General features: G+C 50.8%; 6 protein-coding genes and 2 pseudogenes across 25 annotated transcripts in view; 4 read left to right on the top strand and 4 right to left on the bottom strand.

Annotated features, from left to right (window-relative positions):
• The window catches only part of CATSPER4 (cation channel sperm associated 4), a 12,564-nt gene extending 6,393 nt beyond the window's left edge, over positions 1–6,171 (top strand). For 2 of the 4 annotated variants that reach the window (XM_025856903.2, XM_073903605.1), the window contains 7 exons: positions 1,016–1,113; positions 1,346–1,466; positions 1,686–1,819; positions 3,354–3,528; positions 4,317–4,528; positions 4,892–5,057; positions 5,710–6,171. In XM_025856903.2, coding sequence (XP_025712688.1) covers positions 1,016–1,113; positions 1,346–1,466; positions 1,686–1,819; positions 3,354–3,528; positions 4,317–4,528; positions 4,892–5,057; positions 5,710–5,763 — 960 coding nt within the window. In that variant the 3' untranslated portion in view covers positions 5,764–6,171. Of the gene's footprint in view, positions 1–1,015; positions 1,114–1,345; positions 1,467–1,685; positions 1,820–3,353; positions 3,529–4,316; positions 4,561–4,891; positions 5,058–5,709 lie in introns of those variants that run through there. The other 2 variants (XM_073903603.1, XM_073903604.1) reach the window with 2 other exon arrangements.
• Positions 6,172–26,251: 20,080 nt separating this feature from the next.
• Positions 26,252–27,066, top strand: LOC112812372 (large ribosomal subunit protein eL21-like; annotated as a pseudogene).
• A 963-nt stretch (positions 27,067–28,029) lies between these two features.
• On the top strand, positions 28,030–61,078 carry CEP85 (centrosomal protein 85). 3 transcript variants are annotated; one of them, XM_025856851.2, is made up of 15 exons: positions 28,030–28,164; positions 34,387–34,462; positions 38,252–38,404; positions 44,622–44,938; positions 45,209–45,316; positions 46,129–46,262; positions 46,689–46,806; positions 47,782–47,967; positions 52,197–52,349; positions 52,575–52,726; positions 53,845–53,959; positions 54,850–54,900; positions 57,433–57,540; positions 58,696–58,921; positions 59,369–61,078. In XM_025856851.2, the coding sequence occupies exons 2-15, from the start codon at positions 34,408–34,410 to the stop codon at positions 59,527–59,529; spliced, it is 2,037 nt and encodes a 678-aa protein (XP_025712636.1). In that variant the 5' UTR covers positions 28,030–28,164; positions 34,387–34,407; the 3' UTR covers positions 59,530–61,078. The 3 variants fall into 3 exon arrangements, with proteins under 3 accessions (XP_025712636.1, XP_025712635.1, XP_025712637.1); XM_025856850.2 differs by having other exon boundaries at positions 44,622–45,316; XM_025856852.2 differs by lacking the exons at positions 28,030–28,164; positions 34,387–34,462; positions 38,252–38,404 and adding an exon at positions 44,068–44,293 and having other exon boundaries at positions 44,622–45,316.
• A 1,188-nt stretch (positions 61,079–62,266) lies between these two features.
• On the top strand, positions 62,267–63,810 carry SH3BGRL3 (SH3 domain binding glutamate rich protein like 3). The gene is made up of 3 exons (XM_025856917.2): positions 62,267–62,426; positions 63,085–63,252; positions 63,376–63,810. The coding sequence occupies exons 1-3, from the start codon at positions 62,379–62,381 to the stop codon at positions 63,439–63,441; spliced, it is 282 nt and encodes a 93-aa protein (XP_025712702.1). The 5' UTR covers positions 62,267–62,378; the 3' UTR covers positions 63,442–63,810.
• Positions 63,811–64,524: 714 nt separating this feature from the next.
• On the bottom strand, positions 64,525–85,746 carry UBXN11 (UBX domain protein 11). Of its 9 annotated transcripts, none has more exons than XM_073903128.1 (15): positions 85,643–85,746; positions 81,567–81,672; positions 80,753–80,781; positions 80,028–80,219; positions 77,735–77,835; positions 77,190–77,244; positions 76,654–76,727; positions 74,288–74,414; positions 67,963–68,177; positions 67,586–67,663; positions 66,502–66,619; positions 66,267–66,370; positions 65,000–65,073; positions 64,783–64,923; positions 64,525–64,702 (listed from the first exon to the last, which is right to left on the bottom strand). In XM_073903128.1, the coding sequence occupies exons 2-15, from the start codon at positions 81,635–81,637 to the stop codon at positions 64,534–64,536; spliced, it is 1,548 nt and encodes a 515-aa protein (XP_073759229.1). In that variant the 5' UTR covers positions 81,638–81,672; positions 85,643–85,746; the 3' UTR covers positions 64,525–64,533. The 9 variants fall into 9 exon arrangements, with proteins under 9 accessions (XP_073759229.1, XP_073759230.1, XP_025712924.1 ...); XM_073903129.1 differs by having other exon boundaries at positions 76,654–76,724; XM_025857139.2 differs by having other exon boundaries at positions 80,028–80,126.
• Positions 85,747–87,902: 2,156 nt separating this feature from the next.
• LOC112811998 (dynein light chain Tctex-type 1 pseudogene) lies at positions 87,903–88,534 on the bottom strand (annotated as a pseudogene).
• A 13,160-nt stretch (positions 88,535–101,694) lies between these two features.
• Positions 101,695–128,036, bottom strand: CRYBG2 (crystallin beta-gamma domain containing 2). Of its 7 annotated transcripts, XM_025857078.2 has the most exons (22): positions 126,538–126,559; positions 125,713–125,782; positions 123,454–124,145; positions 116,287–118,915; positions 115,795–115,842; positions 115,606–115,718; positions 115,313–115,442; positions 113,296–113,435; positions 112,343–112,469; positions 112,064–112,099; positions 111,594–111,730; positions 111,312–111,438; positions 110,869–111,008; positions 110,645–110,771; positions 110,414–110,446; positions 110,206–110,318; positions 106,945–107,074; positions 105,503–105,642; positions 105,020–105,143; positions 103,314–103,472; positions 101,986–102,145; positions 101,695–101,879 (listed from the first exon to the last, which is right to left on the bottom strand). In XM_025857078.2, the coding sequence occupies exons 4-22, from the start codon at positions 118,858–118,860 to the stop codon at positions 101,791–101,793; spliced, it is 4,647 nt and encodes a 1,548-aa protein (XP_025712863.1). In that variant the 5' UTR covers positions 118,861–118,915; positions 123,454–124,145; positions 125,713–125,782; positions 126,538–126,559; the 3' UTR covers positions 101,695–101,790. The 7 variants fall into 7 exon arrangements, 5 of the variants coding, with proteins under 5 accessions (XP_025712863.1, XP_073759225.1, XP_073759227.1 ...); XM_073903124.1 differs by lacking the exon at positions 126,538–126,559 and having other exon boundaries at positions 105,047–105,143; XM_073903126.1 differs by lacking the exons at positions 125,713–125,782; positions 126,538–126,559 and adding an exon at positions 119,045–119,159 and having other exon boundaries at positions 123,454–123,547.
• Positions 128,037–129,748: 1,712 nt separating this feature from the next.
• ZNF683 (zinc finger protein 683) overlaps positions 129,749–138,429 on the bottom strand; it is a 9,581-nt gene continuing 900 nt past the window's right edge. Inside the window, 8 exon segments of the mRNA XM_025856545.2 lie at positions 129,749–129,928; positions 129,931–129,990; positions 129,993–130,131; positions 131,165–131,293; positions 132,818–133,470; positions 134,887–135,091; positions 135,729–135,849; positions 136,467–136,535. Of these exon segments, the coding sequence (XP_025712330.1) occupies positions 129,822–129,928; positions 129,931–129,990; positions 129,993–130,131; positions 131,165–131,293; positions 132,818–133,470; positions 134,887–135,091; positions 135,729–135,849; positions 136,467–136,535 (1,483 nt within the window). The 3' untranslated portion in view covers positions 129,749–129,821.

The following is a 138,429-nucleotide window of genomic DNA, read 5'->3' as shown; positions in this document are numbered from 1 at the left end:
AGGTCATAGTCTCAGGGTCCTGGGATCAGCCCCACATCCAGGCTCCCCGCTCAGTGGGGAGTCTGCTTGTCCCTCTGTCCCTCCCCCCACTCCTGCTGTCTTTCAAGTAAATGAATAAAATCTTAAAAAAAAAAAATAAATACCATTACCATTACCATTACCATTACCAGGACAACCAATTAGAATTATAAGCTTTCCAGAGGTTTCACTCCATAGAACACAGAGTGTAGAACCCAGAACATTTCTGAAATCTGGATGTCTTAAAGACTGCTTTGTGCAAACAACATTTGCAAGGATGTTTATTAAGAGAAAATAGAATGGGCTGGTGCATACTTACATGTTTCCACACTCAAGAGGAGAGTAGGTACCATGCTTTTTGTGAACGTTTCAATGCACCACTTTTTCAGAACTAGCCCTAGGAAGCAGGCAGAAATCTGTTCCATAAGAGAAAACATTTCCTCCTTCATACCTTCTTGCAATTTCTTTTCAGCAGCAGTTAGGGGGGACTACATGTTCTTAACAATGATTTTTTATTTTTTTTATTCTTGTTTTTTTAGGTAAGCTCTACGCCCAGTGTGGGGCTTGAACTCATGACCCTGAGATCAAGAGTCCCACGCTCTACTGAGCCAGCCAGGTGCCCCAGGGGGCCTGCCCCAGGGTTTCATTAGCACAAGAGAATTGAAGCAAGGCTGAGAATCTTATGCACTAGCCAAGGTGGGTGCTCAGCTTAGGAATCAGCTGTGTGTTTGTGAGAGTCTCCACTGTGTGTCTCAGACTGCACTTGGCTGTTGACACGCATATGAGACAGCGAGTAAGCCTGGATGTTTTGTGGCATATTTGGGGGGCAGCAGGAGAAGTAACAGCAGTGGATGGCAGATGACTGGCGCTGCCCTGAGAGGAACATTGAGCCCCCATCCTTGGGCTGGTGGGAGGGCAGACCCAGGATGTCCCCACGGGCTGGGCCTGATACACCCCATTGGGGCTGGCCCACCCCCCCATCCCCCACCACCCCCAGGACGGCTGGAACATCCTCAACTTCCTTATCATCTTTATCTTGCTCCTGGGGTTCTTCATTAATGAACTCAATGTCAACGCTATCACCTATACCCTCAGGTGAGCTGGGAACTCTGGGGAAAAGAAGGGAACATGTCCAGACGGGGGGGGGGGGGGGGGGGGGGGGGGGGGGGGGGGGGGGGGCCCGCTCCCCCCGGGGGGGGGGGGGGGGGGGGGGGGGGGGGAAGACAGGGGGTGGGGATCATCTCTTACCCTCTGGGCAGGTCAGGGGGCAGTGGGGAGGAGGAGTCTGGGAGGGGCTGAGGGGCACGCCTGAGAGGCTGTGCTGCAGGGCGCTTCGTCTGGTGCATGTCTGCATGGCGGTGGAGCCTCTGGCCCGGATCATCCGTGTCATCCTGCAGTCGGTACCCGACATGGCCAATATCATGACCCTCATCCTTTTCTTCATGCTGGTCAGTGCCCTTCCCTACTCCCAGCTGCTCCCTTTCCCTGACCAGGGCCCCTGGGTCATTGGGGATGGGGGTGGGGTGTCTGAGAGGAGGAGAGGAGGAGAGGTCTCTGGGCCTGAGTCCCTGGGATTCCCTTGGTAGCGTCCATTTGCATGGCATCTGCATGTCCTGTCTCCAGGTCCTTGAGTAAAGTTCAGGCATCTTCTTTGGTCTCTCTGGCAGGTGTTTTCCGTGTTTGGGGTCACTCTGTTTGGTGCATTTGTGCCCATGCATTTCCAGAACATGCAGGTTGCCCTGTATACTCTCTTCATCTGCATCACCCAAGATGGCTGGGTGGACATCTATAATGACTTTCAGTGAGTGCCTGCGGGGTGTCTGTCCCCACCCCACCCCCCAGTGGGGCAAGGCAGTGGGAGTGGAGCTCCAGGGCTTGGGAGGAGGATGGCCCACCAGGAGGGGACTGCCTGGGGCTTCAAATCAGGGAAAAGGAGACCCCCTAGGACTGGCCTTGGTCTGCTTGAAGGCTTGTCCCCTTTGAAATTCCACCCATTAAAAGTCCTACCACAGACCTGTTCATGAAGATGTCCCGTCCCGCTAAACAGCTGGGTAGCGAGGAGGCCTCGAGCAAGAGAGCAGATGTGTGGTTTCAAGACAGCCTCCCAGCCCACATTTGAGCCCACCAAGCTGCCTGGACTCCTGGGAACTTAGAGTCTCATTTCACTCATTCATAGACCCGCTGCCCAAGGTCATTTTTGGCCACAGATGGCCACCAGGTTCTGTTCTTTACTTCTTTTCCATTACGTCTAAACCCTATTTGTTCTTTAAATTTTTTATTGTTATGTTAATCACCATACATTACATCATTAGTTTTTGATGTAGTGTTCCATGATTCATTGTTTGTGCATAACACCCAGTGCTCCACACAGAACGTGCCCTCTTTAATACCCATCACCGGGCTAACCCATCCCCCCACCCCCCTCCCCTCTAGAACCCTCAGTTTGTTTCTCAGAGTCCATTGTCTCTCGTGTAAACCCTATTTGTTTCCAGTCCACTCCGGGGAGTGGGTCCCCCTGACTGATTTCTTTTTATCTCTTGTGAGCGCAGAAGCACAGTTGGCAAAGGGCTTCTGCGGGCATTACCCAGTATGATGTAGGTGGTGGAAAAAATCACAGGGTGTGCAATAAAGATAGACTGGACACTGGGCTTTTGAGTATTTGCTCCACCACACTAGCCGTGCAACCTTGGGCAAGTTACTTCATCTCTTCTGAGCCTCAGCTTCTTCATCTGCCAATTGGGAATTATAATAATTAATTATGTCTGAATTGCTGTGAGGATCAATAAGAAAAGCTGTATAAATCTCTTAGCATAGAGCCTGGCACAGAATATATATACACACACACACACACATACACACACACACATACACGTGTGTGTGTGTGTGTGTGTAAAGAGAGAGAAAGGGAGAAAGACCTTATTACTTAGGAAAATATTTTATGGGAGATTCATAATAAGGTATTAAGAGTGGCTGGGCTTTTTTCCTGTATATCTTTCTTCTTCCTTCTGATCCTTCTATAATGAGCTTGAATTACTTTTGATAATAAGAAAAACATGAATCAAGAGTATAGCCAATAGATTAAACCTGATAATGCCAATGTACAAATCCCCACCGTGGAGGGCTGGCTTGAGGCCCATGCTCTGTTTCTGACAGGATAGCAGGTGCTCAGCCAAGAGCAGCTACTTTGACAGTCAGAGCAGGCATTAGATCTGCCCACCAGCAGTGAGGTAGCAGAAGTCCTAGGAGGTCTTGAGATAACGTCCCCATTTCATAGATGGGGCAGTTGAGACTCAAAGGGCCAGGGAGGTGATGGGGCTTCTGCCTGCCATCTCCAGGATGGAGACAAGAGAGTACGCAATGGAGATTGGGGGCGCCATCTACTTTGCCATCTTCATCACCATCGGTGCCTTCATTGGCATCAACCTGTTGGTCGTTGTGGTGACCACCAATCTGGAGCAAATGATAAAGGCAGGAGAGCAGGGGCAACTGCATCAGATAAACTTCAGTGAGGTGAGTGGGATGGGGAGGGCAGAAGGGAGGAGGGTGCACGCATGAGTGCTGACTTGAGCACATGCATGTGTGTGTGTGTGTGCACGTGCATGTACACGCTCGCATGCTCAAGGGCCTGAAGAAAGTCAAGTCTGACACCTGGGGCAGCATCCCCCACCTTGAGTGCCATCTGAGGGGTGTGGATTTCCTAGATGTGTGGTTTCTATGGCAACTCAAAACTGAGTGGCTGGGTGACCTTAGGGCAGGTGACCAATCTAAGCCTCGATGTCTTCTTCTGTAAAATGGGAATAATAATAGTACTTCCTTCATAGGACTATTATGAGAATTATATGGATAAATGAACAGTAGTTGGCACACATGTAGAATTCATTAAATGTTAGCTACAGTGCTATTCATTCAAGGGTAGGACTTCCAAAAAGCTGGTGGGGGTGGAGGGGGGAGTACTTCCCAAAGTGTTGCGGGTTGTGGGCTATGACTTGAGAGTAGGTAGGGCTTTAGAAGTTTGCTAGGTAGAAAAAAAAAAGAAGAAGTTTGCTAGGTAGGGTTTATCAGGAGTGAAATTGGGTGCTAAGTTTTGAAAAGGGGTGAGAATTTTCCAAGAGGTAGAGGAGGGGCTTATGCATTTGAGGTTGGGCTCCCACAGCAGAGGAGGGGGGCTAAGATTGGTTAGAGCTGAAATGCGGGGCATTAGAACCCTGGTGTCCTAAGAGACTCATCTTCCCCCAAGCCAAGCAGGAAGGACCTGGGGGAGGGGTGCCGGCTGAGCTGTCTGTCTCTTGTCTTCGCAGAGAGGCAAGCAGGACCTGGATGGAGGTAACGAGCTGCCCCTGGTGCACTGTGTGGTCGCCCGTTTGGAGATGTCCGGTGCCCCGCAGGAGCCGCTGTCGGGAGGCCACCTGTCTAACCTCTCAGAAAACACCTGTGACAACTTTTGTTTAGTGCTGGAGGCAATACAGGAGAACTTGATGCAGTACAAGAAGATCCGAGATGAGCTCAACACGTAGGGCGGGTACTGGGGGTACCCCGAGTCCCGTGAGTCCGGGCTGAGCAGAGCCTCAGATTCTTCTGGCTTCACACCCTCACCATTTTATAATGTGTACCCTGGGGCCCAGAGAGGTTTAAATGACTTGCGGGGCGGGGGGGTGGTCTGTGGGTAGAGGAGCTAGAATCCAGACCTTCTGGTTCCATCCATCTCACATGAGCATGCAGCTTGGCCTGGATCTCCATAGGAGCGAAGGGGGTGGGCGAAGCAGGGTGGATGCCTGGGAAGAGATGGGAGGGCAGACCCCCCTCTTCCGCCCCCCCCCCCCCCCCGCCCCAAGCTCCCTCAGCCCTCGGAAAGTACTCACCCGTCCGCCCCCAGGATAGTGGAGGAGGTCCGCTCCATCCGCTTCAACCAGGAGCAGGAGGAGGAGCTGATGCAGAAGCACTTGTCACTGAGCCTGTCGGTGGTGAGCGGGTCCTCCCTGGACATCCGCGACATGACTTGCCAGCAAGACTTGATCACAGTGCTCATCAACAGGGAAAAGGTGCGGGCAGCTTCCCTCTCCTACCCAATAAGTGCTCGCCCGCCCTGCCCCCTAGCCACCCCCGCCCAGCCCAGCCCAGCCCAGCCTCTGCCCCATTAGTCAAACTTTCTGTCTATTCCAAGATCTGATCCCCTGCCTGGACTCTCAGGCACCGCGCAGCCAGCAGCCACCTCTGATCCGTTAAGTTCCACCCTTTCCTCCCTGGAGAGGCTTTGCCCCCCACCCCCATCAGCCTCCTCCCACTGAGTCACTTAAGTCTCTTGACACCCTCAAACCTACCCCTTCTTAGGGTGGCTTGAACCAGCTCAGTTTCTGCCTGGTGGCAGATACCTAGGCGCACCGTGGGCAGAGGATCCCTGGGTTCCCGCTAGAGTGCATCAGAACAGTCTCCTCCCCAGGGAGGAAGCTTCTAGGGAGAAACAGGCACGCACCTTCATTACTTAGTTTCTTTCTCTGCTTCCCACACCACCTGACTGGGTTAGAATGACCTGGAGCCTCGTGAATGTCCACAGCCTGGGTTTCTAAGCTTGGAGAGGACACTAGGCAGCCAGAATCAGACAAGCCTGGTGGTTTCACTGCTGAAGCTAGCGGAGGGGAGTGAGGGGCGTTTGCCATGTGAAGGTGGGAGATTGACAAACCCCTTGGTTTGCAGGTTCAGGAATCCAACACAAACATACTCCTTAACAAACACAAGACCAGCCGCTGAGAGGCAGGATGGGAGCCAAGAGGCCTGAGCACACACACCCGCCTGCATCTTCCTGCATCTCTCCGTGACTTGGCACAGTCTGGCCTGAGCCCATCTTCTCCCTTACACTTAGGCAGATGCCTGGGGCTGTGAAGGAGGTGGCATCTCCAGGGCTTGTGTCTGAGCGTCAGGTCCAGAGGAATTCAGATGGACAAGGATGCTGGTTTAGAGAGGGAGCCCCGCAGCAAAGAATGAGTACAGAAGGGGGGTGCTAGCCAAGGCAGCCAGGATTTGTCCTAAGGATGGACTTCCCTGGCCCCCTGCTTTAGGCCAGAGCTAGTTGGGGCCCAAGTGCACCAGGAGGAGAAAGGTGAGGCCAGTGGGGCCAGGCATCTATGTATTGACAATAAAGTTTTGTGTTGGGATCAATATGTCTGACTGGTGGTTCTCCAAACTTGGGGCAATCTTGCCCCAGGGCTGATGGGCAAGACAGATCTTTCCCCTCAAAAGCCTCTTTGTCTGATGGGAGAGTTACTGACTGCCCTCTAGAGCTTTCCAGTCTAATGGGAGAGAGAATGTACCCTGAAAATTCCCGACGTAATGGTAGGGATGTAATCTCCCCTTAGTGTTCTAAATTTCTTTTGGCGGGGGAGGGGGTGGGCATCTGGTTCTCATGGTTGGGAGCCCCTGTCTGATGAAGGAGACAGCCCGAAGATAGAGAAGACTGGTCCCCATTCTGGGGGACCCTAGTCTGTTGAGGTCACCACTGACCAGTCATGCAGGTACAGGCAGTTCTATCCTGGGGCAATAGAGAATGACTGGCAAAGCATGGCTCCTGGCAGGCTTTCCAGAGGAGAGGAACACTGGAGCTTGCTGGAAGATCGTAGGAGGAGTTTGTGGGTCAGGTGAATGAGATCTGGTGGGGTACTTGGGACCTGTTGAGGTCTCCTTGGGACCTTCACACTAAAGACTATTGAGAGCCACGGCAAGTTCCTGAGCTGGGAATGCAAGAGTCTGAGAAAGCTGTGGCAGTCATAGGCATTAGGAAGAGCTGCCTTGGAGGACTGGCTTCTCATCCTTGGGTAAGTCATTGGGCCTCATTTTCCCCATCTGTGCAGTGGGGAGAGGATGAGATTGAGCTGCAGCTCTTAGCCCAAGGATTGGGAGACCAGTAAGATCACCCATGTCATTGAGACTCAGATTCCCTGATGTTGGGTTGGGGGGAAGGCTGGAAGGCCCAGAGTTCTGCCCAGCTGGTCAACAAAGGCTGACAGGGGCCTTGGGGATATTCACCAGTTGGAATGGGAGTCCCTAGAGGCCAACTCATTGCAGCTGATGGGAAACTTCACCCTCCATCCCCCTCTTGTCTGCATGGGTTCCAGCCCTATAAAGCCCGAGCCAGCCGGGAAGGGGTCTGGACCCCTGGGGACGGGGGTGATAGTGTACTCAGCAGGCAGATGAGACATGGTGCCAGTGCCAGCAGTGCCTCACTGTCTTGGAGCTGCTGTCTGTCCCCCTGTTTGAGCTCAGTGCTGTCCAAGCCCATCAACCTCAGGGCTATGGGCATCCGGTGACTTTTGCTGCTACTGCTATTTCTTATGGATGGAGCCCTCAGTCTCCCTGGTGAGCACCCACCTTATTCCCTTCCCATCTGTCCTTCTCTGAGGGCTCTCACAGACCAGAAGAGAGGGGAAGAGGGTGACAAAAAAAGAGACAGAAGGTAGGGTCCCCAAGAAGATCTTATAATGTGAGTACAGCCATCACCCGCCCCGACCCTAAATTGTCTGAATGGCTTGGGACACCAATGAATTTGGAGGCAGGAGCATGACAGGATAAACTCCAAGGGACTTCTGGCTTTGCTCGTCCATCCTCTTCCAGAATGCTAGCTTTGTCTACTCCTGCCACCTTGTCTGTCAGCCCAGTTGTCTCTCCCTTGCTGTCTATCCTTCCCGTCTGTGCCAGGTCAACAGCTTGGGGAGTTCCCTCTCAAGATGGCCCAGAACTGGGGGTCCAGGGCATTGGACCCCTGCTGCCCTCCCCTGCCGTACTCCAACGAAGAACAGCTACCACCTCCAATGCCTCACTGAGCCTGAGGTAGGAGCGCAGCCCTGGATCCTGAGCTCCTAGGACAGTATGGGGGAAGATATTGGGAGGTGGCAGGAAAATGTAGGTCTCATCACTCCCATGAATCCATAATTTTGCCAGAGAGACGTAACCTTGGCAAAGCACCCAGGAAGCAGATACCAATCTTGGTAAGAGGAGCAGAGGGGATAATCATTACCAGTAGCAGGTTCTACTTACTGAGCACCTACTATATGCTACGCACCATGCTAAGTGCTTTACAGGTGTTATCTCATTTAACCCTCATGACCATCAGTGAAGTGAGTACTATTATTATTCCTGTTATATAGCTGAGGAAACTGAGGCTCATAAACTTGAAGTGATTTGTCCCTTATCACAGCTGGGATTCTATCCCAGGTCTGACTTCAGAGGCCAGTCTACACTCTACTGCTTCTCAAAAAATCTGCTGTGGATGGGAAACCTCATTATCATAAAGTTGTCCATTCTTGCCAAATCTATAATTGTAGCACACTTCCAACCAAAATCCCAACAGGGATTTTGTGGAAGTTGATAAGCAGATTCTAAAATACAGGGAAGAACCAAAAGCCAACAATAGCTGAGATAATTTTGAAGAGCAAGATGGGAGATTCACTCTACCAGATACTGAGATTTACATTAAAGTAAGATAATATGATGTTGGTGTAGTGATAGACAAGCGAACCAAAGAAATGAAAGAGCATGGAAATTGGTCTGGATACATAAATGACAAATAGCATGACAAATCAATGAGGAAAGGATAGACTTTTCCATAAGGCAGCAGGGACAACTGGTTAACCACATGGGGGGAAAAAACAACCACCATAAAATCAGATCCAGTGGAAACATCCGTCCCTGCAAATAAAAACTTGAGACCACTGTGGCGTGACATCTGTTCATTACAGCCAGAATTTTTGTTGCAAATAGAACCACAGATCACTAGAGCTTAGAGGACTTCTACAATATTGAGCCCAAGCCCCCCACTGTTTTGAGGGGGACATGGAAGAACTAAGAGGGTTGGGTCTTCCTCAAGATTACACAGCAAGTCAGTAATAGAGTTGGGTCTAGAACCTAGGTCCTCCTACTCTTTCCATGCATTCTGGCCAGCTCTCCTGCCCTGTTGTGACCCCTTAGCTCTGCACAGGGCTAGAATAAAGAGGGGTGTGGAAGGGGCAGGTGCTGGATGGGGGCAGAATTGAAGACAAAGGTCAGTGCCTCTTCAGAGCTAGGTTGTGGGAAGGATGAACCTGCCACTTGGGTTGGGTCACCTCCAATTTTTGGAATTAGTCCTTTGACGATTGTGCTAAGGATACAATGACAAGAGTATCGGGTAAAGGACCTATTTCTGCCCACTGCCCAGGGGAAAGAGGAAGGTTTCCAAGAGACCCAGCTCAGCATAGCTGATTTGGGCCTTTCTCTCTAGAGAGAGTGGTTGGCTCAACAATGAAAATGAAGCTCTATTTTTGCAAGGCGGTGCAGTACAACAGGGAAGATATTGGGCTCTTGGGTCTAATGCACCTCATTTCAAATGCAATACCACCACTTCCTGGCTGTGTGACCTTGCACAAATATCTTTGCCTGTCTGAACCTCAGTTTCTTCATCTGACATAGAAATAATAATCATTACCTCAGGTAGGTTGTGAGGATTCAATGCAGCAATGCTTATGCTTTGGAGCAGCACCTTACTTGGACAAGGTGAAATTTGAATGATATCAAAAGTATCCTGGACTGCTATTGCATTAAATGAAGCACTTGGATTGCAATTAGGGATCACATTATACCAAAAAAAATGTATATCTTTAAATATGAGAACCAGGCATGCCTGGGTGGCTCAGTCGTTAAGCGTCTGCCTTCGGCTTAGGTCATGATCCCTGGGTCCTGGGATCGAGCCCCGCTTCGGGCTCCCTGCTCAGCGGGAAACCTGCTTCTCCCTCTCCCACTTGTGTTCCCTTTCTCGCTGTGTCTCTCTCTGTCAAATAAATTAATAAAATCTTTTAAAAAATTATTAGAATCATATTCAATGCAGTAGGAAACTCGCATCAAAAAAGGCATCCAGATACCAAAGACCAAATGCAATTGAAGATTTCCATCTTTTGCTCTGTCTCTAGAGGAGTCATTGAGCAGAAGGAGACATAGTTGCCAGCACTAGTGAAATTCATCAGTTAAGATGAATGAGGATCATGCATCAGTTAAGATCTATTAGCACAGAGCTGGCACATAAATGAATGTGAGCCAGCAATAATGTAGTTGATGTTGATATGATTTTTATCGACTCTTCCAAACTTGGTCAACTGAGAACATTTGAAAAGAACTCTGGATTGGTGGAGGGAACAGGTGTATTGGTTTCTTTTTGTTTGTTTGTTTGTTTACAGGCACTACTATTACAACCCAAGGGGGTGAGTCAAATACAGCAGACTCCACAAAAGTCTCTGTCCCTAAGGGGCCTATAGCGTGCTCATTGACAACCTTGGCTCTAACCAACAATGGGAGAGACAACGTCTCTGTGGTTCCACTTAAGCCCTCAGCAACAATCAGGAGGACAGCAATGTCAGCGTCCCAGAAGAGTACAACACCAGATACTCCTCTCACTTCACCACAAGCCAACAGCTCTGCTGTCCCACTGAGCAGAAAACCCCAATACTTGAGACTCAGGAGGAGAGATCCAAAAACACAGCCTTGTCTAGCATGGCCACTTCAGCTAAGCCCTAAAATAGAATCACAGGGCTCCAACCACAGCCCCATCAGCATCAAGCTCCATAATCAATGGATTGGAATCATCAGCGTCCACTGACTCTCAGATATCAGCCATGATGATCACAGTTCTAACAGCATCAAACATACCGGGTGATGACATCATATCAGTGAGGTCCATGACAGCCACTGTATCTGAGAAGTCAGCCACAACGATTTCCCAAATGACACTGAACAAGATCACTGATGTGAAAGAATCTCTACCCATGGGGCGCCTGGGTGGCTCAGATGGTTAAGCGTCTGCCTTCAGCTCAGGTCATGATCCCAGGGTCCTGGGATCGAGTCCTGCATCGGGCTCCCTGCTAGGCGGGGAGCCTGCTTCTCTCTCTGCCTCTGCCTCTCTCTCTCTCTCTCTCTCTCTGACTCTTATGAATAAATAAATAAAACATTAAAAAAAAAAAGAATCTCTACCCATGATAACCAGTGCAGTCGTCCACGCCACTTCACTAACCCTGACCATCCTCGGGATGACTGTTCCTGGAACAACCACGTCTGGGACTCAGCAAGGAGACACTACAGCTGCACCCCCAGCCCCAAGAATAGCCCTCATGAGGAACATCACAGCCCTGCCACACAGACACCTTCCTGGCCAGTGGGATCAGCCCCGTCACCTGAGACAGCAGCTGCTCATTTGACAGCCCTCATCCGCAGCTCCTTGGGGACAGCAAAGTCCTCTGACATGACTGGCTCCAGTCAGGTTTCCCCTAAACGTACCCAGAGCAGTAGTCCCAGAGCCAGAGCCTGTGCTTTGGACAAGTACCCACTGATGGGGGAGTTTGTATGTGAAATGACAGCTACTACACCCACTCAGGTGAGTCTGAGCAGCTCATGTCTGTACAGCAAAGAAGAGGCAGGGGTCAGAGTGGACATCATAACCCTAGGAAGGCCCAGACAAATGTGTGTCCAGTGGCTATGGGAGGGCCAGTGAGGTTTGCCCAGACATTGGCATCTGGAGAGTCCATTGCGGTAGAGGTGGTTTTTCTAGTAAGAGGGCAGGTAGCTGAGCACATGAGGTTGTGGCAATAAGTTCAGGATGCTGGAACAAACTACCACAGACTGGGTGGCTTATAAACAACAGAATTTTATTTCTCACAGTTCTGGACGCTGGAAGTCCAAGGTCAAGGCACCAGCAGATTAGGTATCTGGTGAGAGCCCACTTCCTGGTTCATAGACAACTGTCTTCTCTCTGTGTCCTCACATAGTACAAGGGGCAAGGGAGCTCTCTGGGGTGTCCTTTATAAGGGCACTAATCCCATCCATGTGGGCTCCATCTCCATGACCTGATCACCCCCAAAGGCCTTACCACCTAATACCATCGTTATTTGGTGTTAGGATTTAACATATGGATGGGGGGGCATAAAAATTCACTCTGTAGCAGAGGTAGAATGGGCAATTCATCAGCCCCCAGCCCCGGGGCCCCAACTGACCAGAGAATGAATCTTCCCGAAGGAAGGAACTCTAGCCCCAGCAGAGGCCAGGAGGGGCCAGATCGTTGTTGGGACAAGACCAGTGTGGCAGATATTACAGAGAGGCTGAATTCACAGGGCCTCCCTCAAGTGGTGCAGCTAAATCCCAGGCTCACCCTCTGGCAGGGCAGAAGCTGGGTCCTAGAACCAAAAAGATGATGGTGTCCTCCAAACATATGTCTGTCATTGTCAAAGTAATTCTAACTCCCAGACCTTTAAATTTTATCAAATTCTGATTTTCCTAGAATGACTACTCTGCTTTTTAAAATACCAAATTCCTTCAAAAAATACTTCTTTTCATCACTGGATAATCCAGCCTTGGAATGAAGCTTCCATTGCATTCAAAACTAGGCAGTGCTTAACTTAGGGGCCAGTGTTTTCCAAAATGTGTTTTGTGGGACACCAGTGCTTTGGGATTTCAACAGATGTTACACACACAGAAAAGGGTGGGGTTATTGTTAAATATATTGGGAAACTACTGGATTAAACAAAATGGTTTCTTGACTGCAGGACTTCTCAGAGCCTTTACTATTCTACTATCTACCATGACTCCCTTAAAAATCATATTTTTTTAAAGATTTTATTTATTTTTTGACAGAGAGAGAGAGAGACAGTGAGAGAGGGAACACAAGCAGGGGGAGTGGGAGAGGGAGAAGCAGCTTTCCACGGAGCCGGAAGCCCGATGCATTTCCCAAGTGTATCTGTCCCTAGACTCCTCATTCTGAGGAACATTTATGCAGCGCCTTGGAATATACCCAGCTGCAGAGGAGAGGAATTCAGAAGAGAGCAGAGCAGAGCTGGGCAGGCAGAAGTGATTGGGGTGACAAGTCCAACCCAGGGGGTTTTAGTAAAGCCCTGTGTAGGTGCTGGCTCATTAGAAGATTATCCCCCTGTCAACAAACTGTATTGGTGAGACCAGGGTAGTGCGCTCACTTGTAAAATGCTGTATGTATCCCCCCCCAGAAATTACGAAGTATATCCTGTGTTTTCATGCACTGAGAATGAAACAGCTTTTCTTTCCTTTCCTTTTCTTTTTTTTTTAAAAGATTTTGTTTATTTATTTGACAGAGAGAGAAACAAGAGACAGCTTTTCTTTTTGTGTTGTTTTCCCAGGTTAGTAGGAATATGGACTCTGCAAGATAGACTGTCTGGGTTTGAACTATGCCTCATTTTCTTCTGCTGGGGATAATAAGAGCACATTTACTGCATAGCATTCGTGTTTGAGGGTTAGCTTTATTGATATTATTATTTGGTACTCTGTATCACAACATACTATTGATTGCAATAGCAGAAAGTTATGTGACTGACTTAACCCACACCCTGTCCCGCCGAACAAACACTGGTACAGAGCACCTGCCGTTAAGTTGTAACTTGTCCCTCTGACCAAACATGCCTGCCCAAACAGAAACAGTGAGCTTTTTTTAAAAAGGAAAGGGAGAAAAGTCTTAAAATTCAATATAATAAAACAAGTACAGAAATGCTTAACACTAATATCTCCATTACGTTTTGCTTTTCAATGACTTTTAAACATCTCATCCCAAATTTGACAGAAAGTGTGGAAAGAGGGGGCACCTGAGTGGCTCAGTCAGTTAAGCATCTGCCTTCAGCTCAGGTCATGATCTCGGGGTCCTGGGATCGAGTCCCACAGCGGGCTCCCTGCTCAGGGGGGAGCCTGCTTCTCTCTCTCCCTCTGCCTGCTGCTTCCCCTGCTTGTGCTTTCTCTCTCACACATAAATAAATAAAATCTTTAAAAAAAAAAAAGCGTGGAAAGAGCAGGCACAGAAAGAAGGGAAGGGTTAAGCATTAACTTCTCTTTTGTCACCCCAAAAGCATCACTGTTTGACATGTATCAGGACAACGTGTGTTGCAAGTGGCAGAAAACCCAACTCCAAACGGCTTGAGCAAAACAAACAAACAAACAAATAAATAAATAAATAAAATTGAAACCATGAAATAAAATAAAACAGAATTTGTTGGCTCATGAGACTAAAAAGTCTTAAAGAGGACTTGAAGATGCTGACGCCCCTTCCTCCTGGCTCACAAAGGAGCTCTCTCCTTCCCTCCTCCCTCCTTCCCTTCACTCCCCTCCCTTCCCTCCCTCAGGATTGTCTCTTCATTTTTTTTTAAAGATTTTATTTATTTATTTGACAGAGAGAGACAGTGAGAGAGGAAACACAAGCAGGGGGAGTGGGAGAGGGAGAAGCAGGCTTCCCGCTGAGCAGGGAGCCTGATGCGGGGCTCAATCCCAGGACCCTGGGATCATGACCTGAGCCAAAGGCAGACACTTAATGACTGAGCCACCCAGGTGCCCCTCTTCATTTTTTGTTTTTTAAGATTTTATTTTTAAGTAATCTCTACAACCAACGTGGGGTTTGAACTCACAACCCTGAGATCAAGAGCCACACACTCCATGGACTACAACAGCCTGGCACCCCAGCATTGTCTCTTCAGATTCAACCTTTAGGAGACAGAAAGAGTCCTTGACTTCAAACAGTTTAGGCCCTTCAAAAACTCCAAGGCCCAGGCTACCTGTTGGAATGAGAGCGAAGACAGGAGGATTTACTATAAGGTGTCTCCTGGGGGTGCCTGGGTGGCTCAGTCAGTTAAGTCAGGGTCCAGGGATCAAGCCCCATGTCAGAGCCCCACATTGAGGCCCACCCACATGGAGCCCCACATAGAGCCCTATGTTGGGCTCCCTGCTCAGCGGGGAGTCCATTTCCGCTCCCCCTTGTGCTCTTTCAAATAAATAAATAAAATCTTAAAAAAAAAAAGCTGTCTCCTAGAGGCCAAGGATAGGCTCCAACCAGGTTCTCCAGAGATTAGGACTTGGACTGTGAAAGTGGCAGGAACCAGGGAGTTGCGTGTCTCTCTCCCATTCTGTACCTGCACCTTCTTGGCTCCTCTCTCCACACACTGGCTCCCCCATCTCTCAGCACGCATGACAGAGAATGGCTGTCTCAGAATCTCAAGCTTTATACCACCTTCTTAATTTAGGTTCAGTTCCTAGGAGACACTGTGAGTGGGTCAGCCGAAGCCAGAGATTGGGGCCACCCAGGGCCATCATGGTATAAGGGTCTCACATCCTATGAGGGGAGTCTTCATTTAAGGGAGTCATGGTGGGTTGGGCTAATAGCCCCACAATGTCTCCTCTATGCAGATTAGAACAAGTACACTTTTCTATATCATCATCCCAGGAGCCCTTGCACTGGCTCTGGTTCTCCTGCAGATCTGTCCCTGGTATAGGTGGCCCTGCACAGACAACTGAGGTGGTCCTGAGCAGCCGCTTCCTGAAGACTCACCATTGGATCCTGAGGGAAGGTACCTTCTTAGAATGTCCCAGTGTCAACAAGTTGGAGGGCGCCATGTGCAGGTCTTCATGATGGAGAAGACAGAGGGTACTTGTGGACTGTGCCTCTCTGTAAGCAAGCTGGGAGGGGCTGCCTGATAAGAATGGGGGAGTCTGTGCGGGAGGGGTGGGGTGTGGAGAAGACTGAGAAATGGGTGATTGGGCACCAGTCATAACTTTACATCTATTTGACTGAGGAATAATTCTTTGGAATGGAGTCAAGTTTTTTTTGGGGAAAAGACCATGTTGTCCTCCATCACACTGGGAACACCCTTATAAATGGTACCATGTTTGATGGATTGGTATATTGGTTTCCAAGCTTGACAGCCACACAACCTTTTAAAATAATAACAACTGCAATCACAACCAATATTTATTAATTTCTTGCCAGGGGCTATGGGTTAAAGTCTTTTTTTTTTAAGATTTTATTTATTTATTTGAGAGAGCAAGCAAGATAGAGTGAGCATCAGTCAGGGGGCGTGGCAAAGGGAGAGGGAGAAGCAGGCTCTCCGCTAAGCAGGGAGCCTGATGTGGGGTTGGATTCCAGGACCCCAAGATCATGACCTGAGCCAAAGGCAGACGCTTAATCGATCAAGCCACCCAGGTGCCCCATCAAAGTCTTTTTATATGCACTATCGTTAAATCTTCACAATAATCCTGTGACATTCCCATTTTATAGATGAAAATCTAAGTCTCAGAGAAGTGGACAGATTTTTCCCAAGTCACACAGTTATTACCAGAGCTGGTTTGTGCTCCTAACTGCTCACTGATGCTGCCACCTCCCTTCTTTGGAAGAGATCTTACATAAAACCTAAATATAAAAACAAATATATAAAAACAGGGCAGCTCTGATTGAATGGGGGAGGAGTAAGCATTCACTGCTGAATCAGCTTCTCTCCAACATGTAGGTGGGCTTCATGCCCCTTCAAGGGAGGCTCTAGATCTCTTGAGATCACTTTGAAAACCAGAGTTTGTCCTAAAGGGGTGATTTGGTTCCTCCTAGTGTCTACCATTATCTCTAGCTCTGCCACCCAGAGAATCATGGGGTGTCTTGCTTAGGTCATGGGACAGAATTGGCAGTTTCAGTGTACAGTAACTAAGTCCCCAGAACTATGCCCCCAGAACTCTCTATCAGTATTCTTTTTAATAAACTGCAGTATTTATATCAACAAAACACCTCATTGTGATTCTCTAAAAAAAAAAAATCCTCTGGAAACAATAAAATACCAAAAAGATACCTAAATCTTGGGGTAGGGGTCAGGACTTGGCAATTTTAACAAGCACTCCGGTGATTATCTATTTTCCATGGGATTCTAAAATGCACACTGAAATTTGAGAACCACTGGCACACAGGTGAAGAACATGGGCTCTGGAATCAGAGAAATGTTGAACTCAGGCTCTGTTACTTGCTTTGGGCAAGTCTTTTAAGTTTCTAAGCCTCAATTTACTCTTCTGTAAAATGGGAACTAATAAACAGAACTCTCCTCAGAGAGTTGTGATCAGGCACCGATACCTGACACACAGCTCATGCTCAGTAAACTTCAGCCATTACGTTTTTTTAAAAGATGTATGTATGTATGTATATGTATGTATGTATGTATGTATGTATGTATTTTCTTTACAGAGAGGGGGAGAAAGAGACAGCCTGCGAGTGGAGTGAGGGGCAGACTGAGAGGGAGAGGGAGAATCTCAAGCAGGCTCCCCGCTGAGCTGGACACAGGGCTTCATCCCATGACCCTGAGATCATGACCTGAGCTGAAACCAAGAGTTGGACGCTTACCTGACTGAGCCACCCAGGCACCTCACTTCAGCCATTGCTTTTATTTAAATAAACAACTTGCAGCCAATGAAGACAGGAGATGGTGTTTCTCCTGGAGATGTGAGGGTAATGGCTGCCTCCCTGTTTTTTCTAGACCAACAACAGCTACGCCCTTCATTCTCTGGAGATGCCCCTCCTGCAGATTCACCCTGGCTTCATCAGTACTGACTGCACAAGGCTCAGCTTCAGCTGCACATACCTTCTGGTGGTGAATGTCAGCCAGACCCAGTCTAACCCAGCGGTCTTCCCGTGAGTTCTTTTCTATGAGCTGCCTCTCAGGCTGGGCCCTGTGAAGCTTCCAGAGTTCTCATTGCTACGTCTAATCCAGGCAGAAGGAGTCATCACTCTCAGGATGTTGGCCCCCCATGCCCAACCACCAATCATAGGTACCTCTTAGGTTGAAACTCAAAGCATTAGTGGAAGAAAAAAGATGCTTCCATGAAGTAATGCATTATGGGTTGTTTATGTAAATTGCCATGGGGTAGGTTGGCTTGGATGGCTTCAAGGGTCCTAGGTGGCCCCTCATTTTTCAGGAAGTCCAGGAGGAAGGTTAGCTACCAGTGCTCAGTGACCTTGGGTGCAAGGCAGAAGGTGAGTGAGTATCCCTCCCTCTGTGGTTTCATGGTGAGAATCTCACTCTCGTCCCTCTCCAGATATGGAACCATCCATGTTCTGGGCACTGGAGATGTCGTTGTCATCCTGGGCATCTTCACGGACCCTCAGCTCTCAACTATACTTGAGAACAGACCAATCCTCTTGGCAAGCCATTCTATGTGGTCTTCAGAGCCACAAGCATTGATCCAGACAGATTTGCCTCTGTGGCCAGTGAGGTCTTTGCCAGCACCAACATCTCCAGGACTGGTGCTGTTAAGTCCACCTACCACTTTGTGAAGGAGAGGTAAGTGTCTGTCAGGCCATGGTAACCTCCTAGCAGGCTGCTTTCGTACCCATGAGCACAGATCCTGTGACTTTCCTCTCTATCCCTGGTACATAAGCACTGGGAGAACGTAAGTGCTTATGTAAGTAAGTAAGAGAACATAAGTTCACTCAAAGGTGAACGTTTGTTGAATGAATGCAAGTAGTATTCTCATTCCCATTTTGCAGATGAGTAAATTAGGGCATAAGGAAGTTAGGGCTGGTTTCTCTCCCAAGATTACAGCCAGTAAATGACATTCATTCCTTTTATTTTTTCCTCAAACAGTTATTGAGGGCCTACAATGATAAATGTGAAAAACAAAAACTAACATTTCAAAGTGCTCTACACTATGTAATATACTTGACATGCATGACATTTAATCGCTAATACTGACATAGCATTTACTCCATGCCAGGCATGTTCAAATTACTACATATATATATATATATATTTAAGATTTTATTTGTTTATTAGAGAGAGAGAGAGGAGAGTGGCAGAGGGAGAGGGAAAGAGAGAATCTGAAACAGACTCTGCACTGCGCACAGAGCCCAGCACGGGGCTCAATCTCACAACCGTGAGATCATGACCTGAACAGAAACCAAGAGTCGGAGGCTTAGCTGACCGAGTCACCCAGGCGCCTGACTTCACATATATTAACTCATTTAAGCCTCACAACCCACTGTATGAGATAATTTTTATTCCCATTTTATAGATGGAGAAACTGAGGCTTGGTTCACACAACTAGTAAGTGTCAGAACTTGCTAAATGCTGGGGACACAGAGATAAGTAAGGCCAAGTCCTTACCTTCAACAGCTTGCGGTCTAGGTTAGGAGCTGGTTGTATTTCATTAATATTAACAAATCTTCACAGAGCACAGTGAATCATTCATTACCTCACCGATTCCTGAAAACAGCCCTAGGAAGTATTATTTCCTCCACTTTACAGATGAGGGGATTAGAGAGGGTTCAGAGAGTTTAAATAACATGACCAAGGACACAGCCGTTGGTCTATTCATGCTCCAGAGTCTGGGTCCTGAAACACCACAAATCTGTCCTAGCATGTAATTCTTTAATTGTCAGAAGGAAAGAGAACCTAGTGATTAAAGGTGTGGGCGGACACAGCAGCCAGGCTGCTGAAGAGACTTCAGCAACCCACTTAACTTCTGTGAGCTTCAGTGTCTTCATTTCCTTAAAAAAAGGGGGGGGGGTCAATCAAGGTGGAACCTGGAATGGATTTACTGATGGTGAGCTTGAGCCCCGGAAATAAAGACCATGGGGGTAAAAAGACTAAATGGGCCTCGGGGCGTACAAGAGACAGAGATTAGACAGGTGATTCCCTAATGCTCACAAGGAGATAGCATCTGTGTAGACAGGTAACTCAGTGGGTAAGTAATCTGCTGTCCCTTAGACTTTTGCATTGGCTGGTTGCTCTTTCTGGAAATCCTCAACTCCCTGATACCCAAAGGGCAAACTCTCATCTCCTTCAAGTCTTTGCTAAAATGTCACCATTTCAATGAAGCCTAGCCCGCCCATGCTATTTAAAATTGCAACTACTCTCCACTCATCCATTCTAGATCAATTTCTTTCTTCTATGTATCACCTCCTAACTATATGCCATATTATATGAGATCATTTGCTTTTTTAAAAATTAAGTGATTCATCTGAAACTAATGATGTACTATACGTTGGCTAATTGAATTAAAAAAATAAAAAAATTAAAATTAAGTTATTTACTGTTTCCCCTTACCCACAAGAGAATAGGAGGTTTTGGTCTGTTTTGTTCACTCGTGTTCCCTAATTCTCCCAAGGACCATAGTAAGAATTTCTCTCTGCCATGGACTCTACAGCACAGGCCTATCCAAACATTACTGGTTATAGTGAAGGGGTTACACTTAAGTTATTGTCACCTCAAGAAAAAGTCACCATGACAATAGTGTGGACAGTTCAGACCACTATCTCCTAATCCCTTAGCTCAGAATTTTCTATGTCTGTCAGTTTGCCCACCAATCCCGACATTGCCACCAATAACTGAGATTTCTTTTTTTCAGTTTGGAGCAATTATTGTTATAAGTGATGATTGATAAACTATGCCCAGTCAAGCAAACTTTAAGAAAGAAAGAAAAAGGAAGGAAGGGAGAGAGAGAGAGAAGGAAGGAAGGAAGGAAGGAAGGAAGGAGGAAGGAAGGAAAGAAGGAAGCAAGGAAGGAAGGAAGGAAGGAAGGAAGGAAGGAAGGAAGTAGGGGGAGGAAAGAAAGGAGTCAGGGGAGAGAGAAAGAGAAGAGAGAAACAAAGGGGAAGGGAACAAAAGTATATAGTCTTCCTCCTAGGATTGATGTGAGGATGAAATGAAATAATACATGTAAAGTTCTCAGTACGAGACGCAGCATCTACACTCAAACAGCACCAGCGAAAAGGGGGAAATCAATGTTTCTGCGTCCACACAGCCGGCCCAAGCCAGGACTCCAAACAGTAAGTGACGCTGCCTCTCCCCTCCAGCTGCTCAGCCAGCAACCCGGTTGGCGGCTCAGGGACTGCGGGCCAACGGGGCCTCTCTGCCAGTGACGCTGGCCTTCATTCAACCCGTTCCACTTCGTGACCAACGACACGTTCTACCTGCACAGCCGAGTGACCTTGTGTGACGAGCGGGAAGGACACCCGTGCCAGCCAGTCAGGGAGCCCTCGGGTCTCCAGGCAGTCGCGGCAGCCTCCGCCTGGAGCCGCTGGGGGCGGCCACTGGGGACCGCCACTGGGGAGCCAGACGCCTAGCAAGGTACCAATGCCACCGCCCTGGGGGCGGGACTAAGGAGGGGCCTGGAGGACGGAGGAGTTGGGGATTGGCCTATCTTGTCAGGGGCGGAACCGAGGGTGGGGCTTGTGGAGCAAGGGGCCAGTGGATTGACCTAAGGGGCGGGATTTTGGGGAACACACCTAGCTCCCTGGTGTCTCCGGCAAAGGCCTTCCCTGGCTGGGGCTGGGAGGGACTTCGCTACCCTTATGATGTGTCCCCCGCAGACCTGTAGGCAGTAGAGGTCACCTGGGAGATCCCGGCGCAAGAGCTCCTGGAGAGCGGCGCGGGCTGGATGGTGTTTGGGCCCAACCGGATAAGCGGTAACTGGGTCATTTAGGGGCCTCCTTGACTCCTCTTTTTTTTTTTTTTTAAAGATTTTATTTATTTATTTGACAGAGAGACACAGCGAGAGACGGAACACAAGCAGGGGGAGTGGGAGAGGGAGAAGCAGGCTCCCCGCGGAGCAGGGAGCCCGATGTGGGGCTCGATCCTAGGATCCCAGGATCATGACCTGAGCCGAAGGCAGCCACTTAACGACCGAGCCACCCAGGCGCCCTCCTTGACTCCTCTTGCAGAACCTCCCACTGACCTGCTCTGAGATCCTTCCTACCTTCTTGTCCTACACTCCTCCCTCAATCCAGGTCCATATCCTCCCCAAATCTATATCCTCAGTTTCTTCTCTGCTCTGGAGGGGGCCCCTCCCCTCCCAGATCCTGTCCTCATTCAACTTCTACTCCTCTCCTCCCATTCCCACCCTTCCTGCCACACCAGTTCACTCTTCTAGTCTGTCTGTCCCTTGTGCCAGCCTGCTTTTGTATATTTTCCTTGCCGATCTGGAATAGTCTCTTCTTTCTATTCCCTAAGAGTCTTCCAAAGAGCTGACCCTCCGGGGAAAGCCTATCTTAGTAAGTCCATTCAAATTAGAGGCAAAAGGGTCATCATCACACCCTTCGGAGGCCCTGCTTCAACAAAGGGTCGGCCCTTTCTCTCAATCTTGATGAAACAATGGGAATCCTGTCAGGATGGTTCCTCAAGCTCAATCTTTCTTTCTATGTGGTTTCAGAGTCCAATGCCTCCAGCAGCCGGTGTTCGGCAGGTTGGTGCACAGGGATTAATTGGTGTAAAATTCTGGTAGGCGCCCCAGGGTCTGGGGGTGCATACTGGGTTCTGGCTGGCACTGGTCTTGGATCCTGTCTCTGCTCAATTCTGTGTGACTTGGGAGAAGTCAGTTACCCTCTCCAAGTCTCAAGCTTACTCAGCAGTACATGGCAGAGTTGTCATTGTGGGGTTGTTGGTAGCCACAGTTAGAGTTTTACACATCAGAACCTGAGACTATCCAGAAATGACTTAGACTAGGGGTTAGGGTCAGGCAGGTAATAAGTGAGGGGGGCTGAGTGGGGTTCCCATTAAACTAGAGAGTGCATTTCATCCCTGTACTCCATTTGCCTCACCCCCAATTTAAGGGAGGGACTGTCAGACAGTTGGGACAGTGGGTCCCAGGAAAGCTTTGTTGAAAGAATGCATGAATGGATTACTAAATAATCCCCCAAAGTGGAATATCTAAGCCTAAAAAGTTTCCCAGGCTCCCAAAGCCACTGAATCCTATTTGTAATCATTTCTTTCTTTCCTGCAGGAGCCTGGATGACTATCTTTCTTCTGATAGGCTTGATGCTGGGATAAAATCCTGCCCAGATATTTCCCCCAACTCTAGCCCTTGGCTTCTAGTTTCATTGAGGTAAGGGTGGGGTGGAGGAAGATTTAGGGAGAGAAGTAGTCTTTCCTTTTGTTAGGGAGTGAAGATGGAACCCTGAGTGTCCCAACTACCATCTGGTAAGAAATGTGGCTGCTGAGTTTCAAGCTGTGTTTCCTCATCCCACCATCCCTTCCCATCTCTGGAACTCTTCCAAGGGCAGGATTGGGCTGCTCAATGTGATAGGGGGCTGGGCAAAAAGAATGGCCAGTAAACAGCAAGGAATTCTACTTTGACTCTCCTTTTCTGTGTAATCTGACTACAAAGCTTAAGCACTTTATGAGGAACGGGATATGTATATATGTGAGAAGTCACTTTATTCTCTATACGTTCTGGTTCCCCTATATGTGAAAGACTTTGACCAGATGATCTCTGCTTCAACACAGGGACTGTATGACTCTGGTTCCAGGGAAGGTTCCTGGGCATTGGCCAACTTGTCCTGTCTCCTTTCTTCTGCAGAATGGGCAAGAGCTATTCAATTTCAGAATTAGGATTAAATGATTCCATATGTTATTATCCTGCCTATTAATTATCTCTGACCTCATAAGCACCCCCCCTTCCTAGTAGAGGTGGATATAGGGAGCAGTGTTTGTGCTACTATCATTTATCCATTCAAAAATGAGTTGGAATCTACTATGTACCAGTTCCTGTGTTAATCCCTGGGGACTCAACAGTACATAAGACACAGTCTTTGGACCTTACAGAAAGGACAGTTGAGTGCAGGAAGTAGGTGTATGGACCAGGAAACAGGACAGGTTTTTGTAAGCTGGCAGAGGGGGCACTTTCACAAAATCACAAGAAGGCCTCTTTTTGTTAGTTGTTTTGTTTTTGAAGTACTACTTTTGATTGATATCTATGATTTTGGAAATTAATTTCTTGGGAAAATATTTTGGTACAAACAACAATAAAAGCTAAATCTAACAGTCCTAACGTTTCATTTGCAATAACTTTTCTTGTCATTTAATGTTTTCACAGCTCCTGAAAAAAATTAAGTCTGATGATCAATACATATTTTTTTATGTACACCAAAGTCACACATTTATTAAATCAGCATACAAGTATTTACATTTCGTTGGGAATTCAGATTCACTTTATAGGTCTGGAGTAGTTTATTTATTTATGAGTAGACTATTTTTTTTAAAGCTTTTATTTATTTATTTATTTATTTATTTGACAGAGAGAGAGAGAGAGCAGGAACACAAGCAGGGGGAGTGGGAGAGGGAGAAGCAGGCTTCCCATGGAGCAGAGAGCCCGATGTGGGGCTCGATCCCAGGACGCTGGGATCATGACCTGAGCCGAAGGCAGACGCTCAATGACCTCAATGACTGAGCCACCCAGGCGCCCATGAGTAGACTATTTATTTATTTTTTTTAAAGTTATTTATTTATTTATTTATTTGAGAGAAAGAATGAGAGAGAGAGAGCACATGAGAGGGGGGAGGGTCAGAGGGAGAAGCAGACTCCCTGCTGAGCAGGGAGCCCGATGCGGGACTCGATCCCAGGACTCCAGCATCATGACCTGAGCCAAAGGCAGTCACTTAACCAACTGAGCCACCCAGGCGCCCATGAGTAGACTATTTAAATAGACCTGTTGGTGAAGGCATTAACCCATGCCCTTATTTAAAATATATCCTGGGGGCACCTGGGTGGCTCAGCCGGTTAAGCATCTGCCTTGGTTAAGCATCTGCCTTCAGCTCAGGTCATGATCTCAGGGTCCTGGGATCTGAGCCCTGTATCAGGCTCCCTGCTCAGTGGGGAGTCTGCTTCTCCCTCTGCCCCTCCCCCACCCCTCGTGCACTCTCCCTCTCTCTCAAATAAATAAAATCTTTAAAAATAAAAAAAATAAAATATACACTGAAGGATAAAGGCAAAATATTATTGACTATACTAAATATCTCCAAAAGAAAATAGAATGAAACAAAAGTAAACAAGGAAGCTATTGAACTTAAACTATACTTGGTTGACCACATGAAAGAAGCCTCTGTGCTGTGTAACAATAGATGCTTATAAAATAAGCCATTAGACAACACGAATGCAGAGGCAAAAGTGGTAGCTCTAATGATATGATTATAACTAAGATGCAGGGATGCCTGGATGGCTCAGTCGGTTAAGCGTCTGCTTCGGCTCAGGTCATGATCCTGGGGTCCTGGGATTGAGCCCCGCATCGGGCTCCCTGCTCAGCGAGAAGCCTGCTTCTCCCTCTGCCTCTGCCTGCTGCTCCCCCTGCCTCTGCCTGCTGCTCCCTCTGCCTCTGCCTGCTGCTCCCTCTGCTTGTGTTCTTTCTGTCAAATGAATAAAATCTTAAAAAAAAACTAAGATGCAGTTAGTTTTCTCATGTTCTTTGATTAAGCTAAGGTGACACATATCTGGCTTTTTTCAGTCATGTCAGGTGATAGTGTCATTGACATTTTTTTATTTTTATTTTTTCCATTGACATTAAATTTTCATTAAGTCTTTTTTTTAAGATTTATTTATTTTTTTTGGAGAGAGCATGCGTGCGCAACCATGGAATGGGGAAAGGGGGAGGGAGAGAGAATCTCAAGCACACTCCCTGCTGAGCTGGAGAGCTCAATTCAGGGCTTGAGCCCACAACCCTGAGATCATGACCTGAGCTGAAATAAGAGCCAGACACTTAAACTGACTGTGCCACGCAGGCACCCCTTGCAGCACGTCTTTTTTTTCTTAAAGATTGTATTTATTTATTTGACAGAGAGAGACACAGCAAGAGAGGGAACACAAGCACGGGGAGTGGGAGAGAGAGAAGCAGGCTTCCCGCTGAGCAGGGAGCCCGATGCGGGGCTCGATCCCAGGACCCTGGGAGCATGACCTGAGCCGACGGTGGACACTTAACGACTAAGCCACTCAGGCGCCCCAGGTTTTTTTTTTTTTTTTTTAAAAATTTTATTTTTTTTGAGAGAGGGATTAAAAAAAGAAGACAAGAGAGGGGGGGGGGCAAAGGGGGAAGCAGACTCCCCGCTGAGCAGGGAGCCGGATGCGGGACTGATCCCGGGACTCCAGGATCATGACCTGAGCCAAAGGCAGTCACTTAACCAACTGAGCCACCCAGGCGCCACCCAGCTCTTTTTAAAATAAGGGAGTAACTGAAGATTTAAGACTATCTCTTACTAAAAATTGATTGTGAATATTCTCTGAAATTAACACCAAATATTGGTTAAAATATGAAGACTCATTCACATTTGGGAAAATTAGCAATATGATAATGCAGTTACTTTTAAAATACAGATATCTGGGGACGCCTGGGTGGTTCAGTCAATTGGGCGTCTGCCTTCGGCTCAGGTCGTGATCCCAGGGTCCTGGGATCCAGTCCCGCCTTGTGCCTGCTCAGCAGGGAGCCTGCTTCTCCCTCTGCCTGCCGCTCCCCCTGCTTGTGCATGCATGCTCACGCACTCTCTTTGACAAATAAAATAAAATATTAAAAAATTTTTTTAATTAAAAAAATAAAATACAGATATTTGGGGCACCTGGCTGGCTCAGTGGGACTATGCGGCTCTTGATCAGGCTGTGAGTTCTTGGGTGTAGAGATTACTTAAAAATAAAATCTTAAGGAACCGCCATCTTCCAGTAATTCGCCAAAATGACCAACACAAAGGGAAAGAGGAAAGGTACCCGCTATATGTTCTCTAGACCTTTTAGAAAACATGGAGTTGTTCCTTTGGCCACATACATGCAAATCTATAAGAAAGGTGATATTGTGGACATCAAGGGAATTGGCACTGTTCAAAAAGGAATGCCCCACAAAACTGGAAGAGTCTACAACGTTACTCAGCATGCTGTTGGCATTGTTGTAAACAAACAAGTTAAGGGCAAGATTCTTGCCAAGAGAATTAATGTACGCATTGAGCATATTAAACACTCAAAGAGCTGAGACAGCTTCCTGAAGCATGTGAAGGAAAATGATCAGAAAAAGAAGGGAGCCAAAGAGAAAGGTCCTTGGGTTCAATTGAAGCACCAGCCTGCCCCACCCAAAGAAGCACACTTTGTTAGAACTAATGGAAAAGAGCCCGAACTTCCGGAACCTATTCCCTATGAATTTATGGCATGAGAAATGTAAAGAAAATAAAAGACCTCAAGACTGTAAAAAACAAAATAAAAAATAAAAATAAATAAAATCTTTTTAAAAATCCATTGGAGAAAACTGTACAACTGCACTATTTGTCATTTGTAAATTTAAATCTTAGTACTACCACTATGTTTCCAGTCAAGTTTGTCTTCCATTCTTTGCATCAGCTCTTCAAATCCTCCCAGTTCTTCTCAGTCCTCTACATGCCCCTGTTCCCTCCCTCTTCACAGATGTTTTTCACAAAAGAAATAGAAGCAATCGAGTAGATGTTTTCACCACCCATCAGTCTACTTCCTACCCACTAGTCCACAAATTTATTCATTTAGATGCCTATCCTTACCACTTACGTCTTAACAAAAGCATTTGGTCCTAATTTCAGAGAATACCCCCTAAATGCATCTATCACATCATACCCAGATTCATTATCCATTAAACCTATTTTATGCCTCTGTATGCTTACCTTAAAATGTTATATGAAGCTGGGGGCGGGGGCGTGGGGCGGAATAGAACTTTGGAGCACATCCCCAGAGTCCTAACTCTAGAGTGAATTTCATCCAGTAATTAACTCTCTTTAAGTCTGGTTCTTCAAAGTTAAGAAATCACACAACTTTTTATGCCTCTCCCTCCCAAGTCAGGTTTCCAGAAGCCTGGAATTTTTCACTATCCTTTGGCTGATGACTTTGTTCCTCCTTTTAACAATTCCCCAGTCTGATTCTTAAGTATATATTAATGCAAATGAACTTAGTTCTTTTCCTGCGGACCGAGGTTCGGTAGGGAGGCAAGATCGATCTGTTACCCTTTAACCTGAGTCCTGGTCACAGTCTGACCACTGACCCTAACCCAGCCCAAGCCCTGACCCCAGCCACAAACAGCCCTAACCCTGACAGGGCAGTGACCTAGGCCACATCCTAACTCGGGACCACAACGTGACCCCCTGCTTCATTTCAGGTGGAAGTACTAATAGGCCCTGGGGAATGGGAGAAGGGTGGGGCAGGTGTGTGTGTTGGAGCTCCCGAATGATTTTCCCTGGCCTCCAGCTCCTCGAACCGCCCAAGTCCAGCAAGCCACCCGGGACCCGGGGGACTAGGGCTCCACCCACACGCAAGACCCGGCTAGGGACTCAAGAGAAGGCTCTGAGCAGTGGTGGGGTCATGCGCAGAGAGATCCGTCCGCTCCCGGCGCCGAGCGCAGCGTGCGGGGGCGGAACACGGGCGCGGCCCGACTCCTGATTGGCCGCAGGCGGGCAGAAAGGGGCGGGGCCGGAGCGGCGCGCGCTCCGAGGCGCGCGGCCTGGTGGGTGTGTAACGGCCGTTAGGCGAGTTGAGGGATTGAACCGCCGCCCGCGGCTGACGTGGTGGCCGCAGTCGGCGTCCCTGTGTGAGGGATTTCGCTGCCCGCTTTCGGCCCTACGTAAGTCCTCCTCCCCTCGGGAGCCCTTGTCGGGCTAGGAGACTCCGCCTCACCTCAGGGGGCCCCGGAGGAGCCCCAGAGGAGCCCCAGACACTCATGACCTACCTTCTTCGGGGGCCGCGGGAAGATGAAGCGCATGCGCGGGGCTGTTAAGCCCTTCCCCTCTGGGTTTCTCACCCGCTGGGCTTCCTAAAATAATGCCCCGCACACGCCCCCTCGCGACTCGCTCGCCTTCCCGCCCTCTTCGCGTGGCATTCTCCATCGTTCACTCCACAGCAGTTGCTTTACCTTTGTAAAGGGTAGGCCCTGTGCCAGTCGCCGGGGGAGGGGACGGCGGGAAGCACGTTGCTTGCCTTAGCGGAGCAGACGGTCCCGGGAGAAGAGTAGACGTGAACCGGGTGACGACTCGGTTAGCACTCCGTGGTGTGGGCTGGAGAAGTACACAGCACTAGGCAGAAGGCGCCGGTGTAGTCCGAGAGGGCAGGGAGCCCTCCTTGAGGAAGGGAAGTTGGGGCTGAGGGTTACGGGGTGAATAGAGACTTAGGGTTCGGGGGACAGGCGGCTCTTGTGAAGGCGCTAGGCTGGAGTTTCCCAGCCCGCACGGGATATATGACAGTGTCAGGAGACATTTTCGGTTGCCACAACTCGGGGATTGCTCCTGGTATCTAGTGGGTAGAAGTCAGGGCTGCTGTGAAACAGCCAACTATGTGCAGGACAGCGCCCCCCCTCGGCCCCCCCAGCAAAGACTTATCTGACCTAAAACGTCAGGGGCATCCAGGTTGTCTAGAGCACCCAGCGAATTTGTGCAATAGAGGGTTTTCGGCACTTCATCACGCTAAAACAGGAAGATCAGAACCCCGTTTGTCTTTTACACCAGGATATTTCCACCACATGGCACAGAGCCGGGCGAATAGTAGGCCCTGAGTAAATTTTGGTTGATGAATCGAATACTGTGTGCTAGGTAGGGAGGGGTGATGACACCAGGATGATTAAGATAACCATGCCTCATGACCTGCCCTTAGGCCTTGTAGGTTTTATAATAGTCTGGTTGTTGTATGTCTCAGAACTTTGTAAAAAACTTCTTGGCAAGGTTTTTGCTTCTCTTTCTTTAGGTCTGGTGTAATGAATGATCAAGGTCATGAAAATAGTGCCATGGTGTGAGATTCTTAATGCGCTTTTGTCAGCTATGTATCCCTTCAAATGCTCTCTTGTCTTGATGTGGTTCTCAACAGCTGCCAAGTGTGACGTTCCACACTAACATAATTCTTCAAGGGGAGAAGTACTTACAACAGTCAAAACCTTATTCTTGGGTGGCACCTCGGGAAATAGAGCCTGGGTGGTGACCAAGGGCAACGTGAAGAAATTGTATGAGCTGTCCCTGCTCTTAACTACTTTGGGGCTTGCACCTCTGGCTGTGTCTGAAGCAGAAACTCCAACTTAGGGTGCCTTCTTAACTTTATTTCTTTTTGTCACACACAGAAAGAATGCTGACTAGACTCTCAATAGCATTAGAGCACAGTCCTGGCTTTGAAGCCTCTTCCTAACTATATGACCTTCACTTTTCTCAACCTTCGTCTTTTTTGTCCATAAAATAAGGGTAATAATAGTTACTGCTTCATAGGTTTGATGTGAGCATTAAATGTAAGACATTATACCTATAATAGAGTGTTTAGCACAGTGCTTTGTGGGTAGTAAGTACTCAATACATGTTAAATTTGTTGAATGAATACTTAGGTAGCTTAAAGGGCTTTGAAGATAGAAACCACCAATGTTAAGGGATGCCTGGGTGGCTCAGTCATTAAGCATCTGCCTTTGGCTCAGATCATGATCCCAGGGTCCTGGGATCAAGCTCCACATCGGGCTCCCTGCTCTGCGGGAAGCCTGCTTCTCCCTCTCCCACTCCTCCTGCTTGTGTTCCCTCTCTCGCTGTGTCTCTCTCTGCCAAATAAATAAATAAAATCTTAAAAAAAAAAAAAAAAGAAACCATCAGTGTTGTGTATTTCTTCTTTCTGCTTCCATTCACTCTTACCTTTCTTGGCTGTATAATTGGTTATTTTTGGTACTTCTTTTATCTCTCTTTTTTTTTTAGATTTTATTTATTTGTCAGAGAGAGAGAGAGAGCACAAGCAGGGGGAGCAGCAGGCAGAGGGAGAAGCAGGCTCCCCGCTGAGCAGGGAGCCGGATGCAGAACTCGATCCCAGGACCCTGGATTCATGACCTGAGCCGAAGGCAGACGCCCAACTGACTAAGCCACCCAGGCGTCCCTTATCTCTCACTTTTATCTCAGGAAATCTTTATGTCCTTCAAATGGTCCTAAAAACTTCCATCAGTAGCTCATCTACTTCTGAACTTAGTAGGAAAAAGTTAAGAATTATCTCTTCCAGGGGCAGCTGGGTGGCTCAGTCGGTTAAACGTCCAACTCTTGGTCTTGGCTCAGGTCTTGATCTCAGGGTTGTGGGTTTGAGCCCTGTGTTGGGCCCCATGCTGGGCTTGGAGCCTGCTTATGAAAGAAAAAAAAAAGAACTATCTCTTCCATACTGTTTTACTCCTTGTGGGAGTTGTTTTTTTTTTATTGAGGTAAAATTCATGTACAGTAAAATTCAGTTTTATGTGTGTACAATTCAGTGGTTTTAGTACATTCACAAGGTTGTACAGCCACCACCACTATCTAATCTCAGGAGATTTTGATCACCCTGGAAAGAAACACCATATCCATTAGCAGTCACTCCCCGTTCCCCTACCTCCCTCCTCTTAGTCCTTGGCAACCACTAATCTACTGTTTATATGGATTTGCCAATTCTGGACATTTCATATAAATGGAATTTATCGGTTGATGGACATTTGAGTTTTTTCTACTTTTTGGCTGTTATAAATAATGATACTATGAACATTCATGTACAAAATTTTGTGTAAACATGTTTTTATTTCTCTTGAACATATACTTAGGAATGGAATTGCCGAGTTATAGAGTAGTTCTGTTTAACTGAGTGTTCTTTTGTCATCCTATTTTTAACTCCTCTGAATTTGGAAAGGTCTCAGAGTCCAGTGGGCCTTTACTACCATTTTGTTATGCCTTAAACAAATGAGTGAAGAAAAGGAGTTTGATATTGACCATTTGATATCACTGCTGGGTAGATCCTCTAATCCTTTCATGTCACCATTAACACACTAAATGATAACAGCCATAAATTGAAGCTTTTACTGATCATCTCTTACCCACTATGTGAAGACCTGGGATTTCAGTGGATGTTAACCATTTCTGTCGTAGATGCAGTGAATCAGCAAGGGTTTGGGTTGTTGTTACTAACAGAGAACTATAGAGGTCAGTAAAGCACATTAGAGAAATAGTACCCATATAGCCTTTGTTTTCTTTTTTTTTTTTTAAGATTTTATTTATTTATTTGAGAGAGAGAGAATGAGAGCATGAGAGGGAAGAGGGTCAGAGGGAGAAGCGGATTCCCCGCTGAGCAGGGAGCCTGATGTGGGACTCGATCCCGGGACTCCAGGATCATGACCTGAGCCGAAGGCAGTCGCCCAACCAACTGAGCCACCCAGGCGCCCGCCTTTGTTTTCTCACCAAAGTTGAATTTCACGTCTAAGAATTGTGATCTATCGACTGAGTTTGTCTCAAACTCTTTGGGGACTCTTACAAATTCAGTTTCTAAATTCATACTTTATCTTCCAGGGACAACCATATGCCACTTTTTATTGATGTAAACTGCCAAGTAATAATAATAATAACATAATTAAGCACTTAATATGTGTCAGGCACTGTTGTGAGTTAATTCTAAATGAATTAGCATGAATTAGGTCCTGTCTTTATCCTCATTTTTATTTACTTTTATTGTTACTATTGTAAGTAGGTGCCACACCCAGCATGGAGCCCAATACAGGGCTTGAACTCACAGCCCTGAGATCAAGACCTGAGCTGAGATCAAGAGTTGGACATTTAGGGTGGCTCAGTCGTTAAGCTAAGCATATGCCTTTGGCTCAGGTCATGATCCCAGGGTCCGGGGATTGAGCCCCGTGTTGGGCTCTCTGCTCAGCGGGAAGCCTGCTTCTCCCTCTCCCACTCCCCCTGCTTGTGTTCCCTCTCTCGCTGTCTCTCTCTGTCAAATAAGTAAATAAAAATTAGGCACTCCTATCCTCATTTTCACTTTTTTTATTTTTATTTTTTAAAGATTTATTTATTTGAGAGAGAATGAGAGATAGAGAGCACGAGAGGGAAGAGGGTCAGAGGGAGAAGCAGACTCCCTGCTGAGCAGGGAGCCCGATGCGGGACTTGATCCCGGGACTCCAGGATCATGACCTGAGCCGAAGGCAGTCGCTTAACCAACTGAGCCACCCAGGCACCCTTATTTTATTTTTTTTAAGATTTATTTGAGAGTGCGTGCATGCCCACAAGCAGGGGGAGGGGCAGAGGGAAAGAGAATCTCAAGCAGACTCCCTGCTGAATGCGCAGCCCGACACGGAGCTCCATCCACAGCCCTGAGACCGTGTGACCTGAGCCGAAATCAAGAGTTGGGTGCCCAACCGACTGAACCACCCAAGCGCCCCTGTCCTCATTTTTATTTTATTTATTTATTTATTTTTAAAGATTTTATTTATTTGAGAGAAAGAGAGAGACAAAGATCGCTTGAGCGGGGAGGAGAGGGAGAAGTAGACTCCCCACTGAGCAGGGAGCTGGATGCGGGACTCGATCCCAGGACCCCAGGATCATGACCTGCGCCAAAGCAAACGCTTAACCAACTGAGCAACCCAGGCACCCCCCATCCTCATTTTTATGTGAAGGAACTGAGGTACAGAGATATGAAATTTGCCCAAGGTTACACAGCTAATTAAGTCAGACTTCAAACCCAAGCTGTCTGATCACAAACGCATACTCTGAACCACTTCCCTGTACTGACTGCCATGCCTCTCAGGTGCTATGCAAATATAAGATGTTATTATTTGCTACTGTTAGTTACAGTTAATTAAGGCTTTTGTTTACACAGATAGTAATCAGACTTTTGCTGACTTCTCACAGCCTACCATTAGAATAAATATAAATGTTCTAAGAAGTAGGAGGGAAATGGGAAGAAAATCTCATGTTCCCAGCTGAGAATTGGGGTTCTGATTATGACCAAGAATTCTATTTGTACATCCTATAATTAACTTTCATTACTGGAGGAATTGGAGAATTTATGTTAATCATAATTGAAGTTATAATACCTCACTGTTGGTTTGGTTATTTAGTTCTTTCCCTACCCCACTCTCCAATCCTGTTTCCATGGCTGAGGAAATTTATGGTAAAGTTTATTAATTCAAGGTAATGTTATAGGACCCCTGGGTGGCTGAGTTGATTATGCGTCTTCCTTCAGCTCAAATCATGATTCCAAGGTCTTGGGATCAAGCCTGGGGTTGTCAGGCTCCCTGCTCACTGGGAAGCCTGCTTCTGCCTCTCCCTCTGCCCCTCCTCCCTACTCTTTTTTTTTTTTTAAAGATTTTATTTATTTATTTGACAGAGAGAGAGAGAGCGAGAGCAGGAAAACAAGCAGGGGGAGTGGGAGAGGGAGAAGCAGGCTTCCCGCGGAGCAGGAGCCCGATGCGGGACTCGATCCCAGGACCCTGGGATCATGACCTGAGCCGAAGGCAGCCGCTTAACGACTGAGCCACCCAGGCACCCCCCCTTCCTCCCTACTCTTGCACGCCCATGCTCTCTCCCTCTTGTGCTCAAATAAATAAATAAAATCTTTAAAAAAAAAAAGTAATATTATTTTTAATTTTTGCAACAATTGAGGGGTTCTAGGACATATAAGATCAGTATTGAGAGTCTCCATTTGGTTCTAGATTTTCTCCCTTACTTTAGGAAGAGAAGTAGGATAGAGAATTGGGTGTTGCTTTGCTTTAAAAAATATCTTTAGGAGGGGCGCCTGGGTGGCTCTGTCAGTTAAGCATTTGCCTTCGGCTCAGGTCATGATCCCAGGGTCCTGGAATTGAGCCCCGCGTTAGGCTCCCTGCTCGTAGGGAAGTCTGCTTCTCCCTCTTCCTCCACCCCTCCCCCTGCTCATGCTTTCACTCTCTTCTCTCAAATAAATAAATAAAATATTTAAAAAAATATCTTGAGCAAAACATGTGGAAGACGAATCCTATGTGGTTTTGACAGTTCAGTTGAATAGGAGCAAGTTACAAGGAATTAAAAAATAATGGAGAGATCTGACTGGTTATTCCTTCATTCTACAGTTGGCCCAAATAACAGTGTTGATGGCCATGCAGGAGAAATACCCAAGTGAGAGGCTCTCTCATGCCACTTCACCAGGTGAGTAGTCAAAGTTTTCTGACCTTTGCTCTGTTTTTTCATAACAAAAATTTCCTTTAAAGGAAATACTTAGCAAACAAACATTCACTGAAATGCTGGTACTTAAAGAACAAAAATAACATGAGGCTATATTGAACAGAAAAACAGGCCTCTCCAAAAGAACAACTATTTATCTCTGGTCCTACATGGCTTCCAAGAAGACCACATGATTGATTGGGAGGGGAGGACACATGAAGGAACAGAATGACTTTGGAACATAGTTTCATTTGAAATCAGAAAAACACAGCATAAATTACTGTGTTCTGTGTTGTCTTTGTAGTCCTGTGGGTGGGTCAGTCATCTGCTAGCCCACAAAGATTGGAATTCTTTTTGGATGCCAAGTCTCAGTTATGTCACTAGAGACTCGGGAATTTATCTTTAGAATGGATTGACAAGATTTTGAAAGTTCAGTAGATATACTAAGTGGATATATTAAGTATATATGTTAAACATATATATATATAAATATATACATTCAATAGATAATTAAGTAGATATGGTATATTTAAATAGAAAGTAGGATAGAAAAATAGCTTTTTGAATCCTGGGGTACTTATGAAGAGGGGTACATTTTTTCAACTAAGGATATACTTTATTTAACTTTAAAATACTACAGTGCCTTACAGCAGATATTTATTAGATATTTGTTATATTCTCCTAGGAATGCTGCCTTGCATAGATTAAGCATTTTGAAAAACGTTTGTTGAATCAGTCCAAGATTCCTTCAGCAAATATTTATTGAACATCTGCTATATGCCATACACTGTTTTAGGGCTGGATTGTATAATTTCTTATGACAGTTATGTTATAACACACAAATTTGGGGGAGGTAGCAATTTCTAACAAAACTCACTGCTTTTCTGGGGCGCCTGGGTGGCTCAGTCAGTTAAGCAGCTGCCTTCAGCTCAGGTCATGATCCCAGGGTCCTGCGATCAAGTCCTACATCGGGCTCCCTGCTCAGCAGGAGACCTGTTTCTCCCTTTCCCTTCTGCTGCTCCCCCTGCTTGTGGTCTCTCTCCCTCTGTCAAGTAAATAAATCTTAAAACAAAACAAAAACCTCACTGCTTTTCTGATGGCTTTGTCTTCAGTAGTCTCTCATTTGATTAATAATGGTCTTAATATTTTGGTAAAGAGGGCGCCTGGGTGGCTCAGGTGGTTAAGCGACTGCCTTCGGCTCAGGTCATGATCCTGGAGTCCTGGGATCGAGTCCCACATCGGGCTCCCTGCTCAGCAGGGAGTCTGCTTCTCCCTCTGACCCTCTTCGCTCTCATGCTATCTCTCATTCTCTCTCTCTCTCTCTCAAATAAATAAATAAAATCTTTAAAAAAAATATTTTGGGGCGCCTGGGTGTCTCAGTTGGTTAAGCGACTGCCTTTGGCTCAGGTCATGATCCCAGAGTCCCGGGATCGAGTCCCGCATTGGGCTCCCTGCTCAGCAGGGAGTCTGCTTCTCCCTCTGACCCTCCCCCCTCTCATGCTCTCTCTCTCTCTCTCTCTCTCTCATTCTCTCTCTCTCAAATAAATAAATAAATAAATAAAATCTTTAAAAAAAATAAAAATAAAAAATATTTTGGTAAAGATATTGGTGATAGGACATGTGACATAACACAAAAAAATTTCAGCTTTCAAACTTGAATTTTGAAATAAGCATAAGCCTCTATACCTATACCAAAATACATTTTTTAAATGATCTCTAGGGCGCCTGGGTGGCTCAGTCAGTTAAGTGTTTGCCTTTAGCTCAGGTCGTGATCCTGGAGTCCTGGGATCAAGTACCTCATCGGGCTTCTTGCTCAGCAGGGAGTTTGCTTCTCCTGCTACCCCTCCTCCCTGCTTGTGATCTCTCTCTCTCTCAAATAAATAAATAAAATTTAAAAAAAAAGTGATCTCTATACCCAGTGTGGGACTTGAACTCAGGACCCCAAGATCAAGAGTTGGATGCTCTACCGACTTAGCCAGCCAGACACTCCCCAAAATGCATTTTTATTTTAGCAAATATCTCTTCAGAATTGATGTATGAAGTGAGCAGATAGAAAAGTGGTACTGGTAAAGAATGCAAGATTAGTAGTAGTAACAAGAAGAGGCCAGGAAGATGGTAATAGAGGCCCTCAATCAATTTTCATTATTTCAAAAGGCCTGGAAATTTGTCTACTGACTAGAGAGATAACACCATATAGACTTACCAAAAAGTCAAATTTCTTTCCTTCTAGCTAGAATTATACTTAGTACAGAGAGTAACACCAGCTAATCTTATGCTAATCAGAAGCTTTGATTCTTGGGTATGTCTTCTATGAAAGATTATTATAGTGTATATAGATTCTTTCACATCAGGCAGTCCACTGTGACTGCAAGAATAAGTCCTTGGTGAGAGTTAGAGTGCCTTTAGTAGAAAGCAGAGGGTAGCAAAATTAGAAGAAAGTGAGTTAAAAATATGGGAGAAGCACTAAAATTGGAAGAAGAGAATAAGGTGATTTGTGTTCAAATATCATTTGCTTCCCACTAAATCAAAGAGTCTGTAGAACCTTGTTTTCTGATTTCAACTAAAACTCTGACATTTTAAATGCGTAAGTAGCTATCATTACGTTTTTGTCTATTTGCATGGATCATCAGATTCAGTTTAGAAAAATTATAGTGTTTTTTTTAACAGTAAATACTAGTAAATCAAGTATTTATTAAACACTTGCTACCTACTAGCCCTCAAGTAGCAAGCTAATAACGTTAAATAAATCTCCTCAGTCTTGTTTTGTCTTACCGACTCAGAAATTTTAGTGGTTTCTTTGCATTCTACTCAAAATGGTCTTAAACTCTTCAGATTGACTTTTAAGACTTATCTTGTTCTGGATTCACCCTGTCCACAGGGTACCCCAGTTCAGTCAAGCAGTGGTTTTCTTTCTGTTTCTTTTCTTTACGTTTCTTTCTTTCTTTCTTTCTCTTCTTTCTTTCTTTCTCTCTCTCTCTCTCTCTCTCTCTCTCCCTTCCTTCCTTCGTTTCTTCCTTTCTTTCATGCCTGCATGTACATGAGTGGGGGGAAGGGCAGAGGGAGAGAAGCACACTCCTCGATCTTGGGACCCCTAGATCTTGACTTGAGTTGAAGTCAGACGCTTAACTGACTGAGCCACCTAGGCACCCCCATGCAATGGTTTTCAACAAGAAACTGGACTGCCTGTTACCCTAGGGAGCATTTGGAAACATACGGAATCTTTTCATGTTTCACAGTGATGGTGGGATAGGGTTAGGGCTGCTACTGGCATTTAATAGGGACCAGGGATGCTAAACCATCCTGACATGTATAGACTACACATCGAAGAATTGTCATGCCTTGTATGCCAAAAGCACCTATTGAGAAATCCTGTAAGAGGAAAGAATGTGGATATTGTAATTAAAACAACCTGGGTTCAAATCTCAGCTCTAGCCTCTGTAAAATAGGGGTAATGATGCTATTCAGTAATTAAGTAGATGAAATCATGTTGGTAAAGTGTTATGGCTTCTAGGTTTCAAAAAATGGTAGCTACTGTTGAGTGGTATTGTTTTCTCTCCTAGTATTCCTGGGTTCTTGGTAAGTCTTATTTCTGTCTGTGAACATTCTCACCTCTCATGCTATTTCCATTTAAAATTAACTAACTCAGAGAAGCTGAAATAGGCATAGGAGAGAGAGTGATCCTATTTTTTATAGGTTTAAGTGCTTTATTTAAACAGTCTTATGGGGTTACATCAACTGGTTCACACTAAAGATGGGAAATGCCACTTGTTTCAGGTTCCAGTGGAATTCAAAAGGGTAGTTCCCTGGGGACTGAATGGCAGACTCCAGTTATATCAGAGGCTTTTCGGAGTCGATTCAGCCGCTGCTCAAGTGTAGCTGACAGCGGGGACACAGCCATTGGCACATCATGCTCAGACATTGCAGAGGGTAAGTTTGGATTAATGCTTTGATTACTAATATGTGTTGTCATTTTCAGATTGTGTTCCAGGTGTATTGTCATTTCCAGAATATTCATAACTCAGTCCCTTCAGCCAAGGAGTTTGCTTGATTATTTTTATTCCATGTTTCTTACATCTGGCCCTTTCCTTTCAGTTTTTACTGTTTGTTCTATCTTAAATAACTTTTTAATAGGTTTCTTGTCCTCAAATCTTTCCCTCTGCTGCCAGGTTAATCTTTCTAAAAGCCTGGTTTCATAGTATCCCTTTCCTATAAATCCTTGACTTCTGTTACTTGGAGGGTAAAGTTCAGAGGCCTTAGTTCTGTGATCTGGCTCTACCCCACCCATTCAGACATTTCTTAACGTTACGAAGTGTGGTGTTTCACTGTGTAATGAAAAAGCACAGAACTTTTGTTGTTGTTGTTGTTGTTTGGATATCTGAGCTCTTTTCTTCTTTAATCCAGGCCCGTTTGTGCTGTTTCCACCCTCTCTTGCCCTTCCCAGCAATGCTGATCTTATTTTTCAAAATCTAGTGTCTAGTCTGACAAGACTTCCCATCCCTTCTACCCATTACTGATCTCCCTCTCTGCAATCTCTTTTTTTTAATTTTTAAAAATTTTTATTTATTTATTTGAGAGAGAGAGAGCATGAGAAGGGATAGGGTCAGTGGGAGAAGCAGACTCCCTGCTGAGCAGGGAGCCCAGTGCAGGATTTGATTCTGGGACTCTGGGATCATGACCTAAGCTGAAGACAGTAAATAGTTGCTTAACCGACTGAGCCACCCAGGTGCCCTGCAATCTTTTTTTTTTTTTTAAATAAGATTTCATTTATTAATTTGAGAGGGAGAGGGGGAGAGAGAGAGAGAGAACAAGAGCAGGGGGAGGGAGAAGCAGACTCCCTGCTGAGCAGGGAGCCTGTTGCAGGGCTAGATCCCAGGACCCTGGGATCATGACCTGAGCTGAAGGCAGACGCTCAGCCCACTGAGCCACCCAGGCACCCCTCCCTCTCTGCAATCTTGTATCTTTATTATGTCTGCCATTTTGGGGGCACTTAAATTGAGTAATAACTGCCAGACAGTGCTTTACAAGAGTATTTTCTTTTTTTTTTTTACATTTTATTTATTTAAGTAATCTTTATACCCAATGTGGGGTTTGAACTCATGAGCCTGGGATCAGGAGTCCCCTGCTGTACTGACTGAGCCAGCCAAGCACCACAAGAGTGTTTTATTTTTTCATTTAGAGAGTGATTTCCTAGAGGGCAGAGGACCTGATGATAATAATTAATAACTATTTATTAAATACTTTGATGGATACTATGCTAAACTTTTTTCATTAACATCTTTAAGAACTCTATGAAGTATTATTTCCATTTTACAGCTGAGAAAGCTGAATTTCCTTTTTTTTTTTAAGATTGATTTATTTGAGAGAGAGAAAGAGTATTAGTGGGAGGAGGGGCAGAGGGAGAGAATCTTCAAGCAGACTCCCTGCTGAGTGCAGAGCCCTACAGAGGGCTCGATCCCACAATCTATGAGATCATGACCTGAGCCAAAACCGAGCGTTGGACGCTCAACCAACTGAGCCACCCAGGCACCCCGGGAAAGCTGAGTTTCAGAGGATTAGATGACTTGATTAAAGTCACAAAACTAGTCACTTTAGTACTTTATCAGATATCACACCCACTAGGATGGCTATAATCGAAAAAGATTAACAAGTGTGGTGAGAATGTAAAGAAATTGAAGCCTCTATACATTACTGGTGGGAGTGTAAAATGTTGCAGCTGCTTTGGAAGGCAGTTTGGCAGATCTTCAAAAGGGTAAACATGGAGTTACCCTATGACTCAACAGTTCTACTCCTACCTATATACTCAAGAGAAAGGAAAGCATATGTCCACAGGTAAACTTGTTATTCATAGCAGCATTATTCATAGTAGCCAGAAAATGGAAACAACCCAGATGTTTATCAACTGATGAATGGATGAGTCAGATGTAGTATATCCATATAATAGAATATTGTTCCACAATAAGAAGAAATGAAGTACTAATACATGTTACAAAAATGGTTGAACTTTTAAAACATTTATGCTAAGTAAAGCCAGAAGCAAAAGGCCACATACTGTATGATTCCATTTATGTGAAATGTCCAGAATAGGCAAATCTAGAGAAACAGAAAATAAGTGGTTGTCCAAGGCTAGGGAAATTAGGGTAAATGGAATGTGCCTGCTAAAGGGTAAGGGGTTTCTTTTTGGGCTGGTAAAATATTCTGTAACTGATTGTAGTGATGGTTACACAATAGTGACTATACTAAAAATCATTGAATTGTACAGTTCAAGTGGGTGAATTGAATATTATGTGAATTATATTTCAGTAAAGCTGTTTTTTTAAGAAAAGGATAGAAATCTTTGAAAATAGAAATGAAAAAAAAAAAAAAAAACCCCAAGCAGATATCTACTAGTACTGACTCGTAGACACCTGACATTTAATTTTAATAGTTTGATAGCTCTGTGTATGTGGGTATGGTGCTCATAAATGTTGAGTAGAACTGAATCATAGATTTTGTTGTAGACAGGACTTTGAAAATCATTTAATCCAGTTCCTTTTTGCTGGTGAGTAACAAAAATTCCCTAAGGATTAAGTAACTTGCCTAATGTCACATAACTAGTCAGGTTCAGGTCTCCCAGCTGTAGTATTTTTTCTATCACTTGTGTAATCAAGTGTTACTGTCAGTGTAGTTATTTGTTAAGGTTTTGTCTACATGTGCAGTCATGGGACCTTTTTCATTTTGACTAAATAATAGATCTTTTAAAAATCAAACAATGGTCTAGATTTTCCCCCTGTTGAATTGAGTGGCTCTATTTAATTCAATCACATTGTTACACAGATTTTGTGCTTTTTATTTCTTTGTGGGGGGATATATTTCCTGTGTAGTACATTCTTTTTAAATTGTAGTAGCCTTGATGTAGTGCTTGTTGTTTTGGTGTGTTTTTTTTTTTTAAAGGATCCAAGGTGGGGCGCCTGGGTAGCTCAGTCAGTTAAGAGTCCAACTCTTGATTTCAGCCCAGGTCATGGTCTCAGGGTGAGATCATGTGAGATTGTGAGATTGAGCCCTTCATTGGACTCCGCACTCAGCGTACTCTGCTTGAGATTCTCTCCTTTTCCCTCTACCCCTCCCCCCGCTTGCACATGTACACACTCTAAATAAATAAATACATAAATCTTTTTAAAAAATAAAGGATCCAAGCTGGCTTCTCTGCCATGTTTGTTATGTACGATGGTCTTTAATCCTTGCTCATTTTGTTCATCTAGCTTGGTTTTATTTGGAGCCCAGTTGACAAGAACCCTTATGCCTGGTATAAAATATAGTTCATTTTTGCATCTTTTTTTTTTTCATTGTTGCATCTTTAAAGTGAATAGGCTTGCTTTTGATTCCACCCTTCATTAAAATGTTTTACCTTGAAGACTCTCAAGGGTTGGGGTAGAGGTGGATACTGGAGAGCTCAGAAGGTTTTCAGCTTTTTGCTAAAGACTGCAGTAGTTACTGTCTTAGTTTAGACTACCTTACTTTCATAAACCAGTAAGAGATATAGACAGAAATGATCAACATTTAGCAATAGCTAAATCTACCCCTCACCAAGAAAGTAGAGTGGTTAGAAAGAATTAGGGAGCGGGGCAGAGGGTATGGTTGAGGGGGAGAGATTTAGAAATACGAATATCCTTAAAAGTGCCAAAACCCCAATGATTCTGAGAACTGTAGACTTCTCTAAAAATCACATATCCCACACTAAATTTTGAAAGTCTTTGAAAATTGTAGAAGGTTAGTGGCCCTTCTGAAAATGAGTATTGTTATTTTCTTCAAAATGTTTCAAAATACAAATCAGACTTAAGGTGTAACTTGACATTTTATAGCAGTTTGTCAGAATTGCCAGTTTCCTTACTATAAATAGATAAACCTAATAGGTAAGTGACATGCTGACAAAGATTTTACTTTATTCTTTTATTGGTGGATGGACCACAGTCCTAGAAAATTAGGAAAACCAAATTCTCCCGGGTCATTTGGTACCTTTCCAGGCTTTGGTTTTGGCATTACTACTTTGGTTATGGGCTCAAAACTCAGAATTTGGTGAGTCTTGAGAGTGGGTGATGCTGTAGGTGGAGAATGGAAGGAGGTGTTACAAAGTTCAGTGTAATAGCAGCCCCTCGTATGCCATAACCTCACTGTCTTCTGTGCCATAATTATACTTTGAGAGCAGAGACCCTTGGTAAGAGTGGATATTATGGTGCCATTACAGAGGATTTCACATAGGGAGCTTACTATTCTTGGAAGTTTTCATCACCACAGTCTACCTTAGCCTGTTGACTATTCCTGTGTATAAGTTATGGGACATCAAAAACTGTGTCCTTTGCCTCTGAAATGTTCTTTCTTGGTCCTTAGAGGCAGACACATTTATCAGAAATTACTGTTGTTTTGTTTTGGTATGGCCTTTTATATATATATCCCCAAGATCATCTTAGTATAGAAAATTAGATACTTTGTCTTATCCCATACATTATAAGGGACAATTTGATGTGTCCATGGTTTTCATTTTTTGGGGGGGGGTTGTTTCTGGGTTTGTTGTTTAAGATTTTTTTATTTATTAGAGCGTGCATGTGGGCGGGAAAGGGAGAGAGAATCTGAAGCAGACTCTGTGCTGAGCGCAGAGCCTGATGTGGGGCTTGATTCCGTAGCCATGAGATCATGACCTGAGCCGAAACCAAGAGTCAGACACTTAACCGACTGAGCCACCCAGGTGTCCCCCTTTTTATTTTGTTTTTAAGATTTTATTTATTCATTTATTTTAGAGATGGTGGGGGGGATGGAGAGGGGCAGAAGGAGAAGGAAAGACTCTCAAGCCGACTCTGCTCTGAGCATGGAGTCCCGATGGGCTCAGTCTCACAACCCTGAGATCATGACCTGAGCCAAAATCAAGAGTTGACACTCAACCTACTGAGCCACCCAGGTGCCCTGTGTCCATGTTTTTAAAGAGCTGTTTACAAACCCATATGAGAAGATGGTAGCTGATCTGTGGTAATTCTGGGAAAGGTTATAGTATCTGTCCTCATTAGCTGAGTGTTCTGTGTTGGTTGATGGAAAGAAAAAAGAAATGAATTAAATTGGTAGTCCAGTCTTCTCCATGGTAGATGTGCTTAGTTTGGTAAGAATACTGGACATAATTGAAAAAGGAAGATATTTATATTCCTTGTCCCGTTACTCAGTTTTCTCTCTGCTGAAGGTAACAGGTATGTTTCCTCACATTCCTATCTTGTTTGCTTGCAGCCCACTGCCTTGGCACATTAATTCTGTGACCCTATAGTCTTTTTCAGAGCAGCGCTTGAAAGTTGGAAATAATATAGAAATGTGTACCTTCTGCAGCAGGTCTAATCAGAGAGTTGTCTCCCAAAACCAGGCAAGAGCTAAAGGAAGCATAAATCCAGTGTGAAAGAAAAGTGAAAAGTCACAGTTGGATATAAACAAGGGGGAAGTGAAAGGCAAAATATAAAATAGAGGATTTCAGTGTGTACCCACTTGAGAGTGCTCACTGTGCTGGAGTGAAACCTGAGAGTTACTAAGAATAACTTCACATATCCAGGCAGTCAAGTCTGGTGTGTGGGAGAGAGAATAGAATCCTGATTCAGATGCTGTACTCCCTGTCCTGGATACAGAGCAGCACTATCCACTTTGCCTATTCTTCGTATAGTTTAGATTCACTGCTTACCTTCACTGGGAAGCTTTTGGAGGTCACAGAGGATTCTGGCAGCCCTTGGAAAGAATATTTTTATTGGATTGGATTATAGCTTGAGAGTTGCCCAGCTTCCAGAAGAGTAGGACCTAATCCATTTCCCTTAAGTAAGTGTTTTTTTGTTTTGTTTTGTTTTTAAGTTCGATTTTTCAGCTTTGTTTGTTTACTGGCAAGATTTTTTTCAAATAAAAAGGACAGGGTGTAAGTTAAAAGTAAAGCTAAATGTTGCCTTTTGCTGGTTTACCTTGTGGATGGCATTTGAGACCCTAGAATACACGTAACTTCTCAGTTAGGTTGCCTTTCTGCCTGATACTTGTGATGATAGTGTCTATTCTGCCTGGTCTCAGGACAGGCAGGGAAGATCTGGCATAGCAGCCAAACTCAAGAAAGCCTGCTGCTTCAGTTTTGACTTATGGAAGACTATTCTCTTTACAGATTTTTGTAGCTCAAGTAGCAGCCCTTCTTTCCAGCCCATCAAAAGCCACATAACCATTCCAACAGCCCATGTGATACCTTCTACTTTGGGGACCTCTCCTGCCAAGCCACATTCTATACCTGCTGGACTCTCTTCCTCTAAACTCCCTTTGTCAGGGCGGGCTGAAGGTGTGGGGATGACAAGAAATGGAGACCTTGGTGCAATGAAACGTTCTACAGGCCTGTCTAGAGATTTCATGTATCTTTGTGGTGCTACTGGAGAAAATGGAATTGAGCAGTCCTGGTTTCCAGCGGTGGGCCATGAAAGAGAAGAAGAGGTGAGGAAGTTTGATATTCCCAGTATGGAGTCGACCCTTAATCAGTCGGCAATGATGGAGACACTTTATTCAGATCCTCACTACCAAGTCCACTTTCACAACCCAAGAGCTGACACAAACAAGGAGTTATACAAAGTGTTGCCTGAGACCAAAAAGGCACCAGGCAGTGGGGTGGTATGTGAGCGGAATGGACCTCACCCTAATAGCAGTGGAGTGCTCCCTTTGGGACTCCAGCCTGCTCCTGGCTTCTCCAAGCCTCTACCCTCTCAGGTATGGCAGCCGAACCCTGACCCTTGGCACCCCCGTGAGCGATCTTGTGAGCTCAGCACTTGTCGGCAGCAGCTGGAGTTGATCCGTTTACAGATGGAACAAATGCAGGTAGGGGCCCTTCTTTCCTTGGATTTGGTGGGTTCTTTGCAGATCTTAGAACTATATAGGTTTTGTCCTGTAAGTTTTGGTTCTAAAGAAAACATTTGTAAGAAAGATGTAAGATGTTTATAGATGGGAAATGAAGGCTTGTGAATACCATTGAATATGGTGGTTGTCTAATTAAACTCCAAATAGGTCCTCCAGAGTAGAGGGTTACAACAGAAGACCCCAAAAGATGTGACACTAACACTTATTGTGTACTTATGTACCAGTCACTAGGCTAGGTACTTTCACATACAGAATCTTAATTTAATCCTTGTAGCACTTTGATGAGATAAATGTAGAAATTTACCAGGTTGTTAGAATAAGTAATCTGTCCAGGGTCACAAAGCTGGTAAGTAGCAGAGCTAGGGTTTAAAAACTATCTCTAAACCCCTGTGTTTCTTCCATTATACCAATTTTTGTGTTTAAAAAAAAATGCCTTGTGCTGCTTAAGGAAGGAAAAAAGCAAGACGTATTCTCCTTTCCTGGTTGGTGAGGACATCTTAGCTCCTGGTTTGCCTCTCTTGCCAGATAATGAAAGATAAGTGACCTTTTCTTAGAAACTAGAGCCTTTTTGAGCAGGGAGTGTCCAGTTGGCAGAAGTCTCCCTGGCAGGTTCTTTCCAGTCATGCATCAGAGCTAAAATTATTTCATAAACACTGGGCCTCCTCAGGCTGAGCCAAAGTGAGCCTTGACTAGAGACCCAGCTGGGTACTGCTCAGGTGTTTCAGGTGCCTGTGGGTCAAGATCAAGCCCCTCTGGGCCTCCTTGTCTTCCAGCTTCAGAATGGAGCCATCTGCCACCATCCCGCTGCATTTGCTCCATCACTGCCCACATTAGAACCAGCACAGTGGATCAGCATCTTAAACAGTAATGAACACCTTCTGAAGGAAAAGGAGCTCCTCATTGACAAGTAAGAGGTCAAGGGGTGCCCTAGGACCAGTATCTGCTCTCCCAGTCCCCACTGAGGGCACCTAATGAGGTCTCCAAGGGTAGCACATCCCTCTCTGTTTGAGTCCATGCCTTGCCTCCTGGTAGAGCTAGGTTGATAAGCAACCTAGTCCTATATCTGACTAATGGGACGGGCTAATTGTGTATCCTCTGCAGGGACTCTGGGAGTGCCTAAAGTGGGCAGCCAGTTCTTTGTAGCTGATCTTTTCCTCATTTCCCCCAAGTCAGCTTTCTTATTTGCTTTTCCTCCTTCAGCAAAACGGTATTACCCAGATACAAGGCCTTTGCTTTACATAGTATGAATTGTAACCACTTAAGGAAAGTGGGGACTCATGTTGCAAGTGGGTTAGTGTCAGGACCCTGGACCTCATTCTACTGGCTTTTGCAGGCAGAGGAAACACATCTCTCAGCTGGAGCAGAAAGTACGGGAAAGTGAACTGCAAGTCCACAGTGCCGTTTTGGGCCGCCCTGCCCCATTTGGGGATGTCTGCTTGCTGAGGCTTCAGGTAAGCATTGGCAGCCAGAATGGCATTCTGGTTGTCATAACTCAGTGTCTTCCCTTTGCTTGCTACTGCTAGGTATCCAGGAGATAGAAAAAGGATCAAGTGATATAAGGTGTTCTTACCCTTAATGGGTAGGCATCCTAATTATAATGCATACCTTGTTCTGCCTTTGTGGGGGCAGAGAAGGCTCGCGGGTAGAATCAGGTATGTCTTGGTGTCAGGACATACTTGGGAGAAAATGAAGACAGAGCAAGGTACATAATAAGGTTCTAGAGTTGGGTGATGTTCTGAGAAGTCTTAATCTACCAGCCTTAGCCAAATGGAGGGAGAGGCAGAGGTAATGGGATTTAGAGCCATACTCATTTTTTTAATTTTTCCGTGTCTAGGAGCAACTAAAGGAAGCCATGCTTTCACTGAGGGCAGTGGCTCCTAAAAAGCCTGCTCTGTTCACTTCTTCTGCAATATGGGTTTTTGAGTGATGGGTATTAGACAGATGATAGTACTGGCTTTGTCACCTAGTGGGCCTGTTAAGACAGTGTTCTATCTTATAGAATCAGAATGTTAGAGTGAGAAAGGCCCTTATGTAAAATCTAGTTCAGTCCTCGAATTTACTGGTGAAAAAATTGAGGCCCAAGAAGGAGGATGAACTTTTGCCCAAGATCATATAGAGAATGAGTAGAGGAGAAAATTTGAGTGTGCTTCAGAATCACTTGAACGGCCTGTTAAAACACAGATTATTGAGCCCCATCCTCAGAGTTTCTGATTCAGTGGGCTGGGAGTTGGGCTCAAGAATTTTTATTTCTGACAAATCCCCAGGTGATGCTGAAGATGTTAGTCCTAGGACCACACTGTGAGAAGCACTGCTTGGAGAAATTCTTAGAGAAGGATGATATTTGACCACAAAGTAGACCGAGGATAAGTAAAGTACATGGGGCTATGAGGGTGAGGAACGGTTATGTATTGAGAATCTTTATGCAGGAATTGCAGCGAGAGAACACTTTCTTACGTGCGCAGTTTGCACAGAAGACAGAAGCCCTGAGCAAAGAAAAGATGGAGCTTGAAAAGAAACTGTCTGCTTCAGAAGTTGAAATCCAGCTCATCAGAGAATCACTCAAAGTGGCGTTGCAGAAGCACTCAGAGGAGGGGAAGAAACAGGAAGAAAGGGTGAGCTAAGGAGTTGGTAGCTTTCTAATTCACAAAGGAGTTGGCAGTCAGCCTTCTCCTGCCGAACCCTAAGCTGTTTCTGGCCCCCATTCTTGGAACTAGGCGGAACCAATTGGGTGAGATCCTACATTGACTTTTCGTGCAGGACTGGTCTGCTAGAAATGGCACCCCTCCTTTTGCTTCATCTCCACAAAACTGCCACAGATAGAACATCCCTCACTGCCCCAGGTTGTGATGGGCTTCCAGCTGACGTGGGTAGAAAACCAGCCTGTGCAGTCATACCGGATGGTACTGTTGTAAGATGTTTAAATATCTGTGGTAAATTTACATCATTCAGCCTGGTTTTTCCTTATTCTACCTAAAAATTAGAAAAGAATTCCGTGTATGCAGCCAGTTTGGGAATTTTTACATTTTTACCTTAGAATTGCCTTAGGGTAAGATTGGTCATCATAGAAGGAGCTGATTTAAAATCTTTTGCTTCTCTTTCACAGCTTGCTCTAATGCAGATGTTCTTGGGGAACCAGTTAGTAATGTTTAGTTCTGGACCACTTGCATCAAAATCAACCAGAGCCGTGCTTCTTAAACTTTAATGTGCTTAAGAATCACTGGGTCATCTTGTTTAAAATTCAGATCTAGGGGCACCTGGCCGGCTCAGTCGGTGGAGCGTGTGACTCTTGATCTCAGGGTTGTGAGTTTGAGCCCCATGTTTGGTGTAGAGATTACTTAAAATCTTTTCTTTTTTTCTTAAGTAAAATAAAACACAGATCCAGATTTAATACTTCTGGGGTGGGGTGTGCCTGAAATCCTGCATTTTTAACAAGCTCCCAGCTGATGTCGGTGGTACTAGTATAGCAAGGACTTAGAGACTTGTTTAAAAAGAAACTTCTAGTCAGAATACATGTATCTAAGTTAGATAATCAAACACCAGTATGTTTATAATAAAACTTAGTAGCTCTGTACCCAACCCCACTCCACAGAGATTTCTATCTTTAACCCTTTTTCTCCTGACATATACCTTATATTTCTGGGTAGTAGTATTGAGGTTTTTGCCGTTTTTGTTTCATGGGTGCAGTATCTTCTGTCTCTGATGATACTGATTTTATCTTTTGAGATGTCTACATCTACTTATAGTGTTGTTTCTTTTTTTTTTTTTTTTTCAGAACGTTTTGTTTTGTTTCAGTGTCTTTCATGTCAGAGGCTTGGTGATCCTTGAATGAATGGGCACTCATGTTTAAGAATGAAGTATTTAAAAGCTGGATAGAAGCTCTGGGTTTATGGTAATTTCCTGGTGGACTGCATTATAGGATAGTCAGATTTAGACTGCCTTCTCACTTGGGAGCCCTCAAATATTAGTTATCTGAATGTCTTATCTCACTCTCTCCAGAAGAAGAATCAATCTTCAGCCTGCTGCTTAGTTGGGAGGCTGAGGACAAGAATGCTTTTGGCCTTCAGGACCTCAATATTGAGAAACAGATTAGGCTTAGAGTCCCACAGTTCTGTACATAGATTTTTACTTATACTTACTTTGAACCCAGTGCTGCACTCTCTCTACTGTGACTGATATCCCTGAGTTTGGAATCTCCCTCATCTGATTTCTCCAGAGAATAAATTTCCTCCAGTCTCCTATTGGGGAAATCTAGGGTAAAAATGGTATCCAGCTAACCTGTATATAGACTTTCAGTGAGTGCCCTATTTTCAGATCTGTGGCTGACACCTGCCTCACACATACCTGGTACTTTGAGTACAGAGGTACTTGTGCGGTGTGAAGGGCACATTGTTTTCCAAGTTGTCTGTAACTCCCACTACAGGTTATAACTCTTCTCTAAGTAATTTATCTCCCGTCTACTTTCATCTTCTGTAAACACCTTGAAATCTCTCATACGCTTTTATCTCCTCCTCTATTAACTTTTTTTTTTTTAAAGATTTTATTTTATTTATTTGACAGAGAGAGACACAGCGAGAGAGGGAACACAAGCAGGGGGAGTGGGAGAGGGAGAAGCAGGCTTCCCACTGAGCAGAGAGCCCCATGCGGGGCTCGATCCCAGGACCCTGGGATCATGACCTGAGCCGAAGGCAGACGCTTAACGACTGAGCCACCCAGGCGCCCCTCTATTAACTTTTTAAAATTAGTACTTTATTTTCTTTCTGTCATTTTAGAAATGCTTTGGAAGGGAGAGGAAATAAACGTCTGTGGGTAATCCACCATTTTTTTAATTCAAAGATTTCCCCAACAAGAGACTGGAGATTTATTCTCTGGAGAAATCAGATGAGGGAGATTCCAGACTCAAGAGATATCAGCAGTTTCAGTAAGCTTCTCAGCTGAGTCTGAGGCACATTAAAATGTGAGAATCACTGGTTTAGAACTTGAAAGTGTACAGGTTATACCAGGAATAAAGCCTTTGGCTGATTTTCAGGTATCCACTCTTAAGTACTTTCTTGTCTTTGGATTAAATTAGGTGTGTTTCCTTTTGACATCAGTAGATCTGCCTTTTTCTCTGCTTTCTCTTGCTTCCTTCAGCATCCTTTTTTCATAAGCCAAAGAAAAAACCGTAATAGTGAAGAAAGCCTCCATTCAGCAAATCTTGGTTGGTGCCCACACTGTGCCAAGCACGATGTTTGGCACATCATATTGGGGCTACGATAATGAGTAAAATGGACACAGCTCCTTCTCTCAAGAAGTTTAGAGTCTCATTAACCCTTCCAGATGATTGCTTAACTTTAAATCACGTGTGGTGTTTAGGGAAGAATGCATTGTCTCACCGGGATAGACCAGACCATTATGAATAACAAAGACACTACCATTATTTGGGAAATTTGTTTAGAAGTTTTCTCCCAGACCAGGAACCCAGGACAAAAACCAGACAAATTCTTTTTAACAGGCAAACCTTGTTTTATTGTGCTTCACTTTATTGTGTTTCTCAGATACTGCCATTTTTTACAGATTGAAGGTTTTTGGCAACCCTACCTAGAACAAGTCTGTTGGTGGCGTTTTTCCAACAGCATTTGCTCACTTCATATCTGTCATAGTTTGGTGATTTTTGCAATATTTCAGACTTTCTGATTATTATTATTATGTTTGTTATAGTGATCTGTGATCAGTGATTAAGACTTACTGAAAGCTTGGGCGCCTGGGTGGCTCAGTTGGTTAAGTGACTGCCTTTGGCTCAGGTCATGATCTTGGAGTCCCGGGATCGAGTCCCACATCGGGCTCCCTGCTCAGCAGGGAGTCTGCTTCTCCCTCTGACCCTCTTCCCTCTCGTGCTCTCTATCTCTCATTCTCTCTCTCTCAAATAAATAAATAAAATCTTAAAAAAAAAAAAAAACTTATTGAAAGCTCAGATGATGATTAGTATGTTTTAGCAATAAAGTTTTTTTTTTCCAGATTTATTTTTTAGAGACAGTCGGGGAGGGGAGAAGGAGAGAGCATCTTAAGCAGACTCCATGTTGAGTGTGGAGCCCAATTCAGGGCTCGATCTCATGGCCCTGAGATCATAACCTGAGCCCAAACTAAGAGTTGGATACTTTACCCAACTGTGCCACCCAGGCACCCCAGCAATAAAATATTTTTTTAATTAAGACATGTACATTGTTGGGACTACCTGGGTGGCTCAGTCAGTTAAGTGCTTGCCTTCAGCTCGGGTCATGATCCCAGGCTCCTGGGATTGAGTCCTGCGTTGGGCTCCTTTCTCTGTGGGGAGCCTACTCCTCCCTCTGCCTGCTCTGCCTGCCACTCCCCCTGCTTGTGCGCTCTCTCTCTGACAAATAAATAAAAGCTTAAAAAAAAAAAAAGACATGTACATTGTTTTTTAGCTATAATGCTATCACACACTTTATAGACTACAGTATAGTATAAACATAACTTTTACCTGCACTGGGACACCAAAAAATTCATTTGACCTGCTTTATTGTGATACTTGCTTTATTGCAGTAGTCTGGAACCAAACCTGCAGTGTCACCCAGGTATGCCTGTATATAGAAGTGCTACCAGTTTTTAAAAATTGCCCAAGGAGCCCTTCTTCCCTACCCTTGATTGGAAAATTCAGGTGTGTTAACTCTGCAGTTTATGCCCTAATCTTAAATGGCAAAATTTGATCACCTTCCTGCCTTCATTGCAGTAGAACAACATTTACAGCCCTAAGGGCAGAGACAATGGTCACTTCAGAAAAAATGTGATGTTCAAGGTCCTAGAGGAGTCAGTGGAGACAGATTCTTGACTCTTCTTTCCCTAGGTAAAGGGTCGTGATAAGCATATCAATAATTTGAAAAAGAAATGTCAGAAGGAATCAGAACAGAACCGGGAGAAGCAGCAGCGTATTGAGACCTTGGAGCGCTACTTGGCTGACCTGCCCACCCTGGAAGACCATCAGAAGCAGAGCCAGCAGGTAGCAGCAATGTCTGGGCGTACCTGGGGCAAGCAGAGAGTAACCAAGCAGGGGCACTTTCTCAGCCTCTGCTGTAAGCAGTTACACTCTGGTTTCCCGAAAGGAAAAACCCAAAGGAGTCATGTCCAGACTCAAATCTTTCAACTTTGCAACTGGACTGCAAAGTTTTTGAGATACTCAGTCTTCCTTGGCTTGTTGACCTAAGCATGGGATCCTGTCTCTCAGCTTAAGGATTCTGAGTTGAAGAGTACAGAGCTGCAGGAGAGAGTGACTGAGCTGGAGAGTTTGCTGGAGGAGACCCAGGCAGCCTGCAGAGAGAAGGAAGTTCAACTGGAAAGCCTGAGACAGAAAGGAGCAGAATTCTCCACTAGACATAGGTAAATACCCCAGTGTGATTGAGGAAAGGCGTAGAGAGCTAAGTGTGCCCCATTCACTACCTGTGTGTCTTTGGGCAAATCACTTTACTTTTCTGAGCGTCATTTCTTTGGGATGTGAGTAATAGGAAAGCTGCTTATGGGTAAGGAATAGGCCTTTGAGATGGAGAGTGGATGGTGTAGTGGTGCAGTGGGGGCTTGTTATTTTATCCTTTGGAAGGTCCAACTTAGTGCCTGGCATGATAATACTGGATAATAATCCCTGAGTATGTATGTGTTGAATGAAAGGAGCCACTTTATAAACTGGGAAATTAGTTATCTGTATATTTGCAAAAGCATATCTTGGTGTTAAGGACTGGGGAGGAAGGGGGTTATCTACATTTTGAACCTTGTAAGCTCAAGGCTACCAGGAACATCTATTTCTCTTCAGCCCTAGGGATTATTCTCGGTGGTCACAACAGGTTCTAAGAACAAAGCAGGATGCCATAGCGTACTCTCAGAGTGTCTTGAGAGCCTCTTCCATATTAATTGCAGTTTCTGAAAATGTGATGGCTGTGTTTCAACAGCCTCTTGAACCAAATCCAGTTTCTAATGGGTTGGATTGGATTTCTCATCCCATATTCAACCACAGTGACCCTGTTGTTTATCTCAGCAGATGAACCATGATGAAAGTGATTGTGGGGATCCATTGGAGGAGACCAGTGGTTGGAGTCAGAAGAGAGATTGGGGTCAAAGTTGACTCTGCCCCAGACTTTGTGTGCCAAGAAAAAAGCTTTTTTTTGTATTTTCCAAAATTTCTGCAGTATACATGTATGACTTTTATAATCTAAATACCTGTGATGAATGTTTATTTTTAAATATCAAAACAAATATAAAAGAGCTTTGGGCAGGTAGAAAATTGGTGGCACATTAGATAGATGCTGGCCTCTAGGGAAGGGAACTAACACTAGGCAGCCTGTGTGTGGCACACCCTATGTTACAGCAGACCTAACATTATCCCCAGCTACGGCTTGGAAGCGCCTGAAGTGTCTTACCCCAAAATATACAGTAAATAATAGAACCAGGAGTCAAATCCACATCTGTCTGACTGCAAAATTCTTGAAGAGGCCGCTGTTTTTCAGCCTGCAAGATAAGCAGTGTGTGGAGGAGGCCAGTGGAGAAGATCCAGCCCAACAGGGAGAAGGTCCAAAAGTGGAAATGGAGTCCTGGCAGAAAGAATGTGATTCCCTCCGAAAGGTGACTGAGAGTGTCCAGGCTGTAATAGAGGGCAGGCTGAGAGGGAAGAAAAGATTGTGTACTGAGAAGGAACCATGAATTTCTGGGCCTAGGCTACCTAAGGTCTGTTACCTAGAACCTTCCTCCCTTTTCTGAGAAGTCACCGCTGCATAATGTTTGCATTTAGATATTTATCCTTATGACAGGCACGCAGAGTTAGGGGAGGATATGCTTCTGAACATCCAAACTAGGTGTTCCAAAATGGTGCCCTGAAGCTTGGTGCACTTCATTCATGGCTTAGACCCCATACAGACCTCTTACACTGGGTAGAGTTCTAACCAGTGGGGTGGCCCTAATTAAGTAGAGAAGAAAGTCTCCAAACCTGTTGGTGAGACTGATGGCAAGTCAGCAAAACAGAAGACCCAGAAATGGTTCAGAGAATACCTGAGGTCTCAAGGACAGAAAACTGGGCCTGTTCAGGTTCTCTCCTTAGACAATGTGACCAAAGCTATAAATAATAGCATCCACCACAGCCCTGGATAGGATAGACTTCATTAAACTGAATTTTTAGTCATGTCATTTACTAAAGAACTAAAATGTAAACTGGTTATGTATAAAGTTTATTCCACTGGCCCACAGTCATCAGGGTGGGTCCCCCCAGTAGTGGTCATAAGTCCACACTACATTCCTGTTTAAACCTCTTTGTCAGTAGAACACAGAAGTGTGCAGCTAGTTAGCTGGGATAGGGGGTCTGGGTTATATTTCTGTAAGCGGAGCTAATTGCTTTCACTGTGGATTGGCTATAGCCAGTGGGTCCAATAGCCAGACCACAGATCCTTGTGCAGCTTCTTGCCCTCTGACCTCACTGTCAGCCTGTGCTTACAGCCTTCCTTGATAACTTTGCCTTTCAGATTGTGGAGAAGCAACAGCAGAAGATGGATCAGCTGCGTTCACAAGTACAGGTGAGCTGGTGTCCTTGTGACATGGTAGGCAGGACTTGATGGAATCTCTAGAATTCAGCCAACTCTATTCTGTGTCATACGATTTGCTCAGTTGTTGGGAGTATAGCAAGAATGAGATGCAATCAATGCTTTTCGCTTACAATCTTATTGGGAAGGAGTTTCAGCACAGTATTGTGAGAGCAATGTCCGTGTTACTTTGGGGGAGCATAGAAGAGTCAGTGAGAGCAGGGGAGGTTAAGGAAGGGTTTCTGGAGATCATGAGCCTGGAAGGAGGAGGAAGAGTTAGCCAGGCAAAGAAGAGCTGGATAGGTTGCTTTTGGAATTCCAGATAGAAGGAATAGCACTGGCAGGAACATGGAGGCATGACAGCAGAGTTTGCACACAGAGCTGCAAGCAGTCTGATGTTGTCGAAGTAAGGTGGTGCATGGAAACTGGGCTAACTCGAACGGAGTTTGCTTTTATTCTTCTGCTAGGGGATGGGAATCTGCTATAAAGATTTATTTTGGAGAGAAAGCACTCACAGGGGGAGGGGCAGAGGGAGAGGGGGAGAGAGAATCTCAAGCAGACCTCCCCACTGAGTGTGGAGCCTGATGTGGGGCTCAATCCCAGGACCCTGAGATCAATGCCCTGAGCTGAAATCCAGAGCCAGATGCTTAACTGACTGAGCCACCCATGGGAATCTACTATAGAATTTAATTGGGAGTGATGTGGTTAGGTCTGCAACTCAGGCTTGAGTGTGGAAAGAAGAGTGGCATTTGGAGAGAGGCGAGGCTGGAGGCTGGTGGACTACTGCAGAAATCCTGGTGAGAGATGATGAAGGAACCTGGCATAAGGCAGCATAGCAAGGAGGAGACGTGAGGGAACAGATTTAAGTGAATTTTAGGAGGTAAAATTGAGAGGAATCAGTGACTGACAAGATGTAGGGAGTTGAAGAATAAGGAAAAATTAAAGATGACTCCTGGTTTCTATTTTGGGCCAGAGTGTGTGTGTATGTGTGTGTGTGGGGGGGGGTCCTTAATTGGGTTCTCCAAGAAATCCTAAGCAAAGCAGGTTCACTCAGGTTCTCTTTGGACTCTAAAAGAGTTTTCACACCAAAACAAGTGAAATGCACTCACTCTGAGAACAGCTCAAAGCTGCAGTTCTGCCTTTGCCCTATCATGTGGGTCAGGCTGTGTCTGTCTGGGTCCCCTGTTTCAAGTCCTGTAAGGAGAGTCAAGCCTAGTGAGTTGTTTATACCCATTTAAAATCCCAGATTCTTGGTAGAGTTTTTAATGGATCTCAGATACATTTCCTGGAACCCAGAGGTTCCACAGAGGTTGAAAAAGCCCAACATTTAAGTGGTACATTTACCCATGATGAAACTCCTCAGGCAAATTAAAGTATCAGGTGAATTTGCTGGAATTGGGTAGATTCACAATGGTCGCCTAGGGTATTTCATGGTGATGAGATGTTCTCTTTTGGAAGTTACATTTTTTTATTAATACAAAATGGAAAATTCAGAAAATTTTTAAATACTTGATTCAAATAAGTTTCAAATTTGGGGGGAGGGATTGGAATGAATAGAATGAGAGGCAAAAAATAGCAAACATAAAAAGCTCCCCCCTCTTCCTGACCATCCCTACACACACACACACACACACACACACACACACACACACACACACTCTCTCTCTCTCTCTCTCTCTCTCTCTCTCTCTCTCTCCCTCTCCCTCTCTCCCCCTGACCATCTCTACACACACACACACACACACACACACACACACACACACACACACACACACACACACACTTCTTTTCCCCTCCCTCCTAACTAGATTAGGTGCCTGTGGAAGCACTATCCTACCTTTTATCTCTGTCAGAAGCATTTAATATACAGTATTCTCAAGGGCTTTGAGCTCCTCAAAGACAGGTATTGTTTGGTATTGTCCGTATCCTCAGTGTCTGTCACAGTAAGTGCTCAGTAAATACTGAACTCAACTGAGTGGACATTCCCTGCCCTCAAGAAAGTTAATGGAGGGGGGAGTCATGTGCACAGCCAACAAATGTACTCATGAACCGTGACGGAAGTATGAGTAGCAGGGCGAGAGTACAATTAATAGGATCTGATTTGCAGATTGAGGAAGGCTCAGGTGGGCCTTGAAGAATTCCTGGGTGACGGGCAGAGCAGAAGAGTAGCCTGGGCACAGGGGAAGGAGAGTACGCAACAGCATTGGAGCTGGAGCCTTTGGGAATGAGGGCTGTTCAGTCATTTGGTGTGACTGGAGTGGAGGCTGTGTGGAAGATAAAAAGAGAGATGGCTAGAAAAGTAGGTAAGGGCCAAACTGGCCTGAAATGCCCTGCCGAGAAGCTGGCCTCTAGTGGGTACGTGGTCAGTGACTTATAGGAGGGTTTCAAAGGGAAGTAGCAGATCAGGGCTGTCCTAAAATAATCTCTTAGCAGTGTGTGGTGGGGTGGGGCTTTATTATGTAGTCCAGGCCAGAGGTGATGCAGTCTGAACCAGATTTGTTACTCATGTGTAATCATACCATTCAGAGCCTAGAGCAAGAAGTGGCTCAGGAAGAAGGAACAAGCCAGGCCCTGAAAGAGGAGGCCCAGCGGAGGGAGACAGCTCTGCAGCAGCTGCGTACAGCCGTGAAGGAGGTGAGCGGCATCAGCTGGGCTTCTCGGTACTGCCTCCACAAACCTGATTGTTCTGTGAACCCTCCCCATCCCTACTGCCACAAGAGCCCTCATGTTTGAGACATCCCTGCTGAGCTTTTTTGGCAGAAGAATGGGAAGGGACATTGCACCATCCTTTATATTAAAGGTCCTAAGCCCATCTTAGAGTGGCCATAATTACCCAGGAATGCTTTTGGGATGTGAGAAGTCAGTCTCTTTCCCTTTGTCTTCCTGTAGCCACAGGTTTGTGGGGCTGGGGAGGAAGGATTCAAGAAGACTTGAGAGCTTGGTGGTCCTCATGTAATAAACAGAGCTGTCAGCAAGGGGTGACCAAGTTCACTGACCTAGGAAGGAGTCTCTCAGAGCTGGGATTGTCACATGGCCCAGTGTAGGTGAAGGGCTGGGACTGGAGAAGCAGCTGTATTCCATCTTTAAATCAGAATCGAGGTAGGAAGGGGAGAATGGGTTAAGCTGTTCATGGAGAGGGAGGGAAGGAGACACAGACATACCTGAGTAGCTGGTCTTTGTAGGAGAAGCCTGACACCACTGAGGTGAAGGTGTGAAAAGACAGGCAGGACACTTTCTAGCACTGTGTTCTCCAGGTTCCTAGTTCTCCAGCCCCCGAACCCAGTGGCCGGCCGCTAGCTGTATTGTGCACTGTCTTTCTTGCCCCCTTTACTCCTCTCACACGCTCTGATCAGGCTGGCTGGTGGCCACTTTCGTCAGGGTGGCAGGGAGAGATTGAAACCAGTGTCTCCTCAGATTTCACAGTTCACGTTAAGCCTTCTCTAATAGCCTGGTTAACAGAGTTGGCCGAGGGACTGGCTTCAGATAGAGTTCCGAGGGGCGGGAGTATCATCTCTGGTTCCTGAACAGAAACCTGCAGGCTGATGACTCAGAGTCTGCTGGGTAGTAGTTTCCTCTCCAGTGCTGGAACCCTACAGGCCTGATCTACCTGCAGGAGAATTTAGGCCCAATATTGACGGGCGGGGGGAGTACTAAGCCTGGTGGTAAGGGTGGCGGCGGCGGGGGTGGGGGTTTGATATCACCTATGACTCATATATATCCACACACAGGTACAGATATTCTGCCCTTCCCTGGGCCTGGGTTAATGTGTTTGCCCATCTGTCTGCTCAGCTTTCAGTGCAGAACCAGGACCTGATTGAGAAGAATCTGACACTCCAGGAACACCTGCGCCAGGCCCAACCAGGGTCCCCGTCTTCACCAGACACAGCCCAGCTGGCATTTGAGCTGCACCAGGAGTTGGCCAGTTGCCTTCAAGATCTGCAGGCTGTCTGTAGCATTGTGACCCAGAGGGCCCAGGGCCATGACCCCAATCTCTCCCTGCTCCTGGGCATTCACTGTGAGTTCTCAGGCCGTCTGGGACCCAGGAGAGAGTGGTTCTCATTCTCTTGTCACCCCCACCCAACTTTCCCATCCTTACGGTAATGTGTGAACAAGGCTTTGTAGGCCTGGTCACTGCCCCCCTGGGAGTTTATGTGTTTAGCAAAGTAGACAGTAAATCTGCTTTGGAAACAGGCATCCTTATGGGTACCTGAATGCAGGACGAACAGAAAATGGTCCTGAGGCAGCAAGTTTTCAGCTCAGGTCTTGATCTCAGTCAGGGTCATGCATTCAAGCTCTGCATTGGGCTCCATGCTGGGCATGGAGCCTACTTAAACAAACAAAGCAACGTGCCATGTCCCCAGATCATGGGCCTTAAAGAGCTACTTATCCATCCTGCCCCCTCCACATGAAAGCATCTCCTAACTGACTCACTAACATGCTCTCGAAATGCTCTCCTACTCAGCTGCACAGCACCCGGGGACTCAGCTGGATTTGCAAAAGCCGGATGTGATCAAGAGGAAACTAGAAGAGGTTCAACAGCTGCGCCGTGACATCGAGGACTTAAGGACCACCATGTCAGACAGATATGCCCAAGATATGGGAGAAAACTGTGTCACACAGTGAGGAATGCCAGGGGTGGCACATGCTCTGTTCCCCCAGGGAAGATCTGCTCTGCTGAGTGCCCAGTCTGGCAGGTCCTGCCCTGACAATCTCTTGCCTCCTGTCTGCTGCTATTCCCAGAGAGAAGGGGTGGAGGGGGTTAAGAACCTGCATCTGGGGCCAAGGGCTGATTAAGGAACTGTGCCTGCCCTGTCCCACACTGGTTTTGCCTTGTTGGATTGCATTTGTCCTGTCATCCTGATTTACCCTTTGAGGGTGAGTTACTAATTAACTTCTGCAGGTTGACTGATAAGTCCTCACAGATTGTTCCAGCCCCAGGCTGATGTCAGAGGTAAACAGGCTGCTCAGTTCCCTTTTCCATCCTCTTGGTTGGATCCACATTCATTCCCACTCCATACCTTGGTCCTGCTGATGCCCAGAGTTCAGTAGAAGGGCCTGGAAAGGCTGAGTACCAGACACGATGGCCATGTGAGAATTCTCAGGCCAATAGGCCAGCCTGCCTGGGATCTGAGCTGGCTTTCTTGGGTATTCTTAGGCCTGGTCCCACTGCTGCTTTCTCAGGGCTCTTGTTCTCACAGATGCCTCAGGGTGATCTGTTTATTAGCAAAGTACCCACTAGAATTGGCCTAAGGATTATATCCAAGCCTCCCTCATCTGTGCTGTCATGCCATTTTACAGGATGCTCCACTCTCCAGCTGCCCTGTCCTTTGGGGCCCTGGCCACATGATTAGCGCAGCTCCCTTCTCTTTTGTTCTCAGGCCAGTCCTGAGGTACTTGTAAACTCCTCTTTATGTTTCTGGATTTGGGTAGGATTTTCCCCTAGAATACCACAGGGCAACTGCCAGGCTGCTCACCTCCTCCTCCTGGGGCTAAGGGATGGCATCCAGCCCTGACTGTGCCTCTCTTTTGTTTGGGAGCAGGTCCTTTCCCTTTCTTGCTCTGGGGCTTCTTGAGAGTTCAGAGTACCCAGTATAGTTTGGCTCTAAGGTATAGCTTTCCTTATTTGCTGGGTTTTGTTTGGGGCCTTTGGATCCTATGCTTTCTGGTTTCTCTTGCCTCCTCATTTAGGGAGCATCTCAAACACAATTGTTTGTATCTGGTTGTTGGGCTGGCCCCAGGCCTCCACTAGATCTGGAGCGAGGCCAAGCCAGGGCCTTGTAAGGGTATGCAGGAGCACTGAGCAGTTCAGGAGCCAGCCACTATGAGTTTGTTGGTAAGTTTTGAGCCGTCAGAAAAGTATCCTGAACCTCACTCTTGGGTCTGAATGAGACTCCTTAAGTGTTTTTACAATTTTGTGTCTTATTTATGGAGTGATGTATCCCTTCCATTCAGAACAGCCCCACCCAGCCATCCCCTCAGCCTCTGGGCTCCTTCCTGCCTCCTAAAAGCAGAGCTGCCTGGTTGGTCTCCACCCTGTGTTGGGAGCCCAGCCACCATGCTCACGGGTATTTTTCCTCAAAGTTTATAAGCAGTTATTTATATGAATCCTTGTTATGTCAACTGGTTTGTATTGCCTATTTTGATTACAAAATAAAATATTTAACAAACTCCTCAGTTTTCCATCACCATCAGCACCATCCCTTACTCCACCCTTCATTTTGGCTTGTTGCAGCCAAAGCCTGGGTGTTTAGCCAAGTTCCCCAGATGGCAGCAAGGAGGGACCTTTGGCAGGTCCAGCCTCACGTCTGTATTTCTACCACTTCTGCTCCTCTGTTCTCTGTGGGGACAAGTATCTCTTCCCACACCACTTTCTATTGGGTGAAGCTGCCCTGAGTCATTGAGCAAGTCTCATTGGAAAGAGTTTCAGTAATCTTCTGAGAGGAAGTAGCTGCCTCTAGGTTGCTGTGAGGAAGTGGCTTCTCAGGAGCCAAGCAGGGCCTATTTGCCTTAGGGAGCTGGGGTTCTCTTCCTGGGCTGCAATTCTACCCTGGACCTGGGGAGAACTTGTGAGGGGAGTCATGTCCAACCCCAGACAGCCAGCCACGCCTCCAAATTTGGGCTGGTTGTTAAGAGTCCGCTGCCTCTGAACCCCCTAGATTTTTTCTGGGAGCAGGAGCAGCTTTAGAATGCCATCTGGGATTGAGGTTGAGCTAGAGCCACCCTAAGACCGTGTGTGGATCTTTAACAAGGGTGGGCCAGGCTCTGCCTCCACCCTTTATAGAGCTAGCAGCCTCTTACCTTGGTCTGCATCTGGTGCCTTGAGGGTGTGGCCCTGTCTCTGGCCACCGCCCTTCCTTGTCTCAACCTGCCTTAGTGGAGAGGAATTTTGGGGGCAGGGGCTGTCCCTGCTTTGGTGTGGCAAGGGGTTAGCCAAGTGTGAGGGTCACGTGGGGGGCTGTAGAAAGGGGTCCCTTGGAGTGAGGTTCCCTAGCCAACGAACTGTAGGTTTCAAAACAGCCAAAGCCTTCAAAGCTCAGAGCTGCGCTGCGCTATAGTGGCACGAGGGGTGGGTAGTTGGGTGCAGCAAACCCCGGGAGGCTGAGGAGGCGGCCTTTGCCACACCGTCACCCCTGCTCTCCCTGGCCTTTCCGGCCACCCTGGCCCCTCCCCAGCCTCACACTGAGCCCCAGATCTGGGAAGGGCCGAAGAGGGCCGCTTCGCGTGGCGCTGGGGTCCTCTGCGCGCCCCGCCACTGAGGGGGGAGGGGAGGGGGCCAGCGGTGCGCAGGGCGGGGTCGCGCAGGCTCCGCCCCGGCCGCACGCCTGCTCGCGCCGCCCATTGGTCCCGAGAGCGGTGACTCGCGGGCTGAGCAGGAAGGAAACCGCTCCCGAGCGCGGCGGCGGCGTCTCCAGGCCGTGCAGCTGCCGCTACAGCCGTCCGTCCGCCTGTCGGCTCGCCCGTCCAGCCACAGCATGAGCGGCCTGCGCGTCTACAGCACGTCGGTCACCGGCTCCCGTGAAGTGAGTGCACACCCGGGCCGCGCTGGGGTGGGGTGAGAGTGCGGGCGGCGGTGTCTGGGCGCTACGGCCCGGCGCCGAGACCCACCCCCACCCCCCCAAGGGCGGGGGCGGGACGGAGGTGGGGTGGGAAGGGCGACGAGATGCGGGGCTTGGCCTCCCGGGTCGGGTCCCAAGGTGGGCTCCGAGGCTCAAACCCCTCCTTTGGGCATCCTGGATCCTTCGCAGCCCCAGCACAAGCTGCCCACGCCCATCCCGTCGCTCAGGCACGCACTCTCTGCAACCCCACCAGCACTCCGAGCTGGTCTTGATTGTGCCCTTCCTCTCCTCCACTTTGTGTGTACCTGGGTGGGGGTGGCCCTTTACCAGCTTCCACCGAAGCCTGCCCTGCCTTCCCCTCGCTGAGCTCCTGGTTCTCCCCCCACCCCCAAACTTTATCCCAGTTCCCTTCTTCGTTCTGAGTCCCCTCCGCATGGTGGTCCCTCTCATCCTGCACCACTGCAAGTCTGACTTATCCTCCTAACTCCCTAGTGGCCAGAACGCTGGCCCAGGGTGTGGAGGGAGACAAAAACTACTGGCCACAGCCCCTTTCTTTCTGCCCAGGGTTCCCCCATGAATCCTCCAGCCTGCTCACTAACCCCTGCCTGCCCTCTACCCCCAGATCAAGTCCCAGCAGAACGAGGTGACCCGCATCCTGGATGGGAAGCGCATCCAGTACCAGCTAGTGGACATCTCCCAGGACAACGCCCTGCGGGATGAGATGCGAACCTTGGCAGGCAACCCCAAGGCCACCCCACCCCAGATTGTCAACGGGGACCAGTACTGTGGGGTATGGGCCCTGGGGGTTGGGAGTGGGGAAGTGTAGGAGGACTTCTCCTGAGTCAGAAGTCAGAGTCAGACCTGAGACAAAACACCACACTCAGGTGACCATCTCTCCCCTCCCCTCCCCTAGGACTATGAGCTCTTCGTGGAGGCTGTGGAACAAAACACACTGCAGGAGTTCCTGAAGCTGGCTTGAGCCCACTGGACTCCGCCACCACATTTCCCCCAGCCACCGCCCGGCCATGAAGGACCTTAGGACCAACTCCCTGTTATTCCTAACCTTCTGACCTTGGAATCGCTCCCCCCCACCCCCCCGGCAACCCAAGCCCCTTCTCCTGCCCTCTCCTCTGTTCAAAGGCAACATTCCTTACCCACTAGTTTCAGAAATTGTCTTAAGCAACAGCCCAGGTGCTGGCTGTCCTCAGCCAGGCCCTGAGGCTGCCACCCTGCCTGGCACTGGCTGATGGGTGCCTTTGTTGGTTCCATTAGCCAGGGCTCTGCCAAAGGCCCCGCATTCCCCGTCCTGGGAGTACCCTAGAGACAATTAAATGTCCCATTCCATTGATGCTGTGTCTGTTTGATATGACCTGAGCCCTTGCTTGTGCTGAGGCTCTGCTCCTGTGGGCAGGTCGGTTGAGCGGTCTTCTGCGTGGCAACTGTGTGTGTGATTGTGTACGTATGTGGGTGTATGTCTGGCACGTGCATTACTGTGCGGACCCGCATTTCTGGAAACAATGTGGGTGGGTCACCTCCTGATTCACACGCATGTGATAGTGTCCTGACACGCCCCGCTTGGTGAGTCTGGCACATCTGTATGCCAGTCGGTAATGTGTCTAGGCCATGTGGCCGCCTGCCCGTGTTTCAGCAGACTGGCTCAAAGTGTGTGTCATGGCAGTGGGTTCACAGCTGCAGTTCTGCCAGTTTGGGGACAGTGGCTTTGTGCAGAAAGTTGAAGAAGTGTCCCCATGTGCTGTGGTTCTGTGCCTATCTGTGCACAGGGGATCTGCCGGTGGCACACTTGCACAGGAGGTTCTTCCACACCAGCTGAGGCTGGGCTGGAGCCCGCCTTCCCTCCACTGAATCTGTTTAGCCCTTGTGGGGAGAAAGAGGAACCTAGAGGACAAAGACCCAGCAGCCAGGGCCGCCAGCTGGGGCTCGAGTTACAGAGGGGGGCGGGTCGGCACCGCCCCCTCCCTGGCCCAGCTGGGCCCCCTGGCCTTCCCTGGCGTCCAGCTGGGCTGCCCCGCCAAGAGAGCCTCACGGAGCAGCCTGTGTGGGAGAGGGCGCTTTATTTGGAGTAGGGGCCGGGTCCTGGAGCAGGCGGTGGGGCCCGGCTCGCCCGAAGCAGCAGCGCTGCATTGGGCACCAGGCCCGCGGCCTGCAGTGTGACCGTGTCGTCGTGGTAGACCCTGGGTGGAAATGTACTGATGATCTCGAAGGTGGTGGCATCCACGGCCCTGAGGACCGGGCAGAATGGATCAGGCTGGGTCCTGGGGCCAGAGACCCCCTGTAGCTGCCAGCCCCGCCCCGTGCACACCTGGCCTGTGCGAGCAGGGTGCGAACATCACCAACAGTGTCCTCAGGCCTCATCATCAGCAGGAAAGCCTGCTCACCATTCTCAGACTTGATGCGCAGCATGGAGAGCAGTGGCGCCGTTGACTCAGGTGACTCTTGGCTCCTGTGGGCCTAGAGGCCATCAGTGCCCCCCCTGGTGGCCCAACCCCAAGGGACTCACCTCTTCACTCTGCCCTCACCTCTCCCGCTCAGCCGCCAAGGCTGGTGTCTCCACCACGATCTCCTGGATCCGGGCAGGCAATGGGCAGCAGTTCTGGAAAGCATCGATGAAGGGAGACAGAGCCCTGGGCCCTGCCAGAGACACCCTTCCCCCAACCCTGAGAGGGGACTTCTCCCTAACCAAGGATGGATGAGACCAGTGAGCCAAAGGGGGAGGAAATGGAAGGGACGCTTTGGGAGGCAGCCCCATCATTCCCCTAAGAAGCCTTAAGCTCCCTTAGGGTAGTGGGGGAGAGAACCCCACACAATGACTGGGCTAGAGGCCTAAGCCAGCATGGGTCAGGGAAGGCTTCCCAGGGGAAATGACACCTGAGCTGTGACTAAGGATGAGGAGTCCCTAGAAATGGAATGGGAGCAAGGGAAAGAACCCCTGGTCAGGGGAACCTTCTCTGGGAGATGGTACATTTGAAAAAGCGTTGGCAGTTCACATGGCTGAAGCTGAGAATCAGGCTGGACTGGAAGAAAGAGAAGGTTAGATACGGGAAGAGGACCCACAAGGGATGGTGGGCCTTGAGCGCCAGGATAAGAGCTTGGCCTTACCCAAGAACCACTGGAGGGTTTCAACGGGGAAGACCCAGATTCAATTTATGTTTTACAGAAGCGCAGAGACCGCTGGGGGAGGGCAGTTGGCAAGGCAGGAGTGGGGGTGGCAGGCCAGTGAGAAGCCACTGCAGCTGTCTGAAACGGCCATCTGGGGCCAAGTCTAGGATGGTGGGCAGTGGGAACGGAGAGAAGAGACTGATTCGGGAGGAGTGCTAGAGATGGACAGATCAGACAGGACTTGGCAATGTGGAGTGAAGGAGGCAGAGTGGTAGGCAACTGAGGTTTGGTACCTTTCACAGGCGAAGATGGGGAGGAGCAGCAGGATGGGGAGGGAGGAGGGAGGATGATGTGTTCTAAGGGCCAGGAAGGGGGATCCAGGACTAAATTGGGTATTCTGGTCTGGACCTCAAGGAGGTGGCCCAGGCCGTGGGCTCACCCCTGCCCTAGACTCCGACTTTCCCCCTCTTACCGCCACATGGTTGCCAACCCAGCCCCTCTCTGGGTGCCAGCCCAGAGCCCTCCCCAGATTGTTTTCAGGAGATGGCGGAACTCCCCTGAGAGCCTCATCTCTCCATCCAGGCCCTCCTCAGCAGCCCCTTGAGCCTGAGTCTCCAGACAAGCCCCTGCTCTTGTAGGTTGGGCCAGGGAGCCCAGGAAGGCTGGGGGAGCTAGGGCTGGCCTCACCTGCAAGGTGTCCCGGATGGGCCCCCGGATATCAATCACCTCGCCTTTCCGGATCACAAACTTGGGAAGCCTGTTCAGAAACTTCTCAGCAGTCATCCTGGAGCCTGCAGGGAGTGCATTGGGAGCTTTGGCCAGGGGAGGGACTGTGAGTGATGGGTGATGGGTGGAGGAGGCCACGGGAGCCTGTCCTGCACAGTGCCCCCACCACTGGGCTCAGCCTCAGGGCCAAGCTCACCTGGGCGCTCCATCCTGTCCAGCGGCTTGTGAATCCTCTGTCGGCCCACCACGCGGCCCTCACCTGGGAACGGGTCCAGCCCATTCTCTGGGTAGACCCGATAGCGCAGATCACTCACCTGTCAAGAAGGAAGGGCGACAGCGGTGGGCCTAGACCTTCAGCCCTGGGCTCCACCCCACACTTGCTCGCCCAAACCGAGGCCTCCCCGTGCCCCACCCCCACCCCCACCAGGAATAGGCTCAAGGGACAGTCTGGTGTAATCCCCATTTTACAGATAAAGAAACCGAGGCCCCCAAGAGGGCTGGAGAGCTGCAGTTCACGCTACTGTCCCCCACCTGGGCCCGGCTCCTGTAACACCCCTCGCCATGTCAGCTGCAGCCGCTGTCCTGACATCCTCCCAGACAGCCCCTCTCAGGAACAGCCAGGAAACGAGGGACCAGGGTGTTAGGAGAGGGCATGGCCTGCCTCAGACGCCCCCAGTCATGACTCACACGGTTTCCAAGCCCAGGTGGTGGCGGTGCACACCCCCTCGCATGCCCTTGCTGTGGTATGACGCACGCCTCGGGGATGCTGCTCGGGAGCTCCCGCCACCGCGCGGCTCCTCTCACCTCGCCCCACCCCTGGCCGCAGGGGGCTGGCTCATGCCCTGTCCTTCAGTCCCAACATCTGCCCCCCGTAGCACTGCCTGCCACTCCCATTAGGTGGCTTCAGGAGCCTCTGGGGCAAGCCAGGCCACTTCTGCAGAGCACCTCGGGAACCCCAGGCTGTCAAGGTGTCCTGGATGGGGAGGGCAGTGGCCCTGCAAGGCTGAAGCCTGTGCCTTTAGGATGCCAGCAGGGGGCACTGCCGGCTGCTTAGCCTCGGGCCGCCGCCCTGGCTAACGGAGCAACTGTGGCCCCAGCAGCCTCCCTGCTCCCTCAGCCAGGCTGGCAGAGGCTTACCCTCCTCCCAGACGTCACCAGACCGGGGCTCCCGCAGGTGGGTAGTGGCTTCCCACCTCAGACCGGGTGATGCCCGAGGAAGCTGTTTATCCCCACCCTCTCCGAGCTCCTCACACAGGGTGGTTTGAGGAGCAGCCCATCACCTTAAAGGGGACCCCATCGGGGTACAGCCGCTGGAGCTCTGAGGGGAAGAAGCCATCCAGAATGTCTCGGAGGCAGCGCTGTGGCAGGGGTTGGACGAGTGAGGCCCGGCTGGACCTGTGCGGTGCCTCCTGCCCTGCTTCCTGCCTGGCCGGCGGGCCCTGAGCCCTGGCTTTACCCAGGGGATCACCCTCTGGACATTTTCAGGGCCCCAGGACTTGGGCGGGGTTGGGGGTGCGCTCTGCAAGTTGCACGTGGGCTTGGGTACCTGTGGAGGGCGGGTTGAGCTGCCCCCCCCCGCCCATCTCCAGCTAAGGGTGAGTGAGGGCGGGGCAAGGCCACCAGAGCAGCCTGACCCCCCCCTCCCCACCACTCCTACCTGTGTGGAGGGGTCATGGAAGGGCCGGAAGGGCCCATCGAACATCATGAGGCCATTCCGATAGAGCTTCAGGGGGATGGGCTCAAGGACATGGAGCCGCGCTCCACCGGGCATTGGTGTCACCTGGGTGTCACTGTCTACCACCAGCTCGCTGAGATCCTTCAGGCTGGCCAGCAGCCTGTCAAAGTCCACCTCGGGGGGCGCCAGTGAGTCCCCTGGCAAAGAAGATAAACACCCATGAGCCTCTCTTCATGGCAGCTGTGCCCCAGCAGCCCTGACTTCCATGGCCCCTGGCGTCCACGCTAAGCAGTGGCCTTGGCATCTCCGAAAGCGGCCACCCGGCCAGGGGCGGGGACAGACAGACAGCTACCGCCACCTAACAGCTACCTTTTACTGAACACTCACCTTATGCTCGGGCCCTAATACCTCTTGCGCCACGCTCCCCATACCAACCCCTTTGCCGTCAGGGCTGTGATCACCCTCGTTCTTCAGATGAGGAAACCACGGGTTAGAGAAGGCTAATGGCTGCTCCTAATGGAGCAGGAGCAGGATCCGACCCCAGCTCAGCCTGTGTCAGCTCTGAATCATCTGTCTGGGTTCAAACCCCAACTCCTTAGCTTCCACCTGTGTGACCTTGGTCATGTAAGGCTGTGCACCACAGCGCCCCGCACGACGGCCCAGGACGGTGACCGGGAGGGCCAGCTCGAAGCACGCCCTCCGCCCGGTGCGTTATTGTTACCAACTCTACCTCGCACAAACGGACCTCGGCCCAACCCAGAGGCCCTGACACAGGAGTCATTTATCTCCATTTTACACACGAGGAAACAGGTCCACAGAGATGAAAAATGAGCCGCCGCAGGTCACTTGGCAAATTAGAGGAGGGGCTGACCCTCGAGTCTGCTTCTCCCACCCACCCGTACCATCAGGAAGGGGAGGCTGGGGCAGGGACACATGGCTGTCGGGGGCGGGGGGGGCGCTGTTGGGACAGCTGCTGGATGGAACAGATAGGCGGCAGGCCTTGGCCTGTGCAACTAATTCTGGGTCACACACCCCGTTGAGAAGCTGACAGACACTTTGGCCTTCTCTTCTGAAAACTGTTGCACACACAGGTGTGCCTAAGCTTCAGGGGGTGGCGGGGACAGTTACAACAGACGCCAGAACAGAAAGGGAGGAGGGCAGGTGCGATGCTGGAGGGGGACAGGCCGGGGGCCCGTTGTCGGTCCTTGAAGGGACCTGGCTCCCAAATAAGTCATCCCCTGGGGCATAACTCTACAAAACCTCCTGTTTGTACCAGGACAGCCAAGATGTGGCAGGATGTGGGTTAGGACTCGGGGGGCCCAATTCCTTTCCTCGCAGTGGCAGTGGCTCTGGAGGTGTGGTGGCTGTGCCGAGGAAGTAGAGATGTGGGTGGCTTGGTTTCCTGTTGCCTTTGTGGCTGCTTAAGGAACCAGCTGGACGCCTCCCTTCCCTTCCCTACATCTGCTAGGTTGTAGGGGTGGCACCTGCCCCCCACCTCCTCCTGGGGTCCCCTGGAGTTCCTGAGGTGCCCAAGAAGAACTTAAAGAACATCCTGGGCATCCCCAGTATGAGTCAGAACAATATCAAGCCACTTTTCTCTTTAACAGTGAACTACATTCCGAACACACTGGTAAACCTAAAAATAACAACAGAAAACCTCGTCTCATTGAACTCCTGCCCCTACCCCTATGTTCTTACAGACAGGAAAAGCGAGGCCTATAAAGGTCAGAAGACTGGGCCCCCGGAGACCACACCACGCTGCCCTGGGACCACTCAGATACACTGACTGCCAAGCCGGCTGCATCCTGGAGCCAAGGCTTTTCCAGGGAGCTGAAGGACATGGGGTGGTGGACAGTGGAAGGGGCAAGTGGAAGCCCAGGGAGGATGCCAAGAAGCAGCTAGAGGGAAAAAGTTTGCTGATAAAGTCAGCCCTGGAGGCTCTCAGCTAGTGGGGCTAAGGCATCGAGAAGTCAACGTGGGGTGGGCCTGGGGCAGTAGCCTGCAGGGAGACCAGGGGCCCGGGAGACAGAACCGCAGCTCCGGGCAAACCAGGCCCGAGAATAAGGCAGGAAGCCTGGCATCAGCACCACAGAGCGGGGAGTGTGCCACAGAAGCCTGGCCCATGGCCAGGTCACATGGCATAAGGCAGGTCAGAGGTCTCCTGAGGCATTTCCTCTCTGAGCTGCAGCTCCCCCGTCCATGGAATGGGAGAGAATACGAACCTTTATCCCATCCAGCAAGATCCAGCAGGGGGAACTGACTGTAAGGACGACTCAGTGAGTGTTTACTGCGTGCTGGGCACCTAGAGGCAGGTATTAGCGCTCCCGTTTTAGAGATGAGGAGATGGGGCCTTGTAAGGCGACATGCCCCTGGTCATGCAGCTTTCGGGGCCCAGGTGACCCTACGCCTCTATTCTTAGTGACCACGCAGGCTGCCTCTCGGTGTTGGTCCTTCGGACACTGCTCCCTGGGGTCCCTGTCTAAGGAGGGGTGTGGTGCGGGGAGAGATCATCTCTGAGGCCTCATCCAACTTTGAGTGCCCATGAGTTTATTAAAAAGGGGAGTTGGGGAGGCATGGAGATCAAGACCAAGCTCCTTAGCCCAAAGCCTGAGACTCCTGGAACCCAGGTTCCCCATCCTCTCATCAACCTGTTCCCCCATCACTCTCTGGAGCCATCCTCCCAGGGCTACTGCTTCCAAGCTTTGTGATCCTGGACAAGTGGGCCAACCTCTCTGGGCCTTGGCTTCCTCTTCTATAAAATGAGGACAGTAAAAGTCCCCACTTCACAGGTGACTGTGAGGCTCAGAGGAAGTGCCTGGCAGACGGTGGCGGTTGTCAGTAACACCCCACCCTCTCGCTCACCACTGGCACAGGGTGCTCACCTACCACCTCCTCTGAGAGGCCTTGCTGGGAGCCCCTGTCCCGGAGACTCGGCCTCCTGAGCTAGAGCCCTTGGGCCCACTCCAGAGTGCGGCACTAATCCCAGGCTGTTGTTCTTTTCTGGTTGCTTGTCTTTCCAACCACAGTGGGCACTCCTTGAATGTAGGCTAGAACATCCAGCCCTGGGCCTGGCCCAGAATGGGTGCTCAAGAAGCACATACTGAATCCATTCCTCCCTCCCTCCATCGCACTAGTATGTCTGGAGCGTCCAAGCTCCGCTGGGCCCTGACAATCATGGCTGTGCCCACACCCAGAGTCCTGCCTTCCTCAAGCTTGTACTTCAGTGAAGGAGACAGGGTGACAGCAGTGACAATGGCATGGGGTTAGGTACCGCTGCGGAGGCCGCAGAGCCCAGAGGAGGGCCAGACCCGGCCACTCTCAGCAGCTGAGTGGTAGGCCTGCTCTGGGCTGGCTCCTCACACCTGCAGGAAGGGCCACCTGCGGCTGTGAATACCAAGCTAGTGCCCTGGGGCTCCAGCATGCCTGTCCCCACACCTCACGCAAAGGCCGGACAGGAAACAGACCCGCTATCTCCACACGTCCACAAGCCTGGCCCTGCTCGGGGGACCTACATTCATTCTGCTTCTCAGCAGAGCTGGTGGAAAGAAATCAGGCCCTGAGAGTCTGGTCACTGCCAGGGTCACGGCCAATTCTCTGGCCCCCACGGTTGAGTATCGTGCCACCCAGCCCTACCTCGTCCTGTGCAGAGGGTTGTCCCAGCATGCTGGACTGTCCAGGCCTGGACACCCAGGTACCCCCACCGATCCTGCACACGTGCTAGGCACTCTGCAGCCTGACAGGGGCTAAGCAACCACAGCTTAGTCATCGTTCATCCACCATCAGTGGCCTGCGAGAACCTCCATGTGCACTACGGCATTCGATGCTCTCAGTGGCCTGGGCATCAAATGAAACAACATTTCACAGATGAGGACGTGGAGCTCAGAGGGGACAGGGATGGGGAGGGGCTCAGAGGGGACAGGGATGAGGGGGAGGAGCTCAGAGGGGACAGGGATGGGGAGGAGCTCAGAGGGGACAGGGATGAGGGGGAGGAGCTCAGAGGGGATGGGGAGGAGGGGGAAGAGTTCACAGGGGGCAGGGAAGGGGGAGGAGGGGCTCAGAGAGGACAGAGATGAGTGAGAGTGGGGAGCTCTGAGGGGATAGTGAAGGGGGAGCAAGGAGCTCTCAGCCCTGAGGCTCAGCACCTGGCAACGGGTTGCACCAGAGCAGGACTGTCCCTTTCAAGTCTCCGCATACCCTGAAGCACCTGGCATCCTATTTAATGCTCAGTTAACTGGTGGGGAGGGTGGGGAGGGGTGAATGATCCAGCCTGAGGCCAAGTCCTTACAAGGCTTCCCCTTTGCTGGGTCCCCTTCATGGGCCAGAGAACCCTCCTCCCCAAGGCAAGAGTCCTGGCTCTAGACCGGTTAGCCCCATACATACAGGTGCTCCGGCCCACGCTCCATGGCCGCCTGGGGCCCTGGGGCCCATGGGGAGTGGTCGCCAACGGAGGGAGAGCCAGAGAAATGCGCCAGAGTATCAGGGCCAGCAAGAGGCGGGCTTTGTGCACCTGAGGGCCCTGCGGCAGCAGCGGCCAGGCATCTGGGGACAAAGGGGGGGGAGGGGAGAAGCCAAGAGAAGGGGTGCCAGGAGGAAAAGCTGCTGGAAATGAAGAGCGTGTTCTTCAGTTGGCAAAAGAACTAAATTGGGGCCCCCAGAAGCAGAAAGCAAGAGAAGGATGCACAGAGGGAGCATGTGGCCGAGTGGTTTTCACGTTACTTTAGCTTTGAAGCACTTGGCTTCAGAGCCCGCTTATTCGGAGCATAAACAAACAACACAAGCAGAATGAGGGCTGCTCTGTTTTCGGAAGAGAGAGGGTAGGAGCCCACTGAACCAGGTCCGGAAACCAGCTATCTGAGCTGACCCCCAAAGGGGCCGGGCGGCACCCCCCCACCGCCCCCACCGCTCCAGCCAGGAGCAAGGCTGCCCTCCGGCCGGCAGTGGCAACAGACCTCTGGCGCTAGACCCTGGAACATTCTTAGAGCACGTCACCTTTCAGGGCTCCACCTCCCACCCAGGACGGGGTGTCCCAGGGCCATCCCTGACTCCTCTTATCTGCTCCCTGATGCAGTCACTGAGACCACGGATTCCACCTCCTAAATCTGCCCTGCCCTTCCTCGCGGTGCCCGCCAGGATCACCCTTCCGCTGGACATCATCTCATCTCCTGCCTGGATGACAGGAACCACCTCCTAAACGGGCTCTTGGCCCTAAGTCTTGCCCCCTTCACTCAGCAGTCTCCAGACTTCTTAAGTGCCTCAGTTTTCCCATCTATAAAATGGAACAACCCCTGGTCTATGTCAAGGCTATGTATGAAAACGTTCTGAGAGCTACAAGTGGTGTACAAGTGGGAAGTGATGTTTTTAGAGCAAAGCAGTGAGGGAGTCATGCCCTGAGATCTGGGGGAATCTTGCCAAAGGTCAGGCCTGAATGGGAGGCGGGACTCTCGTGTTTTGAAACTTATGAAATCAAGACGGTATTGTCATTTTCCAAACACTCCCCTCAGGAGCCCTGCTCATCCACGCTCCCGTGAGGCTGCCACTGCCACCTGCCTGTGGAAAACAAGAAAAGCCCCTACTTGTGGGGCCGATGACATGCAAGGTCAGTGCCAGGTGCTCCGCATCAACCCCGCGGACTCCTTCAACTCTGCGAGGAAGAGCACACCCCCATTTACTGATGGGGACTAGAGGCTCAGAGAACAGAAGTCACGTGCCCAAGTCCCACCTGGAACGGCGGTAGAATGGAGATGAGGACCCAGGTCTGACTGGCTCCAGAGCCTGGAGAAGTACCTTCTGGGCAACCACCTCCGTTCTTTGAAGAGAATGGACCTGGCTTTCAGAAACGGCCAGTTCTAGGGCCCCTCATCTGTGGGGTGCATTCCTCTGGATCTGAGCAGTCAAGTTCAGAATAAAGAATGAGGGAGTCCCGGAGAAACAGGGAGAGGTCAATGGCCTGGCTACAAGCAAGGAACGCAGAGAGGGGATCGAGCCTGGCACTGAGGGCAGCTTCCAAAGCAGAGGACTCGTTCTTGAAAAACTTTGGACAACATTTTGTAAGCTATGGAGCCTGAGACAAATGAGGTCTTCTTACACCTCGTACCTCTGGGTCTCTGGAGCCTTTGAAAGGTGAGCAAGCAGAGGGTCGGAGGCAAGACCAGAGGAAGAAAGCGGTGGCAGGTCAGGTGGTCATTGATGTCCTCCCTGCTCCTGGGTCAGGGGCACGAACGACATTGCCTCTGGACAGCTGCTAGCCCAGGGTGGTGCTGGAGAATTCCTTCTGTAGGAGGGTCCGGGGGCGGACCCCCGACTCTACCTGGTTTCCAGAATTTCTTGGTTGTCATCCAGTCCCTCTTGCCATCCTCTGAGTCTGACTGGTCGTCTGAGTCCGCCTGGTCCACGGTCTCGCCCACCCACTGCAGGCCATAGTCACCGAGGAACCGCTGGATGGAGAGAAGGGGCAGATGTGGGGGGCATGGTCAGCTCAGCCCCTCAGGGAGCAGCCAGCAGCTTCCCGGTGCCCAGCCTCAGGCCTCAGCTCCCAGGGCCCACAGGGCAGAAGGGATGCACCCCCAAGGTCGTGGCTGCTTCCCGGCTGCGACCGCGGGAAGCCACTTCACCTCCTGGAGCCCCATAAGCGTGTGAGGAGGACTCAGTTAAGATCATTCACATCGAGTTCGTAAAGCACAGTGTCTGGGGCCAGGAGGACCTCCCTGAAGGTGGCCCTGATGGCAGTGGGTCTGGCCTGAGTGGAGGAGGGGCAGAGACACGGGCTGTGCAGGACGGAGAGGACGCGGTGAGCCACACGCAGCCTCTGCAGGGCTGGGCCTCCCATCCCCTCTGCCACAGGAAAACTTCTGACTTGTCTACACTTCCTGTTGCTGCTTCCTCATCTCCCTTTCCGTCCTGAACCCACTCCCACTGGCCCCCATCTCACAACTGACGGGAACTGCTCAGGAGCAGCCACCAACGGCTTGCCCGGTGCCAAACCCAGCGGGTTTCCGTGGTCAGCCCTTCGGCACGTCTCACTTTCGCATTTCCAGCCGTCCATGCTTAGAGGTCTCGCAGGCGTCTCAACATGGACTCATCTCTAACGGCCATGACTCCGTGTCCCCACCTCCCAGACCTCTGCCCCTCCAGATCTCCAGTCTCAGTCAATGGCACCTCCTCCACCTGGGCCTCAGCCATGACCCCTGCAGGCCTCTGAGCGCCACCTGCAACGCAGGCTCGAGTCCCTCCACTCTGCTCCAGCTTCTGGCTCAAGCCCCGGCCACCGCCCCGGCAACTCAAACTGCGCTTCCACCGGCCTCCCCGTCCACGCCTCTCAAACTTTCCCATGGTCTCCTATCCTTGAAGACGGAATCCAGCCCCGCACGACGGATGGACAAGCCCCCCTGATGGCCCTTGCTGCCTCTCCTCCCTCTTGCTGTCCATCCACGCCCGCGCAAGTCTGTGTGGCACGACGTGGAGCCTGGCATCTCTTCTGCCTTGATCCTCATTCCCGGGTCCCCCCTCATCCTCCAGATCCGCCCGCTGCCACCCTGCAGCGTGGGCCAAACTCCAGCTCGCCTCTATCCTGTCACCCATCTAAATATCTAAATATTTCAGCGTACGCTCTGTCCTTGTGTATCTGTGTCCTTGTTTATGTCTCTGTCCCCTCCAGCCTGTCAGCCCCGAGGACAGGGACCACATCTACCTCCCAGCGCCTGGCAGGGTGCCTGGCACACAGAGATGCTTTGTGTGAGTGAAATGAAGTAGTCAGTGTGTGAATGCCGCCAACAAGGGAGCCGCGACCGTCTGCCCTGAAGCTGTGGGCACGGCCCTCCCCCCGCCCCCGTGGCAGCCACTCAGAGAAGCCCCCCAGGCTGCTGGCACCCTCAGCAGGCTGCTCAGGCAGCCCCAGGTATAGAAGAGGCCCAGGAGGCGGGCGCCCTCGGCCACAGCTGTGGCTTGGGGGCTACTTCTGTGGCCTAAGTCCGGATGGGGCTTTGGAAGTCAGCTCTGTGCGGAGAAGGGGAGGTTAGACCCAGGGAAGAGCTTCTGGGGCGGGGGGCAGTCGTCAGGGGCGGGGGGCGCACTGAGGAGGCCTGTGTGCCCAGGACCCTCCCTTGAGCCTACGGTCCCCACAGTTCAGGTCCTGCTGTGTGAATGGGTACGTCAGTGGGGGCAACGGGTGGCACCTGGTGAGTAGAGACGCCATGTTCAGAGGCAGGGGATGGCCGTGACCATTCGGTGACCACACAGGGCCGGGAGCTACCCTAGGTCCTGGCTGTGCAGCAATGAGAAGGAGGAGAGCGGTCCCTGCCTCCGTGGAGCTCCCAGTCCCACGGGGGAGAGTGAGGCCCCCTGGGAAGGGCCCCCACCCCGATTTGAGACTGAGGATGAGTGAAGACTCGCCAGGGGAAGGTGGGGAAAACAAACTTCTCAGGGAGAGGGAACAGCACAGGCCAAGGTCCTGAGGTGGGAAGAGCTCGAGGTGGCCAAAGACCCAGAGGCAGGCCCGTGGCTGGAGCGGAGAAGCTCCCGGCGAGAGCGAGGAGGTTGGCAGGGACCGGCAGGGTCAGGGCGCCAGACCCCTCCCTGGCTCTTCCGACTGGGTCAGTCCTGAGGCGGGAAACCCGGGACGGGGGCCGAGAGCCAGGTCCTGAGGGGCAGGGAGCCCTGGGCCGCCGCCTCCCTCACCTCCATCTCGCGGACCTGCCGCTGGAGCCGCAAGCACGTGGTCGCCAGCTCCCGTGGCTCCGGCACCGGGCCTGCTGGGAAAGATCCGGAGCGCTGTGGGGGCCCAGCAGGGAGGTGGCCAGACCACCTGCGGCCTTGCCCGCCGCCCTGCCCTCAGGGCCATTTGGAGAAGCTGCCCCTTGAGAACTCGAGGGGTCCCCCTGAAAACTGCCTCTTGGCCTCTCCCGCGACCTTGAGAGGGGAGGCCCGGACCCTCAGGAGACCACCCCCCGCCCCAACCTCACGCCCCTGAGGCTCCTGAGGGGGCTGTGGTCCTCCACACTTTTGATGGCGTGCCCGGTGCTCAGGGCTGGGCTGTGTCCGCACGCCGGGGACTCAGTCCCACAGAGGACGGCACTGTCCTGGTGTGTCATGGCCGCCCTCTGGGCTCGGCTGTCCAGGCCCCATAACAGGGCTCAGCTTGATGCTCTTGGAGCCCTGATGCCCAGGGGAGGTGCCCCAGGAAGGCTGCCCAGCCCACCGAGAGAGCCTCTTACCCTGGTGCTCCTGGAGGGTCTGCACCATTTCCTCCAGGGCCCGTATCTTCCGATCCTGCAGCAGCCAGACAAGGAGGGACGGGAAGACCCGGGGGTTCTCAGAGCGCAAGGGAGCCCCTTCCAGATGGGAAGACCCAAACTTCTTGCCTCTGTGGGGCACTGGGGAATTTAAAGACCCTGCCCCTGCCCCCCTTTGGCACAGCCACTGCTCCTATCCCTCAGATACCCTTGTGGTTCCACTGTGGCGAGGAGAGGCGGGGAGCACCCCCAAGGACCCCCGCGCCAGCAGTCACTGCTACCACCTCGTCCAAGGCTCCTGGCCTTACTCAGCCATACACAAGACCCTTAGCCTCTGTGCTCAGGTCACAGGGACCCAGATCAGCTCCAGGCCATACCTGGCCCTTGAACTGGGAGCTTCAGTGGGACAGATGGTTCTAGAACCCACCTGCCCTGGCCTATTGCAGTAGTAAACTCACTGGCCTCCCCAGCCTAGGCCCTTCCACCCCTCAGACCAGACCCTGGCCCTCTCCCCGCCGGGGTCCCACCTTGGACAGCAGCTCATCAGTCTGAGACCTCACTTGCCGCTCCAGATCCCGCATCTTCCTGGTCAAGGTGGCCACCAGCTCCGAGTCATGTAACACAGGGACTGCCAAACAGACAAAGTCCTGGAGCCCAGGCCTAGAGCAGAGGCTGAAGTGTGGGGGTCCAGTGGCAGGGGACAGGGATCCCCAGAAGCAGAAAGAAGAGTAGTAATAGTAGCTGCCACTTAGATAATAGAGACTGTCCAAAATACTTCGCCTATATCAGCGCATGCTGTCCCCACAGTGCGCCTCGGTTTACGGGAACACTGTGGATAGAGGAGCGAGTCAGCACGGAGGACAAGCAAGCACCCAGATCTGCATGTGGGCTCTCTGAGGGACACATGGCTCGGACTCCTAGAAGAGTAGTGTCACCTTTTAGAAAGGCAAGAACACTGTTCTAGAGTTGTAACAATCAAATGCAGTGCATGACCCAGATTAGAACCTAGATCAGGAAAAACAATAGCTAGGAGCTAATTTTGGAACATAGGAAGTCTGAGCGCAGAAGAGGGGCCAGAGAGCATCGCCAAGTCATCCACATTCTTGGGTGCCGTCCCTGTACCGGGGGCATGTGCTCCCTTATTCGGAGGAGACGCTCACTGAAGCATTCAGAGGTGAAATGCCATGATATCTGAAATTGACTTATAAATGGTTCATCAAAAATATATATATATTTACATTCATACATAGGTGTATGTGGATAGAGAGAAAGCAAATTAGTGGCAAAATGTCACTCATGGTTGCATCTAGATTGGCAGACATATGGGTGTTCACTATACGATTATTTTAATTTCTTTATAGGCTAGAAATTCTTCAAAATAAAAAGTTGGGGAAAAGAAACCAAGAGAGACACAGAGGGAGGAACGGGCCCTCTCCTTCCCCTGCAGGCTGCCCCGTGTGTGAAGCAGGATCTGCACTGGTCTCCACGCAGCCATGTGGGCCGACATGCAAAGGATGGCTCAGTGGAAAGATGGAGAAACCTGAACTTTTTTTTTTTTAAGATTTTATTTATTTATTTGAGAGAGCGAGAGAGAGAGTGAGCACAGTGGGGGGAAGGGGCAGTGGGAGAGGGACAAGCAGACTCCCTGCTGAGCCTGACTCGGGGCTCGATCCCAGGACTCTGAGATCATGACCTGAACCAAAGGCACACGCTTAACTGACTGAGCCCCGAAACCTGGACTTTCGATGATGTCTTTGAGTGGACGGATTAACAACCCTGGAGCTGCCTCCTGGACTTTGTGCTATGCGGGACAGCAAGTCCTCCTCAGCGTTCATCCTAGCTGAGTAAGGGTTTTCTCTGCCTTGTAGTCAAAGCTCTGTAACGGCTATACAGACATCTGGACCCGGTCTGTGCATAAAGCGTGGATGAGCTCACTGAGGCGGCAGGGGGGGGGGGGGGGGGGGAGAGAACCCGGGGGAGGAGCATCACGCTGAAAAGCTGGGAGGAAAAGAAGGAGCGATCAAAGAGAGGAAAGAGCCTAGGAGGCAGGAAGAAATCCGAGAGAGCAGTGTCATGGTGGCCAAGAGCCCAGGGCACTCCGAGAAGGAGGGAACGGTGACCCGTGTGGAATGCTGCTGTGCGAAGGGAGACAGGACAGGCAAGTCCTTGTTTGTGACCTCGGTGGGGACAGACACTGGCTGAGAGTGGGTGAGGGGCAGACGCCAGGGAAGAGGCAGAGAGCGCATGGGATGGCTCCTTTAGGGGAGGAGCTAGTTACTGGGGTTGCTAACGAAAGTGTCCCCAGCTGCACTGCAGGAGATCCTGACTGTGTGCCTCAGTGGCTGTGGGGTCAGTCTCTTCTGGTCTCCTTTTCCCACCTCAATTCCCTGTCCTATCACGTGGAGAGGCGTTGGGTGGAGGAATGCCTCCCACCTCACAGACGAGGAAATGGGACGCAGAGAGACAGAATGTTGCTTACCCAAGGTTATCACAGCTAGGGAAAACTTCTAGGCTCATCCCCAGCTCCTCCGGGCTTGCAGAGGACTCTGACCCTACCTGCCCACGTCTCCCCGGTGCCCAGGCCCGTTCCACCCTCCCTCCTCTGGGAAGCTGCCGGGTGAGCCCCATCTGGGCACCTCTGATATTGGGGTCACCACAGCCCTTTGGGGACAGTGCAGGCCAGGCAAGGAGGGCTGTCTGGGGACCGGGGGCTCACCCACAGCAGGCAAGGGTCGGTCCATGCCTCTCTGGGCCTCGCCCCCTCTCTGAGACCCTCTCCTGCTCCTGGGGACCCAGACCCCTTTAGGCCTCTGTTCTCACCTTGTCTACTCACAGGGGCACCTACACTGCCATAGCAGGAAGGGACAGAGATCCTCTCTTCTGAGCCAAGTCCGTTATTCAGCACGTCCGCCTCGTCTTCTGCAGACAGGGATCCCCAGGTCACTGTTAGGGGGCTGAGGCCCAGAGGAAACTGGGACCCTGGGTTCTGGCCCGGATGAAGCAGCCTATACTCTGTACCCCCACGTGTATGCAGATAGAACAAGTGGGATGTCAGGGAGCAACGATCCAACCAGAGCAGGCTTTCTTGCAATTCTCCCAGCCTGGCTCCCGGGAGGACCCGAGTAGCCGATGCCAGCCCCACGGTGGCAGCAAGAATGGGGTTGGGATGGCAAGGTCTGAGCCTGCAGGAGGCGGGGCCTCCAAGCGAGGATGGGGCTTCTGGGGGGAAAGGCGGTAATGGGCTGGAGGAGGCTGTCGGGGAAGGAGAGCTGGGGTCTGATGCCCATGGCTTCTTGGCACCCACCGGCCAAGCCCACAGTGAGTGGTGGGCTTCCCACATTAGCACTGACATCTCTGCTAAGGGCGCGGGGCCTCTGAATCAGGGAGCTGCCACAAGTCCTGTCCTCAGGGAGGCGTGGGCAGCTGCAGGCGGGCCAGCTGTTCTGAAAGAGGCCACCAGCCTGCTCCTTCTCTCCATCAGCACGACCCCGGGGACACCCCGCAGGTGCGAGGTGAGGGGGACAGAGGCCAGAACCTGCACTTACCATCTCCGTAGATTTTTATCCCTCGCCTGCTGGGAACCCGGGCAGGAAGGAAAAGGAAGACAGACAAGTTAGGACCCTCTGGGATGTCATCAGGGGAGCGGCTCTGGCACTAGGTGCCCAGCCAAGCCTAAACGAGATGGAGGCTGGGCCTCTGCCTCCCGAGGCTATCTCCTCCCCGAAACCCATCCTTGGCACTGGGGCGAGCCAAGGGACAGGCTTCAGGGTGTCCCCTCATCCCAGCGGAGAAGGGCGGGGAAGGGCTGAAGGGCAGAGGTTTGGGCAGAAGACAAGAGCTCCCGAGCCCAGGAGCCCAGCCCCAGCTCTGCTTTGAAATGGCTGTGGGACCCCAGGCCTGTCGCGAAGCTGCCCTAGATCTCCCTGGCCTTCAAATGACTCAAAGCGGTGTTCAGAAGAGCAAGGAGAGAGGTAAAAAAATGCTTCAAAAGGATGAAAGCACGAAACAGATGTAAAAGGATTCCCTTTACTGAAGGCCCAGCACGTGGCGCCGGCCCATCGGTGTTGGCAAATGGACACCCGAACAGTGCGTACCCAGGGGCTGCGCCGCTCCCACCCAGCACACCCCCTGGCACAGGGCACAAGCCCGTGTTCGCTCGGACATGCTGTGGAGCCTCTCTGTCTGAAGAATTTATACAGAGAAAGATACGGTGGTCAGGAAGGCTATGTGACTCCTCATTTTTTCCCTGAGACACTAGGAGCCATTCTCCTAGTCCACAGGGGCCAAGAGGAGGCAGGGGCGTGAACACAAAGACCACCCCCCCCGCCACCCCCCCCCTCCCGGAGGCGGGTTCCTTACCCTGGATTCACAGGCTCTGACTGCAGGGGGACTCTTCGGGTCTTGCCAAGGGAGGCCAAAGGGGAGCTCATAGTTCTACTTCTAGACTCTAGCTGTCAGGAACTCCCTAAGAAGAAAGAAGGAAGTCAGTCCTTGTGGGCTGAGAGGGGACCCAGGGCTTCAGGACCAGGGAAACATCTTCTTCCCTGGTTTCTTTTCCTAGGAAGGAGGACTGTCCAGGGAGCAGCACCCCTCAATTCTTCCCACCGCCCCTGTAGAGGTTTCTGGAGGCAGCTTGGCCTCAGGATCCCTGTGCCTGATGTCGGCCTGATCCTCTGGATATCCTGCTCTCTGCTCTGATCCTGGAGGCCCCTGGCCTGGCTGGGCAAGGGCGATGGGTGTGTGTGTGGGGGGAACAGAGGTGGGCCAGGAGCCCAGGATTTTCCCAACTTAGAGCCAGGACACAAGACTACCTAGAAGACCTGGGGCTTTTATCCATCCTTCACGGAGCTGGTTGACACAAAGCTCAAGTGTCCCGTCCCCTCCTACAAGAACCCAGCTGTCACTCTGACTCTCAGAGCCACAGAGGGGCAACCAAGGGAAGCATGCGACCAAGGCACAGTCCGTGTGGGAGGGTCAAGAGCCCAGGCTCTGCACAGGCTCTGCCGTCCACCAGGCTAACCCGTGCCTGGGTTTCCTTTGATACAAAGTAGGGATGGTGATAGTACCAGACAGGTAGGGTTATCAAGCGGATTCAGAGATAACATACATAAAGCACATAGCCCAGTGCCACGCTGAAAGGAAGCACTTAAAAATGTGAACTGTGTGGGACATGTGGGTGGCTCGGTCAGTTGGGCATCTGCCTTCAGCTCGGGTCATGATCCCAGGGTCCTGGGATCAAGTCCCGCATCGGGCTCCCTGCTCAGGGCGGAGTCTGCTTCTCCCTCTGTCTGCCACTCCCCATGCTTGTGCTCTCTCTCTCTGACAAATAAATAAATAAATAAAATCTTTAAAAAAAAAAAGTGAATTGTGGGGGCACCTGGCTGGCTCAATCCGGTGGAGCCTCCAACTCTTGATCTCAGGGTTGTGAGTGTGAGCCCCACGTTGGGTGTAGAGATTACTTAAAAATAAAAAATATATATATTAAATAAACTCTTAAAAGAATTTTTTTTAATGTGGCTGTTGTGGCTTTTGTTACTATACACCGAGGACACTTATACATGTTCGTTCCCTTCTCTCTTCCTTCTGGAAAGATGAATGTACATCAGGGATGGAATGAAAGGCCACTACTCTATTCAGTGAATTAAGTATATTATGTGGCTAATACCTAGAAACCCTAGAACCAAAAGACCCCCATCAGGGCCTGAATCAAGTTTTTTGTGGACAAATCCAAGGCAGCTGCCCTTTGAAAATGCACAGCCTGGCCTCCCCCTGCCCCTGAAGCTGCCCAGCAAGGGGAGCTGTGCCACTTGGAGGCAGCTTCTCTGTCTTCATTCAGAGTTTGGGACTCATGCCCCAGGCCTAGCGTGTCCTCACCCCCACCATCGGCCTTCCCGATCTGCCCCTAGTCTGCCCCTGTCCCTGCTGTCTTGTCCAGGCATCCTCATGGTTTGTGTGGCCAAGTGTGACAGCCCCTCCTGGTTCCCTGCACCAGTCTCCAGCCAGAGGGATCTTTGGAAACATAAAGCTAACATGTCACTTCCTTGCTAAAAGCTCCCAATGGCTCCTTCTCGCCCAGAGAAAAGAAATTCAAATTTCCATAACAGAGATGATCAGGTCCCTGCCTGTGTCTCCCGACCTCACTCCCCCATCTCCATCCCCCCCACCAACTTGAGCCAGATCTGCCTCAAATGCACAGGCCTTGGCACACGTGGCTCTCCTGGCCTGGAACCCCTTCCTGGAATGGCGTCCCCACTCCTACCCGCACCCTTCCTTTGGTTGGGCAAACTCCTCTTTTTTTTTGTTTTTGTCTGTTCTTTAGTTATATTTTAAGTTTTTATTTTTAAATTATTATAGATTCGCAGGAAATTAGGAAAATAGTATAGAGGGGATTTGTGTGCCCTTCACCCAGTTGCTCCCAACAGTGACACTACATTTGTGTATCCTTTTATGCTTTGTCACCCACATGGACATTCCAGGTAACTGCAGTCAAGGTAAAGAACTACTCCACCACAGAGATTCCCTCATCCTGAGGATCGCCCTCATGCCAACCCTTTCTGGTCACACCCATACCATCCCCCACCCCTGGCAACCACTACTGTTTTCTTACTTCAAGAATGTGACATAAATGGAAACATACAGTATTGACCTTTTAAAAAAAACAGCTTTATTGAGATCTAATTCACATACTTAACCCTTTTAAAGAGGACAATTCAGTGGTTTTGAGTATATTCACAGAGTTGTGAAACCATCACCACAATCAATCTCCAAATTCTTATCACCATAACGACCCCTCAGAAGACACTAGTTTAAAAAAACACAGAGGTTAACAAGTGTTGGTGAGGAGGTGGGGAAATCGGAACCTTAGCTGGAATGGAAAACAGCGCGGCAGCGGTGGAAAACCGTCTGGCAGTTCCTCAAAAGGTTACCTTATGGCTCAGCAATTCTGCTCCTGGGTACCTACCCAGAAGAAATGAAAACTTATGTCCACACAAAAACTCGTCTACATGTTCACAGCAGCATTATTCATAATATGAAATAACCCAAATGTCCATCAGCCAACGGACAGATAAAGAAGTCTGGTATATCCTTACCGTGGAGTAGTATGTGGCAATAAAAAGAAATGGAAGTCAGGTCACCACATGAATGGGCCTCGAAAACATTATGCTAAGGGAAAGTCACAAAACACCACGTATTGTTATGACCCCATTGATATAAAATGTCAGAATGGACAAATCTAGAGACAGAAAATAGATTAGTGGTTGCCTAGGGCTGGAGGCTGTTGGGAGGTAAATGGGGGTAGTTGCTAAAGGGTACAGAGTGTCTTTTTAGACAGATGAAAATGTGTAAATTGATTGTGGTGATGGTTGCACAACTTTCATGAATATCCTAAAAACTGTTGAAATTTATATTTCAAAGGGCTGAAGTGAATAGTATGGGAATTCTATCTCAACAAAGCTATCACAGAAAAAAAAAAAAAAAGGGACCTGGTCCCCAAACCAAACCCAACACCTTCCCTCAAATTAAGTTCCTCCCACTTCCCCCTTCGTTGGCGGACCCCATCATCCAACCACAACATTTTCCTCTCCTTCCTCCTCTCTTAATCCCATCCATCGCCAGACTTTGCAGGTTTGACTCTGCAGTGTCTCCCATACACTTCCTTCCATGCCCACTTTGGTCATCCTCGTGGGGCCCTCCCTGCCCTTCCTTGGGGCTGTCACGATGGCCGCCAAGTGACTTCCCGGTTTCTAGTCTCACTTCAGGCCAATCCAACACAGTCTCCAGATTAACTTTCCCATGGATGATAAGAGACCCCTGGGGGTGATGACTGCGTCTCCCTATCAGTCTGGGGACTCCTGAGCGCGGCACTGTGTCTCCTCCTCCCTCAGACCCCGGCGGGGCGCTGAGGATAGAGCCACGTCTACTCCCCTCACGTGGGGGCTTCCAGGGGCCAACTATTGACTCCCCCTCAGGCTGGAGACTCATAAAGGTTAGACTGTCTTCCCTTCCGGCCGGGGCTTTGCGAGGAAAGCTGTGTCCCATGCCCCTCCATCTTTAGAACCCAAGTCAGGGCTGTGCTTGACTGATTCATCCTCCGGCACACCTACTCGGTCTATTCGCACAACCCACGCCGGGCCCCAGCGCTCTCCAGCGCCGACAAGGCCCGGCCGGCTGCACGCCTTCAAGCCCTCAATCTCCAGCTGGAAGCGCTCACGACGCGACTTCAGTCACGACCTAACCCCTCCCTGGGACCCGCGTCGCCTCCTCCGGCCTCCTCGCGTAGCCACAGTAGACTGGGGGCCCGAAGCCGCTCCCAGGACGCGGAAGCCTGCTGGGCCACCCCGGCCGCGGGGCTCGCGGGTCCTCGGGCTCTCTGGGCGAGGGCCCCAGCCTGCGTGCGGGACTCCGGGGCCGCAAAGGTTTGAGCCGGGACTCACCACGCACGGCCACGGAGCCGTCCCGCGGCGCCGCCATCTTGTTGTCACGCGGTTTCCCAGGCGACCAGGACCCGTGCGCTTCTCAAGGGTCCCAGCAGGGAACCACCGCCCGTGCTCGAATTCTATTGGCCCACGAATCTAAACTCTTCGCGGGATACTGCAAATCCCAGAATCCACCGCCGTGAACGCCTTCGGAGCCTAGGGAAATGGAGGGTTCGTTTATAGCCCCCAGTCTCCACCCCGAGAAAGGAAAGAACCTGGAGTTAGATTCATGAAGGCTCTGAAACCTTAATGTGTAATCCGACAGTGCAGCCGTTTTTGCAAAATTGATTTGGGGGGAGATTATACCTCTGAGTCTCTTGTTTCCCCATCTGATCAGTACAGTACATCACATCTCGGGGGGGGGGGGGGTTTTTTTTTAAATCGAATTGAAATGATGCAAGCACTTAATAAGTGTTTCCTAAATCCGAATTTCTCTGCTCACTTCTTGACCAGATGGCGCCCTACAGGGATGCTCAAATCCTAATTCCTTTGTGTAAAAGTTCAGGTGAGACTCCCTTTGCCTTTTTTTTTTTTTTAAGATTTTTATTTATTTGAAAGAGACACAGCGAGAGAGGAAACACAAGCAGGGGGGAGTGGGAGAGGGAGAAGCAGGCTTCCCGCTGAGCAGGGAGCCCGATGTGGGGCTCGATCCCAGGACTCTGGGATCATGACCTGAGCCCAAGGCAAACGCTTAACGACTGAGCCACCCAAGTGCCCCTCACTTTGCCTTTTGAAAAGACATTGACCTTGAGTGAGATATTTCCCCTCCCCAGCCTCATCTAAAAAAGTAAGATGTTAGGTTAGATCAACTAGAGGCAGTTTAATTAAGAGTATGGACTTTGGCCTCAGGAGTCCTGGCGCCTGACTTGTGTGTCCTTGAGCAAGCAAACCTTAGTTTCTTCATCCATACAATGGGTATAATACCCACCCCGCAGGGTTGCCCTGAGGATTAAATGAAATAATTTTTCACAGTACCTAGCAAACACCCATACAGAGTAAGTTTTCAAAAACATTTCCGGCTTTTAACTATCTTTATCATTATCTCAAAACCTTTCAGCGGTGATGATCTAAAAATAGATGACTTCTCAGGCACCAACTTCCTTACACCTGGGCTCAACCACCAAAACTCTTGCATATCTCAGACTGCACTTTGTAATATAACCATTTGACTTTCTAATCTACTGCCGTCAGGGGAGGGCCAGCTCCTTGAGGCATTCCTTACACACCATTTGGAAGCTGAAGGGAGCTACGAATTAATGAGTGCCTTCCAAGTGCCAGATGCCAACATTATGAGGTTTACAGATGAGAAAACAAGCTCAGAGAGGTGAAGAGATTTGCTCAGGACTACGCAGGTAATCAGTAAAAGTGGATTCAACCCCAGAACTCTGCCTCCAGAATCTGTGCTCTTTCTAGAAGTTCCCACTTTGGCGAAACAGGCAAGCAAAGATAGGCCAAGGGGCAGGTGGTACAGGCCCACTGCCAAGGGAGGGGTTCAGATGGAAAGTGTGACTGGAAGTGAGAGGTGGGAGAGCCCTCTTGCCACTGAGCTTCTCCCTGAGGCTTTCTGGGGCTTGAGATACATGAGTTGAGAAACCTTTAGGTTATGCTGGGCCAAGTGTTTTTGGGGGGTTGGAGCCATGGTCAGCAACTTTATATTGTCACCTTGCTTATATTCATTCTGCTCTTGAAGGTAAGCAAGGATCAACAGCGTGCGAGGTGGGGGCAGGGGGTGGTCTGGCCTCATGAGCCCTGCTGTGGTCTGCCTACTGCCTCCCTCCTCAGCAAGACTGGGGGGCATGGATTGGCATTTACCCGGGCATCAGGGTTTACCACATACCTCCCTCCTACCCAGGACCTGAAGCACAGCCTAAGATCCTGGAGAAGCAGACACTCAACAAACACCTAGTTCATGTGAGAGAGGTGGGAGCCCTCTACCCTGGTAGGCCATTTTATTAGTTTTTTAAAAAAACATTTATTGGGAGAAGTCAGAGCCTTATTATAAAACAAGTATACATTTTCACATAGAAACTTGGAAAATAATTATAGCCATCATTTATCGAGGATATATTATGGGTCAGCATAACTTACCAAGTCTATAAAGCTGGGATCTGTCACTTGTAGCTGGCTGTTCTTTTTTTTTTTTTTTTGAGTGGAATAATTTATTATTCTAACCAAAGTATAAAGTATGGAAAATTAGTGTATCTGAGTCATCCAGAGAGTAGAGAAAGTTTTAAACTAGCAGATTTCAGTTTTTAGCACCTTTGAAAAGAAACAGAGTTAAGACGGGTGGCGGCACAGGCCTGAGCACCTAGGGTGACCGTCCTTGGACGTGGCTGTGCCGTTCCCAGAACAGGGCAGTCACCTGGCCGTCGTCAACGTCGTGGCTGCCACGACAAACGCTTGAAGAGAAGGAGAAGGGTGTTCGCTGGACCCCCACTGGCCGCTGGGAGAGGAGGATCGCGCAGACGCAGGAGGCTCAGATGGACAGCCCGAAGGCGCTGACGATGCAGTACATGGTGTTGTTCTCCCACCGCCCGGTGCAGCAGCCATCAGTAGAGCTGTCCGTGTGTAGAAGCAGGAACTGGCCGTGTGTAAGCCCGCTCCGTTCTTCTGCATAATCACACAGGTCACGATGTATTTAAATGGCTTTCCCAGCTTGGTGAGTTGGCTTAAAGTTTGTTCTACGACGTTTGTGGTCCACTGATTTGACTTTGCTGTGCTGATAGGCATTGCCGCGGATTGCGCTCTCCATAGCCTCTTTTACAATGTCGCTCACTTCATCAACAACAAAAGCAGCCTCCTCGCCAGCCTGGTAGTCTCCCATCTTCCCTCCTGCGCGTCGCCTCCCCGTAGCTGGCTGTTCTTGCTCAAGCTACTTCACTAGCCTCAGTTTCCCTATCTATAAAATAGAGATACTAATAGAACCCACCTCATAGGATTATTTTTTTAAAGATTTTATTTATTTATTTGAGAGAGAGAATGGGAGAGAGCATGAGCAGGGGGGAGGGGCAGAGGGAGAGGGACAAGCAGGCTTCCTGTACAGAGGGGAGCCCAACGCAGGGCTCGATCTCAGAACCCTGGGATCATGACCTGAGCCAAAGGCTTAACCGACTGAGCCACCCAGGCACCCCTTACCTCATAGGATTATTGTGCAAATTAAATCTCATAACATTGTCACATTATTTATTTTAAAAAGGTGTTTTCCAGAAACAAAGTTATGGAAACAAAACTAGATTCTAAGCTCACCTAATAGTTATTTTTCTTAGATTTCACTATCCCTCATCTTGGGTGGTGCTGGAAATCTTTGCAAGGTCTCTAGGCTCACGTGGGACTTGAGTGTTGGGAGGACATTAGAGGCCACTCTGTCTAGCTTCCAAGAATTCCTTCTGGACATCTGGGGTGGGGGACACTCGACTCTGGACTGGGAGGAGGGAAGTCCTGACCAAGGCTCTCTCTGGGCCTGTTTACCCACATGCAAGATGAGGAAGTAGACCCCAGACCTGGCATTAGATGATTCTGGAAGTCTCTATTCTTGGGAATGGACAGAATCCTCTGCTTTTAGGCCATTTCCTGAAAGACCCTTATCAATTATGACCCCTTTGGGGTTAAAGAGTTTATTGGGTCCCAGCAGCTGAGGAGGGAAAGGTAAATAATAAAGGAGAGAGAAGTCCTTGAAGTCCATACATTCCTTTCAGAATAAAACGCTGGCCATCTCTCCCATCTTCCCCTCTTCCCACCCACATCAAGGCTGATTTATGCATCTTTTATGCCCCACCATCTCTAGTTTAACTGGCATTTAGGGCCTTCAGAAGGATGCCCTCCATCCTTCTCAGTGTTCCAGAAACTATCATGCTCTCTCCTATGTTCAGGCCTCTCCTTCCAGTGAGAACATCCACCTTTGCCTTTTTCCCCTGGGAAAATCCCCCTTAATCCTTCAAGGACTGGCTCAAGTGTTCCTTCCTCCATGAATATGCCCACTCCTCCCAAGCAGAATTACACTCTGCATTCTAATGGTCCTGCTGCCATTATGGCATTTCTTCTTCAGTTTTGTGATTATTACAGTATATGTCTTCCTCTTAGACTATGAACTAAAGTGAAGAGACCCTCACTCATTCATCTTGCCTGATACAGAGTAGGTGTCAATAAATTGCCTGAAATGGATGGATGGGTAGATGGGCAGATGGATGGACGGGTGGAGGAAGATTTACCTTAAGGTGCTCTGTGGTACTATTGGATCAAAGCCCTCTCTTAGTGGGGATGAAAGATGCAGGGCAGACCATATTGTAATATGTGCAGCAACCCCCTTCCCTTCCCTCCCAGGGCTTAGACCCCAGTGATAGGTAATTGAGGGCTCCTCCTGCTTCTCTCCTGAAGCAACACCCCTCCAGGGGCCTCAAGACTCCTGCCCCCTCCCTCCCCACTTCCTGGCTTTCTCTCACCAGTTTTCACTCTCAGTTCTTTTTTCTTTCTTTCCTTTTAGCCGGGGATGGAGGCCCCTAAGTGCCCACTCAGGTTTTTCTAAAGCCTGCAACAGGAGGCTTAAAACCATAGAAGGGAAGTAGAGGGGTTTTCTTTTACTACCTGGCATGCAAATGAGGCACAAAATAGACAAAGGAAGGGTGAGTGGGTGAGGCTAGAGCTGGGCTTCAGGGACAACCACTGGATCCTCGAAGAGGGAGAGGGGCAGGGAATCAGTGACTTCTAGGGCAGCCCCAGAGGTTACATACATAGCTGTGGCTTCAGACAGACCTGTGTTCAAGTTCAAATGAGGCTGGCTCCACCATTTACTCCCTTGGACAGGTCACTTAATATCTAAGCCTCAGTTTCCTCATCAGGAAAATGGAGATAATTAGAAAGTCTATCGCAGAGCCCCACTGAGAGAATAAAGTGAGAGAATGTATAAAGAATAGAGCACCATCTAAGCAGCTTTGTGATTTATCTCATCCTCCACCCCTCCCTGGGACTTCATGGCCATCCCCACTCCAAATCCCTTCTGCTACAGTTTAGTCACCGGCTTGTCTCTCCCCTAGCCCTCCTCCCATCCATCCTAGATTGATACTGTGAAAATTAATAAAGGGAAACCTCACTAAAATGTAGTCGGGAGGCCCAGAAGGGGAGCTCTCATGCCATATCACTCAAGGCCAATTACAGGAAGAATTGTCAGTTGCGGACCCCAAGAAAATTAGTGTCCACAGGAAAGAATCATCAATTACAGGCCCTAACAGGAAGAGGGGTACATTGCATTTCCTACAAGAAAACAACTACTCCAACAACTCAGCCAATGAGAAACTGTCACCACCTTGAACTCATGCTTTTCTTCATTGGACTTTTGTTCACAACAACTCCTCCCAACTTTTTCCTTCTTCTCCATAAAATAATGTTTCTCTCCTTTGTTGGACTAGCCTATGGTATTTGCTGTAAGTTGTTTGTCCTAAAGTGTAATTCTCTACTTATACCCAAATAAACCCATTTTTGCTGGTAAAATAACTGACAGTTTTATTTTCAAGGTTAACATCACCTGGTGTCAGAAGTGGGATCCAGAGACGACCCTATCCCCTCCCCACTGCCCAACAACTCCAAGGCTGGTGAGCGAGCAGGTGCCAGTACCCACCGTGACCACTGAGCTCACTGCTTTCTTACTGACACTGGAGCTTGAAGGTGAGTCTCTGCTGGAATTTGAGCTCCACTCTCATTGTGTTTTGTGCTCTCCAGGCTTTATTCAAGATCTGTTTTAAGGATTTGTCCTTTCTGAGAGTACTTGTCTGGCTTTTGGTTTGAATGCTTTGGGGAACTGGGCTATTCCTATTGGAACTATGCTGTTTAGGATTTTTTTCTCCCCCCTCTAGAAAAGCCTGTAAGAACTGGGATCCCAGTAATCAAAATGCTTTGAGAGTGCATCCCCCCTTTCTGGCACCCCAGCTGGTTTTATGTTTAAAAATTTCAGTCCCTTTTCATGTGCATTTCTAACTAAATGGATCACTTAATCAAAAGTAATTTGGAACACAAATGCTCATTATGGGGAGCTTTCAATCACCCCAAACTTACTTTTCTCAAAACTGAATTGAACAGCTATGGTTCTAAAATTGTCAAAATGACATGAAATGCCTCTTTTGCTGTTTTAAAGCTTCCAAATGTTGTCAGGAATCTAAAATTGCCTCTCTACAAAGCACAATTTCTGGACTGAGGGAAACAAACAACTAAAGATAAAAGGGCTTATGAGTCCTCTCGTTTTCCCTCCCCCGTTTCCTTTGTTTCCAAACACACAGTCCCTTTAAAGTTAAGTCTTCTGAGGATTCAAATAACCCCCAATGTCTTCTGTTCCCTGGATGAAGGCCAAATTGTGAGCCATAGTTAAAGGGTTTCTTATGAAACTGACTGAGGACCCTCATACGTTTGCTGAAGAACTAATAGCTATTCAAACTTACCAACCTGGTTTCTCAGATTTATATCAGTTAGTTTGTTGCTGAGGACCAGACCAAACCTTGGCTAAAACTTGCCTGATGGGCATATCATGAACAGGATTTAAAAAAAACAAGCCCCTAACTTATGGCTAGAATACTTGCTGAAAACCTCCACTGAGCAATGGTGATAGCTTTCCCCAAGCCTCTTAATTGGAACAAAATTCAGGCTTGCACACAAAAGTCTGATGAACCTGTTCGTGACGATTGTAATCAACTTCACATTGTTTTCAAAGAAAACTCTGGTCTTCCTTTAGATGCTGGATCCTGTCAGGGAGACTTTCTTTATTAATGGGCTGAACCACGATCTTTCTCTTTCAGTTAAAAGGACCAGGATGGAATGGGAAACTGTGTCCACTCCAGATTTAGTTAATTTGGCAAACCAGGTCACTTGCACCCTGGATGAGTCACCTAAAAGAAAGACTGCTAAAATTAATTTTCCACTCTGGCAAATCAGACCCCTAAACAAGACCAAAAAATGTCCCAGTTTCAGCTATTATTGCAAAGGGCAATTGGAGAAAAGATGGTTACAAACTCAAGTGCCCCCCGGCATCTTTAGCCCCCTAGCCAGCCTTTCCAATGTCCTCCCAATTCCCACTGTCGGGGCTCTGAGGAACTACAGAGGCTCTTCCCAGTCCTTCCTCTTTATCAGCTCAGAGAAACCACTCTCTAGAATGAGAGTGAATCTCTGTCCTTACAGAGATACCAGCCCTACACTATCAGTGCTCAGCCCCACTGCAATAAAAGAGCACCTGCCTTGGGGCACTAAAACAGTTTGCTCACTTTGGCGGCACATACACTAGAACTGGAATGATAGAGAGATTAGTCTGTCCCCTGCGCAAGGAGTACTAAACAGCTCAAATGGAGGGGTCTCTAGTAAACCTCAACAAGTTCCTCTGTACCTATTCTCTTTCATTTTGGCTCTTTGAGAGACACACCTTTTTCTCTGAAGTTCTTCTGTCTCTATTCATTTATTAGGCCAAGATTTCTATTTTATTTTTAAGATTTTATTTATTTATTTGAGAGAGAGAGAGAGAGAGAGGGCACAAGTGTGGGGAGGAGCAGAGGTACAGGAACAAGCAGACTTGCTCTGCCCAATGCAGGGCTTGATTCTATGACCCTGAGACCAGGACCTGAGCCAAAATCAAGAATCAGACACTCAACGGACTGAGGCACCCAGGCACCCCATCAGGCCAAGATTTCTTTTTTTTTTTTTAAGATTTTGTTTATTTATTTGAGAGAGAGAATGAGAGATAGAGAGCACGAGAGGGAAGAGGGTCAGAGGGAGAAGCAGACTCCCCGCTGAGCAGGAAGCCCGATGCGGGACTCGATCCCGGGACTCCAGGATCATGACCTGAGCCGAAGGCAGTCGCTTAACCAACTGAGCCACCCAGGCGCCCAGGCCAAGATTTCTTGAGAGAACTACCATGCCAGAATTTCCTTCTCCCAAAAGGGGGAAATAATTCTAGAATTTGACAGTAGCCATCAAAATAGCTAAGCAAGTGAATTAATGAGTTTTGACTTTTTAAATTTGCTCTACTTCTAATGGCACGATAGCTGAATCTGGGGACAATGATCATTAGTCCCTGTTGGATCAGGTACCACCCTTCTTATGGGTAAAATCTTCAACTGATATTGGCAGAATCCATAGAGCCTACCTCCCCTGCCCCACCTATCCAAAATACAATCTGTTGGCACTGCTCCCAGACACTTTAAATGGCCCAATGGACCTTTGAGTTTTGACACTTGCCCTGTCTCATCAATATAAATATGTTTTAGTCGTGATTTGTGTGGGGTGTTTTTTGTTTTGTGTGTGTGTGTGTGTGTGTGTCTGTGTGTGGTTTTTTAAAAGATTTTACTTATTTATTTGACGGAGAGAGACACAGCGAGAGAGGGAACACAAGCAGGGCGAGTGGGAGAGGGAGAAGCAGGCCTCCCGCTGAGCAGGGAGCCCGATGCGGGGCTCGATCCCAGGAGCCAAAGGCAGATGCTTAATGACTGAGCCACCCAGGCGCCCCCATGGTTTGTGTGTTTTCTCACTGAATTGAGATCTTCCCTTGTAGACAGGCCATTGCCTCTTCTGTGGCTAAAATTCTGTTAGAAAAGATTATCCCTATCTGGGGAACCCCTCTTGAACATCATAGTGATTGGGGAACCCGTTTTACTGGGCAGGTGCTTTGACAAGTCTGTGCTGTTTGGACAGTTTTGCAATACTTTCATTGTCCATGCCATCCTAAATCCTCAGGGCTAGTCGAACATGGCACTATTAAAACTCAATTGGCAAATTTGTAGAAACCCTCCAAATACCTTGGCCTGACGCATTGCTATTTTTCCTTCTAAATCTCAGATCCACCCCCTTGGGAACACATAGATTCTCACCCTTTGAGATAGTTACAGTAGGTCCAATGCACTTGTCCCCTGCCTCCTTTGACCCACAATTAATAAAAGAAGTTGTACTTCAATATGGTAAAGGCGTAATTTCTTCCATTAAAAATAACCACGCTGGGTGGTACTGGCACCAAAACAGACACATAGATCAGTGGAACAGAATAGAGAACCCAGAAATGGACCCTCAACTCTATGGTCAACTAATCTTTGACAAAGCAGAAAAGAATATCTTCAACAAATGGTGTTGGGGAAATTGGACAGCCGCAGGCAGAAGAATGAAACTGGACCATTTTCTTACACCATACACAGAAAAAAACTCAAAATGGATGAAAGACCTAAATGTGAGACATGAATCCATCAAAATCCTAGAGGAGAACACAAGCAGCAACCCCTGTGACCTTGGCTGCAGCAACTTCTCTCTAGACACATCTCCAAAGGCAAGGGAAGCAAGGGCAAAAATGAACTATTGGGACTTCATCAAGCTAAAAAGCTTTTGCACAGGAAAGGAAACAGTTGACAAAACCAAAAGACAACTGACAGAATGGGGAAGATATTTGCAAATGTCTTATCAGATGAAGGGCTAGTATCCAAAATCTATAAAGAACTTATCAAACTCAACACTCAAAAAACAAATAACCCAGTCAAGAAATGGGCAGAAGACATGAACAGACATTTCTCCAAAGAAGACATATAAATGGCCAACGGAAACATAAAACATTCTCAACATCACTCGGCATTAGGAAAATACAAATCAAAACCACAATGAGATATCACCTCACACCAGTCAGAATGGCTAAGATTAATGACTCAGGAAATGACACATGTTGGTGAGGATGTGGAGAAAGGGGAACCATCCTACACTGCTGGTGGGAATGCAAGCTGGGGCAGCCACTCTGGAAAATAGTATGGAGGTTCCTCAAAAAGTTTAAAATAGAGCTATCCTATGACCCAGCAATGGCATTACTAGGTATTTACCCAAAAGATACAAGCGTAGTGATCCAAAGGGGCACCTGCACTCCAATGTTTATAGTAGCAATGTTCACAATAGCCAAACTATGGAAAGCCCAGATGTCCATCAACAAAATGAATGGATAAAGAAGATGTGATATATACATACAATGGAATATTACTCAGGCATCAAAAAAATGAAATCTTACCATTTGCAATGACATGGATGGAACTAGAAGGTATTATGCTAAGTGCAATGAGTCAATTAGGGAAAGCCAGTTATCATATGATTTCACTCATATGAGGAATTTAAGAAAGAAAACAGGATCATAGGGGAAGGGAGGGAAAAATAAAATAAGACAAAATCAGAGAGGGAGACAAACCATAAAAGACTCTTAACTATAGGAAACAAACTGAGGGTTGCTGGAGGGGAGGGGCGTGGGGGGATGGGGTAACTGGGTGATGGGCATTTAGGAGGGCATGTGATGTAATGAGCACTGGGTGTTCTATGCAACTGATCAATCACTGAACTCTACCTCTAAAACTAATAATATACTATATGTTAACTAATTGAATATAAATTAAATTAAACAAATAATAACCATGCTGGTGCACCTGGGTGTCTCAGTCAGTTAAGTGTCCAACTCTTGATTTTGACTCAGGTCACCATCTCAGGGTTGTGATTGTTAGCCCCAGGTCAGGCTCCATGCTGGGTGTGGAGCCTGCTTAAGATTCTCTCTCGCCCTCTCCCTCTGCCCCTCCCCCCACCTTCTCTAAATAAGCAAACAAATAAATAAATAAATAGAATAACCATGCTTTGGTAGAGCAATCTTTTCATCTTGTGCTCTTGGGAGATGAAGACCTTAAACACCATACCCTGCAACCTGGAGATTTTGTCTATTGGAAAAGAGACATTCCAGAAAGACTTTTCAACCTCGCGGGAAAGGCCCCTCTCAGGTGTTCCTAGCCAAACTCCCGGGTCTAGAATCTTGGATTCACATGACACAAGTTCAGAAAGCACGAAACTCTGATTGGACCCGCCCACCACCTGGTGATCTGAAAGTCAAGATTTCCCGGAGTCTGAGCCGACCACATCCGACAGTGTTGCCAAGATGTCCAGACTAGGCCTGTTAGAAGGTTCAGGATTCATAAAAGTCTCTCTTTTTCATGTGAACTCTTAACAGACTCTGAATTCTTATCCAAATTCATATTTTCTGAATTTACAGCCTTACCAGCTATATTACTGATAACACATTTCATGTCAAAGAGTTCTTTTGAGATAAGAATACTGTGGGTTTTTGTTTTTTTTTTAAGATTTTATTTATTTATTTGACACAGAGAGAGAGACAGCGAGAAAGGGAAGATGAGCAGGGAGCCCGATGTGGGGCTCGATCCCAGGACCTTGGGAACATGACCTGAGCCGAAGGCAGACGCTTAACCACTGAGCCGCCCAGGTGCCCCAAGAATACCGTTTTTAAAACATATTTGAAGTTTTGCTGTTTTGCAAAAATTTAACCAACTATTGCTTCATGGTCATACCTGCACTGTGTCTTCACAAATGCCCTCTGTGAATTCTTTCAAAGGGCCCTTGCGGTATTCACTGTTTTGCGTTCATGGCCAAGTTAAGAAGGCACTTCCAGGAGGCATAGGTCATTGGGGGTTTGCCTCCACAGGGGGAACTTTTCTCCCCTATGTTGGAATAAATGCCAATATTTTTCAGTTGGCTACTTTCAGGGCTAGGGTCCTGGTTTGGAACCACAAATTGTATCTTTGGAATTGTCGTATTACTTTTGATTCTGTACTTGTTGCCTGCCAAACCTTTCTAAAATGATATAGCCAAAAAGGAGATGATCTCCGATACTACGTTCTTGATAAATGTGAGCTAAAGGTGGGAAGTGCCTGATAGTTCTCCTGCTTCCCCTCCTCCTTCCTCAAATGGGAATTTCCAACCTGTACAATTTCCTTGATTTGGGAAATGACACCGAGGGAAGGCCCCTTCTGGCACTGGGGGACAAAAGGTCACTGAATTAGGAAAACCGGACTCTTGATCAGGGATGCTTTTGGAGAAAGATCTTGATCACAAGGAGGGAAGTGTGGAAAGAAAAGGAAACCTTACTAAAAATGGAGCGGAGAGGCCAGTAGGGGGAGCTCTCAGGCCATATCACCCAACCTCAATTACAGAAAGACTTGTCGGTTACAGACCCCAACAGGAAAAGGGAAGCAGACCACCCCAGCAGCTCAGCCAATGAGAAATCACCACCCTGATTTGACTTGCCGCCTTCTCTCCTTTAGACTTCTGTTCAAAACAACTCCTCCCAACTTCCTCCTCCTTCTCCGTTAAATAAGGTTTCTCTCCTTTGTTGGGCTAGCCTCTGGGTTTTGGTGTAGCTTGCTGGCCCTGAATTGCAATTCTCTTCTATTCCCGAATAAACCCGTTTTGGATCAAATAACTGTTTCATTGTTAAGGTCAGCAATACAAACAACCCATCTGCTATTTTCTGTATCCAAATCACAAAATTCTAGGCCTTAAAATAATCATCCACTCCAGTCTTCTCACTTGAAAGGTGAAACCTGAGGCCTGGAGGGAATGGGCTCACCCAGAAGTTAGGTCTCCGGATTCCTAAAGCTGTGCTCCTTTGATTTCGCAGAAATCTATTAACCCTAAGTTTTCATGGTCCCCAAACGTTCATTCCGAAACTGTGGAGCCAGCTACAACCTTACCTTGAAACCTAAGCCTATCTCAGCCTCTTTTTTAGCTCCTATCCCCTGCTCCAATATTCTTAATTATATTGCATTTAATCCTCTGGCAGCTCTTGGTGTTAAAGATTCAGAGAGGCACAGTTGCTAGCCCAGGTCTCAGGGTGGATAGGTAATTAGACCAAGATTCACTCCCCACTCTGCAAGACTCCCAGCTCAGGGCCCTGCTTACTATCCCACAGAGGCTCCCTTGGTTTGCCCACCTCCCATCCCGACACTTCCTTCAGTCCCTATCCAGAACCTACCATCTACAGTGGGCCTTAGAACCTAGGGCCTGGTGTCCTCAATCATGAGGTCTGTAGAAAGGTAGAAGGACCCCACCCCACACCCATAGGCCCTCCTTCTTCCTGCTTCTACCCCGCCTCCCCTGCCTCCTGGTTCAAAAGCAGCCAAGCCAAGAGGCCTGCAGACAAGCCTGCGCTCATCTCTAGAAGCTGCTACCAAGACAGCCACCGAAATTCTCCAAAGATGAAGGGCTCCTTCTTCCTCCTACTCACCATCAGTCTCCTGGTTCTGATGCAGGTAAGAACAGCCCCTTGGAGCACCCTGACACCACCACCCAGGACTCCCCAGACCTGCCTGGTAGGGGAGGGAAGAAATGCAGGCTCCTGGGCATTCAGCCTTCTTCCAGGAGAACAGAGGGTCCCAGCAGGAGAACCCAGGACTCAGGGGGCCTGGTCCCAGCATTCCAGCCCTTCTGGCTGGGCACAGACTGCTTGAGGCTGGGGAGCGTTCGCAGGGTGCCAGGCACAGTGAGGCCCACAGGGGGGTGATGTGGAATAGGAATGACGAGGCTTGGGGAGACAGCTCAGAGCGAGGATGGCATCAATCCCCAGGGAAGCTGGGGAAGTGGCCCTGTTGGGAAGGGGCCAGGACAGGTTCAAGGGGAGCCAGATCTGGTCCTGGAGATAGCAGGGAACCACCCCAGGCAGAAAAGCCTGTGTGTTCTGGAATGCAAAGAAGATTGAAATCTCCCACTCCAGAAACAGCTGGAGTCTCAAAATCAACTGCTATTCCAGGAGGCAGCTTGGGAGCATCCCATGTGCCCTAAGGGTGCTAGTCCGCATAGGAGACCAGAGCCATCAAGTTCTAGATCAAGAACAGCTTGATCAGGCATCAAGAACAGCCTGATCACCATCAAAAACAGCTTCATCTCCATCAGGAGCAGCTTTACTTGTAGACTGGTCAAGCATTGAGAACAGTTTGATCACCATCTGGCGATTTCCTCGGGCAAGAGGCCACACCTTCCCCACCTCCTCGCCCACCCACACTTTGCCAGTTTCTTCTCCCCAGCCCTGTCTCACACGACCTCAAGACTGTGATGGGCTCATTTCAGAAGATGAGGAAGCAGGCTCAGAGAGGCTAAGCCCCTAGCCCAGCTAGTCAGGTCAAGGGCTGAGACCACAGGTTCCTGTCTCCCACATGCTAGAGGCGCTGGTGGCTTGGCGGAGGTGAGAGGAAGCTTCCATGGGAGGCAGGGGAGGGACCGCCTTTGACCCTGCCTGTGTCAAGGCAGGAAGGTCCTGTCCCCACAGGACCTTGTGGCAGAAGTCGTGGTCACGGGGGACAGAGAACAGAGAACTATTGTATCAGGGTAGGGGCACTAGGTCTCTAAATGACCTGAGCTTCGAAAGCCCCTGAGCTTGCTCCACTTCTCTTGCAGGTAGAAACTGGAGTCCTGGGAAATGGTACCACTGCTGCCACCACCAAGAAACCCAAGAGTGTGTCCCCAGCACTCAGCAACCTGGGCGGTGGCAGTGTCTTTCTCTTCCTGGCCAACACCCTCATCCAGCTCTTCTACCTCAGCTGAGGTGACATGCCTCCGCCCTAGCCCCAGGCCCCATTAGACATCTGCCACCATCACTAGCAAGAGAAGCCCCCCGCCCCACCACCACCACGTCCCCGGGAGGGGTTGATGCCAGAGATGCCCAGGCTGTGGGAATTGAGAGGCAGTGCCTTGGAGCTATGGAGGGGCAAGCGCCACCCAGCTGGGGATCAATAAAGTTGTCATGTACTTGGAGTGGGGTCCTGTGTGTGGTCACTGCACATCGCTGGGCTCCAAAAGCCTGGTTGGCAGCAGCACCAAGGATCTTCCCTTGCCCCCATCAGCAGGAGAGGTAGCACCAGAGAGCTCCTACCCTAGCGTTCCCGCCCCAGAATCCCAGGGCGGAGGCCTCTCCCCTCAGGATCACCTTGCAGGGACATGGCCCAGAATCTGCCAGCCTCTTTAGTTGCATGTGCTTCACCCAGCCCTGGGTTTTTGGGAATGACGGTCCCAGAGGGCCCGCACCCCCATCCTGCCCCTGGACATCCCCAGTTGCAGAAACTCAGAGTCCCTCACCCTATACCTGGGTGTCTTCAGAATGGCAGACTCAGAGACCCACTCCCTCAGGCTCTTGGGCTCTCAGCCCCACAGGCACTCTCCTGTCCTCACCGGACACTGGACACTGGTCCACCAGGGGTGCTGAGAAGGATGAAGAGGAGGCCGTCCACTTGTACCCCACTGAACCCAGGCTGAGAAGGCAGGAAGGACACACAGCTGCTCTAACCACTTCTAGCCTCCTGGGTCTGCGGTGGGGGTACTGGGAGCTGCAAGGAGGGAAGGGAATCCCATAGAAGGCCCCAGGGGCCTTGAGCTTCTCTGTCTCTTCCTAGAGGACCTTGGCCAAGGGGCTGAGAAGTGCCTGCTAGATCGGGGGATGGAGGGAGCTGTTCCTCTTCTATGTCCTGCCTTTTCTAGGCTGGGTTAAGAACCCAGACTCCCTGTCCTGGCTTCTTTGCCTGAGATGCCAAACCTTTGGGCCTTTAGACCGGGGTTGGGGGAAATTAAGAGGGACGCTGGTGGGCAAGGTCCTTGGTTGTGTGTCTCCCATTCACCTCTCCTGCCTGGCCGGCTGCAACTCCTTCACACTGAACTTCCAAGTCTTCACCCCTCGACTTATCTGCATCCCTAGAACACTTTTCCTCTGCCACCCTCTAGCCTGGCTGACTCCTTCCCCTCCTCCACATCTCAGCTGAGCATCCCTTCCTCCCAGAGGCCTGCCCTGTGCCCCTAAGTGGTTCAGGTTCCTCCTCTGTGCATCCTTCTACTTCCCTTCCTACCCTACCACTGAGTGTATCACCCTACCTGTTGGAATCCTCCACTAGCCTGTGAGTTCTCTGAGGGCAGGTACCAAGGCGGTTGGCTTCTGTTTGTGCCCCACAGCTCAGGGGACCCATTTGGACCTGGCTCAGAGCCGGCTCTCGGAACCCATCATTTGGGGTGACAGCATAAAAGACCACACTCCTCAGTTCGTCTGGGCCCAGGGCTCCCTCTGGTGGCCGAGGGAGGCCTTACACCTGAGCCCCAGAACCAGAGCTGGGAGGAAAGGAGGGCAAGTATAGGGCAAAGAAGGCAGGGGAACAAATCCTCACCCCATCCCCAAATAGCAAGGTGCACAAAGATGAGGGCGCCTCGGAGCATATTAGAAAACAGCTTTATGTTACAACAACAACAAAAAACCTATAAAAACATTCCATCCCAGGGAAAGCCTCCAGGGCTGGGGAACGGGGCGGTCAGAGCACATGGATGGTCCAGATCTGGGACGCCCGGTCCTTGGCCAGCTCCCACAGCACCGCATGGTCCTGGTCATAGCCCCGGCCGCCTGGGGGAAGGGGTGAGAGATGGGGAGATGGTCAGAGATTGTTGAGGACCCCACTGGCTGCAGCCCCCCCCCCCAGGTGCCTTCTCCCACATACAGGCCCCCTTACCTTTCACATCTAGGATCCGGCCTTCAAACATCTGGCTGCAGATGTGGCCCGATTCACTGATGCTCCACGTCTGGCGGGGCAGGCGGCTCTCAGCCCACAGCACCGCCTTGGAGCCTGTGCTGGGGGGCCCGATCACCTGCAGGCTCATGGTAGGGGCCACCTGAGGCCCCAGGAGGTCATCAGGGACTCCGCCAAACCCGACACCCTTAACACACACCCAGCTTTGAATCCTGGCTCTCAGGGACTGGGACCCTCGGCAAATCTCTTGATCCTTCTGCGCACTGGAGTCCCTGGGGATGGGAACCTCTGAGTGCTGCCTGATGCAAGCAGTCCATGTGAAAAACCATGAAAGTTCTGGAAAAATAGCTCCTCCAGGAAGCCTCTTGTGACTGACTCCCAAAGCACAAGACTTCGCGTCAGACAAGCTTCCACACACTAACTGCCTGTGTGACTTTCAGCCTGTTACTTAACTTCTCTGTGCTCCAGTTTCCTCACCTATAAAACAGAGAGTAGAGTAAGACCTGCCCCATAGTGCCCTCTGAGAATCATACGAGGCATTCATGTAGAGGGCTTACCACAGCACCTGCCACAGAGCCAGGTTCTCTCTTGTTTCAAGTAAGAAGCAAAGCTCCTTCCGTGGCCTACAAAGACCCACACCCCCGTAACCTTTCTGACCTCCTCTCTCTTGCTACTTCCCTCCCTCCCTCCCTTCACTGCCTCCCGTGAGGGGAGCCGGCTAGTCCTGTTGCCAGGCAGGTTCCCACCTCAGGGCCTTTCCGCTGCTGTTCCCCCTGCGGGGAGCATGCTTCCTGCAGATACCTACATGGCTGCCTCCCTCAAATGCCACCTTCTTAGGAAGGGCTCCCCTTGTCAGAGCTACTGATACTCCTTGTTTCCCTTTCATTGATTTTTCCTCTCATGCACTTCTCGTCCCCTAACGTACTGAGGTATTTTACTCATTTAAATGGTTTCTGTCTCTCCCCCACTACGATGTGGCTTCGGAAGGGCAGGTGCTCGGGAAATGTTCGTGGAGTGAATCTATCCTTATTAATAGGATCCAAGGTCTGTCCCAGGATATCAGAGCTGGGAGTCCCCTTAGAAGTATCTGGTTCAATGCTCTCGTTTTGCAGATGGGGAACTGAGGCCCAGAGAAGAGCCCACACGGCCCAGGGGAGCAGAGCCCGCAGTCTTCCCCACCTCCCCAGGGTCCTGGTAGGTGTGTGTCTCTCTCTGTCTCTCTGGCCCGAAGGCAGGTCCTGCTTCCCCACGCAGGGAACCTTCGAGTACCTGGGGCTCTAGTGTTCCCGTCCCAGGCCCTCAACCAGTACCTGGTTCTTCAGCAGCCCACGCTCGTAGTACCAGACGGAGCTGCCTCCCGCTTGGGGCTCGGAGACCACCACACGGCCTGCCTTCATGTCCTCCACGTGGTCTGGCACCGCCAGGAATCCCCTCAGTGCGGCATTCCAGAGGCGGAAATAAACCCGGCGCTGGGGGGGGTGGGCAGGGGGAGCAGAGAGTGAGAGGTCCCCAGGGCAGGGATGCTCCCAGCTGGGCACCCGACACCCTCAGCTCGGGAGCCACAAGTATCCCCAGCCCCCCAAGCCCTCCCTCCTGCCCTGAAGCCTTCCTTGGCCCTGCTTCTTCTCTCACACACGTGTATCAGGGGTGCATCCGTGGTGCACACCCATGACCACAGACACCCGCAGCCACATGCACAGGGACACACTGGCAGAGACGCCCCAGGTCCACGTGGTTGGGCAGAAGTTTGCTGCAGCCACAAACCCACAGACACACGCAGCCATGCACATGCAGCCCCCCTGCCAGCTGACTCCACACCCCATGTTTGCCTGGGTAGGTATACAGACATGCGCACACACACCCGTGCTGAAGAAGAACACTGGCCCGGGTGTGGGGCAGACACCCAGTTGTCACAAATCAGACCAGGCTCTGCCACAGATCAGCCGGGGGTCTTGGATCGTGGTGATGGTAATAATAGAAGAACCACCACTAACGTGTGCTGAGTGCTTACCCACTCAAGTATCGTTCTAAGAGCTTTACAGACATTATTTATCTTCAGTCCTCAAGACAACTCCATCACATGTGTTATCCCCCATTTTATTTCTTTTTAAAGATTTTTTTGGGGGGGCTTTTTTGTAAGCAATCGCTACACCTAACGTGGGGCTCGAACTCACAACCCTGAGATCAAGAGTCGCACGCTCTACCGACGGAGCCAGCCAGGTGGCCCCTACATTATCCCCATTTTAAAGAGGTCCATGGAGGTACAGTACTTGCTCAAGATTGCAGAGCAAATCCTTGTCCACTTCTATGGACCTTTATTTCCCCACCTGTAAATGTGGGGGCCGGAGATAACCTCCAACCTTTCTTCTAGCAATGCTGTCCTAAGAGTCTGTGAATTTAGGGGCCACACAAAGATCCTCATACAAGGACACACGCTGTCTCAATAGTGGCACAAAAGCAGGCACGTGTAGTCATATACACACCTCCCACACAACCACATCACCTCCATAGCACAGACACATGGATACAAATAACATCACAGCCACGGAAACACCCCGAGAGGGAGTGCGCGCGCCCCATGGCCATGCCTCCACATCAACGCACATGTACATAAGTGAGAAGCAGGTCCAGACATGCGCTCTCAGACCTGGAGAAACCCAAGTGTTTCCAGGTGTTCCAGTGTTTCCCAGAGGGAGGCACATGCGATGATTTTTAGTCCTAAGTGGGTAAACAGATGGCTAAAAATTTAATGGTAATGTATTTATTATAATGCCAATTAAAGAAAAATCATACACACACATCAAACCCATGATTTTATGGATATCAGTCCCTGGCATAAGGATAAAGGGAAAAAGTGAGTTGGTTTAGAGAAAAATATTAAGTAGATAATGGTTCAGGAGGAACGACGATGTGGTAAAATTGTGACAAAAGTACCCAAATGCTGAGTTTGGGAAACATGGGACGCACACGGCCCGACAGACCGGCACAGACACACACAAGCCGACTCGCTACGCACCTGCTTGATGGGGTAGAGGGAACCCACCCTCTGCGTTCCGCTGTATGTCAGCCAGCTGGTGATTTCGCAGCTGCCCGCCAGCCACTGGCGGCCCCGGAAGTCACTGTGCTCACACAGCACCCAGCTGGGCCCCGCAGGTGCCGGAGATGCAGAGAGGAAGACAGATAGACAGACAGACAGGTGGAGGAGAGGCACAGATGTCAGAACATTCTCCACCTCCTTTTCTCTCATGCTGAGACTCCTCTGCCTGGTGTTAGGGTCCCGAGGGAGGAGAGGGGGGCCGGGAAGTGGATTTCGGATTTGCAGGGCAGAGGAGGGTCCTGGAGGATCCAGGCTGGGGTCCAAGGCCCTCCTCACACTGCCCCTCTCCCTCCCTCCTGGCTGGGGGCAGGGAGTAGAAGGGAATGGAAAGGGGCAAGAGGCCAGGGACCCAGCCCTCACTCCCTAGCAGCCCCTGCCCTTGAGCTCCCCCAACACACTCACACGCCCCCCCTGATCCGCACGGACAGCACGTGGTTGTTGAAGCCCTCGGCTTGCAGGCTGCGCACCTCCCTGTCCAGCTCGATCTCCTTCCCCTCAAAGCACTCCAGTCCATACAGAAAAATGGAGGGCTCTGAAAAGTGCTGGGGCCGGGGGCATGGAAAAGCGGTGAGGCTGAGAGAGCCCCAGCCCCCACCTCGGCCCCAAATTCCAGATACTCCAATCCCCAGATCCGTATTTCAGGCCCTCTTCCCTCCTGAGCTCCGCCCCACAGGGCCCTGGACTCCTGGACACTGGCAGCTGGGTGTCCCCCAGATTCTCAGATGCAGCATGTGCCCGAGTGGGCCCCCCATGGCCCCCTCAAACCTCCTCCCAGTGCCAGTTAATGGTGCTTCTAACAGTAGTAATTATCGCAGTAATTATAGCGGTTCTCATGTATTTGGGGCTTACCACCCGCCGCATTCTGTGCTAAGTGCTTTACCTGATCTCACTATAACTTCTCAACAACCCCGTAAGGTAGGTGCTGTTATTATCATCCCTGCTTAACAGAAGGGGAACTGAGTCTGGAGAAGATCAAACCACTTGCTCAAGTCCCTAGAGCTGGGCTTCAGAACCAGGTCTGTCTGCCTGCAGAGCCCAACGTGTACTTGTAAAGCGTGGACTCTGCAGCTGGGCTGCCTCGGGGAGAACTCAGCTCTGCCTGTCACCACCTTTGGGGCCTGGAACAAGTCACACGGCCTCTCTGTGCGTCCGTTTCACATCTGGAGAAGGGAGCTGACGGCAGTGACAAAGCTCATCAGATTAAGTGCAGGGGAAGCCTTTTACACACTGCCTGGAGCTTGGTGGTCACCGCCTGCTGGGCTGCCGTGCCTGGCCCACCCCTTCCTCCAGACTCCGGTTCCTTACTATGGCCAGGCCGCTCCCCTCCACCCCCCCCCTGCCCGGGGCCCCCTCCCCCCCCCCCCCCCCGCCCCTTACTGGAGTGGCAACCCTACTGCCTTGTCCCCACCCACCCGAACTCCCCACACAGCGGAGCCAGCTCTCTGTCCCGCTCCCTTCCACACGGAAGCCCCTCTCCGCAGTCCGGCCCCTGCCCCCAGATCACCTGAGTGCTAGTCCCTCCTGTCCTCAGACCACCTCTATATCTGGTCACACCACTGCCTTGTCATCTTTATGTCAGTGTGGCCATGGGTTCCTCGAAGGCAGGGCTGTGTCTGACTTATTTCAGCATCCCCAGGACCTGTCACGGTGGGCGCTCAATAAATCTCTAGTAAAGTCAAACTGCCTCTGAAGCCACGGGCTCGGAGGGACCTGGGGTGGTTCTGACGATGACTGGCTTCAAGCTCCAGCAGCCTAGCCAACAGTGAGAAGAGACCCGGTACCCGGCATGCCCTCAGCAGCACCTCCTGCCCCAGGGGTTGCCTGACCTGGACAAAGTTACTCACCAGGGGTACCTTCTGGAGAGAGCCCAGGACTGTGGAGGCTAGGCAGCCCATGGCTGTGAGAGTGGGGAACTCGCCCTCGGAGAGAATGTGTTGGTCACCCTCGAAGTTCTTCTCATCAAACAGGATCCAGCTGGGAAAGGGGAAGAGTAGGGGGATGTGAGGAGGTATCCGAGCTTGTCACATCCTGTGCTTGGCCTGCCAGGCCTTCTGAGATGCGGCAGAGTGGAGGCAGACTTGATTGTGACCCCCCCCCCCCACTAGCCCATGGGAGGTCAAGGATGAACAGGCCCTGCAGCAAGAGACTGAGGCCAAGCCTTCAGAAATGACTGGATGAAATCATACTGCCCCTATGGAGGGAAATTTGGCAATACGAAGCAAAACTCTATGCATAATCACTCAGCAATCCCATTTCTTGGAATCTCAAAACCTCCTTCAAAAACCTGAAATGGCACATGCACAAAGTTCTCCGTGCAGTGTTGGTGGCCATTGCAGAGTGGAAGCAGCCTAAATGTCCATTAACAGGGGAGAGTTGATTAAACTAAGAATGTAGAGTATAATAACATAGCAGTAAAAAGGAATGAGCAAGAGCTCTTAAAGGGATATAAAATGATCTCCAAACGGTTAAGGAAAAACAAACAAGGGGCAGAACAGTGTTTATAGTAGGCTTCCCTTTTGAAAAACTGAGATATAATGCACATACCATAAACTTCATTCTTTAAAGTGTACAATTCAGTGGTCTTTAGTATTCGCCAGGTTGTAGTACGCTTCTTTTTGTGTAAGAAAACGGGGGAAGGGGGTAACACATATATTTGGTTTCTATAGTTATATACAAATTTATATATGAGAGTATATTCCCTTATATTTTCAAAAAGAAACAATGGATGAGTTACCTAAACACTGAAAACACAAAAGATTACAGGGATAGAGATAGGTCCTACTGATTGACTTAGCTTTGGAACTGCTCTGGACTGAATGTGTCTCCCCAAAATTCATATGTTGAAGTCCTAACCTCAAATATGATGGCCTTTGGGAAGTTCAGATGAGGTCAGGAGGGTAGGCCTCGTGATGGGTATACTGTCCCTGTACAAGAGGAAGACACAGGAGCGCTCTCTCCACCACATGGGGACACAGGAAGAAGGCAGCTATTTGCTAGCCAGGAAGTGAGCCTTCGCCGTGAGCCTTCGCAGGGGAGCCGAGAATGGGCCTGCACCTTGACCTTGGACTTCCCAGCCTCTAGAACTGTGACAAAATAAGTTCCTGTTGTTTAAGTCTTCCAGCCTATGATATTTTGTTACAGCAGCCCAAGCTAAGACAGGGACACTGTGAATTTGTCATGTAATTAAAAAACAATTAAGTAAAAATGGAAAGTATTCCAAAAAATTTAAATAAATTAAATAAAATAAATGAACCTAACTGTATATCAGGTTGGTGGCATAACCATACAAACAAAAAGTATTATTTCAAATGTCTTAAAAATGATATTTTGAACTGCACATACCAAGTGGGATGTTGCTGAATGTCCTGAGGACAAAAAGAACCACAGAGACATCTCAAACAGCATTCACTGCTTTTTACTGTTAGTAATATTAGTATTATAGTTTTTGGAAACATCCAGCTTCCATCTAAATACCATTGGAATCGGAGTCCCTTGGCAGATAATTAAATCCAAGTTTAGGGCAAAAATGTACAAAATGATCCTGGAGCAACTTACTGTACCAGGAAAACAAGGAAATTATAAAAAAAACTACTGGAGTCACATCAGAAGCAGACAATTTGAAGGGGCTCCCCTTTGTCAAAGAGAGAATGATTAGAGCACACAAAAGAATAGTAACTCCAATGGACGGAGGCATTTCAATTACATATAAATCCATGAGTTCATAACAATACTTAAAAAATATTTCATTAGCTCTAGACGTTGCTAGAGCACCAATTCAGAAATTATTCTGAAAATTGATCAAGAGAAACTGATCCTTGGGAAAGGATCAAACTGCCTTTTTTATATAAACCATTTTGGGTAAACAAATAATAGAAAAGGGAAAGCTCTTCTTTATAGAGGTATTCCAGCCAACATATGTAGAAGGAATACCAAAAATCTTAAAATCATCATTTTGTAACCTCTAAAGAAATAGAGGGTCTAGGCAATTATCATCACTGTACGCTAACACCATTAGGTGAGAGGTAAATGACAAATCTTATTTTGTTTAAATGGCATATCTTACAATGTAGGGATCTTGATATCATTAAAAGTGGGACAACCAGGCATGGGCCTGAGGTAATGTAGTAAGAAGTACAGGATACCACCTATATAGTCTTGCCAACAGAACAAAACACCCCGAATCTCATCAAGTCTCCAGATCTACCAGTTTACAGGAAATATCGGACACAAAGGGAAAAAAGGCACCCGAAGGAAGCAATAAGCCAAATTCAGAAGATGGGAAACTTACAGGGCAAATTATTGGTTTTCTTTTCTTTTTTGGGAGGGGGAAGGGGGGACGCAGAAGGAGAGGAAGAGAGAGAATCTCAAGCAGGCTCTACCCCCAGCATGGAGCCAGACACAGGGCTCCTGGGGGGCTCGATCTCACCACCCTGAGATCATGACCTGAGGCAAAACCAAGAGTCCGTGGCTTAACCAACTGTGCCACCCAGGCACCCCTATTGGTTTCTTTAAGCAAATGAATGATATAAAACAAAAAGAAAGGAGCGGAACTGCTATAAATTAAAGACCAAACTGACCAAAAGCAATGTGTGGACCTTGTTTGGATCCTGAGAAAAACAAATCAGTTTCACAAAGGCACTTTTTTAAGACAACGGGAGAAATCTGAACATGGCCTGGGTATTAGGTAATACTAACAAACCACTGTTTATTAGCTGTGATAATAAATTATGGCTATGTGGGTTGGGGACAGTCTTTTCTTATTAGAGATACATATTTAAGTATTTACCTGTAAAATTTTATGTTGGGTCAGGGATTTTAAATGCTTCATTAAAAAAAAAAAAAAAGGCAGAGAGATAGATGAAACAAGATTGGAGTTCTTTATCCTATACTACCTACAAGTTTTACGTTTTCCATTAAAACTTTATTTTGCTTGGTTTCCTTTAAGATTGAATGATTCCGGACAGAATAGCTCATCTCAAGGAAGCCGAAGGAAAGAAATCATTTCAAAGAAAGACCTTCCAGCAGCCTGGATTTCCAAGTTGAGTTAAGCGCTCCGGGCAGGTGCGGCAGGTGCGCCCCGCCTCTCGCCTCCCCCACGTCCTCACCTGCCCCCGTGGACACGGCAAGACTGGACCTGGAAGCAGGCGGGCAGGGAGGTCTGGTCATCCTCGAAGGAGATGTGGTCGCCCAGGAAGTCGGGGCCGGAGAAAAGCTGAATCTGCAGGTAGAGACAAGAAGAGCTGAGAATGGAGAGCGATGGAGTGAGGCAGAGAGAATAGGGAAGAGGAGACAGGCCCCGCACCAGCTCCTTACCTTTGAGACAAAGTGCAGATTGTGCTCGCCGACCTGGAGGGAGGGCCCAAAGTTTTGCGACTTAAGGAGGGTGCCAGCCTCTAGTCTCAGTTTCCCAACTCTTTCCACAGCAATCCCATCGCTCAGGCCCGTGTTAGCTCCGCCCCTTCTCAGAGGCCCCGCCCCCGCGCTCCCCGCAGCGGTGGGCCCCGCCCAGGCTCCAGGGCCCCGCCCCCCGCGGCTGGCGCGCACCTGCAGGATCGGCTGCAGCGAGGCGAGGGCGCTGTTGCCCGCGCCCCAGTCATCGCAGTTGCGGTACACGCCCTTCTCTAGCACGTACTGCTCCCCGGAGAAGCCCACCTTCTGATAGGCCACCCACCTGCAGGGAGGGCGGGGCCCGGGTCAGCGGGGCGGAGCCGGCTCCTCCGAGGAAACCGCTCCTGGCCCGCCTCGCTCCCGGAGCCGGGGTCACTCACACGCCGCTGAGCACGTGGATGGCCTGCGTGTGGGGGCCGTGTCGCGCCAGCTCCACGTCCGGCAATGCCTCTCTCACCTCCACGCCATGCCCCTCGAAGTCCATGGCCTCAAACAGCACCACGGCCGGCTCCCCAAAGTCCTGGGCCCCAGGGATAGTCAGGTGTCTCCTGCCCACCCACGGAAATCCCTGGGAGTGCCCAGACCCCGGGGACGCAGCCCACCAGGGGACTTTGCAGTGAGGCGATCAGTGTGGACTGGGGAAGAGCAGTCCGAAGGCAAGGGGCAAGACCTCAGGGAACACTTCCAGGTGCCCTGGAGAACTGGGAAAGAGGACACAAACTCTTCCCTCAACAGATTGTACTTGGGGGGGGGGGGGGGGGGGGGGGGGGGGATGTCTGGCTGTGGCCACAGGCAGAGGGATGGCCCAATTGCCCTTGCTTACCGTCCGGATGACCCGCAGGGAGGTCAGCCTCTCGTCAAAGCCTCCCCAGTGTGACCAATCAGCATACTCCCCCTCCTCCAGCAGATACTGGTGGCCCCGGAAGCCTGCCTTCTGGTAGCCCACCCAGCTGGGGGAAGGCGGAGGCAAACAGACTTGTTCAGGAAGGCCCACGGATGTGTAAGACAGCTGCCCCCACCCTTAGGCAGCCCGGGCCATTCCCCAACCTCCATTGTAGAGGCCAGAAGGGAGGATGAAGTAGGAGAAAAGTTTCAGAGTCCTCACCAGCCCCCAAGAACTCGCAGGGACCCCACAGAGGCCAGGTGGGGGCTCTGGCAGTCCTCTGGCTGCTGAAGGTTGTAGATGTCTCTGCTCACTTCCCAGCTCTGGCCCTGAAAGCCTGTGGCCTCATAAACCACAACCTGGGGGAAAGAGGGTGGTGGGGAGCCATCTGGACTGAAACACACCCAGCCAGCCCAGGGAGGCCCTGCCCAGGGATAGTTAGCCCAGAGCTAAGTCCTCCCACTCTCACTAAGCTCCATTCTCTTAGGTAACTCCTGTCTCTTCTCTTACCTCTAACCTCCTTACACACCAAAAGCCAGTTCCCAGTGAGCCCATAGGATTCCACCCTCCCAAACCCAGCTTCTGTTCCCCAGCACTCTCCTCCCCTGTCTTCTGGTCCAGGCTATGAGAGCCACGCGCACATTCACATCCCACCCAAAGGTCCTCTTTGACCCTGCAGCGCAGACTCTTACCTTGGGCTCCCCTGGCTTCTCCACACTCGGGCAGCCCTGCAGAGGAGACAGAGCTGAGACACCAGCCCAGAGGTAAAGGAAGAAGACAGATGGGGCTGGTAATCCAGGATTTACTTGATCCTGAGACCCCTGAAAATGGCCAACCCCCTGTCTTCCCTCTGCCCCAGCCCTTGGGCTAATTCCCCCTCTCCCAGATCCCATTCTCAGCAGGAGGCCCCCAGGCCCTGCCTCTTCCCCCAACCTGCAGGACGAGGTAACTTGTGACCACTTGCCCCTTACCAGTCGCATGGGCTTCAAGGAGCCCACCCTGGGGTCTGATGTACCCCAGGCCTCTGAGGTGGGGTACTCTCCAGGCTCCAGGATGCAGGGAGTGTCTTCAAAGAAGGGTTTGGGGTACAGCAACCACCTGGTGGGGGGGGAGGAGGCAGAAAGGCAGCTGTAGCCCAGATACCCAGGGACACAGATTGGTGGATGGGGGGAAGGTTTAGAGGGGAGAAGAAGGTTTAGGGGAAGAAGCCCCCATCAAGTCAATGCTGGAGGATATTTCAGACCCCCATAATCTCTTGCAGTAGCCACTCACTCCATCCATCCCCCTTCCTCTGGCCTGGCGCGCTCTAAATCCTCACAGCTGGAGAGTTCTTTCCTGCACACATACCTGCTTAGGGGCCCCCAGTAGTTCCCCGTTAGCCCCACAATATAGTCCAGCTGCACCGAGGCCCTTTGATCTGTCCCCCTGCTATACTCCTGGCCCTCACATCTCCCCACCTGCTGCTTTCCTGGGCCAGACTGAACTTTCAAGTCTTAGATCTCTCACCTCTGGGCCTTTGCGGGTGCTGTTCCGTCTGCTAGATCTTCCCCATTCAGTTAACAAATATTTAGGGGCACCTACCCCATGCCAGTCCCTGCTTCAGGCATCAGGGAGAGAGTAGTGAACAAAACATAGAAAGTCCCTCATGCCCTGCCCTCATTATGCTGAGATTCTTCTGCAGCCAACTCATCCCAGCTGAGGTGTCTCCTCCTCCAGGATGGCTTCTCTGACCTCGGGTTGGTTTGGTGCTTTTCTGTGCTCCCCAATCCCGGGACTCTGATCACCACTGCCTTCGTACTTGCACGTCCCCTCCAGTAGACTAAGCACTTCTTGAGGGCAGGAGTTGTGTCCTGCCACCTCTGTGTCCCCAGCACCCAGCACAATGAATGTTAAATGAAGGGATTCCAGAATTGCCCTGACTCACAGTCCTGCAGAGACAGTGGCAGATGCCACCTGCAGGGGCCTCTCCGGGTCCTGGGAGTCCTCCAAGGCATCCGTTAGCTTCACTTGCTCCCCCTTGAGGCCCTCTTCAGAGTACAAGATGATCTCTGGGCTAATGTAGTCCTGCAGGAGAGAGGTGGAAAAGGGAGCGTAAACAGCCCCCCTCAGAGACTACCCCCCACCCCGCCCCTAACTGCTTTCCCAAGCCTGTCCAGCAGGGCACTCCTGGGAGACCTTCGTGGCCATCTCCACAGAAGCCAGAGGGTGACTGGAATGTTCTCCGCAAGGTGCGCCAGACAAGCCTGAGAAAAGCCATCTCTTTGGTGCTCGACCTTTGGTACCTGTGACCAAAGTTCCCAGCAGGAGTCTGCCAAGTGCCATACGCCGTTCGCCTTGCCTCTGGGTAGCCTGATAATCCAACCCAGAGATGAAGAGGGTGGACAGCTCTTTCCTGAGTCTAACTTTGACTCTTCCTTTGTAAACAATTCCTGCCCTAGTCCAGACTGGCTCCTACCTGCATCTCACCTCGGGCAGCAGTGGATCCTCTCTGCATTCTGAGTGTTTCTCTCCCGCTAAGATCATTTCATTCCCTCGCTCCTTCGGCAAACACTTATGAAGCCCCTACTGAGTGCAAGGCACTGCACTAAGGGCATGTTCTACTCTGTCTCAGTTGGCCCTCCCAATGGGCATTCTTACTCCATTCACAGGCTAGGAAAGTGAGGCTCATCGAAGTTAGGCAGCCTGCCTGAGGGCACAAAGCCTGGACGTAGCAGGGCAAAGAACAGAGCAATGTAATTTTTGTTCACTGTTGCAACCAGCACCTCCCACGAGCCTGGCACACGCTCGGCACCCAATCCATGCTGAATGAATGAAATGAAACTAGGGCCGCCTGACTTCAGAGCTCTCGTTTTTTCTCTTCTATCTCGTTAGTTCCTACATGAAGATGAATTTATTGTGAGAAACTCACACTAAACTGTCCACAAACATTTGTGTATTTCTGGAGAGGCTTTCAAAACCATTCCCTCCTTGGCATAGCTGGGCCACTGCCCTGGTTAAGACTCGTCAGCTCTCGCCCTTTTACCAGGAGGATTGCAACAGCTCCGTCTTGGAGTTATATGTACTTTAATTAAAAAAAAAAAAAAAAAAAGTCTGATAGGCCCTGCTTTTAGAGTTAGGGCTTTCTCTTCTCCCTAGTGGCCAAGACGGTTTTGTCAAGCTTAATTTTGGTAGTTTGTAAATCTGTGGTACAAAAACAGTATTGTTTTTTCCCACTTTACAGATATGAAACTATAATGTTGACTGTGCCTTTTCAAACCACACACCTCTCCCTTCAAATTCAGATGTGCCCCTCACCTGGAAATCACAGCCCTGCCTGTCTTCCTGAGTCCCGGATTTCTCCTCCTGGCAGCCAGAGGAATGTTTATAAATCCCTAATCTGATTATATGCTTTTCCTGCTTCAAGTCCCACCCTCATACCCTAGCTTGACCATGAGTCCTGCAGGGCAGAGAGCAGGTCTCCTCCACCCACCCACTGCCTGGCATGGTGCCTGGCACACAGCAGACATTAACCAGTATCTGTGAGCAAATGAACAAACATCGTAGCACCTTGGGTCTGACCCTGGGCTTGAGATCGTGGGCCCAGGGCGGGGGCGGGGGGCGGCTTGGGCCGGCACCCACAGCCTCACTCCCACCCATTTCTGTTGCTCTAACTGAACCCGTCTCCAAGTCCAGCTCAAATTTCCGCAGGCTGCTCTCCCAAGCTGGGGCTTGGCCTCTGTCTGCTCCCTGTGTCCCCAAGCCAGGCCGAGCACCCCAGAACTCCTTTCTTCCACAGGTTGGGCTCTGAGGTCAGGAATCCATAGTAAGCCCCCTTCAGGCTCCTCACCCATATGAGCTCTCCCGGCCATTCCAACTCCAGGCACCTGGGGCTGTCCCCCTCGTCAGGGCCTGGAGCCTGGGGAAGACAGGGCAACATCTGGCGCCCACTCCCAACCACTCACGCAGACAACCCGCCTCAGGGAGCCAATGCCTTGGGTGCTCCATGCTGGCCCCGAGACTGCTAAATCCGCATCTCCTTCAGGCACGACCAGCTTCCGGCCCCGGAACTCTGGCTCTTCGTAGAGCATCCAGCTGTGGGCACAGAGACCCAGGGTCACTGGTGGGGAGAGGATGTAGCCACAAAGCAGGGTGGCTGAGGGGGTTTCTGCCAGGTTGGCCTAGGTACTTCTCACCACCCTGACATCCCCCAGGTCCACAAGCAGCCCCCTGCCTCGCCTTGGCAGTCAGCACTCACCAGCCTCGAACCACCCTTATGGAGGCCATGCGGGCCCAGCCAGAGGTGTCGGCAATGTCTTCCCAGACCTCCCTGCTGCTGCCTTGGCAGGCAGGCTCTGAGAAGAGGATCATCTGGAGAGGACGCAGAGGGAATCCTCAGGCCTTGTCCCCAGCTCCCTGCCTCCCCCATGGCCTCCCGCCGCCTTACCTTTCCAGGCCTGATGTTCGGCTTGCCCTGGGTCTTCAATGCTGGGCTCTGGCATGGAGGGAGGTGATAAAAAGTCTTACTTTTTTGTGTGGACTCCTTACTGCCTCCCTACAACCTGTCATTCCAAGGATCCCACATGTTCCCTATTGGCCTCCACTCCCAAAGAGCTGGCCCACAGAGAATGTCACCAACCTCCAGGAACCTCATCACCCCATCCCAGGGGGTGAATGCCTATCGCTCCCCTTCCCCAGCTTCCAAGAGATCAGAGCCACTAAGCCCTTTGGACTTCACAGCACAAGCCTTCTGCGGTGTGAATAGGGAAACTGAGGCCCAGAAAGATGTAGCTTGTATAAGATCACACTGAACTAGACATTAGACCCAAGCCTCTGGCTTCTGGACACTCTCTTCCCAGTGCCACGATCCTCATATCATCCAAACCCTGCCCCAGGTGAGGCCAGGAACCCTCCCTTGCTCATCGAAGGCCTTACTCACCCACCCCTCCAGGGGCCGGGCACAAGCAGGCTTCTCCAACAGTGGCCTTTCGCTGCACAGCAGGGGCAGCTGTCCTGGCACCTTCCTGAGCCCTGGTGTCATGTGGGGTGGCAAAGCAGATAGTTTTGTGCCCAGTGGTTCCGAGGCGGGGGCCTCCTGCGTGGTGGGCACCAGACCACCGAAGAGAAGGCTGCCTCCAAGACGGGAAGGGGGCCTGCCCCCTGCTTGCCACTCTGGCCCCAGCTCTAGGTGGGGGCCCTTGGCATCTGCTACATGTTTCTTCATCATCTCCAGAGGAGAACAAGAGACCTGGGGGGGCCTCGCAGGGCGAGAGTCCCAGGAGGGGCTGGACCTGGCTTTCTCCTGTCTGCGTTGGAGCTTCTCATCGTCGCTTAGGTAGGGGTTCTCTGGTTCTTCCTCCCCCTCTTCCTCCCCCTCTTTCTCTTCTAGTGTGGGTGCCTCCTGGGGGCTGGGTGCCAGCACCCCTGGTCCGGGCTGGTCCTCCTCGATGGCGGGCAGCGTAGCATACATAGCCAGGTAGGAGGAGCGGGGGGCTCGTGGCAGCCGGTGGGTGCGGAGGATCTCGGGGGGCTCCATGCCCCGCAGAGTGTCCAGGAAAATCTCCAGGTCAGCAGCCAGGGCCAGCTCCTCCTCCCTGGATGTCTCTGGGAGCATCTTGCCCTCGGTGGAGTCAGGGACAAGCTGGGACTCCAGGCCGGCCTCTACTCCCATCAGCGCTGGAGCAGGTGGGCCTCCTGGGCTGGGGGACACCTTGCCCCCTGAGGAGGGGGCAGGGAGAGGAGCAGCATCCTGGATGGCCACTTTCTGGGTGGGAGATGGGGCAGCAAAAGCACCAGAACCCTGGACAACCTCTTTTTGGGTGGGAGAAGAGATGGGGCTCACTTCAGAGCCCTCAACAGCCTCTTCCTTTTGGGGTGATGGGATAGTGGAAGCAGTCAGGCCTCGAACAGCCTTGTCCTTGCTGAGAGAAGAAGCAAGGCCGCCGTTAGTACTGTGGACAGCCTCTTTTTGGGTGCTAGGGCTGCCTTCTGGGACCTGGACAACCTTGGTTGGCTTGGGGGATGAGGCGGCAGGAGCACCAGGGCCCTGCACAACCTCCTTCTGGGTGGGGGATGGGTCAGCCTGGACACCAGGGCCCTGCGCTACCTCTTCCTGGTTGAGGGAGAAGATAGGGACATTTTCAGAGTCCTGAACAAACTTATTCCTTGGGGAGGGTGGAGCAGAAAGCCCTCCTGAGCTTGGCACTGCCTTCCTTCTTGTAGAGGATGGAGGAAGAGGCTGTCCAGGGACTGTAACAACCACCTCGCTCTTCACCTCGGGCAGGATGGTGGCGGGAGAGGGATCTGTGAACCCTTCCCTTTTTACAGAGGGCAGGGCCAGGGGTCCCCTGGGCTTGACAGTGAGCTGGGTCCTGGGGTGAGTGGGCACTGCAGGCTGCTCTGGGGGGCGGACTGGGTCCAGGGAGGGGGTAGGGGTCTGGCGTCTGGGAGAGGAGGGTGACAGTGCATGGCCCTGAGAAATCTGGAGAGGGGGCTGGGTGGGGCTGGAGGCTCCCTGCACCCTTAGGACCCCATGGGCTCTGGAATCTGGGGCTCTGCTCTGGGCTTGGTCTGGGTGAGCTGCAGGGACATCCTGGTTCTGAGGTGGGTGAACATCCTCTGGGATGCGTGCAGGGACCACAGCAGGTTTGTCCTTTGGCTCTGCCATCTCTGTCTCAGGGAGCTGCCCTGAGCCCACAACCCCTGTGCCGCCGCCCAGACCCGGACTCCTTGGCACAACAGCCACGGGCCTGGGAAGCCGGCTGGCAGGGGGGCTACGCTCAGCAGGCACAAGGCTACTTAGCAGCTCCCGGGCTTGACTGCGGCTTGGTGAGCCCTCAGCCTGGGGGTTCACCACCACCGCCCGTATGGCGCGAACAACATTGCGGCCCCTCGGCAGGGCCTCACCCGACGGCACCGGCCCCATGGTCACAGAGCTGTTCACCCGTCGCTCCACATGCCCTCCCACCATCACGGTGGTCTGCACGGTGCGTGTCACCCGACGTTCCTCAAGGATCCGGGGGCTCCCGCTGATGAGACTGACACCTGGGTGGGGGCTTGGCTCACGGGCCCCAGGCAGGGGCACCAAAATCTCAGTCCTGGCCACGGCTCCCGGGTGTGTTGGCTCAGTCCTGGGCTCTGGGGGGCTGCCATCACCCTGGCCTACGGCCTCCTTCAGCCTTCCCACTGGCCTTTTCTCCTTAGGGAGTAGCGTGTACTTCTTAGAAAAGATGGGCCCATGGCTCTGACAGCTCTTGGAGCTGGACCCATCCCGGGGTCCCTGGTAATTTACAGTCGTTTCTTCCCGTGTTGCAAAGCCATTGACTTCCTCTTGACAGTGGCTGTACTCAAACATCTCCCCCCAGGGGCCTTCTGTCTGCTCCCCCGACACCAGGGACACCTTGTGAAAACGGTGTTTCATCTCTTCTTGGGCAGGGGGCGGCCGCCGCCACATCAGCATGGTGCTCACCACTGGGGCCTCAGCCTGAGCCGGGGGCCCGCATGCCTCCTCCATGTTGGGCCCCAGCAACCTGTCCTGAGGTGTCCTCAGCTCCCTGCGCTTCAGCTCCCTGCAGATGTTGCCAGAAGAAGAGAGATAGGGTCAGGGGGTGGGGAGGGTGGCTCTCGGCAGTACAGAGTAATGACCCCTGCCAAGCTCAGGCTCGGTCACCCCAGGCAACTCATTTGACTTTCTGGACCTTTGTTTCTTCATCTGTAAAATGGGCATGCTGCTCGCAGCTCTCCCACCATCTCCCCACTTTCAGACGACCCCCAATGCCAGGGTCCTTCAAGGGGTGAAGCTGAGGCCTGAGCCTGGAAGGAGAGAGAAGGAAGAGAGCAAAAAAGCCTATGGGTCGGACTCACTGGTCTATGGATGGGGCTGTAACTCTGCCCAAGGAGCCCTGGGTCTAGTCCTCCAGAAGCCAAAAACTAGAAAACCAGGCGACTGTTCTGACCCTGATCATGACCATGATAAGGGGAGGGAAGGAAAGATGGGCTGTGGCTTCCGGCAACGCTGAGTTTCCCTGACCCGATCGCTTCCTAGCTGGATGACCTTGGGCCAGCCACTTCTCCCCTTCAAGCTTCATGGGCCGGGCACCTCGCTAACTGCTTTCTGTCCATTGTCCTTCTGAATCTTCAGAAGAATCCCATGCATTTGATACCTCAAGGAATCAATTATAAACAAACATTCCCATTTTGTAGATGAGGACAAAAAAGGCTCAGAGAGGTTAAGAAACTTGACCAGAATCACACAGTGGCAGACGGCAAGACTTGACCCCCAACCCTAAGCACTGGACCACCGTACTAAACTCCCTAATGTAATAATTATCTGGTGAACCAAGACTCTATGGTTTGGAGGTTTACTTTTAAAGGGGGCCATAGTAGTCCTGGAGGGACCACCCAGCCCCCACTCCAACTTCCAGGCTGTGCTGACCAGGACAATCCTATTCTGAGATCCCAAGGACCCAAGAGGTCAGACTGTTCATCCTCAGCCTCGGGTCGAGCCTGTCTTCAGGGCCACGCCTCTCCAAGAGGCAGTCCCCAGGCCACTTATAAGGGAAGTTAAGGCCAGAAATGCACCCCTGTCCCCACCTCCCCTCCCCCATGTCTATCTTCTTCTCTCCTGAGAAGCTGGTGGAACCCAGAACTTTGATCCTGCTCTGTGGCCCTAGCAGTGACTCAGATTTTACGAGGAACAGAGATGAAAGGGGCTGAGGCCCAGGGAAGCCTGACTTGACTCCGGAACCTTGGGAGCTCTGACAGGGTCTGAGTGGCCCTGGAAAAGCCCTTCGTAGGGGGAAGGTAGGGAGCTGACATGAATCCCAAACCTTTCCCCAGACCAGAATTCCTGAGAGCAGGACACAACCAGACACCTGTGGCTCTAGATCAGAGCCCTTTGCCCGAGGCCACGACCCCCTCCCATCCTCACTAAGGAGCCCCTTTTCTTCCAACAGAACCTTGTCCTGCTTGCTGGGACTACTGCCAAGGAACTTCACCTGCTCACTGAGCCCCCTACTGAGTCTCCTCTTTATTTCTGCAATAATAATAATAACTAGGATTTCACTGAGATTCCCTGCCCCCACGGGCATTAAGTGGCAGAGCCTGGGTTCTAAGTCACCGATTAATTGATTGACTGAGTCGTTCATTCAGGGCTAATTGTGTTAAGTGATGTGCTGGGCCCTGGTTTGGTTCACCCAAAGGTGGTATCCTAGGAGTCCAGGGGTCCAAAGAACTGGACCTAAAAACAGGAACCACATTTGGAAGGCCCCCTTGGTTTTGGCAAAGCAACAAGAAGAGCTTCAAAGGAAGCCATTGGTCATCAGATCAGATACTGCAAATGACCTCCCAGCAATCAAAATTCCACGCCTTTCTCAAGCCAGCCCAGCCCCTGAACAACACTCCTGACAGTCACTCATTCCATAAACACGTGGTCATTGGCTTCTGCTTGCACACTTCTGGGGATACAGAGGTCACCATTTGACAGCTGACCTGTCCCGTCCCTGGAGGGTCATGACTGCTAGAGTGTTCTTCAAACTACGCTGGAATCTGCCTGCCCATAGCACTCCCTTTCGTCCTTGCTCTGAAGACACACCCCAATGGCCCAGGACGCCTCTCCTAGGCTAGCAGAAGTCCTCATTCCCAGCGCCCTTTCTTCCTCAGGGCCCCAGACCAGAAATGGATCTGTTGGCAGGGTGACTCTGACCTCCAAACAAGGTGTGTGGGGCCGGGAAAGGGAGAGGCTGAGGAGGGGGCGGGGGGAGTGTGGGAAAAAGCGTGGTCTAACCCAACAAGTCCTGGATTCTCCCCGCTTACCTGTGAGTCACCCCCAAACTAGGCCAAACCAGTCCACAGGCCCACAGGCTCACAAACACATGCTGCATCACAAAGGCACACACTGACACCAAGACGGACCCCGGCGCAGGCCCACCGCGTCACACGGGCACCAACCCAGCGCACACCTACACAGACTCGGTCAGACACAGTTACACACGCTCAGAGACCCAGGGGACACACGAGTCACACACACACACCCAGAAACACACAGACACAGTGACACATGTCCACATTCACAATACACGCGGTCAACTCGCAGCCCTCCTCCTCCTCGTGAAAGCCGCCTGCCCTCAAACACACACGTGAACGCATGTGCGTCTTACACAGCCCCACAGGCAGCCCCGACTGTGCCCTACCTCCCCCCCCCCCCCCCCGACCTCGGCCAATCCTGACCCAGGAATGCTTCCCCCAGAAAGGGGTCACAGAAGGGATGATATCCCCAGAGGTCGGCTTCCGGCCTCTCTAAGTGAGCCCCTAGCCTCCAGCCAGAGTCTGTCATTAGCTACCTTGTCCCAAAATAGCCAGGGAGTGGCAGGTCGTGCCTGAGTCCCCTCAGCTAAACCTGCTGCTTCTTCCTTCTCCTCTCCAAGGCCTGTCTCCTCTGTCCGCCTCCCCTCTCTCTGTTCTCCCAGCTGGGGCACCCGACAAGGTCCCTGAGCCAGCCTGGGTCTCACCTCTCTCTCTTTCTTGCCACAGGATGACGTACCCTGACTCCTGCTCCGGGGCCTGGGCATTCCTGATGCTGCCAAATCCATCTCCACGGGGTCACTGAAAACCCTGTACAGCAACCACTCAACCCTCCACGGACGGCACAGGGCCAGCAAGGCCTCTGGGAGGGCAGGAGAAAGTGGTGCTCAGAGCACAAGCATCCAGGTTCAAGTTCTGACCCCTTCCTTCACTTTCTAGCTGACTTTGGGCAAGTGATATGACCTCCCTGAGCCTTAGTTTCCCTATTGCAATGGGGGCAGTCAACGAGATTAGTCCTGCTTCATGGGGCTTTCTGAGGATTTAAAAGAATTATGCTTAGGGGGCACCCGGGTAGTACAGTAGGTTAAGCTTCTGACTCTTGGTTTTGGCTCAGGTCATGATCTCAGGGTTGTGGGATCCAGCTCTGTGCTCAGTAGGGAGTCAGCTTTGAGAATCTCTCTCTCCCTCGCCCTCTGCCCCTCCCTCCTATATAAGCATGCTTGCTCGCTCTCTCTCTCTTTCTCACTCTCTTTAAAATAAATAAATAAATCTTTTAAAACAATAAAAATAAAAGGAATTATGCTTAGAAAACAAGCCATGGGGCCCCGGGTGGCTCAGTCAGTTAAGCATCTGCCTTCAGCTCAGGTCATGATCCCATGATCCTGGGATGGAGTCCTGCATTGTGTCGGGCTCCCTACTCAGCAGGGAGCCTGCTTCTCCCTCTCCCTCTGCCTGCAGCTCCCCTTGCTTCTGCCCCCCTGCCCGTCAATAAATAAATAAAATCTTAAAAAAAAAACAAACGAAAAACCAAGCCAGAAATAACAGCCACCACCATCATCATTAGGAACTTTTCAGAGCCCTCTTTGAGCCCCAGTGCCCCTTCCTGGTGGCCCTAGAGACATCACCCCCTCCTCAATGAGTTCTAGGGGACCCACCCTTCTACCTCTGGGCCTACCAGGCAGATCCAGGAGAGTCATTTCAACGCAAATAAAAACTGAGGCTTGGGAACCTCGTGCCTGTTCCTGTGGTCACCACCCAAGGGCCAGGTGGGGTCATTATTGCTGCGACTAAGGCGTTAGTAACAAGCATCCCTGCTATTTGGGTGGCCCAACTCCCTGGAGTTCAAAGCATGTCCTATGACCACCTCCTCCTTCCTCACCTCCACCTGCCAAATCTACTCAACAACTCAAGGCCCAGAGAGGTTAAGCAGTATCTATGGCCTCTGCCACTCCAGCTTTCCCAGGACACCCAGCCCTTTGGCTGGGCACCTATTCCCAGGCTGGGTCTGTGGGGGGTATTGCTGAGGAGAAGGTGACCCTCCCCCACCCCCTCCATGACAGGCTATCCCTCTCCTCAGGTGGACAGAGGAGAAGAGTGGCAATAGTCCCTGGGAGGTAGCCTGTGGCTGAGGGGAGGGAGAGGAGCACAGTGCAGGGTGGGCAGGAGATGGCAGAGTCAGCTCATGCTCAGGGAGCTGAATGAATGGGCCTTGAAAGCCCAGAAACCAGGCAGAAACCCAAGAGGGGACAGCCAGGCCAGTTTCCCCTCCCGCTGTCGCCCCATGTGGGGACCGACCTCTACTCACTGTCTGTGTGGGGACCCGGGCGTCCAGTGGGCCCAGCGCTCCTGTTGCTGGGCTGTGGCCTCTTGATGCGTCGGGGCGCTCAGCCGGGGCTCCGGGGGCAGGTCTGTCGGGCACCCCGTGACGGGGCGGGGCCCCTGGGGAGGATCCTGCCAGCCCCTGGATTCCTCAGGGCCGCAGGGGTGGAGAGCTGGTTGGGCCGGTTTAGGTTCCCCACCCACCTCCCCAGGTGCCTGCCGGTGCCCCTGGAGGGTGACAGTGATGTGGTAGCGGGTCCTCCTGGCAGAGGGACACTGGTGTAGGGTCCGGGCTGGATGTGGCAGGGCTGGCCCTGGTGTGACAGCCTTGCCCTTTGCCCGCGCTGCCGTGGGGAAGGATGCTGGGCGGGGCAGCAGGTTTTCCAGGTTGCCTGGTGGCTCAGGCCTCACAGGAACCTCGGGGTCAGTGCCTGGGGGTTGCAGGCAAGTGCAGCCTGGGGTTCCTTGCTCCAAACTTCCAGGAGCTGGCACCGCGCATGAGGGGCTCTCCAGTCCCACGGAGACATAGTTGGCCAGGTCAGAGGCACTGCCCACACCTGGCCTCTGTAGGCGCCCCAGGGGCTGAGGGGGCTGCCCTGAGCTGTGTCGTCTCCTCCAAAGCCAGGAACCACGGCTCCCTGCCCAAAGGTCCCATTCTGAGCAGCTGTGGGATTGGGCCTAAGGGAAAGCAGAGGCAGGGGACTGGTGACAGCACTTCTCCCTACCCTCCAAGCGCCCTCATCACCCTTGACTGCCCTCCTGGGCACAGCAGAAGCTGAACAGGGCTCTGACACCAAGCAGAGCTGCCCTAAGGGCCACGAGAACTGGACAAAGGGTAGAGCTCTGGGAAGGCGCTCAGCATTTCACTTACCGCCTTCCATTCTGCATATGAGGGACGTGAGGCCCAGAGAGGACACTGACTCGACTAAAGTCACTCAGTGAGGGCTCAACTCTCAGGCCGACTGCCACCTTCCCAGGCATCCACAGGCCTCTGGCCCTTTGGCAGCAGCTTCTCTGGGGGTTAGGGGCTGCACGGACGTGCCTGGTACAAGTGTCTATGGCCTCTGCCCACTCCAGGCTTCCAGAGAGCCTGTAGCCAACCCCCGCCACCCCAGGACCCTCGCAGCCTGAGATTCCCAAGCACACCTGGGAGGCACCTGGGCACAGAGATGTACCTGGGCCATGAGGGATCCAGGGAAGAGGGTTCCCCTGAAAGTGGGACAAACCTACCTCCATCTGCCATCTTCCCCTGGAGCCCAGCCTGGCTGTGGGAGTGAGGGGAGAGGGCCATATGGACACTGCTCCCAAACCACTAATTTTCAGGGACAGGTTTGTGTCCTTGGCAATAGAGGAGCCAAGTCTGGGGTCAAAATCCTAGCAGGGGCCCTTGATCCCAAATACCTCAATTTACTCATCTGTGAAATAGGTGCAGCCTCTTGCTCCCCAGGGACCAAATACCTCAAGAGACAGGAGGGCACCATGATTAATATGGGGGCCTGGAGCCAGGCAACCCAGGCTCAAATCACAGCTCTGCCACCTCCTAGCCACAATCTCAGTTTCCTCGTGTGTAAAATGGGTATGATAATAACAGCACCTGCTTCCTGGGAGTGCTGCGAAGATGGTATGAGATAGGCCGTGCAGAGGAACCAGCACATAATGAGTACTCAATTAAATGCGAGTAATTACTAATGGTATTCAGGACCACAGACACATGGCTGCTTGAGCCACCGCCAGAGGAGGCCTTCTGCTCCTCCAAAGGGAGGACGCCCTGTTACCGTTCAAGCCATGGCTCAAGTCCCCACTGAAGATGGGAAAACTGTGGCCAGAAGGTTAAACCACCGCCCAGCTTCACCACTGGGGCTCCGTGCCAGGAAGTGGGGAAAAGGGTCCAGAGAGGAGACAAGGTCAAGCTAAAGGAGGGAGTGCAGAAAGGGGGCTCCTGGGCATAGGCACTGAGTAGGAAGCTCCGGCTTCTGGAGCATCTAGGCCCCTTGCTGGATGTCCTCCAGCCATGACTTTCCTTCTCCCAACAACTCTGAGCGCCATTCTTGTCCCCATTTTGCAGATAGGGAAACTGAAGTGGGGAGTGACCCCCGCAGGGTCACACAGTGAATCAGTGGCAGAGGGAGGATTAGAGAGCTCCAGGTGCCTAACTTGTAAGTCAGGGTTCTCAGGGCCGGCCCAGCCGCTCCCAGAGCTTCTGACCCCCCACCCTCCCCTCCCACCCCTTCCGATTCCCTCTTACCTTGAGGCTGACATTGCTGGTGCTGCCCAGGCCCTGGGCTAGGTCAGGGCAGCTCCGGCCACCCCGGGGCCTGGGAAGGAAGCATAGGGAAAGGAGTGAAGTAGCCTCTTCCCCTCCCACCCTCAGACTGGACCCTGGGGCCCTCCCCTACTTCTTTCAGGGCACATAGGCAGGACGAGCTCCTGAAACCTTAGGAGTGGGGCAAGGTCTATGCAGCAGCCTCCCCTCTGCTCCCTCCCCCAGCTGTCTACTCCCCAAAAGAGAGAAAGAGACAGGAGATGAGCTTGAGACAAGAGTGGGGACTAGGTCTGTAGCAGGACCAGAATATAGAAAAAGGACAGCGCCTCAATAATTCCAAAGCCTGCCATTTGCTGAGGCCCTCCCAGCGCCAGGCTTAGCCTTAGGTATGGCGCTCACGTGATCTCCTTTAAGCTTCACAATAATCCTAGAAGGTGGATATTATGTCCCTATTTTTCAGATAAGGAAATTGAGGCCCAGAAAGGTGAAGTGACTTGCCTGGAGTCACACAGCTGGTGAGCCTGGGAGTTAGGCACTAGGACCGTCCCATTCCAAAGGCTGGTTGGACATCGTGGCACTAATGGGGGCAATATGGGGAAAAGTGCCTTGACCGCCTACCCCCCCTTCCCCGCCCCCCCCCCCCCCACCAAGGCAATCAGCAGGGCTCAGAGAGGCCTGTGCCTTAGTGCTGGAGTCCCATTACCACATCTGGTGAGAACCCAGTACAAGTGCGCGCATGGGATGTATCATCACGCTGACCCATGAGCATGCACAGTCCCTCCCCTGTCCTCCCAACCCCTGACTCACCAGCATGCCAACCCTGCCTCCTCTCAAGTGGGGAAAGGGAGGGGCAGTGCCACTGGGGCCTATAGGGCAGGTTCCTGCCGGACCGGGTAATGGGAGAGGGCGTGGCTTCCAGGTGGGGGCGGGCAGGGCAGTGGCAGGGTGTGGGTAACCCCCTGGGGCACCCAGGCTTCCAGGCTTTCCAGGGTGGCTAGGCCCTCCCCTCTCCTCCCCCTTTGGTGTGAGAGAGCAGTACAAACCCCTCCTCTCCCTCCGCACCAGCCCAGGCCTCAGGTACCCCACCCCTCCCAGGGCTGCTAAAGACAGCTGTGTCATGATAAGATCAGAACAAATTGCCTGGTAACTACACAGACACATAACACCCGGTGCCTGTGAGCACATTCCATGCTCTTTTCAGACACAGGGCCTGTGAGCCACTGGGGGCCTCTTCACTATCCCCCTCCCAGCCATTCAGCTTTGCCATCCACAGCCTTTTTCCTTCCACTTAGACAGTAGCTATCAGTGAGTGGGCTCAGAGAGAGGAAGCAATTTGTTCAAGGTGACCAGGCCAGGGGCACCTAGGGTGAGGACGGAAGTCTGGCCCCCTGGCTGGCGGTCCTGAAATCTCCCCAGGCAAGAGAGCAGCCCAGTGCTTCAGGACCCGGGCTCTGGAGTCCGACTGCTTAAGCTCTAACCCCGCCCCCACCACTTCCCAGCTGTGTGACTGACTGGGCAGGTGACTTCACCTGTCTGAGCCTCCGTTTCCACAACTGAATCACATGAACTACCTGCCTCATGGAGCTGCTATGAGGATTAAATGAGATAATCCAGGTAAGGCACGATGCAAGGGGCACATAAAGGTTTATTGTTACTACAGTCTGGGATGACAGGGGAAACCGGCCCCGTGGCATCTGAGGGCAAACGCAGCGCGGTCTCTGACAAAGCAGGTGCCTGTCATGCTCACGACAAAGGGAATGCAGACCAGAGGGAAACTGGCCTGTGACGTGACAAAGTCCACAGGGGCAGGGGGAGCTCCTACGTTTGCCCTTAAACTGGCTCTGGAGAGGAAATCATTATCCACGGGCCGCCGCCTGACTTCGGGAATTGCAAAAGTTATTCCAAAGTTTCAAAAGAGCGCAGGTACTTTCTAAAGACCATGTTCACATTCATATATCCAAAATCGTAGTACACTGACACGTATATTTTTATGTTCTCAGACACTCATACACGCTTTTTTGAACATCCACTACCCTCTAACACACACACACACACACACACACACACACACACACACACACCTAGGGTCCAGGGGCGCCCCTGCAGCCCTCCTCCATCCCCCTCACCTATCCCGGGCTCTGGCCTCCTCCGGGGTCCGCTTCCCCCGGCGCTCCCTCCGGAGCCCTAGTCTCGCCAAGCCGCGGGCCAGGCGCACCCCCAGACTCCCGTGCCCCTCGGCCATGGCCAGGGCAAGGCCCCGGGCTCCCGGGCACCACAGCGCTCCGGGGCCACGGGGGCCACCCGGATCCGCTCCTCAGCAGAGAAACGCCTTCTCCGGCCCGGCCGCTTGAACAAACAGCGGCCCCGCCGCGGGCGGGGGACTGACCCAGAGGCGGCCCTTGCCCCAGGACACGGGGTGCGTTCTGCAGGGGTCGCTCCGCCTGTGCCCCACTTCTCCTCCCCGCTCTTGCCGTGCTCTCGGCAAGGTCCGCGCTACTTCTTTAGGTCTCGGGAGGCTCCAGGGGCACACCGGGGGCGAGTGGCCCCCAAGCTGGCCTTGCACGAGGTGGGCAGGAAAGGGGAAACTCGGGCGAGCGGGGGGCCGGACGCGGGGCTGAACGAGGGTCTTCTCTCCCCCCGAGGAGGAGGGGCTAGAACGCGGGGGCGAGGTCAAGACGCGAGGGGGCATGGTCTTGTCGAGTGGATGGAGCCTAGCCCGAGGGGTTGGCCTCTGGCGCAGGGCCAAAGGGGTGACGGTGTGGGCTTTAAACCCGGACCTTGATTAGGGGACGGGAGAGGCCGAAGCCGACCCCGCCGTTGCCCCGCCGCGGTGGGCTCCTGAGAGTACTCGCGCGCTCCTGGAGAGCGTCCGACACAGCGCGAAGCTCTCCCAGTCCCCGGGTGGCGAAGTCGCTTTCAAACCCCTGGGGGCGCGAATGGAGGCCCCTGCTGGAAGCTGGCCAGCCATTAATATTTAAGAATTTTATTTATTTTTTTTTAATTTTATTTATTTGAGAGAGAGAAAGAATGAGAGACAGAGAGCATGAGAGGGAGGAGGGTCAGAGGGAGAAGCAGACTTCCTGCTGAGCAGGGAGCCCGATGCTGCGGGGCTCGATCCTGGGACTCCAGGATCGTGACCTGAGCCGAAGACAGTGGCTTAACCAACTGAGCCACCCAGGCGCCCCGCCCAGCTATTATTATTTAATAATAGCTACTGTTTATTGTGATTATAACCTGGGTCTCCTGCTTCCCAGGCAGTAAATACCCTTTCCCACCTGATGCTAACTCCCGATTCCCCGGGGGTGCAGAATACCTTGCACATCTGAGGGGATCCTCTGGGACTGCAGGGAGAAAGGTCACTAGGAGGGTCCTAGTTCCTCAGTTTCTCTTTGCCAGTTCTTCCCTTATACTCCTCGTAGGGCCTCTACGCCTTCTGTGGACTCCTACCTCCTTAGCCCTTTGCCTTCTGTGGTGAGTGGTCCTGGCACACAGGACGACCTCGTGTTTCTGAGTCATGAATGGACATTGACCTTGTGTTCCTGCCCCTCTACCCCCAACGGGGGGCTCAGATCCTGGCATGTACAGAGGGAGAAGCACACGCCACCTACCTGACCATGGCAAGGAGTACCAGCTAAGGAGGCACACTGGCTTCCTAGGAGCTGTGAGACAGGAAGGTGGTGGGAAGCAGCAGACATACATCTGGGCAGGTGCTGGAACATCTGCTCAGGAAAGAGATCAGTGTGCCCAGTGCTTGGCAGTGTAGTCTGCACCATGCGGAGACCTGGAAGGCTGGACTATCCATTGGCAAGCTGAGATGGGAGGGTCAAGTCCCAGACATGGAGAAGGACCCAAATCCAGCTGATGTGGATGGCTGCAAGCACCCACCCCGTGAGCGGGCATCACAGGCTCTCCCTGGCTGTGTTCTCTGACCTGCTTCTAGGTAATGTGTGAAGTCTGACAGATACACAGTTGCTTCCTCCCTCCCCGCTCCCCCGCCACTGCTGAAGTCTGGGAGGCCTCAACTCGCCATAGAGACAATCCTTTAATTGCTCGGCTCCTGCCCCCTCCCGGGGCAGTCCTGGCACCAGGGCTCAGGCTGGCTGCCCATACTTTCCCCCAGATGCCAAGGACACCTTGACCTTTTCCAAACCCCAGCCCGTCTGCCTCTCCGATGGCAGCGCCGCAAGATCTAGGCTTGCCATCGGGCAAGGCAGGCAAGAGACGCCAAGGGCAGGTGGGTGTGTGCTAGGCCACAAGGCCATGCAGGCGGTGGTGCAACTTCAGGTGAACATGCTGGGTGAAGCGCTGGGGACAGACACTGCACCAGAAGGGCCGGGCCCCCGAGTGCAGGCGCAGGTGGGTCTTCAGGTTGCTGGAGTTGCTGAAGCGTTTGTGGCACATCTGGTGGGAATGGGCACTGGTGTCAGCTCCGCCCACCGGGCTGGCTCAGGATCTCTGCTCCAACCCCCCTCCCTCCGCCCCCGGGCACCCCTCCCCACACCACCTGCCTGTAACGCTGGCCCAGAAGATTTCCCTGATGATTTCTCCCTGGGACCCAGGGAGACCTGGGTTAGTATCCTGTTTCTTACTCCCTGTGTGACCTTGCATAGGTGCCATCTCTTGTCCGAGCCTCGTTCTCCTTATTGGTAACATGTGACTATTAATCCCTAGCCTCAGAGGTATGATGGACTGAATGAGATCATCACATAGGACCCTTAAGCATGGGCCTACAGCTTTCGTGGGCGTAATTAACATTTACTGGGAGCTGCCGCATGCCAGGAATTGGTCTCACAGAGTCTTCCCCGGGACCCTGGAGAAGCAGGACTAAGTCCTAGTATAACTCCTCTATTACAGTGAGAAAGCAGAGGCTCAGAGGAGGAGAGCCACTAGCCAAAGGTCACACAAGTTGGAGGGAGAACTGGGATTTGAACCCGAGTAGCCCAGACTTAGAACCACGATGCTTCTTTCATGTCTGCCTCTATAAACTGGGGAAAGAATTCCTGCTGTTCTGACCTCCCAAGGGATGTAGCAAGACTCAAAGGGAGAAGGAGCTAACATCGAGCTGTGTTATCTGTGGTGTTTGTGTACTTTGCACACACGAGGCCCTTTACCTCTCCAGCAACCCTGGGGAGCAGGTTACGGGTATCCACTCTCCAGGACTCCCCAGCTTTATTATCTTCCTCCCGTAGACGTACATCTCTATTCCTCACTCCAGGCCTGGGGCGGGACCTCCAGTCTCACATTCTGGCCCTTCCAGGCTGACAGGTCATTTTTACCTCCCTTCACCTCCCTCCCTGCCTCCACCCTTGCCTCCAGTCCCGTCTCCACTTGCTCAGGAGCATTGGTGAATGGAGGCTACAGGGGCCATCTGTCCAGGAGCCTGGAACTACTCACCAGCCTGCAGGAGTACAGGGGAGGGGAAGTAGGCTCTCACCAGGCATTCATGGGGCCGCTCCCCAGTGTGCACTAAGTGGTGCTTCTGCAGGTGGGCGAGCTGGGTGAAGCTCTTCTGGCACAGGGCACACTGGAATGGGCGCTCCCCACTGTGCACACGCAGATGGACCTGAGCCAAGTGTGGGAGAAAGGCTGCCAACTGCCCAGAACCCTCCAGCAGGGCCTGGGATCCTGTCCAAATCTCTCCCCACAATCCCACAGGACCCCGGTTTCGCATCAAGGATGCTCAATCCCCTTGCTACCCTATCACTGCCCTCAGGGCCTCTCTTCCATTCTCCAAGTTACCCTCACTCTTTCTGGTGCCCCGTGGGAGGGGAGGTGACAGTGGTCAGAAGGCTAGGTAAGGGATAGCCCATGTATATATATCCTGAGCAGTGCTGCGCAAAGTGTTGTCCACAGGGGCGCCTGGGTGGCTCAGTTGGTTAAGCGACCAACTCTTGGCTTCAGCTCAGGTCGTGATCTCAGGGTTGTGAGATCAAGCCCCGCGTCGGGCTCCATGCTTAGCTCAGAGTTGGCCTGGACTCTCTCGCCCTCTCCCTCTGCCCCTTCCCCCTGCTCTCTCTCACTCTCTCTCTAGAATAAATAATCTTTAAAAAAAACACACACATTTATTTATTTGAGAGAGAGCGAGCATGAGCAGAGGGAAGAGATAGAAGGAGATGGAGAAGCAGGCTCCCCGCTGAAGAGGGACACCCCCCCCAATGCCGGGCTTGATCCCAGGACCCCAGGATCATGACTTGAGCCGAAGGCAGACGCTTAACCAACTGAGCCACCCAGGCGCCCCCTAAAATAAATAATCTTGAAAAAAAAAGTGTGGTCCACAGACCAGCAGCATCAGCACCACCTGGGAGCATGCGAAAAATGCAGATTCGCAGGTCCTGCCCCGGACTAGCTGAATCAAAATCTCTGGGGCTGGGACCTAGGAATCTGCATGTTTCCTAGCTCTCCAGGTTTGAATCTAATTAAAGCTTAAGAACGCACACCCTGGAGGACCCCGAAGGGCCGTTCCTCAACAACCATAACTTTTCCTCAACTTCAGTGTTGCCAACATGTGCATAGATCCCCATCTTTGCTGACACAGAGAGGTGGGCCCGGGTGCTCCCGCTGGGCGGTGTGGATGATGACACCAACAGCAACACGCTGCTTTGTAGGATCCCACGTGAAAAAGGCTGGTTGTCAGGTCTGTGACCTAGACTCCCTAAAATCTACCCATCTCCCCCACTGGACCTTCAAACAAATAAGCAAGAGGAGGCTTAACTGGGGATCTAGAAAGATGGTTGTTCAAGAAAGGGCTTTGCACTCGACATTGAGAGGCTACTATCAAGGCCTAACTTCACCGTGAAATCAAAGTGACCTCGGGCAAACCTTTCCTTCAGTTTCCCCATTTTTGACTGAAATGAGATGCCCCCAGAGACAGTCTCTTAGGGTGGAGAGGACTTTGGTGGCCATCCTGTCCTGCATCTCCTCTCTGCAAACATGACAGTGAGGGGCCAAGCGAACCATCCCAGATCACAGCCTAGGGGTTGCCCAGGAGTTGCTCCGGCTTTCAGGTCCTTGATTCTGGAAGCAGGGTAGGAGGAGGGGGTCATGGAAGGCTGCTTTGGGGAGCCAGCGGAGCCCAGGAGGCAGATACCTTGAGGTTGGAGAGCTGTCCGAAGTTCTTGCTACACACGTTGCAGTCGTACAGGATCTTGCCGTTCTGTTTCTTCAGTGGGTAAGGCAGAGCTGTGGTGCCTGGCCGGGAGCCCGCAGACGCCCGCCTTGCTGGAGCCGCCCTGCCCACGCTCTTTGGCCCTGGGGAGTGGGTCCTGGCAGCTCCAGGACCTCGACTCTGGGCCTGGGAAGGTTGGCTTTGGCCAGAGGCTTGGGAGGCCCCTGGGTAAGGATACAGTGTCTCCCTCTGGGCAGTAGGGTGCCCGGGCTCATTGATACTCATCAGCAAGCTGGGCATAGCCATGTTGGGGTAGGAAGGGCCTGGGGGCAGCATGAAGAGAAGGGGATATTGGACAAAAGGTAGGGCCCCATAGGTGAACAGGTGAGGTGGAGGCAGAAGTGGGTACTCAGGATAGAAGGAGTGGAGGGAGAATGGGAGTTCTTTGGAGATGGGAGTGGGCAGTGGGCAGGAGCAGGGGGTTGGCAAAGAGCCGCTGTGAGGAGAGAATGATGGGCGGAGGGCCCCCTCGCTGGCTCTTTCCTGCTGGCTTCCCCTCTTGTCCCTGCTCGCAGGGTACTTGGCCATGCGTTTCTCATCAGTGGAGCCGGCCTGCAGCCCTGGTGGCTGGTGCTCTGAGCAGGAAAAGAAACACTGGTCAGGGCCCTGCAGCCTGGGGGAAAGTTCTGTTCCCCATCTAACCGGGCCGCTAGCGAGCTCGGGGTGGGGGAGTGCTCTAGCCTGCAAGCCTGCTGGATGACCCGAGCAGGCGTTGTCCCTCTCTGAGCCTCCCTGGTCTGCACTTGCCGACAAAAGCAGCTAGTGTTTATGCAGCGCTCAACAATTTTAGGGAGAGAAAATGATTCGAGAAGCTTTTTAGACACCCAGGTGGAAAAGTCAAGTAGGCAGCTGGATGAATTGGTCTGGAGTTTGGTTGGTTGGTTGTTTGGTTGGTTGGTTGGTTTGGAGTTTAAAGGAGACATCCAAGCTGAAGACATACATTTCGGTGCCAAGAGCCCTGCCTGATGAGACCACCTAAGGGTGAGCTAGATCGGCTGTGTCCAAAATTGGTGGTCACTTGACACATGTGATCCCATTTCAATTAGTTAAAATAAGTACGATAAAAAATTCAGCTCCTCACTCACATGAGCCACATTCAAAAGGCTCGGTAGGTATGGCAGCAAACAGCACAAGCATAGACGGTGGCCCTGATTGCAGGAAGTCCTATCAAGACTGTGCCACTCTCCCTGAAGTGGCCAAGAGAGGAGAGGAGGGAAAGCAGAGGAGAGAGGAGACCAAAGCAGGGGAGGGGCGGGCAGAAGGCTCTGGACTGAGTTCAGAGTGTGGGGATATTTAGGAGGTAAGTAGGGAAGAGCTAGCAAGGGAAGTGGAGATGCAACAGCCAGGGACGTGGGAGATAAGCCAGGAGGGATGTAAAATGAGATACTAAAAAGAAAAAATGCCACAAAGTAGACTGTCTGCTTGAATCCTCATTTATTCACTCCACCAACCTCACTGAACCGCTTCACTCTGCGCTCCGTGCTGACGTGGCCACATAGTTCCCGCCCTCCAGGAGGCCACAAGTGTGTAAGGAAACGGTGCATTACAAAGCAACAAATCTAGAACAGATCCTACTCACCTGGAAGAAGAAACGGGACTCAGTGATGTGGCCGAAGTCGCAGAGCCAGAAAGAGCAGAACCAGGACTCCGCCCTCCGATCGCTGGCTCCCAGTCAGCGCCCCTATCTTATAAGGACCCCTCCAGCTCACACATTCTAGGCAGCCAAAGCACCATCCTCAATGCCCGGGACTTTGGCTACACCTACTCCAGATCTCCCTACACGGAAAGCCCCTGCCCACCTCCTGTGGCTTAGGGGTTGCCCTGAAACCCACCTCCCCACCCATCCCGGACCAAGGCCAGGACTCCAGGCCAAAGTGTGAGGCTCTGTTCTCACTGGTGACACTGGTCCCCTCCCTTTCCTGTCCTGGAACCTAAGAGTCCTCTCCCGCCTCCGGCCTCCATCCAGGTGCAGTCCTCTGCCCTGGGCTTACTTGTGCTCAAGACATCACGTCTAAGACTCTGTGGGGCTGTGCTCGGTGGTGTCGGCTGTAGGGTGCACAGATATAGGTCCAGGCCCTGGGGACAGGTCAGCAAGGCAGACCTGGCTGGTGTCAGGGGCAAGGGGTGCAGCCAGCTGGGACATGATGAGCCACGGGCGTCCACTGTGTCGGAGAGTGGTGTGCAAGCTGAGAAGACCTGGAGGGCAGGAGGCAAGGGGCTTGGGGGTGGGAGGCTGGGGCACCTGTGTCCCTGGGTTGGTCCCAGCTCCAGTTTGATTTCCAAAGGAGAGGAGAAGCTAAAAGCCGCCCTCCACGTCTGCCACTCAAATGGCTTCCCCATCCCTCAGTCACAAATTTCTTTCCTCAGGGACTTTCATGCCCATCCCAGGGTTGCCCTCCCCCTACCCTCCAGAACCCCTCACATACCCTCCCTTCCTGACTGTCCTGGTCCCGCTGGGTCTCAGACCATCAACTGTGTTTTGAATGGAGCCAAGATGAACTCGGAGAAAATCCTCATCAAAGACTATAAGCCCTCCAAGATAGCCCTGGGTTCCCCTCCCGCTAGGGCCCAGGCCATGGTCATTGAGCGAAGGCGTCCTATAGGCCCTATCCCTTCTGATGCCCCACAGGCGGACTCTGACCCCTGGGGCATGAGAGAGGGTCTCTGGCACCTCAAGGGCACATCCCCGCAAACTGCTGGGTGGGATAGGGTTGCTCAGGACCAGGGGACAATGGGCATCTGGTCCCTAAATATTTTCCCCCACTTCATCCTGACATCCTCTCCCTTCTATAATCGGGCTGACCTCAAAGATGGGGCTGGGATCCCTCCTTACCTGGTCACCTGGGCAGAGCTGGAAGTCCAGGCTGCAGGACAGGGAGCCCCCTGTACTCCTCAGAGCCTTAGCCTTGTGGCAACAGTTCAAGTCTGGAGCAGATTCCCCCTTCATGCCCCTACTACCTGGGAAGACAGGTCAGTCACCGGTGAGCAGTGAAGGACCTCCAAATAGGAGCCTGGCTTCTAGAGCTGACCCTTCCACTAAACCATCATGTGACCTTGAGCCAGTCACTGCCCCTCCTCGCCTCAGCTTCCCTGTCTGCAAAACACGAGGGCTGGACAGGCTGATGTGGGAAGGACTCGGTCCTGACATTTAGAGGCCAGTGATGCCCTCTGGGTAGGTGCCAGAAGAGGGTTGAATGGAGACAGTCAGGGGTGAGGAACAGAGCTGGACTTATCATCATCCCTAGGGAAGAGGAGAGAGAGGAAGGTCCTCATGGAGGTTACTTCTAAGTGAGCTCAGAGACCTGAAGGAACATTCCAGATTTCCTGGAGGACACCAGGAATTGAGAAGCCACTCCCTTCCATGCTGGGAGGGACTTCGCCTCCATGACTCTGCCAACCACAGCCCCCCCCCCCATCAAGGGGTGCTCCTGCACCCTCGATCATCCACACAGCTTTTCTGGGCAGCTGAGGAAGCCCTAGGGTGGTGCCACCCAGACTGCCCAGGCTCAGCTCCCTCACCAGGGACAGTCTGAGAGAGTAGGCCAAGAACCCTCTGGGTCCCCTGACTTGCCTGACAGGAAGATGCCCTGATTCCTCTGCTGTCTGCTCAGTTAGCACCCCGCTTCTCCACCTTCTTTCACTGAAAGCCACACAACACAGGGACCACCTCAGCTCAACCCAGTGCCCACGGTTCCTTCCCGTTCTCCTCTCCTCTCCTTCTCAAGCGCCCCTGGGGCCCTAGCACATTCACTGGAGTATCTTGGCCTTACAAAACCCGGTCTCCTTTTTCTCTTCCCTGACTCCTCCCAGCCCTGCCCAGCAGAGGCCCTTCACCTGCCTGCATGAGGCTCTTCACCTGGCTCTGCACAGCTTCCCTCTGGAGGATGCAAGGAGGTGGGCAGGCGGACAGTCACTGTGGCTGGGGCCCCAGTGAGTATGAGAGATGACAGGAAGGTGTTACATTTGAAGTTGCCACTTCAAATAGGAAGAAGGGGGTAAGACAGGAAGGCAGGGGGCCCTGCAAGACCTGATGAGAGGGAGCTGCCCACCAGCTGTGACAACTCCACAGGACAATGTGCTGATTTTGGACCACCATGAACTGGGGCTACTGGAATGTCAGTGTGTGGAGCTGGGGTGGGGTGGGGTGGGGGTTGCTGTGTCTGGTTCTCAGAGAACCCAGATGGCTGAGTCCAAGAGGGACAGAGCAGGGCTGAAAGGCTGGAGCTGGGGTCCCTCTGGAGCTGGGGGCCCAGCCGAGATAGAGACAGGCAATGATGATGACAGCAAAGACGGTGATGGTGATGCAGGGACAGGAACGGGCACAGACACAGAGCAGGCAACACAGAAGGACATGGGGTGAAGCAGAGAAGAGAGTAGGAATCTGGTCTCACAGAGCAGAAGCCCACGAAGCAGCAAATACACCGTCCTCTTTCTTGTCCCAACTCTGGTCTGCCTATCCCGAGAATCCCTTTCTCTAATCCAGATACAGCATTGAGGCCCCAGCAGGGACAAGAGGTACTTCAAGGACATTGCAAAATGCTTGTAGGGCATGACGAGATATCAACAGAGAAGCTCCATTAGCCAGGAAGCAGCTTTTTAGGCCAAGCAATTTCATTACTTCTGTGAGCAAGAAAAGGTGCATCATTTCTGGAGACTCGAATTCTGCCCAGTTGGTGTGTGTCTGTGTCACACAGTCTGGCCCAGTGTGACAGCCCCAACTGGTCATCAAACTCCACCCAGCCATTACATCTAGGTGGCCTGGAGCACACGGGGACATCTTGGACTCTCCGACATGGGCCGGAGCCATGTTATCAGTGTTTCTCTGCCAACCCCGGCCCTGGCTGCTGATCACCTCCACTATGGCTGCCTTCACTTCCTATCATAATTATCTTCCCACATAACTGACTCCTGCATGTCTGGGAGTGTCTCAAGGACAGGGACCCCTGTCTACTCATTTTTGTTTCCTGTGCAGACATCTGTTGGGTTTTCTGGATGCCCAGCTTGTGGAGCTTCCCCCCACATGAGTCTACAGGGAGGCAGAAGGCACCTCCCACTATAAAAGCCAAAAAATAAAATACAATAAAATCTTTAAAAAAAATAATGAAAATAAAAGCCACAGTGGCCACACACTTAATTCCGACCTCCCTATCCAAGCACATGATGCAGACATATGACATCGACTGGGCCAACTGGATACCCCTATCCAGACAGGATCAGAAGTCAGTGGCCCTGAAGTGGCAGGTCCGTGGAGACTCCACTCTGCACATGATGCCACATCAGCTTCCAGGGCAGCAGAGGAGAGAAAGGGGTTCAGAGGAGGTGGCAGAATCCTCTCGGGGCTGGCCCTGAGGCGTGTGGTCCTGGGGGCTCCCAGCTTCCTCTGATCCAGCCTGTTCTCCAGGCCTGCCTCTGCAGCCTTTCCAGACATTCTGGGAGTTTCCTCAACAACTTTTAAACAGACTTACTTTTCTTTCTTTTCTTTCTTTCTTCTTTCTTTCTTTCTTTCTTTCTTTCTTTCTTTCTTTCTTTCTTTC

Source organism: Callorhinus ursinus, unplaced genomic scaffold, assembly GCF_003265705.2.
Source record: "Callorhinus ursinus isolate GAN/ISIS: 27379988/994484 unplaced genomic scaffold, GSC_fseal_2.0 scaffold18, whole genome shotgun sequence".
NCBI lineage: Eukaryota > Metazoa > Chordata > Mammalia > Carnivora > Otariidae > Callorhinus > Callorhinus ursinus.
Note: the sequence above shows the minus strand (reverse complement) of the source record. Positions and strands in the feature narration are given on the sequence as shown.

Coding starts and splice junctions, on each gene's coding strand:
- CEP85 (XM_025856850.2), top strand. CDS start 34,408: ATGGCCATGCAGGAGAAATACCCAAGTGAGAGGCTCTCTCATGCCACT. Junction 46,263..46,688: donor AAGGAGCTCCTCATTGACAA/GTAAGAGGTCAA, acceptor TGGCTTTTGCAG/GCAGAGGAAACACATCTCTC. Junction 52,727..53,844: donor GAATTCTCCACTAGACATAG/GTAAATACCCCA, acceptor GCTGTTTTTCAG/CCTGCAAGATAAGCAGTGTG.
- SH3BGRL3 (XM_025856917.2), top strand. CDS start 62,379: ATGAGCGGCCTGCGCGTCTACAGCACGTCGGTCACCGGCTCCCGTGAA. Junction 62,427..63,084: donor CGGTCACCGGCTCCCGTGAA/GTGAGTGCACAC, acceptor CTCTACCCCCAG/ATCAAGTCCCAGCAGAACGA. Junction 63,253..63,375: donor ACGGGGACCAGTACTGTGGG/GTATGGGCCCTG, acceptor CCCCTCCCCTAG/GACTATGAGCTCTTCGTGGA.
- UBXN11 (XM_073903128.1), bottom strand. CDS start 81,637: ATGAGCTCCCCTTTGGCCTCCCTTGGCAAGACCCGAAGAGTCCCCCTG. Junction 77,836..80,027: donor TGCCCCTGTGAGTAGACAAG/GTGAGAACAGAG, acceptor TCTGTTTGGCAG/TCCCTGTGTTACATGACTCG. Junction 77,245..77,734: donor CTGATGAGCTGCTGTCCAAG/GTGGGACCCCGG, acceptor TGGCTGCTGCAG/GATCGGAAGATACGGGCCCT.
- CRYBG2 (XM_073903125.1), bottom strand. CDS start 127,972: ATGGCCGAGGGGCACGGGAGTCTGGGGGTGCGCCTGGCCCGCGGCTTG. Junction 111,439..111,593: donor CTGCGAGTTCTTGGGGGCTG/GTGAGGACTCTG, acceptor GCCTTCCCCCAG/CTGGGTGGGCTACCAGAAGG. Junction 110,319..110,413: donor ATCTGCACTTTGTCTCAAAG/GTAAGGAGCTGG, acceptor CTCTACCTGCAG/ATTCAGCTTTTCTCCGGCCC.